The 141,119-nt window shown below is 45.1% G+C and overlaps 8 protein-coding genes and 3 long non-coding RNA genes across 17 annotated transcripts; 1 reads left to right on the top strand and 10 right to left on the bottom strand.

The window, feature by feature from the left end:
* Nucleotides 1-13,089: 13,089 nt before the first annotated feature.
* On the bottom strand, nt 13,090-15,804 carry dand5 (DAN domain family, member 5). Its single transcript, XM_023791986.2, has 4 exons — nt 15,528-15,804; nt 15,177-15,234; nt 14,151-14,932; nt 13,090-13,944 (listed from the first exon to the last, which is right to left on the bottom strand). The coding sequence occupies exons 3-4, from the start codon at nt 14,625-14,627 to the stop codon at nt 13,639-13,641; spliced, it is 783 nt and encodes a 260-aa protein (XP_023647754.1). The 5' UTR covers nt 14,628-14,932; nt 15,177-15,234; nt 15,528-15,804; the 3' UTR covers nt 13,090-13,638.
* Nucleotides 15,805-23,072: 7,268 nt separating this feature from the next.
* Nucleotides 23,073-25,003, bottom strand: LOC111833590 (uncharacterized). Its single transcript, XR_002835794.2, has 2 exons — nt 24,814-25,003; nt 23,073-23,269 (listed from the first exon to the last, which is right to left on the bottom strand). It is a non-coding gene; the product is annotated as an uncharacterized lncRNA (long non-coding RNA).
* A 10,044-nt stretch (nt 25,004-35,047) lies between these two features.
* LOC111833495 (tetraspanin-1-like) lies at nt 35,048-42,027 on the bottom strand. 2 transcript variants are annotated; one of them, XM_023791793.1, is made up of 9 exons: nt 41,909-42,018; nt 41,315-41,380; nt 38,912-38,986; nt 37,423-37,638; nt 37,178-37,252; nt 36,975-37,082; nt 36,453-36,581; nt 36,106-36,198; nt 35,048-35,437 (listed from the first exon to the last, which is right to left on the bottom strand). In XM_023791793.1, the coding sequence occupies exons 3-9, from the start codon at nt 38,966-38,968 to the stop codon at nt 35,381-35,383; spliced, it is 735 nt and encodes a 244-aa protein (XP_023647561.1). In that variant the 5' UTR covers nt 38,969-38,986; nt 41,315-41,380; nt 41,909-42,018; the 3' UTR covers nt 35,048-35,380. The 2 variants fall into 2 exon arrangements, with proteins under 2 accessions (XP_023647561.1, XP_023647560.1); XM_023791792.2 differs by lacking the exons at nt 35,048-35,437; nt 36,106-36,198 and having other exon boundaries at nt 36,205-36,581; nt 41,909-42,027.
* Nucleotides 42,028-42,727: 700 nt separating this feature from the next.
* Nucleotides 42,728-48,803, bottom strand: LOC111833539 (erythropoietin receptor-like). Its single transcript, XM_023791901.2, has 8 exons — nt 48,474-48,803; nt 47,514-47,649; nt 46,848-47,014; nt 46,602-46,753; nt 46,303-46,459; nt 46,076-46,163; nt 45,063-45,150; nt 42,728-44,369 (listed from the first exon to the last, which is right to left on the bottom strand). The coding sequence occupies exons 1-8, from the start codon at nt 48,607-48,609 to the stop codon at nt 43,671-43,673; spliced, it is 1,623 nt and encodes a 540-aa protein (XP_023647669.2). The 5' UTR covers nt 48,610-48,803; the 3' UTR covers nt 42,728-43,670.
* Nucleotides 48,804-49,525: 722 nt separating this feature from the next.
* On the bottom strand, nt 49,526-62,141 carry rab3da (RAB3D, member RAS oncogene family, a). Its single transcript, XM_023791902.2, has 6 exons — nt 61,965-62,141; nt 61,194-61,413; nt 57,859-58,092; nt 54,236-54,354; nt 53,493-53,617; nt 49,526-52,432 (listed from the first exon to the last, which is right to left on the bottom strand). Exons 3-6 carry the CDS (start codon nt 58,090-58,092, stop codon nt 52,245-52,247), a joined length of 666 nt encoding a protein of 221 aa, XP_023647670.1. The 5' UTR covers nt 61,194-61,413; nt 61,965-62,141; the 3' UTR covers nt 49,526-52,244.
* Nucleotides 62,142-63,330: 1,189 nt separating this feature from the next.
* On the bottom strand, nt 63,331-71,909 carry pld6 (phospholipase D family, member 6). The gene is made up of 3 exons (XM_023791931.2): nt 71,411-71,909; nt 67,444-67,673; nt 63,331-63,774 (listed from the first exon to the last, which is right to left on the bottom strand). The coding sequence occupies exons 1-3, from the start codon at nt 71,599-71,601 to the stop codon at nt 63,545-63,547; spliced, it is 651 nt and encodes a 216-aa protein (XP_023647699.1). The 5' UTR covers nt 71,602-71,909; the 3' UTR covers nt 63,331-63,544.
* Nucleotides 71,910-73,908: 1,999 nt separating this feature from the next.
* On the top strand, nt 73,909-76,278 carry elof1 (elongation factor 1). Of its 3 annotated transcripts, XM_023791932.2 has the most exons (5): nt 73,909-74,018; nt 74,369-74,493; nt 74,921-75,048; nt 75,125-75,195; nt 75,585-76,278. In XM_023791932.2, the coding sequence occupies exons 3-5, from the start codon at nt 74,933-74,935 to the stop codon at nt 75,647-75,649; spliced, it is 252 nt and encodes an 83-aa protein (XP_023647700.1). In that variant the 5' UTR covers nt 73,909-74,018; nt 74,369-74,493; nt 74,921-74,932; the 3' UTR covers nt 75,650-76,278. The 3 variants fall into 3 exon arrangements, with proteins under 3 accessions (XP_023647700.1, XP_023647702.1, XP_023647701.1); XM_023791934.2 differs by lacking the exon at nt 74,369-74,493 and having other exon boundaries at nt 73,921-74,018; XM_023791933.2 differs by lacking the exon at nt 73,909-74,018 and having other exon boundaries at nt 74,350-74,493.
* A 421-nt stretch (nt 76,279-76,699) lies between these two features.
* Nucleotides 76,700-88,887, bottom strand: LOC111833552 (calponin-1-like). The gene is made up of 7 exons (XM_023791930.2): nt 88,332-88,887; nt 85,657-85,778; nt 84,612-84,678; nt 83,424-83,561; nt 83,159-83,275; nt 79,536-79,682; nt 76,700-78,740 (listed from the first exon to the last, which is right to left on the bottom strand). Exons 1-7 carry the CDS (start codon nt 88,389-88,391, stop codon nt 78,495-78,497), a joined length of 897 nt encoding a protein of 298 aa, XP_023647698.1. The 5' UTR covers nt 88,392-88,887; the 3' UTR covers nt 76,700-78,494.
* Nucleotides 88,888-89,201: 314 nt separating this feature from the next.
* LOC111833555 (uncharacterized) lies at nt 89,202-95,763 on the bottom strand. The gene is made up of 3 exons (XR_002835787.2): nt 94,972-95,763; nt 92,639-92,757; nt 89,202-90,742 (listed from the first exon to the last, which is right to left on the bottom strand). It is a non-coding gene; the product is annotated as an uncharacterized lncRNA (long non-coding RNA).
* A 916-nt stretch (nt 95,764-96,679) lies between these two features.
* LOC111833575 (TLC domain-containing protein 4-B-like) lies at nt 96,680-113,720 on the bottom strand. 4 transcript variants are annotated; one of them, XM_023791995.2, is made up of 7 exons: nt 113,303-113,719; nt 107,880-108,032; nt 104,460-104,549; nt 102,307-102,365; nt 100,788-100,882; nt 100,355-100,428; nt 96,680-99,899 (listed from the first exon to the last, which is right to left on the bottom strand). In XM_023791995.2, the coding sequence occupies exons 2-7, from the start codon at nt 108,023-108,025 to the stop codon at nt 99,557-99,559; spliced, it is 807 nt and encodes a 268-aa protein (XP_023647763.1). In that variant the 5' UTR covers nt 108,026-108,032; nt 113,303-113,719; the 3' UTR covers nt 96,680-99,556. The 4 variants fall into 4 exon arrangements, with proteins under 4 accessions (XP_023647763.1, XP_023647764.1, XP_023647766.1 ...); XM_023791996.2 differs by lacking the exon at nt 113,303-113,719 and adding an exon at nt 113,089-113,193; XM_023791998.2 differs by lacking the exon at nt 113,303-113,719 and adding an exon at nt 112,990-113,012.
* Nucleotides 113,721-116,744: 3,024 nt separating this feature from the next.
* LOC111833472 (uncharacterized) lies at nt 116,745-120,768 on the bottom strand. The gene is made up of 2 exons (XR_002835762.1): nt 120,399-120,768; nt 116,745-117,060 (listed from the first exon to the last, which is right to left on the bottom strand). It is a non-coding gene; the product is annotated as an uncharacterized lncRNA (long non-coding RNA).
* Nucleotides 120,769-141,119: the final 20,351 nt, after the last annotated feature.

Here is a 141,119-nt window from a genome sequence, read left to right on the forward strand (position 1 = left end):
TTTTGGCGTGAGATGGGTGCCAGCGCCACCATCTGCTTTCGGTTTCTGCTCCATCCCTTCCGCTCCCCCCATTCCAGTCTCTTCCTCCATTTCGCCGTCCCCTTATTCCCAGTCGGAAGGTCCGATCCTTGCCTGCTCCGCCGCGTCACTTTGAAGGAAGAAAGGCGAGTACCTGGTGGGGAAACGTAACGAGTTCATAGACAGCCTCGCAAAACGGAGACGAAGTCGGACTTCGAGAATTTGGTGCTCGTGTTAGCACACAGTCCGCCCCACCCCCGCAGGCCGGAACACACACCTCCCCTGAGATTCACAAACGGGGACTGCACTGTCTGCCGGCCAACATGTCACATGGAAAGACACACAGGTGCCCCGGCAATCCCCCCCCCCTCGAAACATGTGCTGCATTTGAGCGCAGGCAGCTGGGAAACTCGACGGCCACACAAACAAACAATTAGCTCCTCGCAGGTGGGGGGCTGCACACTTTCGCACCAACCATTACCCTCAGGACAGCCTCTGACCCTCTACTGTAAATACCACAAATTAATTTCTGACTTGTCGTTTGCTTCGAAGTCACCAGCTCCTGCGGCAAAGAAGCAGACATCTGTATTTCCCAGTGCCTGATGATAGGTCAGCGGTCGCTAGGGACATCGCCATGGAGACGTCTCAACGTTTACAGGTCCGCCACTTTAACGGGCCTCAGCGTAACGTGTCCTTTTGTGCTGTATCAGCGTTTAAAACATTCATAGGTGCCTTTGTTATGGGGCCCTTAAGAAAACGTGTACATAAATAAAGAATTCAGCTAGCGAAAAAAAACACAACTGAGCAGAATGTATAATGATGCTAATGATAACTGTAATAACAGTGTCCTGAAATGAACTCTGTCAGCTACACTGGGCCGCAAACCATCTATAAATCACTGGCTGCGGCTGACTGGCTGTACGGCTGCCAGGACGCTCATGCGGCGAGGAGAGCGAACAAAGGAAGATAGCGGAGTCGAAAATGCGTATTCCATACCGCCGTGCTGACCCGCGTCCACTGCGAAACGACACGGCCCGCAGCCTTTAAAACTCAGCCGCTCGTAACGCGGAACAGCGGTTAAGGTACCGGCAGGACCCCCGCTTCAGGGGCGGCCCGGGCCCACTGAAGGTTTTTGCGATGTGATTATTTTAGCGGGTCTCTCTTACTGTCCCAACACACTTAATGGACGGAAAGGTGGATCTGTCTCCGGCACCATTGGCTTCTGATTGGCCAACGGTGGCCAGCGACGGCCAATGGGGGCCCACGCTGCCAACCTGAAAAGGACAAAGGTAAACTTCAGCCGGCGAGAGAAAAATCAACAAATCAACAGTGTCAAAGGGGTGGGGGGGGGGGGGGGGCATTTAAAGACTTGCGTCAGCCGAGAGAGGGTCTGTATTCCCCCCGGTTTCCATTCGCCTTTTCTGAGTGTCTGGAGGTGTATTTGCCAGACCTTTTCAGGGGCCTGAGATTTTAAAGCGGGCCCTAGTTGTCGTTTTTGTTGTCTCTAATCCTGCAGGTGCTCACTCTTAAGGCCTGTCCCTCACGCCAAGGCTCCCTCTGGCTGATCTTGAATGTCAAAGCCCCGGGAAAGCGCCCCCCCCCCCCCCCCTTAGAGTGGTTTATTGATTATCTGCAGCTTCTACTCCTTTCCCCGTTCAAAGCCACGGTGTGACAAGAAAGATCTTTTCAGAACGGGCCAAGACGGAGGCAGAGGCGACACGGAACCCCTCCCACGACCCAAATAATGGGGGGGACCTTTCAAATTTGTTAAGAAATGTAAACAGTTGGAACCAAAACTTTTTTCCTTTTTTTTTTTTTTCCTTTTTGAATAAACGCCCAGGACGGCGTTGTTAGTGTTGCCGCGGTTAAGTAGGAGGAGTCCTGGAAGCCCTCGGGGAGGGTGGGTGGGGGGGGGGGTTCACACACACACAGCACTGGCCCATGTGTGGAGCTGGAAGAGCAGTTAACAATGAACAATTAGCTGGGCCTGAATGCGGGGAAACGCCTGTAATTAAGGCTGAGGAGGTATTAGCCGCAGGTTTTGCAGGTCTTATAAACACATTTACAATCTGTTGTTCGTTGTTCTTGATTAATAAGCAGGCGTTGGTGCATAAAAAAATTAAAACTAAAGATCCACCGGGACGCGTGATGGACTGGGCACCCTCTTATGCCGGCCAGTACATGTGTGCACCCCTGTGACTCTGCTTTATGTTCGAGTTTCACGTTTTACGTGGACGTGACGAGGTGCTGCTCTGGCTGGGTTATAAACACGACGGATCTTAACAAGAACTGGATAATCCAGCGGCGGGAAGCGGACTGGATGACACACGCAAAGAATACAGGTCCTGGTGTAAAATGTTCTGGCCCAGCGGATCCAGATAAAGAAGCGGACAGGCCAGGCAACCGGGGGGCAGGGCCACTGGGGCAACTGCGCACATCCAGGAAGGGCCCAGAACACTGGAGCCTGCTTGCACTGCACGAGTGCGCCCTCCAGTGCTCACTTTAGGTAACCACATGTAATGTCATGTGTCAGGCCTGCGTGAGATTTTATCAGCCCTTTCTGGACAAAGGTACAGTCTCTAAACCAGGAATGCTGCTGCTTTTCGAAACCACCTGGAAATACTATCATTTACATTTATTTGTTTATTACATTTACAGTCATTATATAATTTTATGTAGAAACACTAGAATAGTCCAGGCATAATAGTGGCATCGAAATGCTATTTTGCTTGTTAGAAAAGCTGATCTGTCCTCTAATAGTGTATCTTCATCTAGGCATTGATTCAAACTTAGCGAATGATTCATGGCAGCAGCGTGAAAGCCAGCTAAGGGCCAGATCAGTGCCACTGGCCTGTATGCGGCTGTCTCAGCAGCTCCGGAGGGCCGGCTTCTTCCTCTCTGTGACCGGAGCACCGGGCGTGACCCAATCTGAGGTCCGGGGCCGCGAACCCGGTGATACTGCGAGGGCCGCGAGCTCGGACCCTTGGCTGGGAGCCGCCGGCCAGTGAAAGTGCCCGTTAAGTCGCTAAATTAAATAATTAATCGAGTCATCTAGATGGGATGTTATGTAATGCGGTTAAATGCTTACAGAGACCCCCACCCCCCTCCCCCGGCGCTGCATCAGCTGTATGCAGATCAGGCAGGAAGATGACGCAAGCAGAAGGTGGGAACGGCCTGGATGCAGTCTGCAGTCCCCCGCGACGCCGGATCAGCAATACAGTGACGACGGGCGAAGGCGTGAGCGAAGGGGGCATGCAGGGCACAGCAAGGGGGCAGTGTTTCAGAGCATTTTGGGGGGGGGGGGGCACGGACAGCGAGGTCGGCAGCACTGATCCGGGAGCATTAAAGCGGCAGGGAGGCCCAACGTGGAGAGCAGGTGTGTGGACCCCACCTCCATAAAGGCCTCAGACAAGAGCGTAATGCACACACGCCCCCCCCCCAATCATGGCCATCCGCGTTCCTATAGTGACGGATGGCGCACCGCGGGAGCCACACCGGGGGGGCCACACCGGGGGGGCCCGTTCCAGAAGCTTCTGGGAGACGCACAAACGTGCACATTAGGGCAACACAAAGGAATGCTCTGTTTTCAGGATCCAAGATCCGGCAAGAGCGTTTAAAGGGGACCGGGGAAGATAAACAGGTGGGGGACTTAAGCTCCGTCACGCACCTGCTTGGCGGGGGGGAGGATAATGAAGGGGGGGGCGGGATAAAGGTGCAAGATGCAAAGGGGAATAAATAAATAAATAAATAAGAAACACAAGAGATCCCATCTGTTTTTTTTTTTTTTTTAGACTAAGAGTGGAAAAAAAAACTGGAAAAAGGCAGCAGCTTTTAAAAGGAGCAGCAGCAGCAACAACAACAACAGAGAAGGGGTCTGCATTCTGGGGGGGGGGGGGGGGGGGGCTGGGCGCGGGAGAGGAGCAAGAGGAGTCCATGTTGGCAGGGCCTGGTCCGTGCCGAGCTCTCAGGCGCCGTGAATGGAAATTGCTTCGCGTTTATCTTCAGTCCAGCTGAGCCTTCGTTCCTGCTATTATTTTGATGTGCCACCCCCCCCCCGTTCAGCCCCCCACCCCACAACCACCCACCCCCTCCCATCCTGGTTTTGGCTGTGCCAGTGTTCCTCTAATGGACACGCCAAACTCGTTACTCTAACACTGGGTGACAAGGGCACCTTGGTCTGCAGATGTTCGAGCCGATGACAGATGGCGTTGGCACAGCCGGGGGACGGTGGACGAGTCCGTGCCAGCTCTGTGCCACCTGCCCCCCCCCCCCCCCCAACCAGCACCCGCACCAGCACCAAACCCCCACGGCCGGCTCTGAGGACTCGGGGCCCAGGCGCTGTGCCCCTCTACCAGAGGCGCTCCATAGCGAGGATGCCATCCTGCGTTTCTTTTCACGGTCAAGCCGGACAAAGGGAACAAGACAAGATAGGAATTCCCATCCCGGCCGCCCGGACGCTCCTCACGCTGCTCACTCATTCTCGTTCCTGGGTTCCTGGATGTTCTTCACATTTGCCTGGCTGGTGCATTCAGATCGAGAGGCCATGCTTCACATCCCCATGCTTCTATCCTGCTCACTTAAAGCACATTTGGTGACATTGCACAGACACATCCTTCCTTCACCAATATCCCCCGCGAAGAAGATTGTGCTCATTTACATTATCCATCATCATCATTATCATCATCATCATCAATTTTGCATCATTTGTTTCAGCCCATGACATTATTGCACACAAATGTGCACACAGAAGCAACGTGGAAACTCTCAGTAGATATTCAAAGTCACCCGTTGCGTCAGTTTTCCGCTCGGAGCTTCTGCTGGACCAGGTCTTCAGAGCAGGTCGCCACAGCCTATACTGACCCTACAGATCGCTCTACAGCTGCTGCTTTCATTTACACAGATATGTCACAAAGTCCGACACTCACACCAGGGTGAGGCTGCAGGGAAATACATAAGAAAAGTAACTTTCGAGGACAAAACATTCCGGTGTATCAAAAAACATGAAATATTCATGTAATTCATGGCATAACAAAATATTCATGCATCCATCCTTCTTCCAGCCCCTTATCCTCAGGCTGGTCTGGAGACTAGAAGGTATTTTAATGGATTTCAGAACATGAAATGCGACTTTTTGTTCCAGCAGATGCATCATGTGATGCTCAAATGGTTCCTGTTTCAGCGAATAATCTGCGGTAAACAGGTAGCCGGTCGCCCATGGTGATGCCGCCATCGTCCCATTAATTTTCGCGGGAAATAACGATGGGCCATCCGACCGGCCAGCATGAATCGGAAACGCAGCAAGATAATTGCTCTCATCACAGTAGGCGGCCGGGCTGACAGCCCCTCATTCCAAGCTCCGAAAGGAAATGAGGAGGCCTTCCTCTGCGCGCTGCCCACGGCGGGGTGAAATCGCGACGCCTTTCTGGGCGGCGGACCACAGTGATGCAGATGCACCTGTGCTTGGCTGGTCGCAGTGCGAACCTGCGTCGCAGGACACAAACCTGTAAGCACCGGTGATAAATGATCGCAGAGGTTCTGGTGAAACCAGCTCGGTCACAAAGAGACAGGAAACGCATTTCGGAAAAAAAGAAAAAGCATCCCTGCGGAGGAAAGAAGGAGATTATGTCAGTCCAAACGATATTAATCATGCGCTTAAGGTGCTTCCGAGGTCACTCAGCACACAATTTAAACACAGGAATAGTTGTTGGCTGGCCAACGTTTTAACACTCCATCATATGCATATGTAGGAGAAACGTGTTAATTCGGTCTTTTATGGACGTAATAGAATGAATGGAAGGCAGCATTTAGATCCATTTACTAAAGCATAAATTAGATCTGTGTTTTAGATCTTTAGATTTTTAGGTGTTTTACCTGAGTATTTGTGTGAGTCTCCATGACTTTGACAGTCCCGAAAAAAAGGACGAATAAACCATCAGTATTTCATGTCCACTTTGAAAGATTTATGTGCAGCTGGCATACTGTATGTGTTGCATATAGTGGCTGAAGAGGAAAGAATCAGCATCTCAAAAAGCACAAAAGGTTACTCAGATTGAGAGGCAGGGGTGTCGTAAGGGGAGGGGGAGTTAGGATGATTTCAGGGGCCCCTGAGTGACAGGAGCCCTAAAAATTCTAAACATATAGTAATTGTACTGGGGTGCGTTGGGGCCCCATAGAATATGCTTTCATGGAGCTCGAAATCTTTGACGGTGCCCCCTGCCTAGAGGCCTAATCGACAGGAAGTGACATCAGAGGACCTCCTGCATAGCCGACCAGTGTGGGGTCACAGCAGACCACAACTGCAGGGCATTGTGGGAGGGGGCTCTGAGGATTCCAGTGCATGTCGGGGGCTCTGAGCTGGATTCTTAAAGACTCTTTATATCTCTGCCCTCCGGTCTCCACACTTATGCGACGCTAACGGGTCCCACAGAAGGAGGCCGGTGGACAGCGATACAGCGCCTCCCGTGGGCCCGCCGTATACCTGCAGCTGAGTGGCTATTTCCCGTGTGCATTCTCTCATCCAGCGGTTCCCCACTCCCGCTCTTCCTTTGCCAGAGCTTAATTACCTAAATGAAAGCAATTACAATTTCTAAGTGACATCACCTGCATCATCCAGGTTTTAATCAGACCATAAGTGGCGCACACTTATGTGAGAGGAGCAGAAGCCCAGCGCCCCCTGCAGGTCATCGGGGAACGGTGCGGTGGTATGCTACAGGTGGAAGGAGCCACGCAGGGTCCTGGGGTGGGGAAGACAGGCCAAACCCAGAGGTACCTCCACTAGCACAGGTCCCACGCTGTCATCTCAGCTTGTCACCTTGTCACTACATGCTGTGACATTTTACATATGCGACCTGCCTCTGGGCTCAAATGGCTCTGTGTCACTGAGGGAGGTAAGAAAGCAGGTGTTTGCGTTCAGCTCAGACTATAATTACTGAGTGACTAACAGGGAGGCGCCAAGCACACAATAAGATATTTTGCATTTCCAACCAGCAGCGGCCCTAAAACTGCATTCCCTCCACAAAATTGCTTGAGTGATGGTTCACAGATTTAGCCTTTTTTCAGTATCAATATACTGTACATATGATATGACGATATAAGTTAAAAGGATATACCTGTAATTTGAGTTTCAAAATGTAAATTCAGTTTTTAGAATTTGAACAACGTTTAGGTTAAGCTTGTAATTTAAAAAACATAATTAAAAATATATTTGTGTTTTAAGAATGGATTATTTTTTTCCAGCTACATTTTTGAACTGGAAAAATAGAACAACAGAAAACAGACGTAGAACGATACATTATTGTTACTGATGATTTAAATATATCATCACAATGACAGTAAAATGAGTAAAACCATGCTACTCTGGCCTGTATACCACAAAAAGAAAAAAAAAACCTTGCAGTTTTAATGGCAAGTAAATTATTTACCAATAAATCATGTAAGTTATAAAGAAATATTTTGAATTAAGTAGTTTTTACCAGAATGACTGTTCCCTTAGCAGATATCTGAAAATGTTGTGTGATATTAGATGTAGGCTTTCATATTTTATTAAATACACTACACATTATGTTAAAAGTACAGTAACCCATGAATGCTGGCAGATTAAATTATTAAACGACAACACATTCAAACTGAAAGCATTTATTTCCATTCCACTTTTATCTATATCACAGAACATTTATTGATTTAATTGTGCCATTTTTACTAGGCTTTAAATTATGAATTGTTTGTTAACAGGAAACACATGAACTCAGTTTTCTGTTTTAAAATATGATGGAAGTCACCTTAATGTATAACATACTGTCACCGTCCGGATCCCAAATTCAAAATGAGCAGTTTTTTTTTTTTCTGCAAGCAATCTCTTAGTCGTCACGATAAACATTTTAGCACAAAGAGCAGCTGTCTGATTTTTGTTTTTCTTACAATTCTAATTGTTTTCCTTAGTGAGAAAAGATTTTTGTGCTGGATAATAGTCTTTGTTGATTTGTTACTAAGGGGACGGTTTATCTAGCTTGGACGTTGAAAAGCGCCGCAACGTAATCGCCATTTTAGCGCTCAATGAGATTTATAAGTTACCGTTTCTAATCCACATCCCGTTTTAGCATTTTTTTCTGCAGTCTCAGATTGACGTCACTGATGGAGATGGTTGTCTATAGATATAACTGAATGTGCCCTTTCAATTCAGCCTATCCTGTTGAACAAAGATTGGCACAGAGAATTCCGGAAACTGGTGCCAAACTTGGACTGCGGCATTTCGCGCCGTGTTTATTTAGTAGCTAGCCGCTGATTTTGTTTTTTTTTTTTTTTTGCTTCCCAGTCATTTTTGTCATCGTCGTTCATTAATAGTTTTATCAATCGTCTCATTGCTTTGGTCGTGCATTTTAACATCACAGCTACGCGTGTTTGCAGGGCGAGGTGTTAGAATGCCAGAATGCAGGGAAGAGGGGCGCAGATGTGCTGGGGGGGCGGGGAGTACTGGCCATTATGTGATACTAACTTAGTCCCACCAACACACAGAGCTGTGCCTAAACAGGGACACTGTCTCTTTGCTACCTATGGGCCAAAATTCATACCTGCACTGTATTTACTTTACAGAAATGCAAAGATTCTCTTCTGAATTAGCTAACACATAGTTGAAACTGTTAAAATTCATAAATACAAATCCAAAATCAGATCTGTGTCAGGTGCAGACTAATTAAGATGATGCTTTAAAGAGTCACTTAGTAGCTACTTTAGTCCAGGAATCAATACGTCAAAACTACGGAGCACAGAACCACACATGGAACAGCAGTCACAGACTCCCAATAACCTCCTGTGAGTTCACATATCAACTGGGCCACTCTCTTAACCAGCAACCCCAGAAGAATAACCAGTAAAATAGCTGCTGAAGGAGAATTAAAGTATCTTTAAATGCCACTCTTTAAATTACAATTGCAGCGTTGCCACTTTGCCTGCCGAAATGTCACGGGCAGTGCTGAAGCAGACAGAACCCACAGCGACAAAAGATTAAGCGCAGATTTTAAGAAGACTTAGAAAAAAGGAAGGTTTAAATGTTTAATCGCGAGCCATATGGGGCAGCCTCATGATTAGGGGGTATTTTAACGTGTAACGTGTTTGTGCTCCTTGCCTTTCGCCCTCCAAACACCCTCCACCGAGCTACCCCCCCCCCCCCATCCCATGCTGTCCTATACCGGTAAGCAGACGTGGTGGACGCCCGGCTCAATTAGCGCCCCCACCCCCCTGTGGGACTGACCCACATAGAGCAGCAGGAAAGGCGGGCGCTGGGGGAGCGAGGGGGCGGCGTGGCGGATGGGGCGGAGTGCGGGTCGCTAAGGCGCGCGGAGCCGCGGCAGACGCGTGCGACAGACGCACGGCCAGCGCCAAGATCCCCGCTGGCTCCGCGCTTGCGCTAATCACCGCTCATTCAGGGGGACCCGTTACTCCCGGCGCCATTGTCCCCCCCCCAAAGCACAATAATTGCATTGTTGCTGTCATCGCCCGTGATTATTGTAATTACAAGAATTAAAACCAGCGTAATTATCATTACAATCATCGTCATTCACCCTGCACACCCTGGAAGGTAAAACATTACAAATTGTACTAATATGCTGTGTATCCCCCCCCCCACACACACACACACAAATTTCCGTCAAATAAATAAATAAATGAACAGAACGGCTGAGTGAACAGGCGTGCCGGCCTGCGTCTCTGGGCGTGCTCATTAGCGAGCTCGGCGCTACAGCGGTTCCCCCCCCCCCCTACCTATCTCTATTCCCCGACGCTGGCGCGGGGGCTGCCGGTGCCTCGGGCCCTGGCTTCTCCAGGAGGACCGATGCCAACGGTCACCAGCTGGCCCTGTGTGCCGACGCGCCGCCCCTGAAAGGTGCCCTATCGCTACGCCACAGCCCCCCGACCTCACGCTGGCATTTCAGCCTGAGAGCCTGGGGCGGAAGGTCCCTCTCCTACCCCGGCCACCTTCACCACTCCACACACTGTGCCCCCCACCCTCCCCCCACGGGGTCTTCAAATTAAATTATTATTATTGATTATTAATTGAGCAGTAAATGCATCACACCAACAGCTTAGCAAAACGTACTGCTCTGGATAGAATTAACAAGGCGCTCAACTGATTGACTGTTGCGTACGAGAGCTTCAGTGATTTCCCAGCACTGCTTGCAGTAAGGCAGACACATTAAACAGGATCCAGCAGGTCGGTGGCTACAGAAGTGTTTTGATTTTTGATTTGTTCGACTTAAATTGCGCCCATATGTTCTCCATCTTTCCGAAAAGGCGTGAGGCCTGCTTGCTCGCTTCCACTTCCATTTCAGCTGCTAACGAGCCTATTTGCCAGTGAATGACGGTGATTTGATCCCCGAAGTCCGCAGCTTGGCTCTGCGCTGCGTCTCGGCCAAACGGAGCCCCCTGCGCTGCCTCCCCCCAGCCATGGGAAAAGTGTGTCTTTAATGACGCTGGAGAACCCCAACCGGCTCCGCCACACAAAAGGGGTGACATCTGCCTCGCTGAGAGCCATGCTGAAGTCTGCCCTCGTCTGTTTCGTCACTCTCTTGTGCAAAGAAATACAGAATAAAAGAAGAGCTGAGAAAACACGAGCTGGGGGGGGGGGGGTGTTAAAAATGGGAAAGAGAAAAAATAAAGGCCCCTTTTCAGAAATGGGAATTAGGAATCGCGTCCGTCGCTTTAACATTATATTTTTGGGGGGCTTGGTGCCCTTTTAACGGGATTGGGCGTTAGTGTCTATGTCCAGCATCTGTCCTCATGGCTCGGGCTGTTTTTGCATCGCGGCAACGCGTGACACAGCGCGCGCTTATCGCGTGTCCGGACGGCCTCGGCTCGGCACAAAATTAACAATAAACGGTTAATTTCCAAACACTATAGTGTAATGATAACAAATTATAAACGCGTGCGAGCGTTTTATCGGCGGGCTTGTAGACGGCATATGTTTTAAAAAAAAAAAAAACTGGAAAAGCTCCGACTACATCCGGCCTGAGCCAATCATTACCTAATTAAATCAATGAGTTGTCTAATTAGTCAAGTTATAAGTGCCCTCATTGCTCTTGGACGGCCAGGTAAGTAAGGACAAACCCTGAGGGGTTACTGGTATCGCTTTCTGTGAGGCAGGTGTGCCTGATTGTATTTGAATCCGGCCTGCAGATGTGATGGAAATGTTTCTGCTAATTACAGCAGCAAGAGTATAGTCAAAAAGCACGTTTCTCTCCAGACCGGAATTAAAACAAAAAGAACGTAATTGCGTTCATCTGAGATCTGCGATTTGACTTCCAGCATTGGCTTTAATGCATAAACATGGTTGGACTGTGAGTCCTACACGAATTTAGGCGCCATGCTTTTGAATAGGCGCCAAGCCATGTTAAGGACCTTTCCTCATTAAGGGACAGCGACATATGGGACAAGTAATATTCTCTATTTTTAACTGCCAGGAAATTAATAAATCATACGTTCATAAAGCTAAAACACTAATGTGCTGCGGTGGTTTGTGAAGCAGCAGTTCCGCCGGACGGAAAAGGCGTTGTGGGGTCGTGAACAGCAGACAGCTCGAGCTCGGATGTGTACGATAAGGGCAACGATGCGCCGGAGAATTTAAATATTTGATTGTATCTATAGTAACATTTCATAATTCAAGAAACGAGACTCGGTTTTTATTATCCCAGCAAAGTATATATACAGGTGTGATGTAGAAATATTTGGATAACCGTGTAAAACTTTTACACTTACGACATAAAATTACACTTTCATGAAATATTAGTGCATGTTATATATAATCTGTAATTTTTTCCATAAACCCATAACCTCTTATCCAGTACATATACGGGAAATGTGTTCTGCAGCCATCTGTAGTTATTGCGTTTATTACTTTGTTTTATGGTAATCACGATGTATGAAGAGCCGTTAGAGGACATGGTTAATGGTATGTAGGAAATGCCCTGCTTTTTCCAGTGTGCGAGGGCTCCTGTGGTGGATTTTTCCCCCCCCCCCAAGTAATACTCAACGCTAAGGGGAAACATATTTTCAATAAAGCACCTGGACCGTTTATCCTGGAGGTTTTTCTGGAAGGGAGGGATTTATTAAAATGTGCCAAAAAACGTATTTTATTCAGCTTTTGCTGTACAGTGCCAGTAGTTCAATGTACTGTCCAGCAGGAATCTGTTCAGGAAATTCTACCTGTGTCCTTTGTTGATAGCTCAGGCACGTGGCATAGCGGAAAATGCATGCGAATTACCCCTGGCACATAGCCAGACTAACAGGTGGCACTTATTAGGTGTGTACAATACTAGACAAGTGCGAAACTGCTAAACACATTCATTTGTCAGTAGCTAGATGCATTAGCTTCATATTTAGCTTTGACTGCACTGCAGTCATGTCACAACAGATGCCAGGCTTCGGCTGGGTGCAGTGAAGGAGGTCTAGTAATTATATTCAGGTGCTTGGCCTGCGCATATGCAACATGAACTGTAAAATGCGAAGTGTATATTTCGGTAATTGAGTCTTTTGCGCCTCTGCATGAAGGGTTACGGTGGTGTATAGGTTTATACATTGCCGCATACCTTAATCTGCACACGTTTGCGAGAGGTTACATTCTACCTGCGATGACTCATGCGTTTCATAGTTAGCTCGAAAACTGCGGCCCGCACTGGCAGCCAGATGGAGTGGGCGTCGCAGGAAGCGCTGCCAAGCTGGTAGCATTAGCGGCTAGCTAATGGCAACTGTAATCTGCGTCCGCATTAGGGCAGCAATTTATCTAGGAAACATACTCACCTCCAACTTCCACAGCCAGGAGAATCCCGACAAAAAAATGATGATTATGTGGCGTAGCAGAAGCCAGAATCTTGGCAGCTCCCAAATGACTCATATAGTTGGACAGTTATAGTTGTTTTTTTCCCCTGCTGACCTTTATCTTTTTCGTAAGAGAACAGTATTTGTTCTGGCCTGCCAACTGGCTTTCCTGCAGTAATATGGATACTATAGGTCTCAATGACTTTGCATTATCCACCGTGGCTTCTGCAGGCTGTTTTCTGTCTTGTTGAAATGAGAACAGAAGCATTCTCTTGGATAAAGGATATTTTATTGCTCAAATGCACAGCAGCATCTGCCTTTGTCAGAAAAGGGCCAACAGGAAGAGGCCAGTTTTGAATCAGATATATAATTCGCAATTACTTACATTGTCTGACAACAATGACAGCGGTACATCAATATAAGATGGAAAATATTAAATTGAGCAAGAGATAAAGTACTGCAGCTGTTCTGGGCAGTGCTTGCAGGTTGTGGTGTGCCTTTTTGTTAATGACGGAAAGACAGGTTTTAATTATCTCCACATTGGACATTGTACAACATACCATCCAATTTGGATGACACTACATTTACAGTATGGGCCAGGCCACTTGTTATCAGAGTTTAACGAAGAATCTAATGAGCCAAATATTTTGGGTCACGTGTCTGCGAACATTTAAAATGGCAGCGTTTTGCTTCCATGTCTTCTGGCGTTTACATTTCTTACTGATAATGCACGTTTATCAGGTGTCTGCACTGGGAGTGGGTCCAATTTTTTGTAAGCCACCATTATTAAGAGAAATCCCTTTTCATTCAGAAATGTCAGTGTTTCAGGTATGGGATCGCCATCCCCTCTGCGGGACCTTCCTCCAGACCTGTTTCGCACGTGCACTCCTCCACGATCATCACGCGCCTCTGGCGCTCCCGCGTCGTTCCTCGGCAACGCAGCGGCACCGTCACGTAGCGGGAGCGCGAAGGGGAGCACCGGGAGCATGGAGAGGCGCGCTGATTTCCGCCGGGCGCAGCTCCAGCGGACTCCCCGCCAGGCGGAATATACAACGAGCTGCACTGGCCAAAGCACAATTTATTGTGCACTGTCACAGTCTCACAACCTGCCTCTGTCACCCGCTGTGCAGAAGAAAAATGTCACGTTAATTATCCCAACTTAATTAAACCCTTTTTGGTTAATTAAATCGAAAACAGCCGCAAAGCAACAACGGCAACAATATAAATAATAGCAACACCAAATCCATATTTGTAATCTTCCATCTTGTACACTTTATAGCGTTGATTAATAATAATTAACATAATAATACTGAATGTGTCTAGCTTACCTGGAGAAAAGGAACAGCGGCGCAGTTTTGTTTGGAGATGTCCTTCAGGTTAACGGGCAATGCCAGCCCTTCCTTGCCTTGGCTGCTTTTCTCCATCGCTCTTTGCCACATCGCCAGTCCTTGTCTCCTCTTACTCTCCACGTCGATGATGTCCCCATGGCGCTTAGGCAGTGCCGAAAGCAGAGTCCCCTTTCCGGAAGGAACGGGACCGGGGCGCCCCAGAGCCAAAAAGGCCGGTAAAGGACTTCTCGGCTTCGGGCCACGTCTGATGTTGGTTGCCCTGAATAGGCTGGCCGGCCGAAGAAAATGGGGGCTAATTTTGACAACCTTAACTATACCTCGAAAGGGCTCGTCTGCTTCGCTGCCGGACGCTTCCAAGTCTTTTGCTTTATTTATAAACTTCTCGATTGCGTTTTGTGGAAAGCCATGGATAACGGCGCTCAGCGTTATTAAAAAATAAAAATGAACTGAGATCATTTTGCAAATCAGAAAAATATTAACCCCAGTAAGTACTATGCCACCTATTTTAGTATACAGTATTCGTTATACAGCTGACTGTAAGTCTTCCGAGACTAATAGCTTGAATTTCTTATTTTAAAGAATATAATTTAATTACAAAAATATTTTTGCGGTCCAAGGTTCCGTGCGGTGACCTTGCTGTCGGTAGTACGAGAAGCTGTTTTACCTGGAATCCTTTTATACTAGATATCGATAGTAATTGGAAGGTCTCCGTAAGGGAGGGTGCCAGTATTCCCATACCAACAGCCGGACACACCTCGCACCTGGGGAAAAATCAGCATTAAAGGGGCACGTTTATGACAGGTGAATTTTAGAAGGCTGGTGACAAGCCTTAGCGCAGATACGGTACTGTCGACAACACCCTAATGTGTATTGTGCCCAGATCAAAGATGTACGCAATCGGACGCAGCCCGTGCGAAAATAGAACAAAAAATGAAACATGCTGATTAGTGTCGTTATAAAACAACGTGCGACTTTTGTACTGTCCTGTTGGTTTTATCCACTCACCATTTGTAAGCCGCTGTATGACTTCTTCCTTGTGGCTGTTGAGTGCTTTTCTTTAGGCCTTAAAATTTAAAATAATGCGTTTAATTTAATGGTAATTTGGCTTCAGTTTAAAAATATTACATTTAACAAAGAACCTCTCCAGTTAACAAGTCATCATGCTTCTGAGCAGGTAGCAGATAATATACAAAAATAATTACAATAAAGTCCTATTTAAATTACAATAGCAAACATTTGACATGGCCGCATGTGTTTTTCTGTAACCTCCATGGTTCATCAGCTGGTTACGCGATTTCCCATCGTGAGAGTGGTGCTAATTAGCCCTTAACCTCGACATCTTCAGCCGGTCCCTACCTGCGCCTGTGTCACTTTCCCAGGGTCAGGGTATATGTCCCCACACCTGGCCCAAGGCAGCTGTCAGCATCACCTCTGTGCGAGTTTCTCCTGCTGCCTTTCACAGGACACCTGCGAACCGTGGGCTGCTGGTGCTGACGAGGGCACCGCCGTCCCCGGCTCGGTCACACATCCTGCACCGAGATAAGCCACCTCATTCACGCCGCTTCCCAGGGCGTCCCGGGGGCTGCCCGGTCGCGGTTCCCAGCAGGAGTGCCCTCGCTCGCCACCTCCTAAAATGAAATTACAAACTGCAGCTTCTCCCTGTCCAGGAAATACCAAATTTAATGGTGCGTTTTGAAGGACACCTCTAGTTCCCATAATACCAATAATGAACCAGTAACCAGAGCCAGGGATTGATTTGACAGTTCTCCAAGACCTCAGCCTAATTGCCCAAGACTACTTAAAATCCTTCATTAGAAAAACACATATAACACTCGTAACTAAGCAACTAAGAAGAATACTTTAGTTTGATTGCTTAAACCAATCTTGATGTCTTAAGTGTTGAAGACATATACCTCTTCCTTGCATCTCTATTACATCTGATCATGTAATATATAGCTATCAAGTCGTGTTTTTTTGCACTTTTGCTGCTTTTGGGTCTTACTAGTTCTTTATCTCTTTGTCATTTAATTTCAAGGGCACCTGGTCTGAATTTTATGAAATTACTCCTCTGCAAAGTATCACATTCCCAGGTGGATGCATTAAAGTTAAATACATAATTAGATGTGATTAATAACACAGCATGTCAGTCAGAAATGCAATCAAAGTTCTTGCAGCCTGACTGTTCACTTCTGGTTTTTAGTATAACAAACTGTTTTTTTTTTTTTTAAATAAAAAAAAAACAAGAATCACTCAGATATTTTGATAATTTTCTTACAAAAGACAGAACTGAATGAATGTTAAAGAGAGACTGAGAGTTTGTTTGAGGGTGACACTTCGGGTGGCACTGCTGATGCCTGACATCTTTCGGGTGTGTCTTTGAACCTAGACCCCGCGCTGCATGCGCTCCTCTTCATGCTCTTCATGCTCTCCCCTTTGGTGATTATTGTTGCCGCCTGGATACTCTGGTCTCCTTCCAAATCGTGTACTTCAGGCAAATTCACGTGTCTGTGTGAGTGAGTTACAATGAACTGGCACCGTGTCAAGAACTTATGCTTATGCAGGGAGGTGTGCGACTCTGTGGGTTAGAGCTCTGCTCCGCTGCTCGGAAGGTCATTAGTTCAAGTCCTGCGGTCGGCAGTGTGGCGCCACCTTTGGGCCCTTGGGCGGGGCCCCTAACCCCCACTGTTCCAGGGTGCTGGATTCTGGCTGGCTATGTGCTCTGACCTAAAGCTTCTCTCTCACCCAAGCATGTATGTCTTATGGAGAGCAATATGTGAAAACTACCCACTCTCCCTTGATGGATGAATTGAGTATCATTATTTTATTCTGTATGATCCGCTCTCAGTCTAAGTGGTCAATGAAAATGGGCCATAAACACAGACCGTACATATGGCGACTGTTAAGTTACATAATTCACTTTGGACAAAAGCATTTCATAAGCAGCTAACTAGAGAAAAAACAGTGTGGTCTGTTCTTTAAATGAGGTCCATATGAATTCACCGGCAGAAGTAAGGTATCAGCACTGTGAGAACAGAAAATGCACGACACAGTGAAGAGCGGATTAAATCTATACAGGGGCTTTTATACCTTTCATTAGGAAGTGTTAATTGATCTGGTGGGGTTTTAATCAGCTTCATAATTAAACTTCATTTCCTCATGATAAATTTAGCCTGTACTTTAATCACCTTTATTTGAATTAAGTAGAGGCACTTAAATGTTTTTATGTCTCTATCCAGAGCTAGAGATGTTTAAGGTTACATGAAGTCCCCATAAAGTTCTGTTAGACTTCTGCTGGTTTTTCTGGTGGTGTATTTTACAGAGCAGGACACATTTCTGCATTATATTAGTGGCCAGTTTATTGCTTCAGGAAATCATTTGACTACGATGTTTGATCTTTTGAACGTGGTGTGATTGTTGGTGCCAGACGTGAGGGTTGCAGCATCTTGGAAACAGACACCATCCTGGGATTTTCACACACTACGGTGTCTAGAGTTTACAGAGAACGGTGTGATGAACAAGAAAACATCCAGTCACTGACATTTCTATGGCCAAAAGGACGTTGTTAATGAAAATACTAGGCGAGACAGTAGCTTACATCTCCAGGTTGCTGGTTTGAATCCCACCTCCGCTCCTGCCTGTTCTGCTTGTGTCATGTGTCTTTCTTCTCGCTGCCCAAAGACATGCAATTAAACTATCTGGTGTCTCTAAATTACCCACAATGCATGACTGTGTGTATATAAGTTCACGCACAGGACGTAATCAGTGATGTTCTGGCCAGGATTTAAAACAAATGAAACTGTGCTTTATTTTAGATTTACATGTGTTCATTGGAATAATTTAGTTTTCTGCAGGGTCAGCTATTTATCCAGTGCCCCAGAGCATTTTTTTTCTTTGGGGGGGGGGGTTAAGGGCCTTGCTCGAGGGCCCAACAGACATGTAACTATCCTGCTGACAAAGGAATTCAATCCGACGACCTTCTGATTACAAGTACAGAGGGCTAACCCACGGAGCTACACACTGCCCCCTGTGTCCCTCAACCTTGTGCTCTTAACTGCCTGAAATAGGCTCACATCCCCCCCATGACCCTGATGAGTGCTTGGAGGATTTTACACTTTTGATACTTTTACTCAGCAGATACTTTTGTCTAAAGTGATGTGTAAGTGAGAAATGCATGAGGTCAGAGAAGAGAGTCAGTTACAGTCTCTGGAGCAGCCGGGGTTAAGGCCTTGATCAATGGCCCAGTGGCGATATGACTACTCTGCCAGCTACGGGAGTTGAACCCACAACCTTCCAGAATCCTAACTCATTATGATAAATACTGGATTAATTGTTATACAGTCATTTGAAAACTTCTAAAAATGCTACATCTGCTTAAGTGTGTGTATGTCTATAGACTGGGACATAACTAAAATAACATTAAGTCTTTGACAGCATCATGGATTTTTTATACTGTATATATGTTTCATGATTCATTTGAAGAGAACTAGTCAAGGCTTATTTTTCCAATTTTTTTTATTGCTGAAAATAAATGATTTTCAGATGAAACACAATAAATCAACAAACTGCATAATGTCAATAAATCCAGTTAATCATCCAAGCAAAGAGTAACCAGTAATGTTTTTGAGGTTGTATCAAAAACCACAAAACCAAAGGCCAATCTAGCATACAATCATACACATACATCCCCAGGAAAGACCTTGCAGGCCCACATGGTATTTAAATAATTCCCCCATTAGTAACCCCCCTAGCTGCAAAGTTTATGCCTCTTGACATGTAATGTGTAAACTGGTGTAATTGACCACAGTCTCCGTGTACCGTCTGCAGGCAAAACAGCTGGGAGCTTGCTGTTGCTTTTTACGCATCTGTTCCTGTGTGTGTGTGCGTGTGTGTGTGTGTGTGTGTGTGGCACCTGCGTAGGTTCCCTCTTACTCCTGAGAGCTTCCCTGGATAAATCATGTTAGCAGAGGCACAGATGTGAGAGCGACGGACCTGGGCTCATCAGTACTCAAGGTCCACTGGGACGCAGATGAACTATGAGTAATTAAATGTTTGCACTGGCTGACGGCTTTATGCTTGATGGGCTGTGTGCTGTTTATACAAGCTGCTGAGGGAGCGAGGGATTTACATAAACACTCCTGCCGTGCAACACCTTTGAACTTTTAAACAAATTAGTATTTTTATTGAATAGAGTATTTTTATAAGCTAACGAAGCATGTAGTTATTGTTAAATGGCATTAACCCTTTTACTGTTTGTTCCCACCTATAAAACTATATGCAAACATTGCGTTTAAAAATTGCTCCCACTTCCAAAGATGTATAAAGTCAGTGGGTCACATGATCAGTATTACTGTTTCCCATTGGTTATCAGAGCTACCTGGAGACTAACCCTCTCCCCACACACCTTGCTGTTGCTTTTCTCACATGCTGATCAAACACAAAGTTCTTGCCCAATCAAACGCTGCTGTCTGTGACATCACAGGACTATAAAGCACTCAGGGTGGCCAACCATCCCAGTACGAGTATAACCAAGACATGACCGTAAAATCTGCCTGGCAACAGTAACTGACCTTTTCCTTAGTATTGGGACTCACTGTGAGTATCTGGCATCTGAAATATAAAAATCTATAAATCACTGTGTTGTATTTCCATGCAAATATTTAATTTTTTTATTTCAGAAGACATTTAACATCGAACATATTTCTGAAAAAATAAATGGTAACATTTTACATTAACTACACTTTCATAATGCCTTTATAATCCATTTATAAAACATTCATTGCAGCTTCATAATGCATTTATTACATTAATATATATTACAGCTGTTATGGTGTGTTAAACCAAAACAGCGAATACAGCAGCAGATGCAAATATGATTATGATTGAGTTAGTCTTTCTGTTTTTCCTGTCGTCATTTTTATGCCCTGCACAGTATGGAGAAGGCAAAAGTAAGACGTGCTGGGAGGCCTAATGCTGCCCAGACAGACCTCCGCCGGGGAGGCCTAATGCTGCCCGGACAGACCTCCGCCGGGGAGGCCTAACGCTGCTCAGACAGACCTCCGCCGGGGAGGCCTAACGCTGCTCAGACAGACCTCCACCGGGGAGGTCTAACGCTGCCCGGACAGACCTCCGCCAGGGAGGCCTAACGCTGCCCGGACAGACCTCCGCCGGGGAGGCCTAACGCTGCCCGGACAGACCTCAGCAGAGTGAATCCTGAACATGCTGCAGTGCTCATTGGGGGAGACCCTGAAGCAGATCTGGGTCTGGAACCCAATCACTGATGGTGCACCTGGAATTACGCAGGGGCATGATCCCTGCAGCTGCGTCGCGTGGACTGACTGACTTCCTTACTGTTACTTTGAGGATGTGCACCCTTTGGTACATCCTTGAATGAAAGGCGTGGTGAGGCAGCAGGTAACACTGTCACATTACACAGCAAAGGTCAGGGATCCAGGGCTGGACGGCACATTCGCTGTGTATACTTATAGCATATAGCAATTTTATACAATAATATTTTATTATAAAACACTGTTTTTCAACATTAATTGTGTTAAAAGGATGTTCGGGTAATAATGTTATTGTGCAGAAATTGACAGAACCTTTGTCAGAATGTAAAATCTGGAAATAACGGTCCATTAACGTTACAGTAAGAATGTTCTCTGCCAGCTTTGATCAGCCCTTCACATAAAGTTGACGGAAATTCTGGGAACGTTCCCTGTTAGCTGGGCCCGAGTCTGCCCTGTAGAGAAGGTCTGTTAGATTCTAAAGTTATAACGTCATGGTGACATACAGGTCGCTTCGTGCCGAGCTGCACAGACGGCAAACCCGGCTCCAGCAGCACCCAGAACCAGCACCTGGTCCAGTGGTACATCCAGCACAGGTTAGCAGGGCAATCAGCTTCGGAGATGGCAATGTGATAATCACAACGATTACACTGTAGGCCGCGGCTCTCGCGGTGCTGCCGACGTCTACCTCTCAAGCTGTGTGGTGTGACGGATATAGAGGCGGCTCCTGTTTTGTTTATATACGGACCAGGCAGGCGCAGGTGGGGCTGCAATCATGCCGGTCAGTCAGAGTAATTGGGAGTGTAATGGGCTTCGCAGTAAGGCATGCAAATCTCCTAATGCATTCATTTGCGCGAAATAAAGGTGTCGGCGCACACGGGACCTGGAGATTAGCGCGGCTCTGATCATCTTCATAGTGTCATTAGATCCGTTCAGTCTCCCGCTCTAAATGGAGAGAGTTTATGCGTGTGAGATACGCTGTAATTAATGGGAGCCCAGATAAACAGCCAGCCTCTTCGCAGATGCTCCTATTAAGGCTGACCCAAATAGCGGCCGGCGATCGCTCCACTCCTCCATTGAAGCGGCGGCATATTAACCGCGGCCGCCAAGATGATGTATGTATATGCATGCGGCAGCGGGGGCAGCGGGGGCCACGAAGCGCTGCGGTGCCAGCGTCCCTCCCCCCCTACACCTGGACCTCAGAGGTCCCAGGTCCCCGTTCAGTTACACGACCACCTGTCGCCACGGAGTATCGGCTGGGGATTCTGTTCGCTGCCCCCAGCCTCTCATTTTAACTTGGTCCTTATCGTCATTGGTGCCAAGGCTCAGTTCTGCACTCAAGCAGCAAAGTTAACTAGACATTTGATTGATTTGGCAGATGCTTTTATCCAAAGTCACGTACCTTTTTTTGAGAAAGTGGGGTCAGACGGATCCTAGAGCAACCATTTTGGATAAGAATGTCAAAGCAGACATGACAAAGACATCATTAGATCCAGTCACACACACTCACTAAACTGCATGTGATCATGCAAACTCCATGCACATGGCACTGGGAATGGAACCCACAATCCTGGAAGTGCAAGACAACAGTGCAACCCACTAAGCCAGCATACGTTAAGTGTCTATGCAATTTACTGGTACTTAAACATGTCTCTTAAATTTGAGTCTCCATGCTACTGACCCCAGAGTTTTACCGTAAATATCAGTGTATGGTGGCACGTCTCATGACTCACATCGCCGCCTTCAGGCAGCTCAATGTCCGCCGCTAGACAATAGCCACGGCGCTAATGGAAATTAATTTGGGAGCCCACAGGAGCATGACCTTGTAGGACGGCAGCTTTGCACCCCTGCTGCGGGCACACGACCTGCCAGCCGCCGGCATTGTGCGACAGATGAACTGGCCCGCGGATGCGTGGGGGGAGCCGGGGGGGGGGCTCCAGGCATGACTCAAGTCCCACCTTTCTTACAGATCCTTAAAGCGGGCCTCCGTCACCTGACTCTGCCCCGGGTTCCTCTGACACAGCTGGGGCACACAGCTGGAATCCACTGTGTAGCAGGTGGGAGAGGCGGGTAGAAATGGCGGGAGATGGACGGGCAAGAGCAGGAAAACCTGGGAGAGGGGCAACTAACATAGAAAAATACCGAAGAGCTCAACGAAGCAGAAGTAGATTCTGTTTCTAGTAACGCTGCCTTATTAATAGTTATGGCAGTGTATATGTACTTTGCTGTGATATCTGATGCTGTGTTTCCTGACAGAATACTCTAAACGGGTGTTTTGGCACAACGGTAGCAGGACATGGGAGCTGTACTTCTCAGAGTGCCCTGCAGGGGGTGCTCTGCCTCCACTAGAGTCCCCCTCATGACAAAACACATTAAGAAAATGCAAAAAGACAAAAACATTTAGCAAAAGATAAAATACTCGGTTTTGTATTGTTTTAACACAAACCCCACATGCCCTGAGATGGAAGGAGGGATCAAATCCATAGCCCTTGAGGTGTGAGATCTACCTCGCTACCATAAGGATGTACACGTCATTCAGGTTGCCCTCTGGGTAATGACAGAAGTTTCCCAAGCAGGGCGCCTTTAAGAAATAAAAAGTGTGCTCAAATAAAACCAGCAATTACTCTTATATTGTTTTAATAGCCTGTTTCCCCCTTGAACGTCTTCGTGCTGTGAACCTGTAGGCCTGTATGAGTCCAGTGCGCTCAGAGTTGGGTCTGCAGGACGTTTAGGGTGAGCAGGCTGGAGAAGTCACGCTCACAAGCGAGTACTGGGTCCAAACCAGCTTCCGCAGTCTCGCTGCTTCGGCAATGTTCCCTGGCCCAGAAAGAAAATTAGCTATTTTTTCTAGCGCATTGAAGAATGAGACTGAGTAGACTAGGTTAGGTGGCTTAGAAGGTCTGTATTTGCAGCATATCCCTAATTACAGCAGATCACTGAGCGCCATTCAATTGCCCCCCAGTGACCAAAGTTAATATGGTGATTAATGTCAGTCATTCTGTTGCTGTTTGTTTGGTTTTTGTTAGCAGGCTCCTCCTCCTGTCTGTGATGTCACATGTGTGCCAGAGGTTTGACACTGTCAGGTCCAGAAAGTAAAAATCCGGACCAAGATTTTGTTTCAACCAGCCAGTTGAGTGGTCTGTTTATATACACAACTGGTTGGCTGAAACAAAATCCTGGTTTGGATTTTACCATTTTCTCACCTACTAGCCCATCCTGGAAATGCAATGCCCTGAGCAGGAGCTGCTGTGATCCTATGCATTGTGCCATTAATGGTGGGTGTAGTGTATTTACTTTGTCTCTACACTCAACAGCAAATTTCAGTCACAGAATCACCGTCCTAAAAAATAAAACACTACTATTTGCACGTTTTTCAAAAATATTTAAAAAGCAGCTGAACCTGTAATAAGACAGAAGAGTCAAAACAAGATGAGGGGTAAACATGACCCCGCCGGTTTGGGAGAGGTCATGTGACAAGCCTCTTTGCCTCAAGCCAGTATCCAAAAATATAAGTGTCTTCTTTTCACCCCTGGGCCCCCGCCAGACCAGACCACATGCCCAGCCCTTGTGTCCCAACTCCTGTCTTGTTTTTCTTGGCTGTTCCTCCCCCCTCCCCCCTCCCCACCCTTACTATAGCCAAACTGGCTTTTTTGGTTAATCCCGCTCCCCTAGTTTTTCGAAGGCCCTGTTTCCTCCTCCTATTCTGGGAATCCATTCTCTTTGGTGCCCCAAACAAATCATTTATGAGAACTCTCTCCAAGAAGGCGAAAGATCTCCCTCCAAGTGCCGAGCAGTATCCCAGCCAAAATTTCACCTCCAAGTTGGTCTTCAGGTTCACCTGAGGCACCCGACGGGGAAAATGGGCATATGTTGGGACAGGGGGGGTGGGGGGCTTACACCGTGGCTGCCCCATTGTCTGGGCTCGCGGAGAAGCAGTGGTGGACAGTCTCCGCACGCACATCACACACTCCTGCAGGGTCACTGGGCTACGGCCAGACACACATATAAAGACCTGCCACTCCTCAGCTCAAACACGACGTCTGGAGCACAAGCTGAGGGCATGTTAAACTGCAACCTTAACGCACAATATTACAAGACGCAAAGTATAACTGAAAACAGACAACACAATATTTCCAGGCAACAGGAAATTATTTATATAAGGTTAGTATAGATAATATATATATATTTAATATATAAACATACATACAAAAATTCTGATACAAGACACTGCGTGCACCTTAAATACTGTGTTGCTATGTGCAAGTTACTTTCGTTATTACATTTGTCTTGTACAGATAATAATCAGGTCATGTGCTCCCGAACAAATAGTGGAAGAACCATTTGCAAACACAGGTACATACCTTTACACGAAATGCACACATGCAGCCATGTCCGATCCCTTGTCATGATCTTAGTATAAACTGCGGTATTTGTGTTAAGGAAGAAGAGGGTGCTGTAAATGTGGCATGTGACAGGCAAAATGAGGAAAGGTTGCGGCACGGAATTAACACGCTGCAAAAGGTGGATATGGGAGCAGTCACTCAAATTGAACGTTGGTACCTGATACAAAGCCTGCGCAGCCAGCTAGTTAACGCTAATGTGTCGATGCGTCACACTTTAATTGATCATTTACACTAGTAATTATGAACATGCATTCCCCTTTGAATAGACTAACAAACATATCCGAAATCTTAAAGGGATCATTATTATTTATTTAATTGACACTAAATGACTATCGGTAAGAGTTAAATTTCCCTGTAATTCAATTACAGTTCCTTTTTATAAAAAATGTTTGATTATATGGATCAAAGGCTGGGGAATATTTACTTTTAATTAATGGCAGCTGCTGATAAGGTTTTCGGTCCCCCTGCCATTACCTACCGCGACGTCACACGTACCCCTCTCTCGCGCGTTCATTCTCTCTTAATCACTAGCTCGTGCCTGTAAATTAAATTAATATACACTAATACTAATGCTAGTAATTATCTAGATTTATATGGTTTGTGACAGCAAGACAAAAAATCAACTTAAAACGACTGGACCATCTACCCCAACCATCTCCCATCCATTGTCCAAGCGGCTGTATCACAAAGTGAGATTTGTTGGTTAGCTATAGATAAATTGTTGGATTTAAATTACAAGGGTTTATATAGATTATCATCGTTCACTTTTGTTTAGCCCAGACTCCCTGCTAACCCAAAAATCTAGCTTCGTGATCCAGGCGCCGGGACACAGAACATCTATGTTTCAGCAGTCCTGATTTTTAACCCGCAGCTTACAGGGTACGGAAGATGTAGAACTACACAAGATAAACTGAAGAAGCTCATTTTATTACTTTCTATTGGGAGGCGGGTGTTAGACAAGTTGTGCAGATCAGTCACAAGCTACACTCACGTGCGGGAAAACCTAAAAATGGTGTTTAGTAACATATGTCATTACTTAACAACACAAATAAACACGCACTGCCGTACTGACTACTTGTGATCACATTGCACACGGTGGGCGCACACACTCAACTATGCACAACAGCTAACATTAACACTACACATGACGTTACGTACGGTACAGTAATAACGCAATACATAATTACATTGGTATATTTAGACTGCTTACGTTCGGCTCCGATTCAGAATACCGCTGCGCTGTCCCGTAGGTCCTTCCAGGGCTACGATATTATATTATGTTATATTAACCCTCAAAATTACTTAAATCATTAAGAGGCATAATCATACAACACGTATTAAAGACAACATGGCTTTTCACACTGCAGTTTGTCTACAATCGTTCTTAATAGGCCTATTTAGCATTATTCTTGCCGCCTTAGGCCTGCTTCATATACAGGAGCCATGAAACATGTTTCATTTCGCTAGAGGGCGCTGTTGGCGTTCATGTGACGGCACTAGTGCTTCGAGGCATCGTATTATCTGTAGTAGTGTTGGGTGTCATATAAGCGGTTTCATTCACTTACACTGTGTTTTAAAGTGATGAACTCCTGTAGCTACTGGGGAATATATGGCAGGACTATTTGCAGCCGAAAATGGACGCGAGGGCATAGAAAATACGTAATGGTTGCTCTATATATTTGAAGAGGACACGCAATTTGAAAAATAAATTATTTTTCCTGAATCAATTCGACGTAAAAAGAAAAAAATAGTAATAGGATGAATCGCAATATAGATGCCAGTACTACAAATATCATGCCCCACTGTTTGATATTAGAAAATCGTTTTACAATTATCTAGGGGTTTAGATATGGGTATGGACGGTAGGGACAGAGGTAGCACGGAAAAAGAGCATGTAAATATTTAAAAATTAGTAAAAGATCTTTAAAATCAATCCTAAAAGCCACATGAAGCCAGTGCAGGGATTTAAGAGTAGGTATGCGTTATGTGATCCCTGCGACTGTGCGTACGTGTTAACACTGTGGCAGCGGCTTTCTGGACCCGCTGTAGACAGGAGTGCATTACAGTAATGAAGTGAGTAATTTACTCAAAATAAAAGCATCTACCAGGGACATGTCCCTACCATCCATACCCAAATCTACGCCCTTGATTCTTGTCCACAATGGAGCATATATTAAAATGCTGTAAAGCACGTGACCAGACCCGCGAGAAGCACCCGCGGAATACCGAACTTTTTTAATCTTACACTGGATTGCACAGATGCCAGTAGTTGTTGCCCCAATGGCGACGCTTTGCTCCTTAATCTCCTGGATTCGTTTCGTAAAACAGCTCTTGGAAACAGTGCGGGCAAATCGCTAAAATGTTCTTAAAATCTGAAACAGCCTCGGGGTCTAACGCTAAAGACTGTGGAACGTTCTGGTTTTAAGCTAATGTTCTGTGTTCTTGCATGTCTTTTCTTAAAGCATGCTTTTGTCTGTAGGGGATTGCCGTGGGGGTTTCACACTGCGGCATCCCAAACAGAAAATCCCGCACTTTAAAAGAATGAATAAACCTGGGAACCCTGAGGACGGGAAAACAAAAGCATCATAATTTTCGCGAGCTCCAGGGGGCGCTGTCTTTCCCCCTGCCCCAGGCACGCTAACCGCAGTGTGAAAGGGAATATGTGCAGTGACTGAGTTTCAGGCATCAAAGGCGATTCTAAGGATTCTGGGGGACCTAGGCAAAAATAAGTAATAAAAAATTCCAGTGGGCTCTCCAACCCCCTCCCTTGACACTGTACAATTTATTACCGTCATTTTAGCATGAAGTCTAAATTAATAATATCAACAAAGAGAATTTAAATAACACAAGACCTTTATTTTCACTTCTGTGAATAACAGAAATACACAAATAAAGCAGATTTGTCATTGTAGTGTATTATGTAGTCAGCCCCCCTTGGGGCCCCCCTCGGAGCCCCCCTCTCAGCTTGGGGCCCCAGGCCATTGCCTACCCTGCCTGTCATCCCCAGCCTCCATGCGTCTGTTTCATATAGGTCTGAATCTGATGTGCTTCTGCAAACGTCCAGATTTCTAAGTATAAAACTTCAATAACCCATAGCTATTTTGGCAGAATTCTCAGACAAAGATACGAATCGCATTATAGTGAAGCGATAGCCGTAAGACGTGCCCTTACGCTTGGAGTCTGAGTGGAGCTAACTCCGGGTGAATCAGGCTCTCGCTGGCGCTGAGGCTGTCCCAGGCATCATCAGCTGTGTCCACGTAGAACGTCTTGTGGTACTTCAGCCTCGAGTGAGCACTGAATATGGGGTCACAACATTTGTACTGACAGAAAGTAATGGAAAGGGGTGAAACAGAGTGAAGCAAATTATAAACTTATAAATTGGCAACAAAGTGTAGATTTTAAGTGTCGATAAAAGGGTTTGAGTGATAATGCTGCACAATGACATAATGTGACATTCTATATACTAATAATAATTAACATAATGTTTGTGTCATGTCCTGCCCAGCCTGAAACTCCTGTCTCCTCCCTGGTCATGCCTGTCCCTCGATAGCCTTACGTCTCGTTCCTGCTCTCATGTTGATCATACCCAGCTACCTCCTGTTTGCTCCCTTGTTAATCCAGTATTTAAGTGTTTCCCAGTCCTGTGCTGCCCAATTCCGTCATTGACGTCTTGTGATCCTGTTGCTTGTGCCTAACCCTCCCTTTTGACCCCCGGTGTCTGGTTTGTTTTCCTGTTTTGTTCAGTTTGCGAAATAAAGCCCCTTTAGTTTGGTAATCCTGCCTGTGTGCTTCATCCATGGCTAGTTGGTAAATTCATGGATAAAGTGTGCATCCTCAAATATGGTTCCTCAGTCATGAACTTTGACCAGGACAATGTTCCATAAATCAGATCCACTGCTGTTGGGCCCATATAGGCTTTCAACATGGTCTCCTTGGTTGCATTTCAAACTGTCTGTTCAACCTAGAACATCAGGAAATTCACCTACTGAAACCATTCATATCATTGTGTAAACAGATATCCTATCACCATTAAGTCCATAGCCTTACAGTGGTTATAATGTGAACATTTATTCTTGAGGAAACAAGATTACAAACAACCCAGTTTTCCATCACAAACTAGATGCTGAAGAGTGAAAAACTCATCAGCAGAGCTGAACTATAACCTTTAGACAGTAATTAAGCTGTTCATCATCATATCCATAAGCAGTTAATGGTTTTATTTGTAACAGCAGATAGGGAGTGATGCACACACTATTCCAGGACATTATCAATGATTTTCTTTTCTATTGTGTGCGAGATTTCTGAATTTATCCCTGGGCTGAAAATCATGGCCATGATCAGACAAATGATGCCAGTAAAGGGACTGAATCAGCAACTGTCCCTGTGCCAAATGTGTCCCATTTACAGCTAAGTGCACTAAATGTACAAAAGTGTTTGCACACCTGGCCATTACAGCTATAGGGACTTTCATGACATCCCATTCTAAATCCAGGCTTTCCTGTCTGTGGGAATTTTTGCCCATTCCTTCAGAAGAGCATTTCTGAGGTCAGTCACTGATGTTACACATGAAGTTCTGGCTCATAATCCCCATTCTAGTTCATCCCAGAGGTGTTTTAAGGGGTTGAGGTCAAGGGGTCAGTTAAGTTCTTCCACACCGGACTCACCCAACCATGTCTTTATGGGCCTTGCTTTGTGCACTGGAGCACAGTCATGCTGGAACAGAAAAGGGCCTTCCCCAAACTGTTCTCACAGAGTTGGATGCATAGAATTGTTCAAAATGTGTTGGCATGCTGAAGCATTAAGAGTTCCCTTCACTGGAACTAAGAGGCCTTTCTCAGTCCCTGAAAAACAACCCCATACCATTATCCCTCCTCTACCAAACTGTACAGTTGGCACAATGCAGTCGGGCAGGTAACGTTTTCCTGGCATCTGCCAAACCCAGACTCATCCATCAGACTGCCAGACAGAGAAGCCTGATTCATCACTCCACAGAACATGTTTCCACTGCTCCAGACTCCAGTGTCAGGGACTTTACAGCACTCCATCCGACGCTTGGCACTGCGCTAGGTGATGTGAGGCTTGCATGCAGCTGCTCGGCCATGGAAGCCCATTCCGTGAAGCTCCCGGCGCACAGTTTTTGTGCTGGGTGTTAAATTCCAGAACGTAAATAAGGGGGAGGCGTGTTTGGTGTTGTAGAGGCGTGTTTGGTGCTGTAGAGGCGTGTTTGGTGTTGTAGAGGCGTGTTTGGTGCTGTAGAGGCGTGTTTGGTGCTGTAGAGGCGTGTTTGGTGTTGTAGAGGCGTGTTTGGTGCTGTAGTGCTGTCAGGGTTTTCCCTCCAATTATGTGTTCCTTGTTGCGAGGAGGAACCTGGAATTTGGACCAATTCCGTGGGATTATTTTGACGAGGTGGGCGGGGCTTCTAGCATATTGATGACTCAGCCATACGCTCGGAGCCGACTGGCTTTCCCATGCTGTCCTCCTTGCATCCTCTGCTTTCTTTTGTAGCTACATGTTTAACCTAGTAAAATATCGACTGTCATTCCCCAAAAATCATGCTGTGCAGTTTTATTAATGATTTATTAATCCCTAAGGTTGTCCATACATACGACCCATAGGAAGTTTCTGTTAAGCAGACCAGGTTAGAAGGCGAGTGCCAATCCATGTATGTTCTGGAGGGTTAGCTTAGCCTTTGGTGGGCGGGGGGGGGGGGGGTGCATATAGGGAATTAGCACTAGTTTTGTTTTGTTCATTCCTTATTCACTATGCAGCCTCCCTTCCTTAGTGATCGATATCAGTCTTCGCTGGGATAACAGTCCGTCTCATACGGTAAATAAAGCTCTGCATGTGATCTATTTTAGTCTCGGTGTGTGTTTGTTTGGATCGTGACTCAACCGATAGGAGACTAGTTGGGGAAACCGGTCTTGCTTACCTCACTCAAAGATCCTGTTCACCCCTGACCTAGACCAGAGGGTTGTAACCTTAGGGTTAATGCCAGAAGAAGATTGGAAACATGGATAAATAGCACTGCAGCATATCTTGGAAATAGCTGATCCATATGATAAAATTATTTTGACTGATACATGACTGCAGTCTTCGTTAGGTTTCGTCCTTGCGCTCTGAATTGGCTTCGGTAATGCATGGATTCATAATGAAAGATAAGGAATGCGCTGTTGATTCTGTATTTATTTATTAAATGGGAAGGAAGGGGGCGGGGTTCTGCCGATATTGGGGTGGATGTGTTCCCCCTATTTCCGACATCCCTGGAATGCACACACCTCTCTAAATGTGCCAAAGGCAGAAGAGTACAGAGTGCTCATGTGAATGTCTACTTTCATTCTCCTGTGACTGAACTCTCTTACCGAGAAAATGCGACAGCGGTTCTCGTTCAGGGAACACAGTAGCCAATGCATCCGATGAGCGCTACGGCCATTCCCATGTATATAGGGCCCAAACCCAGGACCATAAAGCCATTGCAAAGTCATCTGGAGGAAATGCGGTGGCATACTGTATGTAGTGAAGATGAGGGAGAAGATGGAGGAGATGACTGCCCTGGCCCATGAACATTAAGAAGGCCCATCGCAATCAGAAAGTCTAGTATGACAACAAAGCTATGGCCAGAATCTTCACCCAGGGACAAGAGGTGCGACTGCTGTTACCAGAGCCGATCCACCCAAAAGGCAAGATAGGTGATAAGAACATAAGAACATAAGAACATAAGAACATAAGAACATAAGAACTATACAAACGAGAGGAGGCCCCATTTTATTAGGGGCACAAGAAAGTGAGTGAAAAAATAATCTGAATACCTCTGGTTGCATTCTGTGACATTACAGTTATAATATTTCACTACTTTACTTGCAAAGCGGATGTGAGCTAGTTTGTTAGCAGCCTGATACGCTGTGCTACTGAGATGTTTTTAATATAAATGAATAGACAAAATTTGTTTTCTGTTGCTCTGGGGGGGGGGGGGTGCCTCAGTAGAATCTCGAGTGTCGGTCCACCCAGGGCCGTCCCTGAGTGTCACCCACCCACGACAGAAAACTCTTGGCAAAATGGCACGACCCGTATAAGATCACAAAGCCAATGGGGCCGGTGTCATATGAACTGTAAGAGAAGTAAAAATCACTAGCAGTTCCACGTGAACCTTTTAAGAGAATACAAGCAACGTCCAGAGCTAGTGCAACAGCAACTGGCTCTGGGAGAGCAAGAGGACGTCCCAGAGCAGTTAAACCCCATAAAAGTGAAGTTTCAGCCAGTGGACCTATCCCATCTGTCACAAGCCGAACACGAGAAGTTACGGAAGTCCCTTGACCCAGAGCTCTTCCAGGACAAGAGCTACACTATCCTGCTTAGACACAAGATTCATGTGAAAGAGGATGCTTCTGTGCGGCAGAAAGTTTACAGGATATCAGCACGACTGCTGCCAGTCCTGAAGGAGGAATTAGAGGTGATGGAGGAAATGAAGGTGACTGAGCCCAAACCACCAAGTGGTGCAGTCCAGTTGTGCTAGTACCAAAAAGGATGGCGCCGTTTGATTCTGCATTGACTTTAGGCTGATCAATGCCATCTCCTGTTTGGACCCTTATTCAATGCCTTACGTTAATGATCTCACTGAGAGGATAGGCAAAGCCAAGTACATATCACCCCTGGATCAATGTCACGGTAATTAGCAGGTGTCACTGGGTCCAGAGACAAAGGAGTTGACAGCTTTCGGATTAGATCAGTTTACTGTCATGCCGTTTGGTCTTCAGGGACACCAGCAACATTCCAGAAACTAATGGAGAAGGTGTTTGCAGCAGCATACCTGGACAGTGTGATCAATTTTAGTGAATTCTGGGAGGATCATTTAGCCCAGATCCAACAGATGCTTCAGTGGACCCAGTCTGCTGGCCTCTCCATCAACCTCCAGGTGGGCTTATTTATCCACAGGTGGGGAAGTTGGAAGCAATCCAGTCCTTTCCAGTCCCTAACAGTAAGAGGAACGTGAAATCTTTCCTGAGTTTCGTAGGGTGGAACGAGCAGAGGTCGTAACCGAGCATTTGGGGATCCCAGGGAGGCTCTGTGTGGTTCTCCAGTGCCCTTTCACCCAGCAGACAGTAGCTCAGGAGTGGGTCTGGGAGCTGCCTTACTACAGGGGGAGGAAGGTGAGTAGAAATCGGTAGCCTTGATTAGCAGGAAGTTGTCACCACGGGAGACCAGGTGCCTGGCAGGGAAATGGGCAGTTTCGCTATTATCTTTTAGCGCGACACTCTGTTTTAGGGACGGACCATAAAGCATTACAGTGGTTGTATAACGTGTGTGATTCCAATTTGCATATCACCAGAGGGTACCTGACTCTACAGCCATTTCAATTCTCAGTGAAGTGCAGGACTGGTTCAAATAACACTGTAGCTGATTCGCTCAGCTGGAGATGGGGGAGGCAACGTAAGGGAATCATTTCTCCCTTATGTACGGATTGATACCAGCATAATTAATACACATCGCTGATAGACAGTGCCGTCAAAAGTTTGCCCTGGCATCACAATGGGCACATATGTAATAGTGACATTGTGAAAGGATGCAATCTAAGAAAGATTTTTAAATCATTTTAAAGCAACAAAGATCTCATTATTTAAAATAAGACTAACACGGTTTAGGGTACAGTATCACAACTGAACACAACTAAAAAAATTACTGATCCATATCATAAAATGAGTTTGTCTGATATAGGACTATAATCCTCAGTAGGTATACTGTACGTTTTGTCCTCGTCCTCTGCGTGTGGAGCGAATTGGCCTCAGTCACATGTGGATTCATAATAAAAGATAAGGAACATGCTTTAAAATTTGGCAACTCTCACCACAACAGTCTAGACCAGGGGTGTCACACCCAAGTCCTGGGGGGCCAGAGCCCTGTGTAGCTTAGCTCTTTCCCTGTTCCACCACAAATGATTCAGCTCAAGATCTGTGTGATAATTTGCACAAGGATGTGCAAGGATTTGAATCAGGTGTGTTAAATGAGAGACTCTGGCCCCCCAGGACTGGAGTTTGACTCCCCTGAGATAGATGGATAAATAGCAGTATAGCACATCTAAAAAAATCTTTTTTTTATTTTGGAGTGAACTGCGCCTTAATCTTCTCGCTGTTTATAATTATATTTATATCTACTACATTCCAAGCAGTCTGACGAGCCTGTCCGTGGATTTTTTTCCCCCGGCATATTTTTTTGTTATTAATTTGATTCTCTTTGAATTTCCTGTTGCCTGCTAGTGGTGACTGTGACTTTGCGAAAACAGTGACTTTGATGCCCGTGGATCTAAAATGCCTCATTAGACCAAGCTATTCCGCAAGTTAAATATCCAAATATTATGTATAGATCAATGTCCCAGCGAAGGAAAAGAAAACAGTCGCAACCGATTGTGCTAATGGAACCATACTAGAGCAAATCTCTGTAGTCATTGCATCTTTGTTTGAAGTTTATTTATTAAAACTGTGGAATGTTCTGCAGTTAATATCTACTTGTGATTGTGAGTTTGTGCCCGGTGATAGGTTGGCATCCTGTCCAGGGTGTCCCCTGCCCTGTGATAGGTTGGCATCCTGTCCAGGGTGTCCCCTGCCCTGTGATAGGCTGGCATCCTGTCCAGGGTGTCCCCTGCCCTGTGATAGGCTGGCATCCTGTCCAGGGTGCTTCCCTGCCCTGTGATAGGCTGGCATCCTGTCCAGGGTGTCCCCTGCCCTGTGATAGGCTGGCATCCTGTCCAGGGTGTCTCCTGCCCTGTGATAGGCTGGCATCCTGTCCAGGGTGTCCCCTGCCCTGTGATAGGCTGGCATCCTGTCCAGGGTGTCCCCTGCCCTGTGATAGGCTGGCATCCTGTCCGGGGTGTCCCCTGCCCTGTGATAGGCTGGCATCCTGTCCAGGGTGTCTCCTGCCCTGTGATAGGCTGGCATCCTGTCCAGGGTGCTTCCCTGCCCTGTGATAGGCTGGCATCCTGTCCAGGGTGTCCCCTGCCCTGTGATAGGCTGGCATCCTGTCCAGGGTGCTTCCCTGTGGATGTCGCCTGAGATATTTTCCCATTTTATAATTTCTGTTCTAAATTGCAACTTATATTTGCAGCTTAAACCTAAAACGGCAAAGATAAAATAGCGCATAGCATACAGTATTCTGTACTGTACCACAATAACTAAGAGATGCACAGACAAAATAACAATCCACAATTCTGTAACATACATTTTAATATTTCAATCTAATTTCAATGAATACAAAATACCACATAGTATTTTCCTGTTGACATGAAAACATAATATCTAAATTAAAAACTCTATACATAAAAAAATACATTTGAATTATTAAATAATGTAATATTTGCTCTTAAAATTAGCAAGCATATGTTTTCAGATTAAAACTCAACATAAAATATTGTATATTAAAGTGTAATTCTGAACAATATATTGTGATTCTGTGGGTGGAAAATAGGAAAACTGATTTAATGTATAAAGACACAGACGGGTAGATAGACAAAAACTGTAGACTGATCTGCTCCGTTGTCTCAGTGTTCATGCAAGCTCTTCCGGTACAGTTGCATGGAAACCACCATTGCAGCAATCTGAAAGGGCGGCAGATTGACAGTGTGTGTGTGTGTGTGTGTGTGTGTGGACCAGCCCAGAGACCACCCAAAATCAGCACCGCCCGCGGTCCTGCCCCTGTTCTGTGGCTAAGAGACAGACTAACATGGCCAGAGACCCCCTACTATTATTTGCCATGGTGTAGTCGGCGGCGGGGGTTGGTGGCAATAATAAAAGTTGTCTAAAAAATAATTTAACTCAACAAAGTCAGTTGAGGCCCTTTTTAGCCGACGCCCCCGGCAGGGCTGCCGACCCTCGTGCATCTGGCGTGACTCTCACGCTTTCTGACTCTCACGCTTTCTGACTCTCACGCTCACGCAAGGAATCTTACAGCAAATCTATATTATTCCATTATTAACCTAAAATTAGCTTCATCAAAATCATTGGGGTAGTTTGCAGACACTACAGGCTATTTACAAGGTAATAAAACTGTCACGTACATATAAATGCCGGTGCAGACTTGCCTCGAATTGAAAATCTCACGCCAGCCAGCTGACCAAAGTTGGCAGCCCTGCCCCATATCTTCAGCCCATGCATTAAAGGATCCCTACTGATGTTTTGTCTTCTGTCAATGCTACTGCTAGTCAAATATAACGAATGGCTATGGGGGTATTTCATGGGTGCAGTGGAGCCGGGCAGTGATCCATACCTCCAGTGCAGCAATCCCTAGGGCCACTGCTCCCAGGATAACTGCATTATTCTCTATTAATTTCACCAGCTCAAAATAGCAGCCATTCACTTGCTGTAATGGAAGAACATTGGAGGAACAAGAGGAAGATCGTCAAGGGTTTATCCAGGACTCTCATGGAAAGAAACGTAAAGGGCAGACAATGAAAATAGTCAGGTATGAACAAAACCGCAAGCAGACACACAAAAAATATACAAACGCGCATCTTCGTAGCTACGCAAATGAATTGGGCAATAACCAAATGATACCACAGGAAGGAAAGAAAAATGGGAAAACAAGATAATGGAAGCCGCTGGTTTCACCAGTACCGAAGTGCTGGCGGATTGCAGGTTACAGGGACTCCCCTTGCAGCACGTCTGTGGGTAGGTGTGTCTACTATTATTATAAAAAGGGGAGTCTGTGAAATCTGTGTAGTTATGAAATCCACAGCAGTTCAGCTACAGGAGACACGGAAGAATATATTAGACAATATGCATGTTTAAAAATGCTGGGACAGCTGTTAAAACACATTAAACAGAGAGCAAACGACTACACTAAGCGAATGATCCTTGTCTGAAGCCAAAAGTACTTTATACTTCACTCCATCCAGAAATATCCATTTCCCGTCTCTACCTTTGTTTTCATTCGCTTGGCTCCCTGCTCCTTAACTGATATCTTTAAATGCTAATGACACAGATATACTAACTTTGAATAATGAACAGTAATAAATCACAAATAATCGTTTCAATCTTTTTATCTCAAAACCATCCACTGATATAGATGAATGCAGACATTCTGTTGCGTTTATAATGTTTAGGATGGTTTAATCCACATCTCTTTTGATACTGTACCCCATCCATGGTATCATTCCAAAGTTCAGTAAGGTTTGGATTTTTCCCATAATCCGTTTTGATCTTTTGGACCGCTTCAGTGCCTATTTTTTCGATTAATGTATCAACCTGTAGCACAACAATAGAGAGTTCAGCCATTTTGGACACCAGGCACGTCAGGAAGTCCTGCTGTCTGCGGCGACGCAGCCTGTGACATCACCCACCAGAGGTTTGAAAACCAGGACCACGATCGCCCCGGACACTTCCGCTATGAAGACCAGGAGCACGATGACGAAGAACTAAAGAAGAGAGATACTTTTAGAAAGCAAAGTGTGATGAAAACAGCAGGCGTTTTATGCCAATACAAAATGCCTTGGGAAACTGGAAATCCAACAGAGTAAGCCATACTGGGCTGAATGGGAGACGATGGGCCTTGCTAGTGGAGTGCGAGACTGAGGAGATAGCTCACCGTCAGCAGCATGCAGGGACTCTTCTTGATGGCCCCACAGCAGCCCAGGAACCCCAGGAGCACCAGCACGCTTCCCACCGCGATCAGCAGGTAGCCCACATAAAAGATCTGGTTCAGCTCCACTGGCATATTGTCGACCTGGTCTAGGATCTTCAGCAGGGAACCGCTGTCGACCTTCACCCAGATACCTACGCCCAAGATGGCGGCCCCTGCCAACTGTCAGGCAGGGTAGATCAGTGGGGGTGAGAGAGGGGAGGTCCAGAGCCGGCGCGGGGCGGGGCTTGGGTGTATTTGACCGTACAGCTGTTTACAATAACAAACATGAACATATCCATCTGTTCAAGACAGATCAGTTCAACTAACAGTAACTAAAAGCATTTCCTTGATTGGCTTCTGTCAACACACTTCATAAACAGGGCTTTAATTGGAAAGCACAAGGAACAGGACCCTATAAACTAGAGGTTCTCAAAGTTTTTTGTATCGCGACCAAATATTTTAACATGCCAGCTCAGTCGAGACCCTATATCAAGTATAGTTTTAAATTAATGCTATGATCAAGCAGCACACAGTACACTCTGCAATTTACGTCAATCAATTCCTATCGCATAAATCTGATTGGATGTGCCAGTGGATTGTAAATTAAGCAACTGTGGTTTGGCTTCTTGGATTGGTTGAGTGTTCACTAGTTTTGCTCTAAGCAGTTACAGACTCAAGAACTGTTTATATAGATTAATTGTAGGACTGAGGAAGGGAAATCTGATCGTGGATCAGCATAGGAGCTTTCTGGTTTTAAAATGCTTACATTTCCAACTCTGCCTCACGACCCTTTCAGGACTTGCCCAAATTTGGGTCGCGACCCACAGATTGAGAATTGCTGCTATAAACATTTGAATTTTTAATTTTTTTTGTCTTTTTCAGCCATGTTTTATACCCTTATTAAATATTATTTGTAAGGTCAAGTATTATTTTTGCTGCGGGAGCCTGTTCATGACATAACGATAAAAATTATATATATCGTGGCAACATTGTACTAATTTGTTCCCATGACGTATTAAATCTTGCCTACATTTTATTAATTCAGGCCATGTTTTATTCATTCATTCCCATGATATATTAAAACTGATTACCTCAATCAGTCTACTGCCCTGTGCTACACGGGATCAGCTTAAGGCCCTCTATGACCCTGACCAGGATGAGTGCTTAGAGGATGGATGGTTGGATTATATTTAAGTAAAACTGAAACATCAGAATCTATCCAAAGAAAAGTCACAAGACCCCAAAGGAGTGAAAGCATGACACCTTTGTAAATCGGAGATAATCCTGTGATGTAATGTTTGTCTGAACCATCTTAGTCCAGTTGTAAAGCAGATGAGATGTCACATGCCAGTATGTACTAAACTTACACCCTTCTTTTAGCAAAATATTTCTGCACAATATTTATAAGAAGGGGAGAAAAGAGTTACTAGGGAAGGAAAGGATGTCAACTTACGAAAATGATGCCATTGAAGGCAACCATGACGACTCTAAGGAAATCAGAGCAGCACATTTTTGGTGTCTGTTATTCCTAAAACAGAAGGGGAAAAGGGACACAGAAGCCAGTGAGACAATGATAGGGACGTTTATTACAGGCAGGAAGCAAAGGCGCAATATCAAATTTTATGATGTTTTATCAGCTGAATGTAAACAGGGGTGTTTGACCTACAGACAATGGGTTCTAGGCTAATTGTGGTTATTCATTAGCTCTTGACCACGAAGTCCCACATTTTCATCATATTTATATCTGATATTTTTATAGTTCCACACAGTATTACGTGTAATTATGGCAAGTCTGCCCTAATCTTACCCTATAAATGAAAAGCAGATATTCCAATCACAGGCATAGACTCTTAGCCCACAGAGTCACACAGTGCCACACACTGCTGGGTTGGGAAATGTTATGACGTGCTGCCTTGTTTTACAGACGTCATCAGGGGTGTCAAAGTCAATCACAGAGGGGGGCAAAATTAAAAACGGAGTTAAATTTGAGGGCCGAACTAGGTCAATATTTATTGAAAAAGTCTTAAATTGACTATGTTTAATCAGATGTATTATGGCCAATTATTCATACAGAAATATGTATGATACCCTTAACCTCTCCCAAGACATATTACAATTCAGAATAAGCCAAGTTTATACATTAAACAAACAAATGAGAGATCACATTAAAAACAACAACAACAAAAAACACATCAGTAATGTTTTGCCTTCATCTATAAAAGCCGTTTTTCGCCGAGTCATTTCCAATGAAAATGTTTTATCGCAGGGAATCAAAAAAGCCAAAATAATAACTTCCTCAAAATCTAAAGTCACTGTTTTGCATTGACAGCACGCAAAACGAAAATATTTTTGATGATCTATTTGTTCAACGTGTACAAATATTTCAAGAATACATCTATAGGCTATATTAACAGTCTACCTTGAAATGACATGAGATAAATGCAAAAAGAAAAAACGCATTTAAATTCACTCTGCCAAATTCATCAGCGTTTGGGGGTCACATTGATGTCCATGAGTTAGTTATCTGTATAAATTCAGCGTATCATTATGCTTATTAAATTCGGTTAGCGGAGACACCACATACCACTGTTTTTGGTATATCATGGAAGCGATTTATAAGCACTGAAGTGATGGTGAAGAAAGAGATATCTCAGCATTCACAAGATCTTTTGAAAGGGGGGCTATTGTGGATAAACACGATGTCGGTGTTTGTGCGATACTTTTTGAAGTCCCCATTTCTTTATTAAACACAGGGACATGCCAAATTTATACAGATTACTAATATTATAAGCGCACTACTCTCTGTTTACCAAATTGTAGGCGTCAACGTCCCTACAGTACCGAACACCTGCTGTCCGGACAAATGTTTTGCCGTCACCTAAAGCACTGGTAATTATTTCACATGCGCCATATAATCGCAATGTTATATCGTGCAGCCCTTCCTTGATTGACGTGCCAACACGCTAGCTGTCGCTGTGCAATCTGGGATTTGGAGTTCTGATAAACATAAGACATCGCGCTGGCCACATACAATTGTACCACGGGTCGGATGTGACCCATGGGCCTTAAGTTTGACACCCCTACTCTACATTATAAAATTTCCACATTTAAGTTAAAGTGAGAATTGTCTGTGTGCATTTGTATGAAAACATTTATTTTTGGTCAATTCTTTCAACATAGGCTTTTGATATATCAGTGAATGTGTTTGCGCGTAACCAATAAGCATCTACCCTGTTTGTAAATCTCATTAGATAATCAAAGTTGTCAAACCAATATAATATTGTGTGCTGAAGCAGGACACTTCATCAGAAACTTCATAAAAATGCCTCATCTATCCAAAGGTTAATTTCAGACACTCATTGGAGAAATGGCCAAGGACAGAGAAAATGTTTGCTGCCAGACAGTGGTGACCAACTCCTTGTGAAAGACTCAAACAGGAAGTCACAGCACAAAAAACAAACAACACCTGCAGGTTTATTGTGTACTATCCAGTGTCCTGTTCCCTGAAGGCAGCCTCCCATCTGTGAGTCATCTCATCTATCCCTTTTTATGACTTTTTTCACCTCTCTTTTGAATTTTACTTCAGCTGATGCATTACTTGGCAAACAGAACCATCATCTGCAGCAATAAACAGCAATAAGATTTCATGGACATCTGCAACACACAATAAACCAGAAACTCCCTGAATTGTTCTAGAAATTTCTAATGGACTATAGTGGGAGACACTTTAAATGGTGATTAGCTATAGAGACACACACACACATACACCTATGAACCAATCAATAGAGAAAATTTGGGAGTGTTGAGCATATTTCCCAAATGGCGATATATGAATGTGGTCATCTGTGAAACTCACACAAAACGGCTCCCTGGGGATGATGTGTCTAATTTTCAGGCAGATTCCTCCTCCGTGACACCTGACCTACGACACGAAGCCCAGCAATAAAACACTGACAAGCCCTAAACTGTCTGTACACGAATGCCAACCATTCTCTATGTATAAAATGAACAAATCTTGGTTCATATGTATTTATCTAAGCCATTAAAAATCATGCTATTTTTTTACCACAAAAACTGTGTGATGTTACTTTCATACTGATTCTATAAACTGTATGAACTTTGTTACAGCAGTTTTATGTGTCAAAAAAACAGCTTTAGTGGTAAAATATGGCAAGTTACTCTAACAAAGAATGTAAATATGGAAAGTTCTGTTTGCCAAAGATGGCCCAACAATTTATTTTCCCATTTTGAGCTAGAATTTTACCTGACACATAATAGCCAAAACATCTGTTGGTAGAAAAATATTAAAAGTGGCATAAAAAGTCAAATAAATGATATACGTCTACTTCTTCCTTCAGCATGCACATGTGCTTTTCAAATGTTAATGAACATGAAATGGTACAATTCATATCAAGGCATGTTGTTCGTTTGGTGGTTAGTGATCCCTTACCTGCACCCAGGTGACGTGCTTCAGCCGGCTACTCTGATGCTGATTAAGAGCCACTGCGCTGGCTTGGGTGCAAAATAGGGGGCGATGTGGGCGGGGCTGACCAGGCCAGCTTGGAGTATTCCCTGAGGAGGGCATCACCCAGCAGGAAGTAAACCTCATGTACCGTGTTAATTTACTGTTTCAAGCCGTCTTGCACTGTGTCGTCTGTAAATGTTTCGTATTCTTATTTGCATTCCTTTTTTCCCCACACATAGTGTTCTGTGAATTATTCTCCTGTATGTCTTGAAATACTGTGCACTGCATGATTGGCACTGGACCACAAACACTTCTGGTATGTTAGTACATACTGTCAATAAAATGAGTTGACTCTGATTCTATCTATTAACCATTAACTATTTACTCTACTTTGACCATCACTGAAACTTGTGACTGGGTTTGTATGTTCATGTTCACAGTGGTTTTATTACTGGAATGAATGAGTTAATGTCTGAGGTAACATCCAGGCCTACCGGTTAACCCAGAGAGACAGACAATGTCCTCTATGAAACTGGTAGCCTTTCATTTTACTCTTATTAATCTTATAAATCTAATTTTGGGACTAAATTTGCATAAATTTCCATATTGTGGTAGATATCTTGACAACAAGGTTATCTACACTGTGAGTCCATCCCAGCAACTGCAGGGTACATGGCATGGAAATATGGGGGGGGGGGGGGGGCAGCCCTCATCCTTGAAAAATGTTTGAGGCCACATTCTTACCCAACAATCCACTTTACCAACACATTTCACGTATATATTAAAATTAACATCACCACTATATAAGAAAAGCACCTTTTATTTTTATCCATACATGTTTTAACACTGTAATATTCAAAAACATCTGTGGTACAAAAATATATTGTAAAAAAGCTTCATTCATTTTACAGACAACAGTATTTAAAAGACATACCTAATACAGTCACATCCAAATGCCAATATACTTACAGAATTTTACAAAACTACTTGCTCTGGAAGCACAAAACTGAATGCTGTAGATAATAACACCCATAATATCATCTATAAAGCCAGTATGTCAGTGGAAGAGGAAGATTATTATTGCCAGCTATTTCAAGTCGCTCAGTGGTACAACAGCAGTGCTCTGCCTAGGATGTCTACTTACAATCTCTTAGCCACAAGACTGGCCGCAACGCTGCCCGCGGCCCTCGCCCATGGTTGGCATGTCATACGTGGGTATTGGCCACCAGGGGGACCCCACAGAGAGATCCTGACTACAAACAACCATTCCACACATACTTCAGGATCTGCTTTTCAAAGTTATTACATTTCACGACTCTTAGTACTGCTGACAGACTATTCACTTTTGCAAGAAATATGGAATAAAATATTTAAGCTTTTTTCTGGTTTTGCTAATAATACAAATAACAGGTGGTTTTAACCACGACCTGGAGAGACCTCAGCGTTTGTGTGTTCCGCATGTGCACAGTTCATATAAATGGTGATATAAAAGGTATCATGGGAGAAACCCTGTGAGCGTCTGAGTCTTCAGAGTCATTCCTCCTTGGTTGCCTTTTTCACTCATCAAACTGTACCGTCTCTCAAAAAAGACGCTCTCAAACTTCCGTAAATCTCTGGTATTGGCCAAAGTTATTGTACCAATAATATGCTCTGTTTCCGGCAAAACAATTCCACCTCTTTGGAGCTCAAGAACCTTCAGAACGTCCTGTGGACACCGCGTGAATGTTTCTGACCAGCTATCCTGTACTCAACAACTGGACTGAACGGGCTGTCCAGAGTAAGGACACCTGGACGGGAGGAAATCATACTTGTTGGCAGATATCCGGCCCATATTGGCTGTCATGCTGGTGCCAGTGCCCATTGGGCTGTAGTCCACTGAAATCCCTGAATCGGTCCCCGTCATACAGACATAGCCCCCTCCCTTAACTGGCCAGTGGGGATAGTCCAGGCTTAACTGGGAGGAGACCCTCCCTGAGCTCTGTTTCAGGGACCCGAATTCTGAACATGACACTGGAGTTCCTGAGTCAGTGAAGAGGACCCGCAGAGGACACGACTCATCAGACACGTCGTCCAGTGGGCCGCTCTCCTGACCCTCCGGCTGGGAGTTCTGGTTGAGGGACACGTAGGTGTCGTTCGGCTCCAGTGGGGGATGCCCAGTGTGTAGGGGATGCTGTTTCTGCGCCAACTGGAGCTGCTCAAACGGCCAAAGGTGGTGCGGCCGCCCCATGCATACCTCCATCGACCTGGGGCTCGCCTTCCCTGCCATTTCATCCTCCTCTAAGTCCACCTCCGTCAGGAGGTCCGAGGCCCCAGATGACACAGAGCAGATACCAGCTGGAGGTCTGAACCTGGCCTCGCACAGCACCTCCAGTACGGATGGGTTTTCCCCCATGAACAATGCAGCCGACCTCCACCTGACGTCACTTGTGTTAAAACCCATCCACTCCTGAGGGTAAATCAGAGGGGGGGAATGTTTTAGCTGAAATTTGGTCCACCAGGTCATAATCACAGAGGTGTTAAAAGATAAATCTGAGTGTTTCAGGAACTTCTTAGAAGTGATAACCAAATGAAGCTCCATGAACCATTTGAATTAGAATTAGAATTAGAATTAGAAGCTTTATTTGTCATTGCATAAAATACGTAGTATTAAACACAACGAAATTTAGAGTTGCCACTCTTAGTCAGTGTTTTAAAACCAATATAGTTAAGAATTAACAAATCTGCCCCAAGGCAGCCTACCCACACTCACTCATACACTCCCCCCAAACCTATTCACTCCTCTCACCCAAAACATTAGTCCCCACCTTCCAACCAAAACAAGACACTCCCCTGCACAAAGGTATAACATCATAGTAAACGTAACAGCATCAGACTATCAAATGCCTGTTGTTAAAGTGCGAAGGTGATGAGGATAAAGTGATCAAATACAATTTCCAGAGACATAGTTAATCATTGCAGACGGTGGAGGGAGGGGGGGGGGGATTGGGGTGGTGGGTGACCAATGTCTGCAGAGGGATATTGCTTTTTGTGGTTTTTTTTACCCTGATTAATTTGGCCAACAATATTATCTTAGATATATAACAGGGAGTCTCAAGGTAACTTACATGGAAGCATAACAGAATGCCATAAAGTAATTTACCTGAAAATCACCACCATACACAGTAAAGAGACCTTGGAATTTGTTTGCAGGGCTGGGAATCTCAGGCCACAACTTCTTCAGCAGAAACCTGAAGGGAAATTACTCATCATTAGCTTTTGTCCTACTCTAAAATGTTCATATTAATGCAGCTCTGGAGAAAAGGAAGAGACCATAGCAACATTTTTCATTTCTGCCACCTGGCTCTTCCCTGCTTCTCATTAATGAAGGGCTTCTTCCTTGCTTTATGGGACTTCAGTCCTGCTTCTAGGAGCCTGATACACACCGTCCTCACAGTGCACTTCACCCCACTTAATGTTTCCCATTCCTTTTGAAGGTCACTTGTGTTCATCCTATGATTCATAAGTTCATAAGAAACTGTCGGATTAATTGACGGTCATCTCTGCCATTAGAAAGTTGCTTCTGCCCTCTGCCTGGCTGGTTTCTGGTCGTTCCCAGTGTCTCCTGCTTCACATTGTTCTTGTGTGCTGCTCTTTTAGAAATTTTGAGCCTGGAAGCAACCTACCGCTCAATGTAGCCTCCTGCCAGCAGAACCACGATTAAACCAGGATTTAACAATGCAGATTATAAAAAAATATGCAGTGGTCTCTTAGTTTTTTCCAGAGCTGCAGACACAGCTTTTCTAACTGATTATCTCAAACAGAATAAATCACCAGACTAGCAAATTTTAGGAGTGTGTTTTGTGTTTTTTCCCCACTACACAGGAAGGCATAAAATATAAATATCTAATTATTATTGATAATTCATCGATCCCTGTGGGGAAATTGTCTTTACGCCTCCCCCAACTTGCTCTTTGTAGAGTAAGCTGTTTGCGAAGGGCAGCCACCTGTAGCAGCGCCCGGGGGGTTAAGAGCCTCACTCAAGGACCCGCAAATGTGCTGAGGTTTGAACCGGCGACCTTCTGATTACAGGCACACAAGCTTAGCCCACTGAGCCACACGCTGCCCCCCAAATAACATAATGTGACATCACCAAGACTGCAGGCTTTTACTGACCGGCGATGGGACAGGAGGAGGATGAGAGACAACAGGATGATGACCAAAGAGATGGTGAGACACAGAACCAGGAGAAGCAGATCCAGATCTGCAGTGAGGAGCAGGAAAAGAGCTCTTTTAAAATCAGAGGCTGGGGCAGGGGGACAATTTCAGTCTCATGAGGAGATGAGAGAGATCGGTAGGGGTCACTGCTATCAAGATTCCAGATTCTTTATTTCTCCTCTCACCAGCAGGGGGCGTCTCCATGGAGACCGCAGGCGCCCACACACTCCAGTAGCCACTGTAGGAAAGGCCGCTGGGCTTGACCCGGACACGCACGTCGTAGCTGGTGTCGGGCTGCAGGCCTTGCAGGAGGAGATCCCTGCCAGCTCGCACCGTGTTTATCTGGAAGTGCAGGAGGTGAGCATGCAAAATGGCCTTTAAATAAGGGCACGAGTCAGGGGGCTGGTCACATGGTCCAGGCAGCTGGGTTAGTGTGGGTCTGTGGGTCCCACCCCACGCGCCCCGGGAGGTCGCCCCGCTGTACCTTGCCCACGCGGCTGCCAGAAGCGCTGTGGCTGATCTGGTACGTCATGCTGTTGTCCATGTATGCGAGCCGGACTGGCTGCCAGCTCACCCTCAGCTGCCCCTGCTGCCCCGTCCTCGTCACCGTCATATTGGCAGGGGGATCCAGCAGGACTGCGGGCATAAGATCGCCCAGGCCGTGAGCTCAGGGTCACCTCCGGGGGCAGAGGGAGGGATTCTCTACACCGACCCCAGCTTATACACTTACAGACATGGTCAATTAGCAGGCTCCGGTTGTGGATCAGCCGTCCTTCCCGAAACACTCGGATATCCAGGGGCACAAAGTGCTGGACCTTCGGCGGCCTGCAGATGTACCACGTCTTATTGCCACCTGCTGGTAGCTCTGACACATTGCACTCACTGCTGTTTTCATTCCTACCAGGACACATAAAGGGATCAAATTAAATGAAGTACAAAAGGATACGCAGAGGGAATCAATGCAGCGTGATCCTGGCCAGGGAAAGCCACTGGAAGATCAATCACCACAGATAAGTACTGCTATATCTGGAAACATAATTAAATCTCAGGATACTGGCCACGCAGGCCAGCTGAGAAACTAACTTTGGGAGCTGACTTAACGCGATTTCACTGTGCGTCACGCACAAAAGTTGCATCATTGTACATTCAGTCTGCGAATATTTTGACACATTTTGTCTGGTGGAGCAGGAAAAAAATAACCAAAAGTATTAACTGTGGTGTGTGGCTCAGGTGATTAGCAGCCTGTGCCTGCAGTCAGAAGGTTGTTGGTTCAAACCCCCTGGTTGACCTTGCTTTCCCAACAACGCACATCATTTTAGAGAAAAGTCTGCTAAAGAAATGAAATGTAAAATATGTTGTGAGAGGTTACAGCGCGGAGGAGACCCGTGACACATACGTGTACTGGTATGTGTAGGTGAACCTGTAGTGCTCCTTAGTGCCCCCATTCTCCTCCTCCCAGAAGCAGGTAAGATCTTGCATTCCTTCAGCAAAGCATTTTGGGTTCTCAGGCTCCACAGCAAGCAGCAGGTGTGCTGTGAAAAAGGAACTGACATTTAATAAAGCCAACCAATTACATTATGATGTGAGCGAGCCATACACTCTCAGAAAAAAGGGTAAAAATGTGTACCTTTGCTTGTCATTGGGGCTGTACCCTTTAATTTGTACCTTTTAAGGTACAGAGATAGACTCTGAGGAACATCCCAAAGGTACAAACAGCATTAATATACCATCAATGGTACAGAAATGTTCATCAGAGTCCATTTCTGCCTTAAAAGGTACAATTGCCTACAGCTAAGGGTACAATTGACAGACCTTTGGGGGTACAGCCCCAGTGACAAGCAAAGGTACAAATTTTTACCCTTTTTTCCTGAGAGTGTATATGTAGGGAAAGCTACTTTTTAAACTCTTTTTAACTCCTATACATCCTATAAGGAGAATATTTTTGAAATTATCTGTGGTTTAGGTGGTAGCACTGTAGTCTCACACCTTCATGGTTAATGATTTGCCCCCAAACACATGTAAACTGGTATATGCCTGAAGCTGCCCATTGTGTGTGTGTGGGCCCTGCACTGGATTTACATGGAATAAGCAGTTGAAAGTCGGGTGAAATCATTATCTGTTTTAAAGGGAATATATATTTAAAGGCTGTAAATCCAATCCATCCATCTTTTAACCACTTATCCTGGTTACGGATTTGGGTGGATAAAAGGCAAAAAGAATTCGGAATGTTTTATAACGGTAAATATATATTACAAGAAACAATTAAAATATGTAACGATCTATCAAATCCTCATTCAGTCCGGGGTCGTGGAATTAATAGCATGTTACTGAAGCAAAGCAGTTTAGGAAATCATACCTTTGGAGTGCAGACTGCTAAGACTCGTATGCAGCGAAACCAGAAGACAGCAAACGAACAGCAGTAATCTTCCTCCTTTGGACGGTTTGGCTTTAATCAGAGAATTAAACCGGCTTGAATGCGCGCTCCGGCACATAACTACTAAACTATCCCCTCTGCCCCAAAGTCAAAACGACCTTTCAGCCCTGAACCTGCTCCATTACATCTTGCCTGAGAGATACGGTAGTTCCCACGCAGTCGTTACGCGTGTGCGTTACAGCAGATATAGGAGATCGGAACCGCAAACCAGCGCTCGACTTGTTTACTTTGTGTGGATGGCAGTTTGGGGAGGGAGGTGGGCGTGATACGATGGGAGGGGACATTCTCACGTTCATTGATGTTTTCGAAGTTAAGAGGAAAGCCCAGCTAATTTTTAGGCCATGTGCAATAATAAATGAATAAATAATGAATTATTTTTTTATTTAAATCGATTTCAAATGGGCCACAGAAGTGGTAAACCATATTCTTGATACCCAGGCAAGGAAAACATGATTGTACTTATAAATAAGAAAAGAAATATCAGCGGAACAGGCCGAACTGCTTTGCTGTATTGCTGCTTAACTGTAAAGCAACGGCGACTGGCCGAGGTCACGTGGCGAGGGACGTACGCCACGCCGCGCTCACGCCGCCTATGTGACTGTCCGGCCGGCGGGTGGCGAACGTGCCTTTATCTGCAAGACGCAGCGCGCGCTTTGGCTCCCTTTGCGCATTATCAGCGCCCCGGAGTGCCATGTCCCATCTCAGATAAGAGCCGTTTTCCCGCCTTGTTGACATAAAACTTGGCAAAGCGCCTTCCATCTGCTATTTCCTAGTCAACTTAGTAGGAGAGAGTTTAACGCAACTTAATATAAATGCAAAGGTTTGCTTATTGGGGGGATGCATGAAGCCAAATTACATATTAGGGGGGTATGCGTCCTATAACGCAGGATACATGTACTACCCAAAACCACCCCCACATAAGCCAATCACAATGGCTGACAAGACAATTGATTTTTAAAAAAGCACAACAGATATTTCATGGTGAATGCAACATTTATTCTTAAAGAAATAGGTCTATATATGTCATTTTACATTATTTCCTTTCATACTAGGTGAGGAAACAGGCACGTCTTGCAGTCAAACAAAAAACAATGTCACTGTTGTCATTTTCCCCTGTTTAATTTTTGGCATTCCCAAACAAAAGAAACAGGAAAACATGCTCTGATGCCCCGGGACACACGGGGCCGCCGCTGAACACACATGCCTCCGTACACACATGTCTCCGTACACAGCAGATTTCTTGAGAGCAGTGTTTGGACCTGTGATCAAGAAGGCTGTATCGTTACAGGGCTGAGGAGGTCGGAGGACAGGATTCTGAGAGAAGTCCCCATTTTCTTTTACAGTGACAGCAGCAGCACACACAGGGGCTGGAGGACAGCAGGACATGCAGCGGTTATGGGGATGACCAAACAGGTGCCTGTTCAAAACTCAAGCATGATCTTTCGGTTGCACAACAGAATATAGTATCCAAATGTTTAGAATAGCAAAACCTGTATAACCCACCAATAATAATAATAATAATAACTTCTTACTCGAATCCTACAAGGTCTTCATTTGGGGCAACGCATCTGTCAAGAACTCTTTATTGATGTTATCTTTGGGATATTTCCATTAAAAAAAAAAATGAAAAAATTAAAGCAATAAAATGGACAGATGTGTCAGGAAACTCTAAGTGGTCTTTATCCAAGGAACTACATTTGACATAAATTTCTGGGCTGTATTGATAAGGTCTGCCTTCATATTTGTAACATTTTCATTTGTACCAACATGCAGTACTGCCACCCTACAGCAGTTAATGTATCTATCCTATAGAGGAAATTCCAGTAAAATTCTTGGTCTTTTGGGTAACTTAAATAGTCTATTGGTTTATTGTAGAAAAACTCTGTGTACTACTGGTAATCTACTGTTGATACACTGAGCAATTATGCAGATTCATGCCATTGGACAGTTGATTTCAACTGGAATTTCCGCCAAGGTGTAGCAGGCAGAGCCTGTAACTGTGACATTTACAGGTGTGATGCAAGAAAGGTCACAGCAGAGAGCGCACAGACATATAGACACATAGGACACATTTGGTGTGTTCGGCTTAACAGTGATGCCGGTTCTTCTTTCTCGAGTCTCACTACTGTCAATGCGATTGGTGGCACAGAGTTTCTTAAGTGCCACTGTCATATATAACATCCCATGGGTCTGCTAGGCAACTATGGTGGCACTTGGGGGGCAAAAAAAAACAATGTCCTTCACCTAGAGAAGAGAGGGACCCACCAAAACACTGTCAGGGTCGATAAAGCCAACCGATGCTCCCTGGCAAATGGAATATTTTGGGGAGTTTATCAGCCGGCAGCAGAGTGCCACACTGCGACACGCTACCAGAGCACAGTGAGGGAGGTGAGCTCTCCACAGGGCAGCAGTGCGTGGGAGACGGGCACAGAGAGAGAGGACGATTAGACAGTGAGGCGGATCTTCCTCTTCATCCCTCGCTAAACAAATCAGCAAAATTCTCGGTTCAGTACAGGCTGTAAGAATGTTATTTACGATCGATTCACCTGCCATCCGCGAGATAACCGGAATCCGCAATCTGACAGAGTTGTGTTCCTAGTGAAGACCTTTTATAAACAATATACCTCCATCTATCCATCCATCCAGTCTCCAACTCTTTAACCAGCACGGAGTCCTGGTGTGAAAAATACTTGTAAAATCTATTGCATATAGTATACCCACCATCAACACACCACCCTCGGATATACAACCTTCTAGAATTAAAATTCCATCTAAGGCCACCTCGCCTAAGAATGATTTATCATGAAAATGTTTTGTAGCCATATTTCACTGTTTTACAGCAGCCAGGGACCCACAACTACAGACTGATCTTCCGCTGCCTCCCGACACTGCAGTATCCACACAGGAAACTATCAAGATTCATGCAGCATCTTCCAGCTGCTCACCAGTGCCATGGATGAAAGAGTTTTCAGAGAGACGAGAGATCTTAAGACGGGAAGGCAGTCCTTTAACAGATATATGCTGTAACTCATTCAAATACCAAATGTGTTTTTCCTAACCAACTGAACACTCAGCATTCATTATGTATTATATAAATGGTTGTATAAGGTTGCCTAGTAGAGCTGACTTTGCTTATGTGTTTTCCTGGGTGTGGAGGGGCAGTTTAGGTGGGAACACCATTAAAGTAAAACTGAAAGCTATTTTAAAAGTTTCCTTATATGGGAAAAACTGTGGTGAATAACAGTAGCAGAATAAGTGGGTATTTTTCCACTTAAGAGTCTTTAATGTGAAGTAGCAACATGGAGAAACAGGACATTGAACCAGGATGATGGCACTGAAGGAGAATGGATCCAGGAACGTGATGATTCAGCGCTGGTGATGTCATTCCCCCATGACTGATCAAACATGGTTAGAGACTGGGTGGGAGGGGGCAGGGGTTGATTTCAAGGGGAGCTATTCCAGTTAAGGTAATCTTTAAGAAACTTCAGACAATGATGCTGGAGGTGCAGTGACCATGAAAGCGGCGCACTGAGGATGTCTGGCCACTAGAGGGAGCAGCTGAGCGCTGGCTGAGGTGGAGCAGGGGCAGGCAGGAAAGAGTTGGCTGTCTCAGGAGATTGCACATGGGTGTGGAGGGTCATCTGGGCCAGTGGGAAAGGAAGGGGGGGCAGGGTGGCATTGGGGGCAGGCGGGTTAGCAGGAGCACCCTCCTTGGTTTTCGGGGGGGGCGCTTGGCAGGCCGGGGCCACGGTGATTGGCGATGGGGCTGGGTTCGCCGTCCATGCTCTCGTTCATCTTCTCACAGATGATGTCCACCAGTCGTTCGAACACCTGCTTTACATTGATGTTGTCTTTGGCACTGGCCTCAAAAAACTGGAAACCTGCAGTGGCGCATTCGCAACCCCGGGGCGGGGAGGGGGGGGGGAGACAAGAGATGAGACTATTAAGGAGAGTACGGTATGGTGCAAGCAGGAGTAAAGAAGGACTCAAGCAAGAGAGACCAAAAAGAGGACAAACGGATTCAGTGGGTGTGGTTATATGAAGGTGCCTCAGATCTCCGTAAGCGGGGCACCAGTGCTAAGGGGTTACAGGCCGAGCCGCACGGTGACTGACGGTCAAGGCTACCTGACAGTGTGCACCTGGGTCCAGGGCCCTCTGTGGTTTGCCTGACAGCTAAATTGAAAGGCAGCACTTTAAAATGAGGTTAAATGACAGTGTGTATCACTTTGGAGCTCTCAGGACAGCTGGGGTGGGGGGGGGTCATTAACTAGAATTTAGTGATCAGTGGTCATTGTTCATACACCACAGTGCACAACAACAAAATGTGTCCTCTGCATTTAACCCGTATGTGACGTCATGACATAGCAGGGGGCAGCTAATTCAGTACCCGGGGAGCAGTGCTTGGGGGCGGTACCTTGCTCAGGGAACCTCAGTGGTGACTTGCTGGTCGGGGATTCAAACCTGCAATCTTTCAATTACAAGTGCACTTCCCTAACCATCAAGCCACCACTGCCCATCGTTTCAAGGCGATGCTTTGAAACACACAGTAGATCCTAACAGCAATGAGAAGAGATCTCACAGCTAATACAGCTTGACACTTATGTGACATTAGGGGGACAACACATCCACCAGCCCCTGTGGTGAGAACGTGAGACAGAGTGAGTGAGTGTGAGAGTGAGTGAGAGAGTGAGTGTCTGCGCATGAATGATTGTGTGAGTGTTTCTTTGTACCCTCCCTGCTGAAAATCAGGCTTTAGTCATTTAGTGTCACATTCTCCTGTCCCCGTCCCATTCTCATATGTTCTGTAAATGAGGAACAATGAATTCAAACTGACAGAATCTAAAGGGCAAAATGATGTCACAGGTTTGGTGCATTTCAGCAGTAACTCTGTAGGGGGCGACAGGTGTCCTGCCGGGGGTGGCGGGTGATGGGGGTGCTCACCTAACTCGTCCGCCAGCCGCCGGCCGTCCTCCGTGGGGACCAACCTGTCGTCCTCCAGGTCACACTTGTTTCCCACCAGGATCACCTGGGCGTTGTCCCATGAGTACGTCTTTATCTGGGTTGCCCTGGGAGACAGGGGTGGGGCAGCCGGGCATGGGAAGGGGGGTGACACAGGTGAGTCAGCAAGGGGGGCAGGAGTGGGCGGGGGGGCAGGAGTGGGCGGGGGGTCAAAAAAGGGAGGAAACAAAAGTTATAACAACAGGAAAAGGGGGTAAAGACTAAAGAAAGAGGAGATGATTTTAACCCAGTTTTCGGGTAATATTTATCATCAGAGGGCGTGGCACCATTAGAGGATGCCCTGGATCTGCAGAGTCTCCAAGGGAAAGAGCACTTTTTCTGTTCAGCGTTACAGTAATCAGAGGGAATTGTTATTCATCTGTCTCTTAATGGATGGCAGAAGCATTTCAGCGGGGCACCGTTTCTCTGCGTGGGATTAGGGCGACTCCAAAGGCCCCTGAGTGAGGGTCCTAAGGAATGTGCAACGCAATTAGATCGATCTGGGTTGGGATCCAATACGATGTGCTTTCATGGCCACCAAGACTAGCTGCCATTTCTCGTCTACTTTTCCATCCTGACAGGCTGTGACACGTGGGGGGCCCCCTGGTGGCGGCTGGGCCCTAAGCGGCCGATCGCTTGGCTTATACCTTTGGGGCCGGTCCTGACCATCCCATCCCTTCACTCACCAGTCCTGCACAGCGCTGAAGGAGTCTTGGTTGGTGATGTCATACATGAGCAGGAAGCCCATAGCTCCTCTGTAATAGGCTGTGGTGATGGTCCGGTATCGCTCCTGTCCTGCTGTGTCCTGCCACAAAAGGGGACAAAGAGCTCGGCCTTGAGGGACATGCAGAGGAACATTCCTTGTATGTCTGCCTGCTCCACAACCCACCTCTACATCGAAGCCCAAACTACAAACTCATAACTCAAGCAACCACAGGGAACTGTGACAGTTCTGTGCCAGACTTACAAGTGGCGCTGATGCCAGTAAAATTCTCTCCAAAAAGGCCATAAACAAGATTAAATTCATACTGCAACTAATGGTGAGCGCAGCCCAACTGCATGGCAACCGGCCCATCCTCATTCGTTACCTGGTAACTGCGTATAAGTGCACAATTAGCATAGAAGACTGACATCATTTGGAGGTTGCCCCGGTAACAACGGGTCATTTATGCAGCTGCCTTTTTATAGTTGTGTGTGTGTGCATGTGTGTGTGCGTGTGTGTGTGTGTGTGTGTGTGCGTGTGTGTAAGGGCTAGATTACTTGTAATCTCATGTTCTAGCAGCCTGACCTACTGTGGCACCATTAAATCAGCTCTGTGGCAGTAAACTGGATTTTCCACATTAAAGCAGCCCCTACTTGCACTTCAATACTAATCCAATCAGGGGTCACCCTGTGTAATCACCCAGATTAATAAATATCTTAAGATACATGGGCTACATACATCCGTGGGACAGAAACACAATGAAAAAGGCAAAAAGCCTTGTTTCGATTCTTTCCAATACCAAACAAAACACAGCTGCAACTTGGGCTTGATGAGCTTCTTTCTACTATCATCAATGAAGCAGATTTGCAAGAGTCAGCTGGAAACGGGTTATTTTGAAATTAATGTTCATCAGCTGACACTATCTGAGTAGCGTTTGATTGTTTGGTTGCTGCAGGACTTAAATTCACATAACACTTCGGTAAAACCCCCGTATGCCGTTTGTTCGTTGGTCAGACCTGACGACCATCATTGAACCTTGTGGGCCCAAACCGCTTTCCGGCATAAACAGAGACGTTGGATGTTATCGTGGGGGTGACGGCACCGGGGGCCGGAGCCAAATCTGGCTGCCACATCCCGGTGAGTGCGTCAGTGGTGTCCCTTAGCTACATCGCTGACGCACACAGACGTGACAGGACCCCCGTCTCCATGAGCTGCAAGCCCATCTGACAGAGAAGCACAGCCCCCCCCCCCCACTATGGGGGTTAGAAAGCCACTGAAAAGATGGTACCGGTTGCAGGTGAGCTCAGCAAATAAGTAAAGCAAATAAGTAAAGCAAATGAGAGAGGAACCAAATGCAGCACGCTGCTCACAATGATCCTCCCAACGTTTCGGGAGTCGGTATTCATCAGCTGCCCACCCTGCAAAATGCTTACCGCACAAAGCTTGCAGAATGTACTGCTAATGAGACCCGTTATAGGGACCTCAGGACCATCAAAGGGACGAAACCACTACATCCGGCAAGACCCAAGTTGAATAATCCCTCAGTCAGACTACAGCCAAAAAACAGACTTCATGCTGGAACTTCTGTTCACAGACAAATGTACTTTTACCAAAAAAATATACAATACATCCTTTCATTTTCTATTCCAGTTTGTCCTATGCAGGGTCACGGGGGTCCGGAGAATAACTCAGAAGCTATGGGCACAAGGCAGGGAACAACCCAGGATGGGGGAGAGGCACATTGCTACAGCAATGAACCGAATGTCGAGTGAGAGGGGCCATGTCGATTAGGAGAGGCAATGTCGAGTGGGAGGGGCAATGTCGAATGGGAGGGGCAATGTGGGCAGGGTTCTATAACTGTTACAATCTGATACCCTAACTCCTAACCCGAACCCTTGTTATAAACCCCTCCTACTCAACTCTTGGTTCCCAGCTGCAGCGATGTATATTTGAGACGGGGCACCAAACCCATCTCAGGGTGCACTCACACCTAGGGGCAATTTTGGCTACTCTCATTCATCTTATGTTTTTGGATTGTGGGGGGGAAACCAGTGAACCCAGAAGGAAGCCCATGGTGACATGGGGAGAACATGCAAATTCACATAGAGCCAAGGTGGAGAGGCTGCAGCGCTAACCACTGTGTCACCATGATTATTAATTTACTTTTCCTTCAGTTAGTAGCTCCTCAAGTGGCACAAATATAAACACAAGACAAAACATGATATGTAATAATGTGTATAAAAGAGTCAATAAATATGTGCAAAATACAAATGGATAAATAGTATATGGTGTGTGGGGATTGTGAGAGTCCTTAGTGAGTCATAGCTCAAACAAACCAGCACCGCCTTTCTTCTCCCAGTTGATCATTAACTGCTCAGGTAAGGTCCGGTGGAAAAGCCCTTGAGGAGGGCCTGACTGTCCCACACCCTGTAAGTACACCAACACACTCGTGTGGGAACAGCAGCACAGCATCCAGCCTGTCTAGAATCACCAGCTCCTGCATGACTCATCCATCAGCACTAGGCAGTCCTTAGAGCCGTGTTTCCCAACCGGGTCCTCGGGGACTCCCAGACAGTCCACGTTTTTGCTCCCTCCCAGACAGTCCACGTTTTTGCTCCCTCCCAGGCAGTCCACGTTTTTGCTCCCTCCCAGACAGTCCACGTTTTTGCTCCCTCCCAGCTCCCTGCCAGACAGTCCACGTTTTTGCTCCCTCCCAGACAGTTCACGTTTTTGCTCCCTCCCAGCTCTCTGCCAGACAGTCCACGTTTTTGCTCCCTCCCAGACAGTCCACGTTTTTGTTCCCTCCCAGCTCTCTGCCAGACAGTCCACGTTTTTGCTCCCTCCCAGACAGTCCACGTTTTTGCTACCCCCCAGCTCTCCAGCAAAAACGTGGGGGTCCCCGAGGACTAGCTTGCGAAACACTGCCTTAGAGCTTCTGATCCCTCCCCACCCTCCATGTTCAAATGTGGAGGGACTTCAATTATCACTAAGTGGACAGGCTGAAGATTAAAGCACCATTTGGAGGCCGTGTGATAAACCCCTGGTCATTTGGGGTTACCTCCCACCGCTGTTTCCTTTAAGTACTACCAGAACTTTACTAACAATCAACAAAAAATGCCTCATTTTGAAGAGGCTTACCATCATTAAACTTGTAACACTGCCTTGTGAATCTTTAATTTAACAATATTTGGGTTAATTTTAAGTGTCAGGATGTCATCTGGGGTACACTTAACAGTTTACCTCTTTGCAAGATTGTTTGTTGACTGCTTATTTCTCCATCGTGTTCTTCGTTTTGTGCCTGTTTCTCTTCTAAAGGCCTTTCCAAATGTCTTACAGCAGAGTCAAGCCGTTAAGCCACCAACGTGGCTTCTCTCACACACCCCATGATGTCAGTAGTTTGCTTATAGCTTTCCTGTGTTTCCAGTGTTTAGTTAACACAGCAAAGCTTCTCCAGTAAGCGCACTCACTAGCCCTGCCGTCCCCTGACACACAGGCCCAAAGGGCAGCTTAGCTGAGATGGTACCACCTTCGAAACAGGGCATCACTGCCCCAGTTCCTACCTTCCCTCCAGCTCTCTGAAGATCACTGAGCGCCCGCCAAACTCACCCAGATCTGCAGCTTGACCCGCTTCTCATTGCGGTACACTGTCTTGACCTTGAAGTCGATGCCCACAGTGCTGACGAAGGCCGAGGTGAAGGAGTTGTCGGCATAGCGGAACAGGAAGCTGGTCTTGCCCACGCTGCTGTTCCCGATGATCAGCAGCTTGAACATGTAGTCGAAGTTCTGGTCCGCCGCGTCCTTCCACGACTGCTGCTGGTGCGAGTCGTTCACTGTCGCCATCTAGTGAGGAGAAAGCGCCATTGATCACGGCTTGGTGACCAAACAGTATAGACCAGTGGTTCTTAACCCAGTCCTCGGCGAACCCCAGACGGTCCACGTTTTTGCTCCTTCCCAGCTCCCAGCCAATCAGGATCACCGAATGCCTGCTACAGGTGCGCTGGGAGCTGAGAGGAAGCAAAAACGTGGACCGTCTGGGGTTCGCCGAGGACTGGGTTAAGAACCACTGGTGTAGACAGAAGTTTACCAACCAAAATGCTTTGGACAGACATGAAAAACAAAGGAAACAGTTTTAACGTAGAACACACATATTATTTCTTAAAATATTTTCATCCTAGCTTCGCTGAAGCTCACATAAACCCTCCAGAAGCTTACCACACAATATTTTCTCCCAGGACGTTGAACAAAATGCTTGGAATAAAAGGGACACAGAGAGTGACGGAGTCACACACCCCCCAACCCATCCCAGGCCTCACCCCACACAGCCCCAAGCCACTAAAATGATGAAGACAGTCTCCATGGAAACCAGCCCAACAAAAATGCACATGGATCCATTAGATAGCCACCAATACCCACTCAGCAGAGATCATTGGCAGCAGCAGAACTATGATAAATTTAAGAAGAAAAAAAAACAAAAGACAGCTTGCATTACATAGCAAACAAAGGCTGCATGAATCAATTAGTGTTTTTAGTGAGAACTCCCTTTTCAATGCTTGATAAATATCAGACAAGTGTTTTTCTGATTGCTCATGCTGTCATTTCCGACATTAATCATTTCACTGGCATAGACAGAAGTGTTTTTGGGTGAACGTGTAAATATGACCAGTTAGAGAAGATGTGAGACATAGGTGTGAATTTAATGCCTCACGTCAAAGGCAGCATTCGGGGACAGCGAGTAGCTTTGCCGAACCTGCTCACTGCCCTTTTTCCATGAGTAAAGTGTGTGAGCCATGAATGAAGAGGATGTGTACCATGTTGAATCAGGTTTGGGTTCAGTCAAATTGAAATTAATTCAAAAATTTCAATTCAACCCCATCTAGAATCAAATCAACAGAGAGCAAACAAACTGTTGGCAGATGTCCACTGAAACAGGTACATGACAACTGAAAGCAGGGACCTGCGTGTCGTTAAGGAGTGTGAATCACGAGGTGGGCCGTAGCATTGTACATACTTACTGTATGGCTGTGGTCTTCTCTTCGATAATCCAATCGATAGGTCTATGCTTTGGTGGATTATTCACAAGAGGATTTTGGAACGAAATTATCCCTGTGACACGACGGAGGAGTCTTAAGCAGCTTTACTATGAGACCGGAGATGGGATAAGCTGGGTTGTGTTTCTCACGCAGCAAAATCACATGTGGATACCAGGATTTGCACGACATCTTATTAATTTTGCGGTGCTACTGATAACCAGAATTACCACGGCGCTGGTTTCAGCAGAGCAAAATGGGCTCTTTATTTCACCTCCATGTCATTTACTATCATTAACGTAAAACCGTCCTTTTTATTACGTCTCGACTGCTCTGTCGCATTTGGGTTAAATGCAGAGCGCACATGTCATTATTGCGTGCAATGTGTCAACAATGACACCCGCTCACTTTCACTTCACATTGTCTATACAGGATTATTATAGAAATGCCATCTTATAAGAGAATCAAAATCTAATGGCAAAGACAGCAGTTTAGCTCCACAAGCACTCATACAGAAAACTTTATTTTGCTATTGGCACAATTTATTACAGGTTATCAAAACATTATTAGCAGTACAGATGTGATCTGTACGCTACATCAAAATGAGCCCGGGCCTAAGACCTATTAAAACCTAAACGTAAGCTGCTACTTCTTTTCTATCCGGATAATAAGGGATGGAAATTAAAATGATGTCGATTCTGAATGGCAGGTGATGTCAAGCTAAAACGCTGAGACTGGCACCGTTATGTTCCATTAACTGTTACCTCGGGTGAAATGAATTATAGTGCTATTCTGGGGAACATTGCCCAACTTCTGTCACAAAGGTACAACTTAAAACAATGAATGAAAAAGGTCCGAGAGGGAGGCTGGAGCTGCTTTGTTTATAAAAGGGGCGCCGCAGCCCGTACGGGACACAATTCATTCCTGAGAGCAGGATGTGACACACCTCACTAAACGACACGCTGGAATTAATAGCCGGGTCTGTCTCACCGTGACACATCAGCTGTACATTACGGCTTTTTGCCTGAACAGACACGTACAGTATACCGTGAAAACCGTGACTGGCCCCGATGTCCATTTTACAGTTCATGCACAAAACTGGATATACTGACTCTTGAATTTACCGACATTACCGACACTTGAAAAAGTAGTTAAAAAGTAGCATGGATGGTCTCTTTTACATCTCCATTAGTGGACTCCCTGCCATGTATGCATCCATATACATGGGCTAGATATTATGCACGGCCTAGATGCATCTGTTCCGTCTCTGTGAGACATTAACAATAAAACACACAAGCACAGCAGAAACACTACAGTCAGCAACACTACAATCCTGCGGTAATAGTAAATATTACGAAAAGAAAAGCGGGCATGGAAATGGACGGTTAACTACATTAGTCCATTTGTGAGCATAGACTATATATCTATATGTTATACACAAAACAAAACAATAAAAAACATAAATAACAATTAATCTGTGATACACACTTAATCCACAATATTTAGAGGGGATTGAAAAGGTTTCGTGTAAGAGGAAACCGATGGCGTAGTGCTTTTAAGTTATGAAGCGCAATGAACCATAGGGCACTTGTTTTAGCCATTCGTTGGTGGTTGACAGCAGAAATCAAACCCCAGTTACCCCTTCGTTCAAAAAACAGCAGCTCAACTAAGATCCACAATTATAAAACACACCAACAAACTACAAAAATCGCGCCAAAACACTAAATTTAACTACTCAAAAATACTAACTATAAACTGCTAGTCATATTTATAATAAGCGAACTCCACAAGTAAGAATCCAGATCTACCATATGGACGCTGCCCGTCTCTGCATCCGCGTTCACAGGCGCATATAGGAGAGTAAAGCAAACTAAACGCAAAGTGACACACAACAAGGAAATAAAATGAACAAACCGTTTGTTGCTGGAGCCCTTTTTAATGGTGGATTGCTAGCGGAGCTCCAAGGTTCACAGATCGCCTCTTTACCGCTACCACCCTCGCCCTGCCGGCCTCTTCTCCGCTGATAGCTCCTCTCCCGGATCTCAAGCGGAGCTCCTCCGTCTGCGATGGTCACTTACGGAAGTGTGTTTCTTGGATATAGTGCAGAGACACAGCGTCCCACCGCGAAAAAAATCTAATGGTAAATAAAAGAAATTGCATATTCAAATAAACCTACGGCGCTGATCTTATCATATGGTAAATACTCCTGCACGGTTTATACACATGTTAAACGTTTCAATAAACACCTCAATTTACTGCCTAGTATGTGATTTTGATCAATAGTGCACAATTATATTACAGGTTGCAGGAATTACAGCGTGATATTGGCGTACCATTGAAACAAGCACCGAAAGTGATTTATCGCTCTGATACAAATAGGTTAATATTTTATTTATAACGCACTTACAGTAATCACAGACCTGCCGTTACGTTTTTAAAAAACCCTACTTTGTTGCAAAAACGTATTTATTTTTTTAATGAACAATATTACACAGACTTTGAAACAGACACACACGCACACACAAATAATGTAATTCATAAATTGTGTAGGCCTATATTACAAGAGATCTTTTCCTACGTGGAGTCTAAAGAACTATTTTGATCCACTGATGATGTCAAATAAAAGTAGATATTTTAATACAACGTAACTTGTATAACCATGATTTTTATAGAAATTTAACTTACGTATACAGCTGTATACATGAGACACAGGTCTCCACATGCGCTGTTTCACATTGGACGTGTTCAAGAAAACACGACAAGGATATTAAGGTACATTTCCTCAATGTTAGATTTAACCAGGAGGTCAGATTCCACCTGAGTTCCGGGTGACGGTCGCCTCAGCACCAATAGGCTATGTAATGTTGATGCCCGCAGCACAGACGGGTCAATAAGAGTTCAGCATCAACCAGGTCCTGCCTTCTTCGCTATGCATAACCCCATCCCCCCAATCAGCTTGAAAACAATGCAGCATTTGTTTTTAAAACAATGGCGGAAAGGAAACCGTACGGTTTTTTTTTATATATATATATATAAAGCTAGTTTTTGCTCACCCATAATCACTTTATTCTTCATATATATATATATATATATATATGAGAAATACCCTACATTAAACCATCTTTTCCATTAGTCAAGTCTAAGACCACTGCCCCCCCCCCACACTTTTGAGATTGGCACAGCTATATACGTTACAGAAACGGCCCTTATTTGCAATCTTGGGAAGTGGGGTTCATGATGCTACACATAATTGTATTTTGATGTTTCCAGAAATGGGTTTTGCTATACATACAAAAACAATGATCCACTGAGCAGCCAACAGGCACTCAGTAGTATTAGGGGAGCTGGGTTATCAGACATGGGAGGGAATGAAAGAGACAGACTACACTATTTCTTTAAAAAATAATTATAAAAAAAAAAAACACATGGAAAATGTTGTGCTAAGGGGAGTTTGACCCCACCTCATCAATACAGAACTGATACAGGAGTGCAGAGAAAACTCTGAAGATCAGGAGCAAAACATATCCGAGGTTATCAGCCAAAACCCTCATACCGACCAATCAGAAGTTTAGGAAAGTGACAACGTGAGCACGATTGGATGACACTGTAGCAGGTGGCGACCTCACACCCATCACGCGTCTGAGGGTATTCTTCCGGGCTCTGATTCTGCCTCTGATAACAGCAGGCCATCCTCAGTCCCCAGGGCCGCCTGTCAGGGAGGAACGACAGACTCCAGATCCACAGATGTCGCGTAATCTCCAAGACCTGCTCTCCACCATGTCGACTCCTCCATAAATCATGCTCCGCCTGATGGAAGTTCTGCTCCGGGCACTGAAAGGGAGGCCAGGCAGACTGCAGTAGAAACCAGGATTACTTCGCCTTTACAGCAACCCCCCCCCAAACGCTATGCACCAATCTCTAATGCATCCCCCCGTATCCGCATCGTTCCTCCCTCTCACTGGTTTCCTCCGGTTCTGATTGGGGGGAGGGGGGGGGGGGGGAATCAATACACTCTGCATCCATCTGGCACATGCATTCAAGCAAAAGCCCATTTCTGCTCACCCATAATCACTTTATTCTTCCAAATAAACAATTTTAAAAAGGCACACAGGGAACAAAGGCTTTGAATAGAGAATTTGGAGCTGAAGCAAATGGATGAGAATAATAATAAGTAATAGCAACAAAAATAAAACAACATATTATAGCTTGCATGTTTTATAAACATGACGTGTAATGCGAGGCAGTGAGTAAGTACGTAAACAGGTTTAGCCATGGGGGCAATGCCGGGCGGGGTCATTGGAGTCCCACAGCCGCTGGAACTCCCTGATGAAGGGCTGCACCAGATCAGGCTCCTCCGTTACCAGCATGTTCTCCTTGTTGCACTGGATGGCCGTCGTGGTCCAGTTGAGGGAGCCGGTGATCAGCAGCCGGCCGTCCACCACCGCAAACTTGTGGTGCATGTACACCGCCCCCATGTCGTGCCTCACGTTGACTCCTAGCGGAAGGGAGGCGTAAGAGAGGTGGGTGGGTGGAGCTGAAGGAACTGCGACTGATGATGGGACCGGCAGAGGCAAAAAGTCGCATTTATCAAATGCAGCAGGGAGAACATGAGGAAGTTTACACACAGAAAGTATATATATATATATAAGCAAAAATTTATGCTGTAGGAGCTAAAGCTGCGTGATAGAAAAAAAATCAATGTAAATTTTCGCAATAAACACAGATATTTATAAAGCAAAAACTGAGGTGAAAAGCCAAAATAAACTACAGTTACGCATCGCTTAGTGCCCAGGGTACATTCTGTACAACAGGATGTTAGGAGACTTGCTTGCTCTGTAAACATCACACTATGTATTACACCGATACTGTACCTGTGCTGCCTAAATAGCCAAGACACATTATATAAGAGACAGCACACATTAAAATAATGATCAAACTGCAGTAAATACATACATGTACAACATATTCATTATAACTATAAAGTATTAAGGGTATTAGGTTGGATGTGAACTGTACGATCATACGGCTGTTAGTGCAGTTGCTTTGTTTACACTAGCTAAATGTGGTGGATTATGACCAGTTACGTCTGCTGTGCCCCATTAGCCAATCAGGATTTTAACCTTATGGAATCTGATGTATATGCGGAGAGATGTTACTTGGAAGGACGTTAAGTGACGTATAACTGTATAGGTAAACGGAACTTATCTATCAAAAGAGCGTCAAATAAATTGCTGGTCTTGTTGCCTGTTGTGCCAACACAAAGCCATAAAAACAAATCACTTGCTTTTGCTCAATATCATCTATGGAATTCAAAATATTTCCATATTGTCTTTTAGTGACCATGTCTTGTTCGCCTTTCTTCTCCTCACTCATTTTTGTTACTTTCTTTTCACAAAGGCGTGAAACTGTCTATGAAAGAATCTGACAGCAAGGACGAGAACGATTATGATTGGCTCAGAGAGCGCATGCAAAAGCATAAGAACTTTACACTAATTGTTTTTTAATTTATACTTGGTAATTATGAATTGGAACAATCACTAAAATTGCAAAGCTTGCCAAGTTCAGTTTCCTATGACAGAATAAAGATGTTTTAGCAAAACTCGATCTCTGCTCTGCAAATTTTACTGTCAAGTTTTCAAAATACCACAATAGTGTTGCTGTCCACCGTGGTATGTCTGGATGGTATAACTATGAAAAGTTAGATACCACCCAGGCCTGGTCTGACCCAGCGGACTATCGTGGTCCTGGCTTTGTGACAACTGCATGTGCGGAACATGTGATCTTGATATAAACAGACCACATTGTGCAGGCCTAACAGGGACACCGTTTCAGCTGAATACTTTCAGCAACAAGACATTGTTGTTCATGTTACTGGTACTGAGAACTGATGCATGGTTTAGAAACGGACGTTCAAAACGAACACAGTGCTACTCCACACTTCACAGATATCAAACCACCTCTGAGAAATATAGGCAGTTGATCCTTTTTAAAGGGCCTGTTTCCATGCATATCTGGGGACAAATGAAGGAGTTTGTTGTCTCTCGTCCAACGGCGCTCCAGCCTCCATGCGCCTCCCTTACCCAGCATCCCCTTCTCCGCTGTCGGCTCCCCAGACAGGAGAAACGCCCACTTGGCATGCTCGTGCTCCACCCATTAGTGCCAGGAGCTGAGCTTTGATTAAGCTGGAGCCGCAGACAGGGAGAGCGACTCAGCTTCCGCTCATGCCTGCCCCTTGGGGCACTCCTGCTATTTTTAACATCCCCACTGATCTGAGGGAGCCTGAGCGTCAGCCTTCTTATTTATTTAATCAGGGCTTTTAGACATCATAAAATTAATTTAGCACAGTTAAAAATGCAAGCAGACAAGCTGCTCCTGTCTGTTAAGGTGCCCCCCCCCTCCCCCCCCTCACCCAGTAGGTAGGGGAGGGGCATGGAGGCTGGAGCACCGTTGGACGAGAGACAACTAACTTCTTAATTTGCCCCCAGATATGCATGGAAACAGGCCCTTTAAAAAGAATCAGCTGCCTATATTTCCGAGAGGTGATTCATAATTATATAATCCAGATAAGGATTTTAGGCATAGCAAACCATATTCACAGATGTCTAGGGCTCACTCTGTCCACCAGGTTCCTTCAGAGGGCTGGTGGTTGGGGGAGGGGGGGCTTAGGACAGATAGCTTTGTCCTGCAAAGGTGACCACTGCTTAAAAAGCTCGTCATAGTATGTTTGGTTGCCAGACTCATCCCGTCATCCTCAACAACCAAGGACGCTTATCCACCGCATCAGGAACCGTACCTTTGGTGTGGTGCTTTCAGTACTTCCCTATTCCACTGACTTCCGGTCAAGTACCGGTACCAAAAGGACCAAACCACCTGGGCTACTTTTTTGGTACTTCAGTACTTTGGGGTGGGACTTATGTTCATATATGTTCATTGTCAATTGGTTATGCAAACAGCCTGCCTTTGAAATACAACAAAGTTACAAACTCAGAAAACACAGATAAAGTAAAAACAAAAAGTAGTAATAATGAGTTAGGATGTGTGGACAAATGAGACTCAAAATATAATTGCAATCTGGTCAGAAGAAGCATTGAATGATCTGGACGGCTTGGCAAGAAATAATAAGTATTTGCTATAATATACTACAGATGCACGATAATGGGGGGGAAAAATTAATATCGCAATGTGATTCTGTTGTAATAAATACTGGGATATTTTAAAGCAAAAGAGGGTTCAAAATAATTCTCTAACAAACCCATCTGGCTGCCTTAAACCGCAGGGTTGAACAAGATCAGAAAGCACGTTCACAGCTATTGCCAAAGCAGCGCTGTAAACCTTACACTGATTTTTGTTTTTTTAAACATATTCTAGATCAGTGTTTCTCAGACCAGATCCTGGGAGACCCTGCGGAATGGTTTGAGAAACACTGTACTAGATAATCATTAAAAGTAACAGTAATTAAGTTATGTGCCTATGAGAAGTTAAAATGCATCAGTGAAACTTAAACCCCCTGCACTATAATGTCTGTACAGTATGAAGATAAGCCTGCTCTTAAAAGAGCTTTTTTTTGGTGATGGTCATTGTTGACACACCACAGCACACAACAACAAAATGTGTCCCCTGCATTTAACCCACATGTGACATCGTGACATAGCAGGGGGCAGCTAATTCAGCGCCCGGGGAGCAGTGCTTGGGGGCGGTACCTTGCTGGTCGGGGATTCGAACCTGAAATCTTTCAATTACAAGTGCGCTTCCCTAACCATTAAGCCAACACTGCCCACCCCTATCGTGGTCCTTGCAACATGAGAATTGCATGTGCATAACATGCAATATTGGTATTAATATTAAATACTATAGCTATTTATTATAACCAATACTATATACTACAGCCAACAGTTCAAAATTCCCCGGCTTCTGCTGGGATGCCATTCAGCGGTGGTACCCCACGGGAAAACAAACACCTTCAAGTTCCGTACGTGGTACTTTTCTGAAGTAGCAAAAGTACGGTACCTGATGCAGTGGAAAAGCCCCCCCAAGAGAATGAACAACCACCCCTCGTGCAGAAGAGCCTCATTAGGTCACAGGTCCAATAGCCGTAGGCCCAAGCTTGAGCCATTATGGAAAACACTGCCCCATTAAAGCAGACCGCCGTTCAGAGGTGGCATACCTGCCCTGCGGAGGGTGCTGATCTGGGAGCCGCTGATGGCCATGTAGCTCGTATCGGTGACGACGCGCACCACCACCCCCCTGGCCTGCAGCAGCAGCACGGCGCGACTCAGCGACTGGTTGGAGAAGGCAAAGATGCACAGGTCCAAGGAGGTGCTGGCAGAGAGAAGGTGCCTCAGCAGGCGAGTGAAGGAGGTCTCCTGGCCGTGGGGGAGGGGGCAAGGGCAGGAGCTGTGAGGTGGAGTGTGAGAAAACATCAGTAGTGCACACCTGGGCGGGGGGAGTGGGGGTGGTAATTTATTCTGGCGTGTTCAGTTTCCATGTCATCACAAATACAATTGAGCCCTTTGCATATAAATCCATCCAGCCAGGAGACACCAAATTAATAAATAAATGTGGTACATTAGCGAGTCAGTGAACCTTCCTACTGATTTATAGACAAATCAGAGGTATTAAAAAAGTCTGTTTAACCTCAAAGCATTGGCCATTGAGCAGATTAAATAAGAGGTGTAACGTTTTTCCATCTATCCATCTTGCATCCTAGTCAGGGTCGGCCTGGCGTCCACCCCGGGCTGTACAGGACACAAGGCAGGGTATGCAGACACACACTGAACCATTCAGAGATGCCTAACTGGACATCTGCGGGCTGCTGTGGGTAGGTCACGTGACACACAGACCGCGCAAACTCCGCACATGCAGCGGGAGGGAGATTCTAGCCGGACAACTTTTACTTGTTCTAAGTGTTATACGTGTGTATTGTTCCTTGTTGCAATTTACTTTACTGTAATTACTTTACTAAATTCCAAAACTTCAGCAAATTACTAACTGGCTTTACTATCCAACGCATGTTAAATGATGCAATTTTATGTTTATGTTAAGAACATAAGAACATAAGAACATAAGAACTATACAAACGAGAGGAGGCCATTCGGCCCATCGAGCTCGCTTGGGGAGAACTTAACTAATAGCTCAGAGTTGTTAAAATCTTATCTAGCTCTGATTTAAAGGAACCCAAGGATTCAGCTTGCACTACGTTATCAGGAAGACTATTCCATACTCTGACTACACGCTGTGTAAAGAAGTGCTTCCTTAAATCCAGTTTGAAATGTTCTCCCGCTAATTTCCACCTATGGCCACGAGTTCTTGTATTTGAACTAATGCTGAAGTAACTATTCGGTTGAACAGCATCCAAACCTGTTAGAATCTTATAGACCTGGATCATGTCCCCCCTCAGTCTCCTTTGCTTGAGGCTGAACAGATTTAGCTCAAATAACCTTTCCTCGTATGACATTCCTCTAAGACCAGGAATCATTCTTGTGGCCCTACGCTGCACCTTTTCTAAGGCCGCTATGTCCTTTTTAAGATATGGTGACCAAACCTGTACACAATATTCTAGGTGAGGTCTCACCAAGGAATTGTATAATCTTAGCATTACCTCCCTTGACTTAAACTCCACACACCTGGAGATGTACCCCAACATCCTATTGGCCTTTTTTATTGCTTCCCCACACTGGCGAGAATGAGACATGGAAGCATCAACATACACACCAAGGTCTTTCTCATAATCAGCTACCTTTATTTCAGTAGGTCCCATAAAATACCTGTACTTTATATTTCTGCTCCCTACATGGAGTACCTTACATTTGTCTATGTTAAATTTCATCTGCCAGGTGTCAGCCCAGTCACTAATTAAATTAAGATCCCGCTGTAGCTGCTGAGCCGCTAGTTCAGTATCTGCTACACCACCCACCTTGGTGTCATCTGCAAATTTCACCAGTTTACTGTATATATTGGTGTCTATATCATTTATGTAAATTAGGAACAAAAGTGGTCCTAAAATTGAACCCTGCGGTACCCCACTATGAACGCAGGCCCACTGTGACATCGAGCCTCTTATAACTACTCGCTGCTTCCTATCCGTTAACCAGTTATCAATCCAAGTCGCTACAGTTCCTAAAATACCTGTCGCTTTGAGTTTAAGTGAGAGCCTCTTGTGGGGAACAACATCAAAAGCCTTTTGGAAATCTAAATAGATGACATCATAGGCCTTCTTATCATCAACTTCCTGAGTAGCTTCCTCAAAAAACTCCAACAGATTTGTTAAACAGGATCTACCTCTCCTAAATCCATGCTGGCTATCCCTCAAAATGTTATTTGAGTCCAGGTAATCTACCATTTTCTCTTTGATTATAGCCTCCATAACTTTACCAGTTATACAAGTTAGACTGATTGGCCTATAGTTTGACAAATTACTTCTATCCCCTTTTTTGAAAATGGGCGTTATGTTGGCATGCTTCCAATCAGAAGGTACCACACCTTCAGATAAGGATTTTTGAAACAGTAATGTTAAGGGTCGGCAAATAATATCCCTCATCTCTTTTAACACTATAGGTAAGATGCCATCAGGGCCCTGTGATTTATTTATTTTGAGCTTAGCTAGGCTTTGCAAAACATCAGCTTCAGTTATATATATATTAGTTATAGACGATGTTGAATTAGTAATAAGAACTGGTAAGTTACTAGTGTCCTCGACAGTGAATACCCGTGCAAAACTATCATTGAACTCATTTACTATGTCAATGTCGTTTTCAATTATAAGACCCTTACTATCCTGCAGATTAGTAATTTCAGCTTTTAGAGCTCTTTTAGAGTTAAAATACTGGAAGAAACTTTTAACGTCATCCTTAGCCTCCAATGCGATCTTCCTTTCGACATTCCTTTTAGCTCGTCTAATGTCATTTTTTAATTCAGCCTGTAGATTTAGATACTCTTGCTTTATTATGTCATCATCAGTTATTTTCCATCTCTGGAACAAAGCCCTTTTCCTCCTTACTTTATACTTTATGTCCCTATTAAACCACCTAGGTTGCAATTTCCTAGATTTATTCTTGCTAGAAACAGGTATGAAGTCCTCTTGTACTTGCAATAATGTGCTTTTAAAAAATTCCCATGCCTCTTCAACAGTTTTGTTATTTAACTCCATCCAGTTCACGGTTTCTAGTTTTAATCTCATACAATTGAAGTTAGCCTTCCTAACATTATATATTTTTGATTTGGACTTTGCTCTTCGGGCACTAAACTTAACCTCAAATTTAACCATGTTATGATCGCTACTGTCAAGTGGTTCTAAAACATCTAATTTACCAATCCTGTCCTGGTTATTAGACAAAACAAGATCAAGAATGGCATCTCCCCTGGTAGGGGTGTTAACAAACTGAGTAAAAAAAACAATCCTGTACTAATTCCACCATCTCAAGTTCATTTTCAGAAGAGCCAGCAACAATGTCCCACTGTATCCCCGGTAGATTAAAATCACCCATAACTACCACATCATTTTTATTGCTCATAATCCTAATATCACTGTATAACAATCTGCTTTCCTCAGCAGCTACATTGGGTGCTCTGTAACAAACACCGACAATTAGGCTATTTGAGTTTGTAGCATCTAATTTTACCCAAAGAGCTTCCGTACTTTTACTTATATCAGTAAGCTCCCTTGCCTGCAAGATTTCCTTTACATATACTGCAACACCACCTCCCTTCTTACCTATACGGTCTTTACGGAACAATGTGTAACCATCCATATTATATTCTTGTCCATCCTTATCACTCAACCACGTTTCAGTTATTGCTATAATATCATAAGAGTCCGTATGTTAAATGCATATCCTCTGTTTAAGTATGCAGTCCATAGCAACGAGACGGTTTATCCAGCCACGAACACCATTACCGTGTGAACAAACGGGTAGTTAATGAGAAGCTAGATTGCCGGGGTTCCTCTCTGACTGCGCAGGCTGTCGCTACCGAGCAGCTTGTGTTTTACTAGCTAGAGATAATAACCAACCGAAGAGGCTGGGCAGTGAACAACACCGAACCTCACGACTAACCTATTATCCATTTCACGTGGTTTTCATTTACGAAGGACTCAGACATCATCGACTTAAACAGGAGAAATGCGAGATGGTTACTTGGGGAGCGCCTCGCCCGCTCGCAAGAGGTGCTCCACGCAGGTGATGTCGACGGGGAAAAAGAGGACCTCCTTCAGCGGACCTCGGGGGGCGCCGCGCCTCGCCCGCACCAGCCGGAGCAGCCTGGCCAAGCAGTCCAGGCCGAGGAGCATGGCTAGCGCGCCCAGGCCGAAGAGCCTCACCGCGGACATGCTGATGATGGAAGGGCACTGCGAACGGAGGGGGACTGACCGGAGAAGTGCTCCGGGATCAGCAATTTATAAAAAATAAAAAAAAAATAGTAAATCCACCTTAATGATATGCATTATTATGACCAATCTTTACAACATTCACGCAAACTAATAAAACTCATTTAAAACGGAACACGACAGAAACACTAATCTTAATTATTTAAACGTCCAGCCAAAGTGCAGCTCACAATAAACACGGTCACTAAACCATACATGCTGTAGCGCTCACTAGTCAACCGGCGATATGATGCCCTCAGGTGCGCCCAATGACATATAAGACCTGCTATCACGTGACTGCACGTGGAACAATTTGACCGCTGTAATTGGAAAAGTCGAGCCCAGGGCGATATACTCTGATACAGTTAGCACAGGGCGGTATACTGGTTCATCCAGCATACCAGTTTTAATTTCCCCTACGATATGAATATTTCATATGCTGCCATATCGTAGCATAGCTAGAATGACAGCTGCAACACTTCTATAGGCAGCAAATTATATAATATTGTGCACTATGGAAACACTATTGATTGCTGTGCAGAGTGTATTGAGAGGGGACCCCTGTTAACTGTACGTACCCTTCTCACTAACAGTCAGTGTTGGTCAGACCAAGAATTTTGTTTCTACCAACCAGCTAAGCATAAACAGTCACAGTCACAGAGTATATAGTCAACTGGTTGGTAGAAACAAAATCTAAGTAATCTTCCATACTAAATATACGTCATTGGAGGTGCCAGCCACCAGGTTCACAGTCCTCAATTTCCCTAATCAATTCAATCATTTCATTCCTTGTTCTACCCCCTAGGGAGACCCTCAAGCACAGTGATCATAACAAGAACTATTTACAAAAAACCAGAGTCCTTTCCTGAGACTGGAATGCTACCATGTTAATATGGTAATATAGCATTGGAGGTGTCAGAGAGGCACAGATACCCCAGCAGATTCAGAGAGAGGGGCAGCACTTGGCAATAGGCCTTGAATCCATAAAATACACAAAATTGGGTTTTGGGGCCCAGGATTTCTAAGTATGCTCCTGTATAGCTTACATTACGTAGAGTGAACTTTGCCTCTTGTACTACAGAACAAAAAGCCTCCCTGATATAGAATAAAGTGCTGTTTCAGCAGATCAGCTCACAGCATAATGAACAAACAGTTAAGGTTTGTCTATCATTCCATCCTACCTGTGGAGATACTGCACATGCACACAACAGAAATTCAACTTCACTCTCATTTCCAGCTCTTTTCAAGCTATAAATTCCTACTAATTATGCATGGGTTTTTAGCCCAGCTTTATGATGTTGAGTTCTCATTTAAATAAATTTATACCAAGCCAGCCAAATTAGGAAATGTCACAATTGATGAAATGTGTCCGGATAGGAAAACATAAAATCAGTAGTATTTTTGCTTTACAATTTTGTTATCATTGTTGACACACCACAGTGCACAACAACGAAATGTGTCCTCTGCATTTAACCCATATGTGACCTGGTGACATAGCAGGGGGCAGCTAATTCAGCGCCCAGGGAGCAGGGTTTGGGGGGTGGTACCTTGCTCAGGGTATCTCAATGGTACCTTGCTGGGTGGGGATTCAAATCTGCAATCTTTAAATTACAAGTGTGCTTCCCTAACAATTAAGCCACCACTGGCCATTTTGTGCTAGGATACTTTAAACAGGGAATATGATGTGCTCCACAATGAGAGGGAATTGACCACTGGTGCAATCAAATATGTCCATGTAGATTTATGTTGATAGCATTTTCTTAGTCATTAACAAACTTCGATAGATATAACTATCATTTAATACTGAAAATTCCAACAAGTTAGGGCAACTCGATGGAACATTTTAAACCTGCCGCCTACGTTGAGAACCATCGATGGCAGTTAAAACGAATCAAAGCGTTATGTATATAAAATTCTATTAATCAGTACTTTTCTAACTTTGTATGATTGTGTAAGTAACAAATAATACTAGAAACTTGAATAAACGCACTGATGTTCCTAATGATCATTTATAGCAGGGTGACACGCATCGGGGGTGACACTCACGCAAGAAATCTTACGGCAAATCTGTATTATTCCATTATAAACTTAGGTACATCAATAGCGTTGGGGTAGTTTGCAAACCCTACGTACTATTTACAAGGTAATAAAATTGTTACATACATTTACTGTTACATACATTCCGCCGAGTTCATAGCTGGCCCGAGTTATACAGAGTTAATAGGCACCTACAAGCCAATCAGAAAATAGCATCTGTTGTTTCCGGGAAAATTCCTAAATAAGTTACATGGGATCACGCTGCAAGCGCGTTAATATATGGATGCGCACGAAGATGGAGTGCGGGAAAGGTGGAAGTGGCTGAGGAATATCCAACGAATGCGGTAAGCAGGGCTCTCGGTTCTCATGCAATCACCGTAAGACACACGTTTCGCCCCTAATGTAATCTCACACCAAACTTTTGATGAAACTTGAGAGCCTTGCATTTAAATAAGTGGGACTTCTCTCAAATTGAAAAAGTAACACCAGCCAGCTGACCAAAGTTGACAACCCTGCCATAGGATATCTTGTGCAAGTCATCTTGTTGAGGAAGCCAGGCTTGAAATGTTCTCTATGGGCCAGCATGTTTGTTAATCACCAAGCATAATGTGGACATAAACGTCACAACTTCGCTGATTTTATACTGAAAGATAATAAATGTAATAATAAGTAGGCCATTGCTGTTACACGCCAGCCCAACAGGTGGCGCTTTACGAGTAAAGACCACCTCAACATCCTGAAATTTACAGAGGAGGAAGAACAGGGAGCAATCTTTGCAGGAGGTCAAGCTAGCTAGCTAGCTGGTTGTTTTTGGAGAAGGTAAACAAAAATAAACATGCTTATGTTCTTATTAGAGAATCTTTGGTGGGTTGATTTCGTAGCCGTATTTCGGTAACATACTTCAGTGTTAAACCGGTAGCTGAATGTTGCTCAGTTTAGTTAGCTCAGGTAAATGCATTGTTTGGTCCAACTTGCCATGTGTTGATCACTGTTGTGCGTTAGAGATGCTTCGATTTAAAGAACTGTAAAATAACTACTAAATATTGTAGAAATATTGCAATTTTTTTTTACTTGTCTCAGCTAGCTACCTCGATAGTACTTTGTGTGGTATTTTAATAGGAACATTAACCTGCCATTCATTGTAACTAATCTGCTTGCTCTGACCTCCTTTAGGTCGTTTACATATATATGCAGTTTCCTGTAATCCGGCATCTGGTTACATGTTATTTAAATATCTATTCTGCAGCTAATTCAGAAAATGGGCCGTCGCAAATCAAAGCGGAAGCCCCCTCCGAAGAAGAAAATGACCGGCAACTTGGACACCCAGTTTACCTGTCCGTTTTGTAACCACGAGAAATCTTGCGATGTGAAGATGTAGGTGGAAAATGACGTATACATGGCCATATTACATGTTGATTTGTCAAGGTGTTTCACTGACTTCTCTCCCCAGGGAAAGGAGCCGGAATACGGGCATAATCTCTTGCACGGTTTGCTTGGAGGAGTTCCAGACTCCGATAACATGTATCCTTCTCAATACCGGCGTAAAAGCGGGTTTTAATTATGTGTTTAAAGGCAAAGCTTCAGCGGATGTCCCATTTATTAACGTTTTAGCACGTGATCGCTTAGTAGGCGTTTTTAATCTGATTTGCAATAACCATTTTTTCTTTCACTAAAGTAGTTCAAGTGCCTTGCTTTTATGAAAGTGCAGGGACCCTCCTTGGCTTATACCACCTAGATGACGCTTGCATCCTATGTTGCTTGCCAGACTATATTATGAGTAGGGGAATGACTTATTTGCATTATGTCTTGACTGGGGTAACAAGCAGTCCTATATCAAGTTGGTTAAAACTGCTAAGGATTATGTCTGTGTGAAACCCTTTGCTTTCAGTTTCCTTAACATACCTCTGCAGACCTTTCAGAACCAGTGGATGTCTATAGTGATTGGATAGATGCCTGTGAAGCAGCCAATCAGTAACTGCTTGTGGCATCAGTGGGTATGGGCAGAGGAGCAATGGTCAAGAATGCACAGGTCACAGTCATTCAACCAGTATCACTGAAAGTATGCATACATGTAACAGCATGACTAGGTGGGTAGGACTGACAGGCAGGAAAGATCCCTCGATAGACATCCCAGTTAAAATAAAGTAGCTGTTATAAAGGGATTATCATAGCACGTGCAGTTTTTAATTTCTTTCCTTAAACATATGGTGCGCTCTGCTGTTTCTTTCCAAATCTAGGTCTTGGAGCTACTTAAGGCGGGTGCATGTGTGCTCATATGTCAAAGTCAGGATATTCTTACTAAAATGGAGCCCCTGACTTCTGGGTGTGTCCTTCCTGCTTCCTCATTTGGCGTTTTTGGTTGTGATGAGTCTCAATGTTTACTTAACAGACCTAAATTATCCTGATCCACTTACTGAAGTCTTAAAAGTAACAGTTCAATCGTTTATGATTGTGAAACCAGCCTCTTGTATTAAACTAGTTGTGGGGTGGGGGGTAACTTGTAGGGTGTAATTATTTTTGTTTTATTCCATGAAACTGAACATCAGTAGTTTTTGAAATACTTTTTTTTTTATGTTCCAATAAACCTGATTTTGCTGATTTAAATCCAGACCAGTTTAATGACTTGATGTCACGTGCAGATTATTCTATGATTAAGCACTTTGCCATCTAGTAAATCGTTACTTGTTTTGGTACTCAGTATTACTCAGTATTGCGATGGGAAAATTGGTCATCTTAAATCCTTTAGCCGTCCTTTTGCTTATGAACATGATATGGTAATGTATTTTCTTTATCCAATTTGGGTGCATAGTGTGCTACATTACCTGGTTGTGCAACCTGTCCCCCCCCCCCCCCCCCCCCCCGCAGTGATTCATGTCACACCCCAACCACTGCTCCTTCCCTTGGGTGCCTGTTACTTCAGGTAGTTGTTGGTTTCTCTTGCCACAAGTTTGTCGTTGCTGTACAGTGAGGAAAATGGTCAGACAGTAATTGCTTACATTCGTAAAGAAGCAACGGGAGGGGGGGGACTGCTTCATACTGTGTTTATTAACAAGGTACAATTTGAAGTTCTTATGAAGTATACTGGGTACTGAGGCTATTACAATTTTCTGTATTGTAGCTTTTGGTCTTCCTGCCCAATGTCTTCTATTTCAGTTTTAAACTAACTGCAGCACACGTTACAAAACACTTTCTCTCTCCCTCCACGGTTAAGATGACATGCATCAGAACAGTTCTGAGAGCCCAATCCCCGCTTCAGGCCAGGCAGACTCGCTCCTGACCAGCAGTCCTGCAGGAAGCTCACACATGGACCACTTTTGGCCCTGAGACCGGAGCTGCTCTGACTAGCGATGGAAACCCTCAGTGTATCTTCCTTCCCCAGCACACTTACAATACATAACAACTTGTCCCCATCAATTAACTTCAATATTAAAACCTATAATAATGAAAAGTGCATTAATACTTCTCCTGTAATTTAAAAACAAACATATTCTTTTGTTAGACTCACGTTTGACATTGTGTCCCTATGCATTGATTATACGTTGCACTCCTAAAGAAGGGTGTGATAAGTGCCCCCCCCCCTTCTTGAGATATAAAAACATCTCAAAGGCTTGGTGACCATACCTAAATCCACCTTAAATATAGACTTGAGCTATAAAAATTAATTTGGTAATTGTGTATCTTTTCTGATTAATCAATGCAACACATTTTAAATGACTGTATAAATTAGGTGTCAAACATGCAAGATCCTCAAAGATTTGTACTATCAGTCAGCTTTTTACAGCCACTGTATATTTAAATAACAGCTGAGGCGAGATATCAGTTTTAACATCTGATGGTATATTGTGCGGCAGTCGCAAGGAGTTATTGATTTCCTTTCAGCGCATAAATCGTACTGACAATTGAGTAATGTTGCGAAACACTAGATGGCAGGCTAACACAGTGATTTGAAGATACGCCGTCACACCTCATTCTAAGCATGTCTGGAAAAAAGGAGTTTAAAACAAAGGAAATTATGGTGTGTGTGTGTGTGTGTGCTCTATTAGTGGTTGGTAGTGCTATTAAGTCAGTCTGGTAATACTTCTTGCTAATAAACAGTTTTTGCTTTGAAATGTTGAGCAAAAAGTACATCCTTCTGCAACCGAGAACAAAAAGCTTTTAGATCCAAAAGCATGGGCGCCAGTAATGATAGGCTCCTCTTATGGTTTATGGTCGTTCATCCTCCAAGCAGGTAGACAGTGTCTGGGGTCCTTTTTGCCCCCGAACTCAAGATGTTAGCATTAGCATTTCTTTTGGGGGCACGCGTCTCCTGATCTCAGTGTCTGCGGCTATCCCCTCCGGCTGCTCGTTCCTTTGTGCGCCGCGGCCGAAGGAGGGGACCCGGGGCTGCATTCACAGGCAGGGCCAGATGGGCTATTATTCAGCGCTGGAATCTGGCAGCCGTCTAAGTCTTTCAGGGCTTTTCACGTTCGGTGGGAAGGGAACGGCATCTTTGGCAGCGAAATTCAACAAAAACAGCAATAATAAATAGAAATAAAGCCAAGGCTTTAAATAAAAGGGGTAAAATGGAAAGAAGAGCTGCCCTTGTGGCAGTTGGTTGTAAAACGGTATATTCAGAAAAGCAGGGTGCAGGAGCCAACATAAGATGAGCTAAAGCGGAGGAGTTCAAATGCAATCTCATGAAAACCAAGAAGCTTAAAATAACACCAGTGAAACAAACTGTACGCTACGTGCTGGAGAAAAGGATTTATAAATACCTAAGGATTTAGCATTTAGCCTTAACCGACATGGGCGGGAACGATGATGACGCCGGTTTATGGCTCCTAGTAGTTGTCGTAGCCGTCATGACCATACATCTCCCCGCCTTCTCCATTGTTGATGTAGCTGCCTGGAGTGACGCAGTACTTTGGGTCGTAGACCTGCCGGGGCAGGCCATACACGCTCATGCCTGTTTGGGAGGCCACTTTGTTGGTTCCCATCTGCAGGGAGATGGTGGCGGTGTCACATGACTCGAGATCCATCTTCTTGTCGATGATCTGCCGCTTTGTGCCAGGTGCGGTCATGCCGGCCTGGGGAAGGGGCAGAGTTGGCGTGTTGGCACGGCACAGAGTTTCCAGACATAAATTATTTATGGTTTGTTGGCCTCGCTGCAACCAGACACTGAAATTAAGGTATGCGGCAGGATAGTTGGTGCCATGGTGACAGAGGGAGTACAGCTATTGGCTCGTACTTCAAGGGCAGCGGGTGGAAATCCCAAAATTGCTCTGTGTACGCAATTATCTTTTTCCAAAGATATGCAGTTAGGGTAAATGGTATTAGTATGAGTCCCTGGAATTTAATGTATGGCTGGGATGTCAATCCTGGGGGGCCGGAGCCCCATGTAGCTTAGTTTTTTCCCTGCCCCACCACAAATGATTCAGCTCAACAGCTGTGTGGGAATTAGCACAAGGAGGCGCAAGGAGTTGAAGCAGGTGTGGTAGATGAGGGGAAACCCGAAAGTGTGTAGGGATCTGGCCCCCCAGGACTGGAGTTTGACACCCCTGATCTAGGATGTTCACCTGCCTTGTGGCCTGTGCTACCTGGGAGGCTGCATGCCCTCCCCCCAATGACCCTTTGGCGGATAAACAGTTGAAGGATGGATGGATGGATGGATGGATGGAGAGTGAAAGCATGTTACTGAGAACCAAAGATGTTAAAAATTATTGTAACATCTTGAAAACATAACAGAATTAACTGAACTCTTAATTGCTAACCAGTGCAGGTGAATGAAATCTATCTTATAAGTGAAGTTTTCTAACATTTTTAAAGAGAAAGATAAGGAGCTAACAGATACAGGCACTTTTCCCATGAGCTCCCATCCCCACCTGACTGGCTCCCTTATTGGTGCCCATCTGCAGACTGATGGTGGATTGGTCCACTGGCTTCTCCATGCCGGCCTTGGGGTCATAGAGGTGACGCCTCGTGCCGTATGATGTCATCCCTTTCTGGCTGGCAAACTTGTTGGTCCCCATCTGAAATAAAACATCATGAAATAGACAAGCTTACTTGAGCAGAAACTTTGGAAACTGGCTAAAAACTCCCGACTTTAAGCGTGTTTATATGTTCCAGGTGTTGTACTCCATTGCTGGTTCAAGTATTAAGGTCGATGAAGTTCTTTATGAAACATCTATGAACGTATAGGGGGGGCAAAGTAAACACCAAGCAATATATCAATATTGAGGATATAATAGGCTGTATGGCCACTGTTTGCCTTCAAAATAGCTTCATTCCTTCTTGGAATGCCATCATACAGGTGTGTGTAGTGGGGTATTGGACCATTCTTCAAGAAGAAAGCCTATAATTGGTGGAAATCTGCTTCAGAATTTCACATAAACATTGAAGGATGTTTGGGATTTATGCTTCAGGAAGCCGTGGGAAGTTTAGGGTTCATCCTGGTGTTTGCCTTTGTGTATAGCGTCATTATCATCCTGTAGTATGGGAGGCTCACGAGGGAACAGCGTTTGCAGCGTAAGGTGCACCAGCTCCTGTAAAACGGCCCCACTCTTTGGCTTTGTGTTCCTCCTGAAAGAGAGCTGTACGCACCAACAGCCACTGTGGGCCCAAGGCGTCCTTTGGATATCACCAAACATCAGCCCATGCGGACGGAGAAGAAAGCGTGAATAGTGGTCATGTTACTTTCCCCTTGGCTCTGGGGTTCAGGTTCTATGCTTCTTATACCAGGCATGTGGGGATTGTTACCTGCCCCGGGGTGCTGATTGTCAGTCCTCTTTTACAGCTGATAATTACCTATAATTGACTTTCGACCTAACTGCGATTTAATTACTTTCATATTGTATTTTGTCCATCCCCTATTAGGGGTGGCACAGTTAATTGTAAAATATCCTAAATTTCAGGGTTATCTTTATTATTTTTGGTTTCAAAATATAGCGCTACAAAGGAAAAAAAAGTTAAATAATTTTATCAACTGCACTGTATGCACCCTGTTCGATATTACACGGTCAACTGTAAGTGGAAGTAGTGCAATGTGGAAGGTCCCTTAGTAAATGTCGCCAACGCTCTGTTGACTCAATAATTGCAGAGTTCCAAACTTCCTCAGGCATAAACTCCAGCACAAGAACTGTGCGCCAAGAGTTTCATGAAATGGGCTTTCATGGCCGAGCAGCTGCATGCAAGCCTCCCATCACTAAGCGCAGTGCCAAGTGTCGGATGCAGTAATGTAAAGCACGCCGCCACTGGACTCTGGAGCAGTGGAAACATGTTCTGTGGAGTGACGAATCACACTTCTCTGTGTGGCAGCCTGATGGACGAGTCTGGGTTTGGCGGATGCCAGGAGAAAATTACCTGCCCGACTGCATTGTGTCACCTGTAAAATTTGGTGGAGGAGGGATAATGGTATGGATTTATTTTGCAGGGGTTGGGCTAGGTCTCATTTCCAGTGAAGGAAACTTTGAATGCTCTAGTCTACCAAGATATTTTGCATAACTCTATGCCTCCAACTTTGTAGGAACAGTTTGGGGAAGGCCCTTTTCAGTTCCAGCATGACTGTGCCCCAGTGCACAAAGCAAGGTCCATAAAGACATGGTTGGGTGAGTTTGGTGTGGAAGAACTTGACTGGCTCACACAGAGCCCTGACCTCAACCCCATCAAACACCTTTGGGATGAATTAGAACGGACATCACAAGCCAGTCCTTCACGTCCAACATCAGTGCCTGACCTCACAAATGCTCTTCTGGATGAATGGGCAAAAATTCCCACAGACACACTCCAAAATCTCGTGGAAAGCCTTCCCAGAAGAGTGGCAGCTGTTACAGCTGCAAAGGGGGGCGCCAACTCCCAACTGATACCTATGGATTTAGAATGGGGTGTCATAAAAGTTCCTGTGGGTGTAATGGTCAGGTGTTCTGATACTTCTGTCCAAATAGTGTGTGTTATTGTTTTTTTGAACATCTGTTGGTCCTGTAGAAATTATGCCTATTTGAAACTATGATTGACTTCATGTGTCTTTAAAAAAATCCAATTATTATTTGTAAAAATAAAATCCAGCATCTGGACCTGCTCTTCTAAATTAACACTGATATCATCAAACCATTTACAGTATCTGCAAGTTTTTGTTCAGTATAGTCAATCCAAGTTATGGTGAAGAAACGTTGGCACGTTCACATTTTCTGTGCTCAGTCTTGATCTCTTCCTGGACAGCATATGGCCATAGTCCTGACGTTCTTGCCTGCCTTGCATTGGTCATTCACTGCAACAGTCCAGATAGATCTGTACCCTTAGTCTAGTGCTGGAAGGACTGGTGCTTCTCATTATAAATTCTGGCACTATTTTTGGAGGTCCTTACTGGTACCAGTGGTGCTGCCTTCTGCATGCATGCATTCACTGTCTAATCGTAATTCTCAGTAAAGTTCCCTTTAAAACATGGATCCACTATCTTCCCTCTTCCAGGTCTTGTCTAACCCTTTCCTTCGGTTGTTTGGAGAGCATGCTGCCATTCGCACCAGGACTGAGTACCTAATTGTTGGTGTGTTCAAGCACTGGCTTAACGGAGGACAGTGAGGCCAGGACTTTGAAGTGACAGTGAAATCGTGGTGACTTCCGAGGAGTTTATTTAGGTCTTTAAGGGCTCTAATTCCATTGTCTTTAGGCATGACATGAGATGCCATGCGTTACATTCTGCTGCAAATTCTCAATAGATGGCCTACAGAGCCCATTTCAAATGCCGATCCCCAACTGGTCACCATATCTTGGATCAATGAATGCTAAGGGATCTTCAACTCTGCTTGCTTTTTGTAATTCCCTTCTCTTCCTCCACCACGTGTCGGCATGCGACACAGACATAAGATCCCACACTTTGCGTCCTGAAGATTTTGGAGATTGCTAAGTTTAAATTGTGGCTAATACAAGGAAACCGAACACGAGGGAAATTTTCAAAGGCTTTTCTCATGCTGATGCCATTATCAGGAAAGATGACTGACACCCTGTTTCTCTCTCTTCTTTTCTGTCTATCATCTCAGCAGTACTGTCTGCTGTGTGGTTATTGTGGAAAAACTGTTTTTAAGGCTGTAAGATTTAATTTGCCATTCAGATGATACGTAATAAACAGCGAAGCTTATGAAGGATTCTCCACCACTATTGCTGGTCCACAGATGTGTTGTTACGCCAAAACCATTTGCCCTCCTTCATTTTATCTCCACACCAGCTCTCAGCTCCATTTACATTTTTGGGATTTCATTTCTGGAAAAGTATGTTCTCCCTGGAACCTGGTACTGGGGCACTGCTTTTTTCATCAAATGAAGGAAACCAGGTTTTTCCAAAATCTGAAACGGCATAGTATTTGCTGGTATGAGGAGCAAATATTTCTGATGAGGAGGCATATTGTTGTACAGGTAGCTTTAGGCTTGAGTGTAACAAAAAATATACAATTAGCAGAATTATTATGAAATACTTAAATATAGTAATTTAATAGTTTATGATAAGGCTGTGTCACCTGTAGCCCGATTATGTTGCATCCATCTTTCAGCTTCTGGGGGTTGAAGTGTCTCTGCTGTTTCTCAGCATACTTCACGCCGATGTCCTGCTTGGTGTGGTATCCTTTAGTCTTTGCCTAGAAATGAAAGTGAGGAATTATGGCTGTGGACTCTAGAAGTTCAGGGACAAACTCCTACAGTGAGATAAACACGCTGGAGATGTAACAGTGCGCTCCAGATAAATAGTGGCAATCATTGTTTCATTTTCATAAATGCTGCACTCACCAGTCCAGCCAGGGCGATCAGTGTGCTCTGGACCTGAGTGTGGTTGACGTTCTCAAACAAATCATTGGCTTCAAAGATGTCATGTGGCTTCAGGCCATAGTCTGTGATGGCTCTGACGAAATTGCCAATATTCTCCAGCTCAATGGTAAATATGAAGCATAAAAATGATACAAAGTGATAAATCAGTAAAACATGCAACGCTATGCAAAAGTATTAGGCGACGTGAAGGAAGTTAAATGATGTTGGCGTAAAAGTATGATATCATGTCTGTCAAAGTATGTTAGCTTAGCTATTTTCAAAACCTTCCCTAAAGTTCAACCCTGTATTTGCAGCGACCGTCCAATATACCCATGGATTGTTTGCCTCGGGCATTAGCACGACACGTTTCACTAATCAACACCTCATTGAGTTGTAGCCAAGCAACAAGATATAAGTAACGAAGTAAAGAAGAAGAAATTCTTTATGTTACTTTTAATGTGCCTATTTAATGTTTAATTTAATGTTTAAATTGTTTTTTCCCTAAACAAAAATATACTTACTACCAAGATAAATAGCTTTAAACATTTTCTTTGATTGCCTAAGACTTTTGCACAGTGCATTGGGAAACATACCTATATTAATCATGTAGAACAACTCATAATTCAAATATGTAATATAGTAATCAACATAACTATTTCTACTGTAAAGTGACACAAAACACTCTACTATAGACCTGACCTAGAGACTCCCTGTCCCTCCCAACATTGTGCAAAATATAATTTTATATATAATATTTATAGCAATGCATGTGTGGGAACAGAAACTCCAGATGTCTGCATGTGTATAGTATCTCGAAGACACAGTCTGCTCACTCCTCAACAGGGAGTTCCTGGGAATTAATCCATTCCTTCAGTTTACGTAATTATTTGAGCAATAAAATGGGTGAGGGGGGTGGGCAGGGGGAGTTTTATTTTCCCCCAAATTGCCAAGGACAGCCAGTCATTTTTCAGAGGAAGCCAGTATATACACATATACTGGGATGGACTCAATTTAACAATCTGATTGTGACAGGGAATGTAAATATATGCATCTTCCAAGCCAAGAGTATGACCTCAGCTGCAGGTCCGAGGGAAGCCTTTATGGACCGGCACTAAAACGGCGATGGTGTCGCTTTCCCGCCGCACTTCCACATCCGCACTGGGCAGCTACCTGGTACCAGCTCTGCCAGGAGGTGTTGATTTTTTTCACAGAGCCAGGGTGGAGCTTTTTGATCAGCCTAGCAGACAACAGAACAGCACAAGAAAAATACTTCATAAGGGCCAATTATCATTATTATTATTAGATATCAATAAAATAACACTCTTGGGTACTTGGACGCCAGAGATGTCAAAGATGGAAAGATAAAAGCTTCAGTTTCTGGGGTCAGTGACAAAACTGTCTTTTCTCTGTCATACATTGTAATAAGGAGGTAATATTTTAGAATTTAAGTTTAAACTCGGTGTAAAACACAAACCTATCATGCACAGCAATTAGTATCAAACACTGAAATATATCATAATAATTTAAACATAAACTTCGCCGCTTCATATCCCCCAGCGTGAACGAGCGGGTCCTTGTACAGCGCGGATTGGCTGCAGGACCGGATGGCTGTTTGTCTATGCTGGACGACCTCCACCTCCCCATTCCCCTCCCCTGTTGCAAGTCTCGACTTAGTGTTGTGAGCTGTGGTGACTATGTGCTTATTGCTGAGGTGTTTTTTTTTCTGTTCCTATATTGTACTCCCTACTGGAGTACAGTCTGGGGGCTGTTTTTTTTATTCACCTCCACTCTCCTCACGTAATCTTGTTTCTCTGAGTTTTCCTACAGTCCCCTGTCTTCCTGACCTGTCTGCCCCCCTATAATGTTTGTGTATGTGTGGTCGGGTTGATGGCCTGCTTTTCCCTGGTACTTGTGACTAGTGACATGGTGAATTGCAACAGCAATAAAGGGAATCAATCAATCAATCAATCAATAAAACTAATATGTCAAAAAAACCACATACAACAAAACTGGGTAAATAGAACTTTGTCCAAAGGACAGGCAATTCAACCTTCAGTTTGTTGAGATCGTCACCGATTTCATTTTATCCCATGAAATTCCCACAATAATATGCGGAATTCTCATGGAATTATATGGAGTTCTGGGTGATTCTGCATCCCAAACAAACAGTTCTGATGACCTCATGATGACTCAATCCTGTCCAGCATTCACTCACTCGCACAGGATGACCCCGTCCTTCAGTCCCTCCATGAAATTTTCAGGGATCCTGCGGCCGGTAACTTCCTGGATCCAAATCCGTAACTCTTCCTCCTTCTGCGAGTCATACTTCTGGGCCAGCTGGGATTAGAAGATAACAGGTCACATGTAGGAGTCAAGCAGGCTGGGTACATTAATGTGGTTTTCTACTATACCGATTCATTAACTCTCCTCCAAGTTGGAACTCATCCATGATATCTGGGAAGTCCGACTCTTGGAATCTTTGAATATCCATTTAAAATTTGTCCCACAAAACCACATGCCCATCACCGGTGGAAGTGTGACATAATGTGTCACGTGTGAAGCTCTGCTTCAGTGGTCTGTCTTTCAGGAGGACCAACAGACGTTCAATCTGCACAGGGTCCTGTTGCATGCAAATGCTGATACAGAACATCATAAAAAAATGGCCAAATTAAACTGCCTAATCTATATTTTACTTGAACAACTATTATGTCATTACATATTTCTGTAATCCTGTTCCAGATCACCATGTGGACTGCAGATTTTATGCCTGTATGATTCATCAATCAGTCCAAAGTACCGTTAATAATTATCATGTTTTTTTTAAGAAAAAAACCATCAGCGGTATTTTATCCACAGCCTTGCAGGACCCTGATATGAGTTGTAAATGTACAGTGAGATTCATTACTATTGTATAATTTCAGTGTCAACAACTAATGTTCTTTGCTGAAGTCAGACTGATTAACTGTTCTGTTGTGTTTCCGTGTTTGTAAGAAGGCAGTCGCCATATTTTAAATTCCCTGACAGTGGGATATCTTTCGCTCACCCCCTAGTCCTGTTCAGAATTCCCGTTTTCCCTGACACAGAATGAGGGGAGCCAACACAAACTGGTATTTCATCGCCGTTTGGGCCAACACACCAAACAGGGCAGAAACGACCCTGTCTGCCTTGCTGCTGGTCTCCTTCCCACGTTCCTGGCTACTTTTGGGGTCTGCCCTTTGGCAAGGGCACCACCGTCATGCACTGTACGCTGGCAAACCAAACAGCCCAACGCTGAAGGAAGGCCAACCAGCTGACGGATTCTGCCAAAAAAAATTATTTTTGTTTTGGTCTTGCCACTAAGAATTAGATCAGAATCTCATTTCCATAGCCAGTGAGCCAGAAAGGATTTCTGGACTGGAATAAATTCTGGACTAAATTCAAGATAAAGCAATATAATTAAGGGAAAAAAACCTAGAAAATTCTTAAAGAACTAGCAGCATCATTTCAGCTACATGCAAGCAATGCCAATCATATTTTCTCAACATCACTACATTTAATTGTATAATATCCAACCTACAATAAATTGTTTACTGAAGATATGATTTTGAAAATCCTGGAAAGTCCATAAAAGGAGTCGGTAAAGAAGTTAGAGGAGGCTGAGATACCTGTCTGTCTGTCTGCGAAACATTCCCTCCGCTGAGAGGGTCCCGAGGAACGCACGGCCAAACACGTAAATACAGTACAGAATAAACACTGTCATGGTCACAGCTGAATAAACGGGGAATAAATCTAATGACTTAATCACAGAACATGAATACCAAAAATGTTCCATTCCCAGCTGCGCTGTTCTGGATTTCTGGGCCTGCAAAACTCAACGATGAAGACACTTTAAAGAAAGTTTTTCTTTCTGCTGAATATTTATGTGCTTTGGAAGGGAATGAGGTCCCCTGGCCACAGTCTGCGCTGTCCTACAGAGAAGTATAATATTTACCTGTGTAATTGGTCACCTAGCAAATAAAGCGGCCACCTGTGCTTGATTTCGTCAGGTATATTTATAGCACGTATTTGTACTGCATGTGCTTGAAGGCGTCTTTGTTTTTTGCAGAAAACTCTAGAGTCAAAGTTTGTGCTAATTCAACCGCAATCCCAAGAGTCTGGCAGACAGGTGTGCTGAGACCTTCTGAGTGGCACTTCTGTGATGTCGCTCCTATTTCATTGCTGAAAACTAAAGAGAAGATCACTGTGTCTTATGCTGGATAAAACCTCAAAGTGATTTCCTGACTCGACAGTCAGAGACTCGAGACTGGTCCTTAACAGACTGACAACTTATGCAAGTCACTGTCATTTTTCAGTGGGTAGCGCTGTTGGTCAAGGGTTCGAATCCCACCTATGGGCTTTACAGTTCCTTACCTTGTTGGGCAGCATCCTTTCCAGAGTCTCCCCCAGTCCTATGCCCTGTGCTACATGGGATTGCCCATGTAGCATATACTGTAAATATATAAATTAACATCTCTGCGAGGCTGAGATCAGAGTTGAAAGACCCTGTGTTGACAATCAATGAGCTTGGCAACAAAGCCATGTGTGGTACTGTGCAGACCAGTGTTACCTCAGCTATACATTACCTATAAAATGACAGACAAGGGAAATGAAGAACGAAACGCCACAAGCTCCACACTAAGAGTGGTTATATAAATACACGCACGTGTATGTGCAATTATGCTCACGTAAACCGAGACCGAACAAATACATAAAATGACAGGTAATAGGCGACGTTGTCAGCTATTTATACCGCACCAAAAATACTGAAAAATAATGATAAAAAGTATCATTAAAAGCAGAACACACCGACTTCTACCGCTACGTAAATGCACCTTGCTGATTTAAATGGACTGATATTGCACAAAATAGTACCTTATTCTTGACTTCAGCTGACAGTCCGAAAGTCGGTCCCTTGCTGAAATGGGTCGCCATCGTTTCTTAAGTTCACAGTCGATTTAACGTGTTAATTAAAATATTAAATAATGCCACATAAATATATATCTCCGCTTCGAGATACGTGCAGTTCAGGGGGAAGTCATATGGCCATCGATGGAAAGTACAGTGATGATATTGTTTTTTCTTCCCTCCTCGCCTTTTTTCTTTCTTTTTTGCTCTCCCTGGAGAAAGACTGGACCGGTTCAGCAGAACTTTACTCAATCTTTTTTAAACTCTTCCCATCTGTGCGTGTCCGCAGCGTGTCGCCATTGGCTGGGCCCCCCGTCCAATCAGGACGATGTCTCAGTGTCTCGGTGATGTCACCCACATGGCATTAAGCTCCGGCCGTCTCAGTTTTTCCAGATAGAGATGAATCTGAAGATGCTTAACAACTGTCATAATTATGTTTACACTTTGTGTGCATTTACATAAACACCAAAGCATACAGAAAACGTATTTAACGTATACGTCTTTAGAAAGCTAAATGCGCTTGACATTTTCAATACATTACAGTTCAGTCTCTGGTTGAATGGACTGCCAAAATAATGTAATACGTAAAAGTAAGCACAACATAAGGGATGTTACGTTAAGCATTCTTGTTCAAACCTATATATTGTATTCTAATACACCACTACACAAACAGTAAATCATTTAATGAATACATATTACTCTGTTATAAAAGGGCTATTTAAGAATACATCTCAGTTCGAATATTTTAATATCTAGAAATTCACATTCGACTGAAGGCCCAGGTCGACATACATGTGTTCATACATATTATTCACTGTATAATTGAAATACTGTATAGTTGTTTCACAAATTTAATAATTTTAAAATAATAAAAAAAAATAGACCGGAAACTATATTCAATGTTTTGTTAAATTATATGAACACTGTTTTGCAAAATAAATAAATAAAATTCAGTGCGCGACACTGTAAAATCACAAGTTTACAGATATGCAGTCCAGCATCGTAACAGAGATGGCAATCAGACACTCAGATTCTTTTGTTATGGACAGTACTAGTTTAGGTGAAGTGACGTCATCAAGGAGTCCTGTCAGCGTGTTCTTATGTTTTCTGTCTGTGTGTCGCCGCAAAGACAAGGGAAAGACATGCAAAGTGAGGACGACATACGCTATGTCTCTATTCAGCTTATGAATCACTCTGCAAGTCTCTTCTGAGTCTCATCTGGTAGCAATGTGTTGACACAAATAATCTTCACGGTTTGTTTCTCCCTCCAGTTTTAATGTCCTCCACTGTCTGCCCTCTCTTCTACTTTTATTCTACCCCTGTTTCTGCAATCATCACTTCTGGAACCATTAAATCCGTGACATTAGATCCACTCCTTTCTGACATTGTCTTCCTACAATGTATTTCTAGGTCCTTAATGCTCCGACTGATCACCACCTTTTAAGATGGAACGGGGAAGATATAGGAGGAGATATGGGCCCCCATGGTGCAGGACGTAAGCAGCCAATCTGCCCATTCATCTTCACCCCAGTGCCATCTTCACGCTGTAACATGGCTCTGCTCACCATCTCAAACCCCTTCCACTCTTCTCAGATCTCCCTTAATTGTTTCAGGAATTAATCTCTGTGTCTGTATACTCATGTTTTCACTTGCAATTTTAGACTTACATATTATAACTTCGGTCTCCCATCTGCTGCCAGGAATCCCTCCTCAAGAAGGTTCTGCCCACTCCCAGTTCAGTCTCCCCCAAGACTAGATGAGCAACCAAATACCACCTGAGCAACTGAGATACACATTGTGTTTTAACTCACCACCGAGAGTTCCGACATTGCCCCTTATTACATGAACCAGATCTGTTCTGTGTTCTGTGTTCTGTGTAAGCCACTTTGATGGCACTTAATGACACTGAGCCTAAATGGTTTTAACTAAATGTAAGAGGGTGGTTTTGCAAGCTACTTCAGATTGTTTTTACGCAGAATAGGTCTCTCTTTGTGCTCATGGTCACATATAAAGCTCAGTCCATCATTTAGGTTTAAACAGTACGTCAGCTGCGATTAAAGCAATGTTCCGACTGTGACCAGAAGCCCCTAGTGGTGGAATAAAATAATTTCACTACACCAGTAGTAGATAGAAAGGTTTTTAAAGACTGCACACAGAACCCAGAGTGTCAGGTGCTTGTGAGCTACTGGCTGATGGCTGGTGAGTGGCAACTCACTCCTCCAATCATTATTAATTCTTCCTATATGGTGTCAGTCGATTGGCAGTTGTGACAAGAAGGCGGTGCCAGCGGGGATGTGGATGTGAGGAGCAAGCGGCAGCTGCCGTCAATCGCCTTCCAGACGTGAAGCTGCGGGGATCAGCAGACTGCAGAGACTGAACTGGAGACAAAAGCAGCAGAAGATGAATAAATCGATACATTTTGCATAACTGTCAATAATAATGAATGACTTTGAATGTGCTATTAAGATTCACAATCATCAGCAGGGATTTGAACGAGAAGCTCTAAAGAAATAGATTATGAGCCACTTGCTAAAGGGGGGTGCTTGTGTTTTTTCTTTTGTTCACTTTTACATACCAAATTAAATTATTAACTGACAGCACACCACACACACACAGTCAGTTTCAAATATAGCAGCCATGGGTTGGGTATGGATGGATGGATGGATGGATGGATGGGTTTGGTATTTTTCCTCAAACCCCCAGTCCAGTGAAATAACATTTTATGAATATATGAGCTACAACCACATCCTTTGCCAAGAATTAAAAAGTGTAAGAAGAGTATTCTCCCCCTTTCAGTATGAGCCTAGGATGGACAGAAAGCCTTAAAAATACGAGAATAGCTAAAAAGCACGTGCTAATGCCATCAGAAAAGCATTCATGACATTTATGGGATATTCTACATCATTATAGCTCTTGCACATTGCATATGTGAAACAAATGATGAGTCAAAGAGCTTTACTCATCACACATGTGCGTCAACGGGCACATTCCTAAATACACGCAGCCATAATTCATTCTGTATGTTTAAAACCTGCAGGCAAAAAAATATACTATTAGAGATGCGCCGCCAGTTTTGTGAAAGAGAATCTTCTACGCCAGCGGCATATTCAGTCTTTATTAGGTACAAAAGCCTAAATTATACTATTTTCTAATATGTTGCATAAAACTGTATGACTTTAAGGTTCAGATTTTGCATTTTCAGTCCACTGCTCTTAGTTAAATGCAGCCGCCTGGTCCACTAAATGAAAATGCGGCCTTAATAAGGCAAAATATCAGTAACATATATCCTGGTATAATTCAGGTATAACCAGTAGGGGTTGATTTCATTTCATTACCACCACTCAAACCATGCACTCTCCTGGGGCCAGGGGTGGTCTTACCATAAGGCAAGTGTAGGCAGCTGCCTGGGGCCCCGGAAAACTAGGGGCCCCATGAAGACACAATTTCCAGAAGTTACATTTAAGAATGGAATATAATGTGATCATTTAAATGATAGCAATATCATGTATGTTATTTGCATTTTTAGCTACAGTTTTCAGGATAGACAAAGTTACCCCTGTGCCTATTGTAATGGACTATTCCTGCTTTGAGACCACCCAACTTTCGTGTAACACTGGAGTCTATCGGCCCTTCACTGCCAAGCGAACTGACACAAAGTAACAAGGAGAAAACAGCAGAGAGATACAAGACTAGCATCACATCTCCCTGGTCTTGGATAATGTCCTGCTAGAGTGGTAGACAGATATGGAGAGAACACAATTAAATGAATGTATGTAGAAATTCAAGATTAATCTTAGTAAAAGCGGGAATGATCAACTTCTCAAATTTGACTTATTGACCCCATCAGCAAATTTTACCAACAGCATTCCCGCCCCCACCCTGATCCGTAAGTTTTACCGCTGACATCCCACCCTTTCATTTATATATTAATGATGTTTCGTTGTTTTTAATTCCCTTTTGTTTCACTATTGACCCCCAAAAAACCTCAAAATGGCCCCCTAACCATGTCAGCCTAGGGTCCCCAGAGAAGTTAGTCCTGAAGTTTGGGGGCCCCCTGTTGGCCACAACAGTCATTACACTAGGGGGGCGAAATGTCTTTCTGAGTGGGATCCCAGAAACAACAATCCACATCACATGGGTTTAACCACATCAATTTACTGGTCTAAACTAGTTTAATGTTTTTTCCGTGATGCACACATGTTCTATTAATTGCCAGACAGTTTACCAGGCAAAGTATTAAAGCACTCTCTATGTTTGTGAGCTCGTTCGGTTACCTTTTATGACGTGAACGATTATAGCAATCAGGGTTTGATGTTTGAGAAAGCTGTAATACTTGGTTCTCCTGGTGTCCCGAGTGGGGCTCAGATGTTTATGAGACCTTTGCGTCAAATCGCTTGCCCAGGGAGAGAAAAAAATACACAGGAGGTATGTGAAGACTTTATTTGGGCAAAAAGGAGGTGCGGAGAAGTGCGTTAGGTGCACACACCGGGAGGGGTGCCATCGGAGGGGGAGTTTTTCAGGGAAAAGACTGCGATTCCTCCGCCAGTGGCTTTGGATCATCTGCGGCTCATGAACTGTCATCATGCGAAGACACTGCATTGCAGATATTGACCCGCGATAGCGGCAGCAGAGCGAGGCCATTCCCGCACCTCACATCATCACACGGCAGCGTGTGGCTCAGTGGGCTAAGCCGTGTGCCTGTAATCACAAGGTCGGTTCAAGCCCAGCCTCCTGACCTGTGATATTCTGAGATTTGGAGGTAAGAACAGGTTAGGTACTGTAGGTGGGGGGGGGGTCTTTTGAAGGGGCATTTTTACAATATGAAGGGCTGAAGATCAGGCCTCTTTGCCTGTGAAGAGAAGGTTGCTGGTTCAAATCCCCTTGAGCAAGATCCTTAACCCACAGAAAAATGCGCTAGGGGCTCTGGATGGATGGCTGACCCAAGCCCAGGTCCTTGAACAAGACCCTCAACCCCCAGCTCCCTGGGCGCCGCTACGGGTGGCTGCCCTTCGCGGACAGCTTGCTCTACAAAGAGCAAGTTGAGGGAGGCGTAAAAAGAATTTCCCCACGGGGATTAATAAAAGTGTCAATTATTATCATCTAGTCCAACACATCTGCCTGAAAGGGTTTGCAGGAGACACTCCGCATTGAACAGCACTTAAGTTGGTTAAAACTTCTGATACGGAACCGAATGTATGGCAGCTAGGAACAACCATTTATGATTATTTATATATTATTATATATAATTATGTATATAATTATATCCATAATATATGTATATTGACTTATAATTATGATTATTAATTAATAATCATTAATTTAATTCAATCTCTCAGTAATATTGTTTGTGATGCCGCATTTTCAGTAAAATTATAAACGTGTGTCATGAGCAGATCTTTCGGAGGATGACCTCCGAAGTCGCACACAGAGTCATGCGTACGGTAATGTAATACGAGATCAGTAAAGGCTCTTCCAGAGGTTAAAAGCCAAAAAAGTCGGAAGGACTGGGAAAGTGAGAAGAGAGACTCTCTACCCCCCCCCCCCGTTCCCCACGAATTACTTCTCCAGTCCCACCTTGTTATGCTCAGCGTTACTTGGCTATTTAAAGGAAGCGGAGCCTTAGCTTTGCCAGACTGGCAGAAGCTGCAACATGCTCAGCATGCAGGCAGTCGGGGGAGGGGGGGGGGGGGGTTTGTGCGCCACTCGTTTAATCAGATCACTGTCATTCACACTGCACTCATTCCGCAGCAGTGGAGAGGAGGCACTGGGGCTCACGCTACGCCGCTTAGGTATGAGGCACGATGCCAACGTTAGGACAATGTATTCATTCAAGTTTCAGAAATTGATTCATATATTTATTTATTTATTAGGCTATGGCTGACAGCTGGTCTCAGCTAGGAGCATTTAGTAATTTGGTTTATTCTCCTATTGGGAATAAAATGTTAAATGGCGAAATTGTGAGGACATTAGAACAGTGTTTTGGTTTTGTGGTACTAGAATTCAGACTTTATTAAAATGCTTCGGATTATAAGAGATATATAGCCCTATTTTTAATTACAGACATTTATTCTGCTTACCTATACTTTTGTCTAAAATTAAATACAGGCGTGGAAAACAAGAGATTAGCCAACAAGGACCCAGTGGCAGCATGATCACCTCTATAAGTCACGTGATTCAAACCAATGACATTCTAGACATGCACACACATTGCTAACCTAGTGAGCTACACACATTTTATATATTTTGTTAATTTGATATCACTGAAGAGAATAATACTGTAGGCCACTCAACCAAAAACTGATATATGCAGCCTGAAATCAATAACTCACCCAAAGGGTTCAAGAAGATGACCGTTATGGGAATCGATCAGTAGAAACTCTTCCATAGATCTTGTCTAAAAACGAGCGTATGCTGGGAGAGGAAGGCGTGTGATTGGTGGAGGGGATTTTGTTTGGCCCAGCCTGCCTGACAAATGGCCAGTCCCCCCCCCCCCCCAGCCTGCTCTTCTGAGGTTCCATGTAAATGTCCCTTAGCCCACTAAACAATGTTCAAGTCTTTAGGAATAAAGTCCCAATGAGCGGCATGTTTTCTAAAGCGCAAATCTCACCTTTCATCCTGCTAACAGTGTGTTACTTCTTCATTTGAGTCGTCTTCATCCATCTTCACACAGTAAGCCTGGAACCTATCCCAGGCCGCTCGGGACAGAAGGCGGGACACCCGGAGCGGCGTGCCAGGCCATCAGAGGACACACACACACACACACACACACACAGGCCTGTACACATATCTTTGTGTGGATCGTCCATTCACTTCTATGGGCAGTTCCCTAATCCCAACAATGACAATCTTAGCCATAAGTAGCCAAACAAAATACAAGAGTTTTGACATTTTTAGTTTTTTGATTGCAGTCACATATTCTTATAAAATTGAGTTTCCTCATGTGGGGACTAAAAAAATGGTCCCCACAAAGTAATGTATACCTGGACCTCTCTCTCTCACACACACACACACACACACACACAGGTTTGTAATTATATCTTTGCAGGGACTCTCCATTCATTTCTATGGGGAAAACTCTAATCCCAACATGACGACCTTAACCCCTACCCAGCCCTAACCTTAACCATGAGTAAGCAAACAAAATACGAGAATGGCCCCCACGTGAAAATAACACATATTGTGGGGAACATTTGGTCTCCACAATACAATAAAAACATAATCCACCCACGCGCACACACACACACAGGTGCCAAGTCACCCGTCCACATGCTGTTCAACTTACACGAAAAACACAAAGCCCAGGACTAAGGCCTGTAATACAAGGAGACCCTGCAGGCTCCCTACATGCATGCAGCAAGGGCAAGACTTTAACCCCCACTGCCCACTCAGCCAGCATACCCCCCCCCCCACACCTACCTCGAGGTAAGGATTTAAGGTCCCCACTGTGCAATGAGAGATATGGCACCTGCATCTTGCACCCGGTTCCAATCTTTCCACTCCCCATAGATCAGGAAATACAGCCACAAAAATCAGGAATCATGTTACAAACCTGTTACCGAATGAACCTGTTCTCTAAATGAACCTGTTCTCTAAATGAACCTGTTCTCTGAATGAACCTGTTCCAAAATGAATTCTTCATAGAGCGTTATCCATCAATCTGCTTGTGCGGGTAAACCAGTTACCTAGACAGCCGAGTAAGATGTGGGGGTGGATCTCTTGGGGAGGGGTGACGGCAGTTGATGAGCCCATTTCACATTAAGTCAGGTATAAAACGTTGGTTCTTCCTCAACAGTCCCAAACCTGCGTAATGAGATCAGCCCAGATTTTATCATCTTTGCCAGCCGCAGCCGCTGTCCTGTTTCCTCTTTGCTCTGCTTTAATGAAGCTTTTGTTTGCCAGTCATACAAGCATGAGCACAGGTTCACTGGAATGTGCTTTCTTGCATATCCCTTCTTGCTCTGCTTTTTTTAAAGACATACACACAAATAAAGAGGTGAACGCAAAGCGTGGGGTCTGAGCCCACGGTCAGCCGTCCATCCGGAGCCCCTAGAGCATTTTTCTGTGGGTTAAGGATCTTGCTCAAGGGGATTCGAACCAGCAACCTTCTCTTCACAGGCAAAGAGGCCTGATCTTCAGCCCTTCATATTGTAAAAATGCCCCTTCAAAAGACCCCCTCCCCCCCCCACCCACCTACCTAATCTGTTCTTACCTCCAAATCCCAGAATCACACAGGTCTGTTCTGGGGCTCCTCCTTATAAACAACAACAATATCCAACGCCATATTAAATTCATGCAAAAAAGACAAAATACGCAAGTCAATGATCAAATTTATTGATATAATTCCATTTCAAGTAATTCCCTTCCTTGAGTTCTGTTACAATATTATTAGTTGTTGTCTAATGGTAGCCGTAAAACAAAAGTTTTTTCTTCTTTTTTCTTTTTTTAAACATTGAGCGCCCATACCTGCATTCATTTTAAAGGATTCACGAAGCCTTTTTGATGGAATAATGCAAGGCTTTCTTCTGATGTTTTTTTGTTCAGTCATAAGGCAAAAAAAAAAACATTACAAACTGTAAAAATTGTCCTTTAGAGCTCTCAAACTGGACAACGGTGAAAATTAGGTGTATCTAGGTATCATGCAAGGCCAGACCTGGCTTTTGCCTCTATCGTATAATAGAACTGCACTTCCGAAACACGGAAGGACCTGTAACGCGCACTGCATGTACAGCTGACCACCGCTCTGTCTGTAGCTTGCTTGACGTCACTTGAGGTTCAGTACCCTCTGATCTCCTCGTTTGAACTAGTTACTGGGATTTGCCATAACCACAGCTCAGGTTTCCAGAATTACTACCCATGTGATACCTGCAGTATTATCCAATCGGGAAGGAGCAGTACTTTATGTTTCTAAAATGGCTACTGAGGATATTAGATTTGACTATATGAATAACTGGATATCTGAGGCAAAAGAGTGTCATTTTTTTTAAAAAATCGATTCCGCCTATTTATGTGATCTCAGTGTCTTCAGACATGGTATGAGATGCCATTGGCCTGTACAAGACAGAACATCATGAGGTCATAATCCTTGGTCCTCAGTAGATGTAGCCTTTAAGATACAAGACCGTAATACTACAAATGAGTTAGCGGAATTGTTCACGATTCCCCAAATAAAATAAAATAAGACCGTTGTGATTTTTAGGACCTGGGACAGACGTGGATCGGTACAAGGCTGGGGTGCAGGGCGATCTGTCAAGGTTGCCGCCTAGCCTGTGGGTCCGGGTGTCCTCCAGACCAGCAGCAGAACTGCCAGGATGCTGAGCCCAGTCCTGCGCAGGACGCAGTCTGATTATCAGCTTGGCTCATCTTCCCATATTTTAAAATATACTTTACATCCTCCAAGGAAAAATCTAGCGAGTCAGTATAAGTAGATGCACATCCTGTCCTTTCCGTGTTGCTAATGCTGTCCCTTTACATTCTCTATGTTTAAATTTCACCATATATATTTGTAGTTTGATAATAAATAACAGAAGATGGCAAGGTCTGGTATTCATGGACGATATCTGTGCAACACACCAATACGCCACCCCCACGCTTTAACAACCCCGATGGTGAATGTCAAAACAGCTAGAGGCAAGACACGAACCAGTCACTCACTCCGTCTTTTTAGGACGTAGCTGTACAGCCAGACGTCTCAAACATGCCCCGCACGTTAATCCCGGGGACACCAGACAAGCACGTTCATTAGCGGTAACGGCATGAGGTGTCACCGTGCCACCAAGGAGAGACAGACAGTCCAGAGAATTCGGGGGGAATCCCGCTGCACAATGGCAGCCACTAGGGGGCGTCCACTTCCACATTACAAAATCAGCGTGAAACTGTCAAACCCGCATCTCAGCACCTGCCTCCTTCACTGTGGCTGAGGATACAAAACCTTACTCTGCCGCTTCTAATAAAGAAAATTTCAGGGGGATAAGTGTATCTCGGATAACTGCGTGCTCTTAACGCTGTCGTTTAGCCGCCGTCCAAACTGACAACACTCCTCCACCATGTGGGTTTGGCGCTGAAAATAACGGCCAAACGAAACAGGCAAAATTAACAGTCATCCAGTGCTGGGTGGTAATGAATGGGGGGGAAAAAAAATGTGTGTCGATTAGCCTCATCCCAGCTGCTGCTCTTCTATAAATCTGTAGCACTTGATTTAAGAGGGAAAGAAAAAGTGAGAGAGAGAGAGAGAGAGAGAGAGAAGAAAACTACCGATACATCCCTTCACAGCAGATCCCTTTATAATTCAGGCCAGAAGACCGAAAAGCACCAAAAACGGCTTTGACAAGGCACCTTCCCACCTCACCGCAACTTACATACACCCTACTACGACAGAACTCCCTCTGAAACACTGAATGACTCTCCTACACGCAGCACGGTTCAGCACATCAGCAGGCAGAGCGCGACCTGCCCACCTGTCCCTCGTAGCCTCGAGGTCCAGGAGAATCCTAAACATGCATAAAAAAATACACACGAGCAGTCTGAGAGGTATGAAGAGTAAATGTACCCGCCCCCAATATCTGAGATCGTACAAAAAAAACAAAAGAACTCAGAAGCGTGATGAGAGAGCGGGTTTGTAAGATTTGTCAGCAGTGTGACAGACAGCGGAAGACGTTGTCGGAGATTTTTTCCCCCCACGAGGAAGACGGTAAGCAGCAGAGACTCACGGGTATGACGCGAGCGGATTCAGGGACGCTTTTTGAGACTGACTGCTTTCACGTCGGACTCGGCGACGTGGGCCACGAGGTCGACCCAGTTTCCCTGAATGGCTTCCCGTCCGCCCCTCCTCCCGCAGTCTCCTCGTCCGGGTCGCGGGGGTTCGCAGTCTGGCTGTTTCTAAGGCCCTCCCCGGGTACAGCTGTCCAGGCACTTGGAGTTTCGTTACGGTGGAGCTGAGCTTAAGCCGTCCCAGAAGCCCGCATGCAGGTGGATGGGTTGCTTCTCCGGGAAGGGGGCAAGGCGACGGGGTGAGAGGCATCTTGGCATCTGAGATGACGTGGGCGGCTGGCTGGCTCATCAGTGAGGGGGAGGAGGGGGAGGAGGGGAGGGGGCATGCGTGAATACTGCCTAATAGGATAGGAATCCCAAGGTTAAGGTCATTCATCGTTGAGGGTGGGACCACACCTAGAGAATCGATCTCCCGTGCGCCGGCCTCAGTCTGTGTGATTGTTGAGGTCACTGCTATGGTTTTGCTTGATGTCGGGGCCACCTTTGCCCGCCCTGCCTCGCCCTGTCAGGACCCTGTAGCAGCCCCTGGCGATCCTGTACATCCAGATGGTGTTCAGAATGTCCAAGCAGACGCTGGAGACGATCCAAGCCACCTGGGGTCCCATTCCCAAGCGGACGAAGGCAGGGGTCCCGAAGGTAGCCCCCACTCGGGTGTAGTAGGAGGGGATGACGGCGATGCGGACCAGGAAGAAGACCAGCGTCATCATCATACCGTTGGCCACCACCAGGCGGTTGGTGCGTGGGATGGAGAGGACCTCGAAAAACCATCTGCAGAGAAGCAGACATCAGATCTTTTAGCAGCTGGCAGAGACAAGTAAAGGAGTGAGGAACATAAGAGGGGTTTCCTAAAGAGGTGATGGAGGTGGTGAGTAAGTAGATCGTGGATCATGGCCTCCATCATGGAGATGTGACCTCATGATGACTGGCACCATTGTAGATTTCCATCTGATCTTAGCTATGCAAATAAGGGCAACCGAAGCCCCCCGAGGGAGGGCATTAGCTTTTGCTAACAGGAACTTGTGCAGCGGTATCTTCTTCCCTCGTTCCTCCCGCTCAGGTGTCTCTCGCCTTCGCTGCCTCCTGGAGTCTCCGCACGCAGGATTGACGCCTTGCCTAAGTGGCTTCACGCCCCCTGAGGTGCCCCTCCCGCCCCAGGGGCCGCTTGCGTCGGCGGGATAGCGATGTTTGCAAACGGGAGTACAGAGCAGCCGCGGAGCTCTTACCTCTGGTTGACAAACGGAGTAGACAGCTCCGAAATGAGGCGGAAGTTGGCGAAATACGGCAGCACTCCACGATTCTGCCAGGCACACACAGACACGGGGGCTATTGATGGGGGTTTGGGTGGGGGTGTCCTTTTACAAAATTCAGACAAATAAGCCTTTGGGGCAACCAAACAGGAAACAGAACAGGTCGTGATCAAAGAAACCATTAAAAAGCTCAATTTAGCGCAGTACACTTTAGTGAACACAGGCAAAAAAAACACGCTAAAAATAACTAGCATCATAACCAAGTATTTTCTATTAATCTCATGATCATCTGAGCATCAGAACCAGCGCACACTGTGCTCATGACCGGGCCCTGACTGCGCTGTGCGGTCGTCTGAACATTAACCCGGGCACACGGCCGCTTTGTGCCCGTCGGTAAGGGGTGGCGCACCAAGACGTATCCGTAAGCGTAGAGCGCGGCGAGGTGGTGGCACACGAAGAAGCCATCTCCCATGGTGCTCCAGTTGCAGGCCAGTAGCAGGAGGTCTGTGGGGGAGGGGGGGACAGTGGGGACAGTCGGGTCAATGGGGCGGTGGGGGGGGCATTCAAATAAAGCATGCCTCCTCTAATCCTGTCATTCCCAGTGACCCGGAGCTATTTGTGGCATCTCCGGTCCACGGTTCCCGTTCTGAACATGCTCTGTGTCCATCTCAGTGGGGAAAACCCATGGAATTTAAATAAGCGGGTAAACAATGAATGATCCAGCATGACCCTTAAGGCTAAAATGGGGATCTTACATTTACCCCATTTAGCAAATGCTTTTATTCAGAGCGATGTGCATTTTTGAGAAGGTTGGGTCAGAGGGTCCCAGGAGCGATCGGGAGTTGGGGGCCTGAAGCGCTCAATGGTGAAATGCAGTGGCATAAGAGAAGGTTTGGTATTGGGAGGGAACAACTTAATCATATAAATATAAAGATTTATTTTCTGGGGGTGGGGGAGGGCGAATGAAGCCCAATTTAATGTTGGGGGTACACACCCAACTCGCTGAGTCGGTTCTAGAAGTAGAACTAAACGTAGATAGCGCTAGCCGATTTCCTGTCAGCGCTAGCCGATTTCCTGTCAGTGGTAGCCAATTTCCTGTCAGTGGTAGCCAATTTCCTGTCAGTAGTAGTTGATTTCCTGTCAGCGCTAGTTGAGTTCCTGTCAGCGCTAGCCGAGTTCCTGTCAGTGCTGCCCAATTTCCTGTCAGCGCTAGCCAATTTCCTGTCAGCGGTAGTCAATTTCCTGTCAGCGCTAGCCGATTTCCTGTCAGCGCTAGTCAGGTTCATGTCAGTGCTAGCCGATTTCCTGTCAATTTTAGCCGATTTCCTGTCAGTGCTAGTTGATTTCCTGTCAGTGGTAGCCGATTTCCTGTCAGTGGTAGCCGATTTCCTGTCAGTGGTAGCCGATTTCCTGTCAGTGCTAGTTGATTTCCTGTCAGTGCTAGCCGAGTTCATGTCAGTGCTAGCCGAGTTCATGTCAGTGCTAGCCGAATTCAAGTCAATGCTAGCCGATTTTCTGTCAGTGCTAGTCGATTTCCTGTCAGTGCTAGTCAAGTTCCAGTCAGTGCTAGCTGATTTCCTGTCATTTCTATGGGAAAAATGCTAATGCTAACAATGAGAACCTTAACCCCTACCCAGCCCTAACCATAACCAGAAGTAACGAAACAAAATACAAGAGTTTCTGCATTTTATAGTTGTTTGATTGGAGTCACAGATTTTTAGGAAATTGCGTTCTCCCTTATGGGGACCGGGAAACTGGTCCCCATAAGGTCAAATTAGCAGGTTTTTATCGAATTGTGGGAACCGAGAAAGTGGTCTACACGAGGTAAAAAGCTACTGGCTTTTATTACATTGTGGAGAAATCTGGTCCCCACAATGTGATAATTACAAAAACACACACACACACAGACAGGGAAGGGGCAGACTCACCATACAGAAGGTAGCCGCACGTTATTGCCACATTGAGCTTGACCAGCGTGGGGTCCCCCCTGCAGAACGACAGCACCAAGGCAACACGCTGGTGAGTGAGCAGCCCCCGCCACACAGGAACCAAAGCAAAAGAGCTTCCATGAACGCCGCTCATCAAATCAGGCAAGACATAGGAGAATAGACCACCTCAGCAGAAAAATCTCCTTATAGAAGCGTTTTCAGAAATAAAACTAAAGTAAGCCAAGAACTTGTTTCTTGAACGGCTATTGATTTTTATGGGTAAAAATGTAAATACTGTATAACACTGTGCAGCCACGTTATTACCTAAGGCAGGGAGGAGGTACACTATGCAGCACGAAATGGGGACGTAACGGGGAAAGAAAAAAGCAGAGGAACACCGACCGCGACCAGCTGCTTGTGTTTCAATAGGTACAAATAGTTTTCTGTGCACAGTTGCAACTTCTTATCTTTTATTACCCAGGGCAAGGTGAGTGTGAGCATGCTGACCGGGTCATGAGGCAGGGGTGATAGGGCATCATAGGACAGAGTCACGCGTGCGCGCGCGCACACACACACACACACACACACACACAGTCAGACACACACACACAGGTTTGTAATTATATCTTTGTGACGACCCTCCATTCATTTCTATGGGCAGAACCCTCATCCCAACATGACGACCTTAACCCCTACCCAGCCCTAACCTTAACCATAAGTAACCAAACTAAATATGAGACTTCTGGCATTTTTACTGTGTTTGATTGCATTCACAGACTTTTGTGGGGACCTGAAAAATGATCCCCACAGCATCAAAATAACAGGTTTTTATTGTGGGGAACACTTGGTCCTCATAACGTAATATAAACATAATCAACACGCACACACACATTAAAAATCATGAATCCCATATCTGTGTTCCTGGCAAGTGACATTATCATAATGATAAGCTGTTTGATGATGTACAGGTTGCTTAATGTTGCAGAGGCCCCCATGGGGGGGGGGGGGGGCACCGCAGTAGTAAGGTTACTGGTCCTGAGGGATGCCCAGGCCTCCTCGCCCGCAGTGTAACCTGGCAACACCTGAGCCGCAAACTGGTGACAGCGCAGCAGAAATGCCGCCCCCCCCCCCGAGTAAGCGACACCAGCGTGGTAAGGGACACCGGCACTGCAGCACTGCCTCATGCGACACTGACAGCCAGCTGGACACCTTTGTCTTCAGGGGTCGACGCCATTTGGCATCTGCGGATATTTCAGGGTCCGTCAGGGAATCTATGAAGGGCCTCGAACCCCTTACAGCACGGGGCGACATTCCATTCCTCATGCTCCTCTACAAATCAGCAGGAAAGTCACGATGCCTCATCGCCCCCTAACACCAGAGTTACATCGCCGTCCATCTGCGGCGAAGAGCCAGAAAATAAAAATCAAGAGGACAACAAACAAGAGGCCGATTAAAGGAAAAAAATGTGCCATAAGTGGTCAGACAGACAAAGGGGGGGGGGGGGGATGAGTGGATAATAAGGAGTCCGGCGTCAGAAAGTGGGGGATGGGATGGGGGGGGGGCAGTCTGCCAGGATCCTGGGAACGCCATGGTGGCGGTGAAAGGAGAGAAAGGGGGGATTTTCTCTGCTTTCAGAGAGGCGGAGGAGGGGGCGGACAATGCGAGCTGGGGAGGTGGTATTATTGATCAGATGGGGGACGGGGGGGGGGTCACACGGGGAGGGACGGGGGCTGCTAACTGGGCCGGTGTTGTTTCACCATGAAAAGCAGCCTTGTTTGGTGGGGGCCCTCTCTTCTCACGATGCGGCGAGTGGCGGGGGGGGGGGGATTGGGGCGGGAGAGAGAGGGAGAAGATGGATTGGGGGGAAAGCGGCCCAGTTTCCCTCTTGGTGCAATGTGGTACGTTCTCAGAGGGGCCGCAGGCACATTATAGGGTGGCGGGCACTGGGGGGGGGGGGCAATGTAGGGGGGGATGGAGAGATGGAAACACCCTGTTGTCACAGAAAATCGGCAGAATGGTGGGAGGGCTGCGCTTTTCTCCTCCCCCGCCTGTAACACAGAGATATGATGTGCCCCTCCCCCCCCGCAATGCGACGCCCCACACAGGCCGCACTGGGTGGACCACAGGGTATCTCCCGCATTTCCCTCGCTTACCACACGGGGTCCTCATTGACGGCATCATCGAACCACAGGATGTAGAGGCAGAAGAGGCCTACGATGAGGGCGTGGACAGTGGACACCAGCCTGCGGACGGAGACACGGGGGGAGGGGGGTGGGAGGGTGGAGTGCTGTGATGTCACTACACAGGACAGCAATGCGCGGAAATGACATCATTATACATCGTCTGCTGTCACAAACGTACATCATGCTTTGGCCTTTCACATGTAATGGGGGGATGTGCCTTTGAATGAACTAAAGGACTCGAGTAAAGATGAAATTATTTAACACTAGAAGTTATATAACTGTTAGAAAAAGTTTGCTTTGGCTTTTTATGGTATGGGATGATATACAAAACATAAAAAAACATCTTAGCTAGTCAGACAGTCTAGTGTGTGTGTGTCTGTGTGCCTTAAAGCGCAGACCTTTGGAACTCTTATCACCCTCATGAAAAGCACTTGGGCCATGTCCAGTTATAATCTCCCCAGGAGTGAGCGAAGCCCCTCCACTACGGGCCACACCGGGCCGATGGAAACAGAGGTGGAGAACCGCTCCTGTTCAGGATCAAGCGAGGCCGGTCACCCAGGGAGGAGGCAAATGAGGGGGGGCGGTTATGCGGTGATGCAAGCCTTCTGCTTCTGCCTGAAGGCTACCGCGCTGTTCATTAAATATACATAACCCCTGGCTACCCTGCCAAGGGTAATGATTCTCGAGGGAGGGTGGAGGAGGTGTGAATGTGCGTACGTGTGTGTAGGGGGGGAGGAGAGTGGAACAGTCCTCTGCTTCCCTCCTCCTTGGCTCGTAGCCTAATTAACACCAGCACACGCCCCAACGAGGCCGAACCCAGGGCCTCAGCAGCCAGCAGGCGTGTGCAGCTCGTCATGCAGGCACACGTGAAAGACACGGTCCGGTAAATAAAAAACACCAGAATGGCAGCGAGGCAGGTTGACTGACCTGAAACAGGAGTCAGGCCCGCGGGATCCACGCACCCCCCCCCCCTCACCTCGAGGTTATCTGCAGCTCTCCGATTATCTGCAACTCCGACCCGCAGCAATGGGGCGAGATCTGGTAGACCGGCCTGGTTTATGGCTAACAGAGAGGATCATTAAGAGGCTAATGAGTGAAACCAAACCCCAGAGACTCTACAAAACAACTATTAACACGCCAGAAGCTAGCAGACGCCCACCTGCTCACTCGCCCGGCTGCACCCCAGGGAGAACCTTCCAGATTCCTCCGAAAGTCGCTTATCGCCATTCGCCAGCTCCCTAGAATCTCCAAATGCGTGCTGTGTCATGTGTGTCACAAGCTGTCAGGTGCCATTAAGTGCCGCGACCTTTCACGGTAACCAAAGACACACTGGGTGTATTCCTGTGTCTGTTACTGCTTAGCTATGGGATGTTTCACATCAAGGTCTACTTCGTTTTGTACTGGCACAACGGCTCTCTATCCAAGGCAAAGCCTAGACTACAAAATGACCACAACTCAATAATCCGTGACAAAAGATAAGTAGGCAATCAGTTATCATATTACACGGTAAAAATCAGTTGACCAAAATAACGTCTGTTGAGCCGGCTCTTTTGGGTACGAGACACACTTCCCCGGATGGCTGGTCTTGGTGAAGGTCTCGGTCAGTGTCTGGGTCTACGACAAGTCGGAGGCAGAGCCCTAAAGAGTGTCGGCAGAAAAGTGCGACAAACTACAGGGCGCCGCCCTCCCGGGGCCTCTGCCAGCCACACACCATCGAGCGTGTTTCATGACCTCACCAGCCCGAAATGGGCCCGGTCTCACGCTCTCACAAGGCATGACCAGAAGGAGCGGCGTGCAAACTAAACAAAACGGTGAGTCACAACGCCAGGTTACGCCACACACGGGATCTCCGGTCCTGCGACTCCACAGTCATCTGTCGGGCACCGTTGCCACGCTCACGCCTTTCACGCAGCATCGAGTTTATGGACAGCCAGGGACCCTCGAGGCTGGGGGTCAGTATGCATCGCAAACACGAAGACGACCAATTCAGAGCCTTACATCTCACAGTTAACTCATACCTTACACCCAGGGGCAGATTATAAAAATTGTGGCTACTAGCCAACTGTGCTTGTTCAGTGAAAAAAAATTAGCTTGACATGCAATTTCTTTTTACTAGCTAGCGGGCTAAGGTTCAGGCTTTTGTACCTGCCCTTCGTCTAAATTACTCACCTGCGGTGAGAGAGGGCGGGCTAAATCTTCAGCACTGATTACATTACATACATTACTTAAGGCTTCTCTGGCAGTATGTTTAGTGTTTCTCCTTTAAGAGTAAGTGATCCATAAGTGGGCTCATTCAGCACACAGTACTGAGAATGAAGCCATCACCATGTGCTGAAGCTGCTTCATACGCCACACGGTACTGAGAATGAAGCCGTCACCATGTGCTGAAGCTGCTTCATACTCCACACGGTACTGAGAATGAAGCCGTCACCATGTGCTGAAGCTGCTTCATACTCCACACGGTACTGAGAATGAAGCCGTCACCATGTGCTGAAGCTGCTTCATACTCCACACGGTACTGAGAATGAAGCCGTCACCATGTGCTGAAGCTGCTTCATATTCCACACGGTACTGAGAATGAAGCCGTCACCATGTGCTGAAGCTGCTTCATACTCCACACGGTACTGAGAATGAAGCCGTCACCATGTGCTGAAGCTGCTTCATACTCCACACGGTACTGAGAATGAAGCCGTCACCATGTGCTGAAGCTGCTTCATACTCCACACGGTACTGAGAATGAAGCCGTCACCATGTGCTGAAGCGGCTTCATACTCCACACGGTACTGAGAATGAAGCCGTCACCATGTGCTGAAGCTGCTTCATACTCCACACGGTACTGAGAATGAAGCCGTCACCATGTGCTGAAGCGGTTTCATACTCCACACGGTACTGAGAATGAAGCCGTCACCATGTGCTGAAGCTGCTTCATACTCCACACGGTACTGAGAATGAAGCCGTCACCATGTGCTGAAGCTGCTTCATACTCCACACGGTACTGAGAATGAAGCCGTCACCATGTGCTGAAGCTGCTTCATATTCCACACGGTACTGAGAATGAAGCCGTCACCATGTGCTGAAGCTGCTTCATATTCCACACGGTACTGAGAATGAAGCCGTCACCATGTGCTGAAGCTGCTTCATATTCCACACGGTACTCAATATCAGTTCTTTATCCTGTTCTGCTTTTGCTGCCAAAACCTTGCAAGCAATGAATTCCCACCATTTTGTGAAAAATACTACATGACATGCTGCTTGATGTATCCGCATATGCATTTACTGTGAGCCTAAGCAGATTTGTCACTAGTTTTTGCCGTTTAAATGGTATGATTGTGTATGCACATTTGCACGTGCGGGTGTCTTTCCCTGTGCATGCGCCGGACAGTCTCCCACCTGGAGTTCCACTCGGGACGCTTGGCTGATGGCAGGCGGCTGTAGCCAGTGGCCACGGCCGGTGAGAGCCGGGGACTGGCCACAGAGAAGAGCAGCTGGAAGCCCACGAAGCTGCCAACCACCACGCTCAGCTCTCTCATCTCCATCTCTCAGCTGGGACCACAGAGACGGAAACATGGAGGGAGAGAGAATGATGAGTCTGAGATACGGGCAAGCATACAGAGATAGATAGGGAGCCCTATACCAAAGACAGACAGGTCTAACAAAGAGAGACATACAGTAGAGAGACAGACAGGTACAACATGGAGAAACAGGTACATCAGAGAGACATACAGACAGACAGGGATAACAGAGAGACATAGTACATACTCAGACAGTAGGCCTATAACAAAGACAGACAGGTATGACAGAGAAACATACAGAGACAGGCACATTAAAGACAGGCAGGTACAACACAGAGACAGGTACGACAGAGAGACATACAGTGTACAAACAGACAAATCTATCAGAGAGACCTACAGTACAGAGACAGATAGGCACATAACAAAAAGAGACAGGTCTAACAAAGAGAGACAAGCAATACAGAGACAGACAGATACAACATGGAGAGACATGTACAACAGAGAGACATACAGTTTATAGACATACAGGGTTAACAGAGGTAGATTTAAAGTACAGAGAGTGGCAGGTATAACAGAGACAGACATACACTACAGAGACAGACAGGTAGGCTTATAACAAAGACAGACAGCTACAGTATAACACAGAGAGACAGGTACAACAGAAACAAGCAGGTATAACACAGAGAGACAAACAGGTATAACAGAGACAGACCTGTACAACAGAGAGAAACAGTACAACACAAAAACAGGTATAACAAAGACAGACAATTATAACAGAGATAGATATAAAAAAGATGAACACGTAGTATAAAGACATACAGGTAAAAGAGAGAGACATACAGCACAGACAGACAAGTGTAAAAGAGAGAGACATACAGCACAGACATACAGGTAAAAGAGAGAGACATACAGCACAGACAGACAAGTGTAAAAGAGAGAGACATACAGCACAGACAGACAAGTGTAAAACAGAGAGACATACAGCACAGACATACAGGTAAAACAGAGAGACATACAGCACAGACAGACAAGTGTAAAAGAGAGAGACATACAGCACAGACAGACAAGTGTAAAAGAGAGAGACATACAGCACAGACATACAGGTAAAAGAGAGAGACATACAGCACAGACATACAGGTAAAAGAGAGAGACATACAGCACAGACAGACAAGTGTAAAACAGAGAGACATACAGCACAGACAGACAAGTGTAAAAGAGAGAGACATACAGCACAGACATACAGGTAAAAGAGAGAGACATACAGCACAGACAGACAAGTGTAAAAGAGAGAAACATACAGTACAGACAGACAAGTGTAAAAGAGAGAGACATACAGCACAGACAGACAAGTGTAAAAGAGAGAGACATACAGCACAGACAGACAAGTGTAAAACAGAGAGACATACAGCACAGACAGACAAGTGTAAAAGAGAGAGACATACAGTACAGACAGACAAGTGTAAAAGAGAGAGACATACAGCACAGACAGACAAGTGTAAAAGAGAGAGACATACAGCACAGACAGACAAGTGTAAAAGAGAGAGACATACAGCACAGACAGACAAGTGTAAAAGAGAGAGACATACAGTACAAAGACAGACAGATGGACACAGCCAGGTACTATATAACAGAGGCTGACAGGTATAATAAAGACAGACAGAAGGTACAGAGAGACACAGATGGACACAGAGAGGTATAACAGAGGCTGACAGGTATAACACAGAGAGACATAAGGACTTGGAGGCCTGTATAGCACCGACATACAATAACAGACAACAATCTGTACAGATGTCCAAATAAAAGGGGGAGAGTGGCTGAAGAGTGAAACGATGGGAGCAAAAGAAGGCAGAGAGAGCAGAGGCACTGGGGATGATCAGAGGCTAGACTCCAATTCAGCGCAATTCAATGTATATTTATATAGCGCCTTTCACAACAGAGTCGCCCCGAGGTGCTTTACACAGATGTGTCTTAATATATTCCTACATCATTTAACAGAATAATTCATAAACAGGGAAAAGGGAAGACAAAGAAAGAGAAGACAGCCAGATGACAACGTAGGCGAGGCGGCTAAACGAGAGGGTCTGGCAGGAGGGAATCCAGCGGTGCCTCCCCGCAAACAAGCGGCCAGCCGCCCCCCTGCCGGCGGCTCGGGCCGCCGAGGAGCACAGGGCGACGGGCAAGAGGGGCGGATGTGCCGCAACTTAAAAACGAAGAGACGGCAGAGAAGCTCGCGTGCGGAGAGGACACTGCGAAGGGGACTGCGGAGATGAACGCTTAACGCCTGATCAATATCCCAAGGAAGGGCAATAGTTCAGCACCATTTCCTGGGCTTTATTGCTGCATTGCAAATTTCACAGTGGCCCCCACCCACCGCCACCCGCCATCACACTTTTATGCTACACCAGACCTTATGCCCACACAGCCCATAATGATTACCCACAGAGTGCTACGGAAGATGTAATAATTTTCTTTCAGTTACACCAGCTGGCCACAAGGGGCGCGTGGGGCGCCGTTGAAACGCATGCTGGACTGCGACACATCCGTGTGGCTCTGTGCAGCCCAATGCGTGTTATATGAAGGCGTCAGGCCATCTTAAGGCTCTGCCAATTTAAAATAGGAGGGGATATGATTAAAATGAAGCCTCTTATTAGAACAAACAGATGTTAGATTAATCAGTATTCGAGGTTCGCCACTGAAGTTTAAAGGATCACTGTTCGGTGATGTGGCACAGGAATAATCAGCTGATTAACACTCTGAACCCGCCGTCACCCCCCCCCCAGAAGCAATGCTCTTTTAACTATTGACTCCTGCCTGATTCTCTTTTTCAGCTGCGACCTTTCTCTCTCTCGCATGCAGTACTCTAAAGTTACTCTGTACCTCAGCACTGACAAAAAAAAAAAAACCCATCGTGATATTGCAATCAGCAATATTTCCTAGAAACAGCTTCATTTACCACCCACGGCCCTATTTTTATCCCGCGACACTGAAGCTGGTGTATGCGCTACGCACATTACCAAGAATGAAGCCCTCACCATGAGCTGAAGCTGTTTCATTCACCACACACAATACTGAATATGAGCCCTTTATCCGGTGCTGAAGCTGCATCATTCACCACGCAGCACTGAATGTGAACCCTCTGCCCCAAAGCTCTCCCGTAAGCCGACGCTTCTCTACCAACAGGCCAAACTATGGATCTTCTTAACAGCAACAATCTTTTTCCAGTGTGTTACTTTACGCCTGCAAAGCAGTCCTAATTATACTCAGAATTTCCATAAATGACCAGTTGTGGACGAAAAAAGAAAACCCAAAATACACACCCCTCAGTACCCTGCTGTGACTTTAGAAGAGCCGGCAGGACCCTGACCTAGGAGTCATGGTGGGCAACTGCCAAGAGACACACAGTCTGCCACCGTAACAGACCGCAATGCATCGACGGCATGGTGATTACGGACTATGCACTGCTGTCTGGATTATGGGCCTGCTCCTGGACAATGGACCTTCCCACCTTGTAGAACATGCACGTTGGGTCCCTTCGCTCTTCTCCATGTTACGCCGCTGTGCAGAGGTCCACTGCTCCCTGCATCGCTGCACCCCCACGAGTTTAAGCATGATAAATATGTACCCGCAAGCAGGCCGATCGAGTTCTCCCCAGAACGCTTTCCTCAGTATGGGAACAGCCACCGATTATGCTGGACCTACACGATGAGCACAGTCTCAGTTCAGGTCATTATTATTAAACAAAGCTTTCCAGGGTGCGGACTTGCCTTACGCCCTGTGCTCCCTCGGATAGGCGCAAGGTTTCTCCGCAACCCTGACCAGGATATGCAAAGATAGATGGATGAATGGATGGATGGATGGATGTGGATATTAACAAAGCTCTGTTGCAATGCTTTAAATACAGAGATGGGCAGAGAGCTTCAGTGAAGATGCAATTCATGGAATGGACAAATGCACTGCTATTCCAGATGCAGTCCACCAAGTTCAAGATGATCAAATTGAATTCATAACTGTATTATGGTTCTTCATATCAACTGTATTAAATAAGTCTGTATCAGCGTATTCTGGAGGTTTCCGTGGACCGTTCCCTCATTCTGGAAACCCTGCATCAGCCAAGAAGCATAGAGCATATGATATATGCAGGTTGACTTGGTACTTACCCTATCATGAATTTTAGCATTAAAAACTAATATCTGTTCATGAACAAAAAATATAAAAGCAATAATGTAATATTGTGATACACTTCCCATGTCCACGTAGTGCACAATTGAGATTACTTGTTAATAACGTTAATAATGTCTATTACCTGGCCCAAGATTTCCCCACTAGAAGGGTAATCTTTACTTTAATATGCTCAAATCCCAATACGAAAAGCAATTGAAATGTCTGAAATAGCCGCATCACATTTAAGCCGCCTGCTGCAGGTATTTATCGGACATCGATGATTAAGATTCTCATTAACATTTATTATTAGGATTAATTAAAATATATTTCCCTGGGCAATTATTTCATACTTGCTCTGCACTTTAAATTTAAGCATCTAAAACCAGCGACATCGCTGTCGGTGACTGAATTTCAATCATTGAATCGCATTAATAATTTGCGAACAATCATTAGACAACAAAATACACCGGTCAGACCTTGCACAAGAAAATCTACGATTAGAAACAATACATTTACATGTACAATTTACACATTTCTTTTCTAAAATATTTCAGAAGAATATTTCACCGAGTATTTTATATACCTCGGACACATACGCAGTGGACGTGCTTGTACCTTGATTCCCACACATTTCTACACAAAGATAATGACCAGTCTTATACAAAGCAGTCATTGCTGTAAGCCACGCATCCTTTTCTCTTCCACAAAGGCTGCCCATGCAGCGAGAAAACCGCACCAATTCGGTCCGGCCGGGCGCGATAAACGGAGGAGCAGCAATGCGGTTTTTTATATTGCAATCTGTTTGCCATCTTACTCCGGCTACCTACCATGCGGATTCCTGCTACAGTATATAGGTTAACGTTACTCGATCGGCGTGTGACTAATCGCTTCCCACTAGAAGCAACACAGACGGGGAGACCACTTACGTGTTTAAGTTCATAACGCCAGTTTTAAGCACATATAAATGCAAAACAGTTATCCAACAGACCTCCTCCCTCCTTTCTTCCTCGCAAGTGCATGATTTCCCCAGGAAAACTACTTCGCACTCCGCTCATATAAAACTAGTATCCGTGCAAAACAACATTCACCTACGCCTTTGTTTACCAACTTTCATTATATAAATACGCAAGATGAAAATACCTGGTAGCAGTTTCATTTGTCTTTGTTTAAACGATATTTGCTTCTTCGCTGTTGTCTTCGTACTTTCTTGGCACTTCCTTGGGTCTTCCTAGCTAGCCTCTAACAGCTAAATATCTATTTCGATTTCCAGCAGCCCCAGACCTATGTCACTGGCTCTTACCACCTTGCCACCAAGCGCCGTGTGCCGCTATTCATTATTCAGATTGTAACAATCAGCGTCCGGGAAGCACATAGATTTATAAATTTCATCCCATTAAATTCATCCGACGTAACACCTAACTTCAGAGAGTTTGATTTTATTTTTGATGGTAAGTCCAGTGTTTTTCTTTTTTTTTTTTGCATTGACAGCCAAGACTGACATATGACGCAAACACGCGACTGATCCCCTTCCTCGCGACGACACACCCCTCCCCGTAACCACTCCTTCACTCAAAAATAGTTTATTCATGGATCTTATATTCCGATTGGGCAGCGTAGCCGTTACGTCAACAGTAGCGGCCAATCATAACTCAACGCCCTTAGCACTTAAATAAAAATCACGTCTCATGTTAGCTTAACAGTATTTTAACAAATGCACTGCAAGATATCGACCGTTAAAAAAATGTGCACTTAAACAAAAGGTAAAAGTGAGATTAGATAAAAAATATCTTCAATATACAACTAAAACCTTATGTATACATGAATAATAATAACACAAACCTGCAGATATCTTGCTCTTGTTCCTTCAATATAATTACTTTAATAAAATTCTCATCTCTGAACAGATTAATAAATCCAATAGAATTAAGTATTCTGCTAATAAATAGTTAAATTGATAAAAAAAAACCAATAGGTTTCTTTGGTATGGTAGTGCATAAACATTTAACAAAAATAAAATACAAAACCTTTTGTAAAAAGTTAGCATAGTCATTACTGTTTACCAGTTGACTTCCATAAGCTATACCTCTGTAATAGCGTGACAAAGGCTGCGTTGACGACTTTCCCGCGATAACTAGGCTACCACACTAATGCTTCGTCCGTATATAGATGGTTATAGAGAAAACATTTTCATAGACTGTCATCATCACTCTATCATTTATACTGTTGGGTAACTTTGTTTAGCAGACCATTTTTGAATTTGATATTTATGGCATAATCCTTCCAGGATTCTTACTAGACGGTTTTTCTTGCAGAATATTTTGAGTTCTCCCCCAAACTTTCAAGCGCGGTTTTCTTCAGTTCCATATTGGTAATATCTTCTTTGAGGGTTCTTCACTATGCAGCATCCTACTCTCTCTCTCTCTCTGTCCCCCCCCCCCCCCCACACACACACACACACACACACACACAAACTATGTGGACTTTTGATTGATTGATGCTCCTCAGTCTGCCTCCGCCGATGGGGATTAGCGGGGCATTATTTACGCACTTCCGTACTCAAGCTGCAGCGGAGCCGCTTCGACACTGAGCTGTCATTGATGATGCAGTTGCTCATACTGGACCACTGTAGCCAGCTGAAACCGACCCTGCAGCACATGACGCTGCAGGAACCAATTAAGGCTTAACATTTTCAACCCTGAACTCCCTGCAAATATTATATGCAACCTATCAATACATTTAAACTCAAATTTCAAATTAACTTCAACATACACAAACACTGGTGGGAAAATAGCATATTGACTGAGGAAGCATATTTATGACCACAGAATCATAGGTCTTGGATATTGATGTTTTACTATTGATCAAAGTGCTTATCCTGTGCCCTAGCTGACCAACTCTAAAAACTAGACCGTAAAATTACGTAATTAATAAGAACTGCTTTTTGCATCTCAAAAGCTGCTTATATAGTAAAGGAAGGTAACATGGCATATGCGTGTTGAATTGGTTATTCGAACTGTGTCAAACAAAATAAATATAATACACTGCCATCTAGTGAAGTTTTCGATATACTACACATTCAATGTTCGAGGCATCTGAGATGACAAAGGAATAGACTAGGTTCTGTACAGGCAGAGTTATGTGAGGTCTTTATATAGATACTGTATGAGTCTCTACTCGACTATAAATACTTGATTAATATTTCATATTCACACCTTTATTTATTTGGGGAGATATATACATTTCGTTGTAAGAATGACTTAGTAATTCATTTTAATAGCTCTTTCGGTTGTAATTAATGTCACGTGAGGTTACCAAAATATTTAGACACTCACGAACCTCTTGAAGTTTTTGTGTCTTACTAAGTAGCAGCTAATAAGCTAATTTACGGTTATCCAGCATTTAAATCTTAGTATCCAGCTCCCGTCTATGTCTGTAATTGTACTTGATGTTGCCTGATGGCTGTAACATGGACAATTAAAAAACTAAACTTCACATACTTAGCAACACACAAGCCGCACTCAAGGTTTTATATACATATGCAATCTGTCTTTATATACATATGCAATATATGAACGTCACATGTCATCTATTTCACTGTCCACAAGATGGCGGCATTGTCAAGATGTTTGATGGCGACATTATAATGTTTCTTCAGTAAGTACAGTATACAGTAGAGTGCATACATACTTAAACACGAGTATTTTATGTGCATGATAAAGGTTTTTAGATTGAAGTGTTTTATTTTGAGTGAACCAGGTCAAGTGTGGTGAGAAATTAAAATATTATGTCTGTTTTTCACATGTTTAGTCTCAGCAATCCTACTTGCCTGTTCCAGGCTAATATCGCAGTCTTAAAATACAGCATATGCTTAAATGTATTACTCAACTTTAAAGGGTCACTTTTAATACCTATAATTTTAAATACTGTAAACAATTGTCCTCAAAAGAGTTTTTACTTGTCTGTTTGTTTGCAAAAATAACCATAAAGTCTTTTAAGACTAGTAATTTCAGCTATCCTATCAATAGGAGAGTAGGTATACCAGGTGGAGACTGGCCATTGGGACATTTGGGAATTTTCCCGGTGGGTCAGTCTCGTGAGGGCCGGTCTTTCTTCCCCAAATACAGAGCCTTTATATTAGCGGTACCCAACCCGTTGGTCGATCTTGGCAGGTTTCCTGGTCAGCCGCAGAAGATGGTTAATGGATGATGCTTGATGGCGATCGGAAAATATTGGCAAAATATATCAAGAGGACAATGCCCCCCTCCCGCCCCACATTCCCAGGCTACTGTTTGTTGCCAGTCTGCCCCAGAGTTAGACTATTTTAAACCAAGTGTACATCTCTGTAATTCAAAAGCATTCTCATGTCAAGACATCTAGAGGTTGCACCTTTAATATCTTACCACATCAAAAGTGTGATAGCGACATACCGTAACAGACGGAGCCAGTTACTGTAAGTGTGACTAATCCCCATGGTGAAGATTCCAGAACAGCACATAATTAAAACAGGAAGCAGGAAACAGGGAAGTTAGTCCAGCTTACCCCAACAAGATCGGATTACAGGCACAATTGAATTGAACTATAATTAAGTTAGTTTTTCTTTAATTTTGCCCAAAGTCAGCAATTTTTACAGAGACTCGTTCAATACAGTACACCTGCAGTGGAAGAATACATCTGTTTAGTCATCTGAAAAATAAGCTTGTTGAGCTAGAGTGAATAGATGACTGATCCTACCTAACGGACAATTCAGGCCCTGTCTTGCTGTCAGAAGATGTACTGTATGGTCTGTTGGCCCAGCCGTCTGCCTGCTGGCCCCCTGGCAGCCCGGGGGAATGGGGTCCTCTTCAGGGCAACGGGACGCACAGACATGATCCGGGGGAGTAATGGGGCCAGGTCCTCATCTGAGAATGAGTGAGACGGAGCCAGTGTAGGGAAAACAAGGAGCTGGGGGAGGGGGGACTGAATCGGGAAGGACAAACTGGGATTAGCTTGGATGAAAAAGCACATTTGTTAAAAAAGTAATAGTAATAAAAATGAACTGGGTCAAATGGGACAGAAGGCCTTTCAGTTCTGGCTGTGTGTGTCAACAAGCTTATTCTATCTGCTGGCATCTTCTCTGACAGGAAGCCAACACAGACAAGAGGTGGGCATTGATCTGCCCATTATGTGCTGGGGGGGGGTGGGGGGGGGGGGTGGTTAAGGGCACCGATTGTGTGACCTGAAAGACTGCCCACCCCAGGCCGATGGGAATCCCGCAGCTCGTACCCTCATCTGATTAAATGGGAGAAAAAAAAATTGTCACCCTCGGTAAACGAATCACCTAAGCGTCAAGTAAACATTGCAGACGGTGTCACTGGGAGTACAAACGCCTGCAGAGGCCCAGCATATCTCGGCCCACCTTGAGGAGGTAGAATAAATCTCGCGGTTCAGCTGGTGAAACCGGCCTGCATTTCAGCTCATCCATTTCGGAAGGGTTAGAATCCACGGGGACGGCGGGGCGGTCGGCGGTCCTGTGCTTTAGTGGGAGGTGGGTGTGCTTTGTGTGTGTGTGCGTGTCCTTGCATTTTTGCATGTCTCTGGGGGAGTGTGGAGGAGTCTAAAGAGTGGGGTGGTGTGTGTGTGTGTGTGTGTGTGTGTGTGGGGGGGGGGGTGCTATTGCATTGCTGTTGTTTTTAGCATTTATCCTTCCTTTTCTGTGACATGAAAACCCACCCCTACACACCACGAGAAAAGCCCCCGCAGAATCGCGCCCCGCGATCCTTTCATTCGAACCAAAATCTAAATCTGGATCTTTCGCACCCGTGTGCAGACACTTCACAGCAATTGTGCCTCCATTTCTGCAACACCCTCTCCTACAAACCCCCCCACCCCACCCCCTCCCACTTGACCCTTTGAGTCTGGCATCCCTGCCTTGGGTTTCATCTGTGATCTTTTTTTAAATAATCAGAAACAGTGGGCTTCATATTCACATAGAGGAAGATGCACGTGTCAAAGCTGCAACCGGGACAGAAGAGTGTGTGAGAGAAATATATGCGTTACATACCAGGTGTCAAATACAAGACAAGTGTCATGTCAAATTGTAGAAATGTCTGAATAGAATGCGTGAAAAAATTCTGTATTATGTGATACAGGCTTATATGTACAACAGGAGCAAGTCCAGGCCAAGGGGGCATGACACACAGGTTGTATCTCGAACCAGGGCATGTCCGCAACAGAACAAACACCACAACATCCTGTACACAAATCATCGGTGTTCGGATGATTCTGAGCTGCTTAGCTATTGATACCTAGTGCGAAGGCCACTGGAAATAATTTTATTAATAAATAGAGAAGAGAAGTGGAACGAAGACAAAGGGAGCCTCCCTTATTGGCTGAGAGTCACCTGATCCGGGAGAAGCTCTATGCTGCCCTCTGGCTGACGGTGTGGGAATAACACCCGACCCCTCAGAACAATCCTTGCTTGTACTGTACATGCCTGTGTGTGTGTACGTACATGTGTATGAGCATGTCAGAGGAGCAGAGGGGTGAAAAACAGGAGGTGCTGGTGAGGGAGAAGGAGGAGGTGGCTGAATGCCAAAATGGAAAATGATTATTAATCTGTCTCCCTCACTCCGTCTTCCCCCTCACTCAGCACACCGGGTCAAGTGTCATTCCCTCCTCGTTGTCACGGTTGCCAATCACCTCACATTCCACAGCAACCGTTTCCAAGACAACCGATGGATTCCGTTGCTAGGCACCTGGAGCTATGCTCGTGACTGTTTTTTATTTATTTAAAACACACACGCAGAACACACATGTAGATCCACATGCACCTAATAACAGCTGATTAATAGCACTGCTTCGGAATCAGTTTCTCACCGTCGTCAGAATCTGTCATTGTCAGCAGGCTGCAATGTGCCGCCTAAGCATAACCAAAATGCATATGTGTGACATCCCTTTGAAAGGAAGGAGCATAAAACAGAAGTCAGGATGTGGAATATTTGAGAGTACATGCATTAGTACTGACCATTTACGCAAGCGCACGACCAAGGCCAACGCACTGCATTAAAAACCAAAATAATTACATAATACTAAATTTAATCGGTTCCGGCAATTTTTTTCTTCCATGTCTCAGAAAATTTCGGAGCTTTCTGGACATTAGTTAAACCGAATGAGAGCATATTAATCAAAGTGTTAGTTACAGAGGGTGAGTTCGCTCTACTGCTCCGTCGGTTTGAACAAAAAGGGCGGGTGAAAGGGGAAATTTGCAGCCTGAAGTTTCTTCCATCCCTGGAGTTCCCTGCATCGACCTCTCACACACACTGCATGACTGTTCCAGCACGCTCCACTAGATGTTTTCCTTGTTCCAAACACAAAGCGTAGAGGGACATCTGATGTTCTTTCATGGTGATGAAACAACTGGCACTGAACGATAACAGAATAGAGTCACCCCCCCCCCCCCCCACCCAAGCATCTGATGGCTCCTTTATTAGGAACGATCACAATGACAAAAAAAATCAACAAGATCAACAACAACAAGAACAACTACTACTGTCTGAAACACTCATATGTACCGCTGACTGTCACGACAGACCGTGCAGGTAATCCACACTGACGGGGTCTACGGAGGAGAGGATAAAACAAAGGACTTATCCTTCGGCTTGTGGCACCTCTGCTGAGCAACCCCCCCAAATAAGAAGACTGGGGAATTACAAATTATAAGGGGATAAATAAATCCCAAGTCTGAAGCAGGACTTTGGCTAATTAGGGCTGTTCCTCATTGGCTAAGTCATAAAGATTACTCTCCATGCTGTGTCACAAACGGGCTCGCTGGAGTGCTGCACTCACTCCCTCGTACAGTCTCATTCATGGACACCACTCTACCCCCCCCACCCCCTCGGCCCCAGGAGAAACAATCTACTGCCCGTGAGGACCAGGATTTCTCTGAGTGCTTCAAAAATGGGTCCATCCAGGGGCCTTCTGCCACTTTGACAATGGGGATCGTGGGGGAGGGATTTATATAATCTTGATAATTAGCATCTGCAGCAAATAGTAACAAGAGATAATGGGACTCACAAATGCATGGACTCAAACCCATCAGAGCTTCCCCTCTTCCCCCCTAAACTGCCATGTGCTCGAAGTGACCTCCCCCCCCCCCCCCGTCAAACACTGCTCTCAGTCTCTCATTGTGCCAGCGAAGAGAGAGCATGTGTAATCAGGGCCAATAACTCAGGCACAAAAGAAACATTCTGCGTCTAACCTTCTCGGCGGTGGCGAGCTTCCTGCTACGGGAGGTAATTCACAGCGGCGGCGAGCGGCTGAAACGGCACCGTCCCCTTTTAACATCCGCGCTCCATCAGCGTCTGCCGCCGAAGCAAAAACAAACAACAAATAATCATTTAACTCTTACCCTGATGCCAGCTTGGGTTCTATCAGGGTGACGGCGCGCCTTCAGGCTTGTTTACCCACAAATCACCGGGGAAGACTGGTTTCTCCGGGTGGAGAGGTCAGAGGTCAGGGGTCAGGGGCCGACGATGGCTTCCACTCAGCTACGCGTATTCTCAAGCAATAACATCGACATCCGTATTATCAACCCAAGAATACCCGTGGTCGAGATAGGAGCACATGGACTCTCTCTCTCTCTCTTTTTCCTTTCTTTTTTTACCATCTCATCCTCTGAGAGCTGGAGGCAGAGGAGGGGTGTCTGTGGACAGGTGGACAGCAACCTGGAACAGCAACAAAAGCATATTTACAAAGGCTGTCTTTCTGTGTTATGCAGTGTTATGCAGTGTTATGCAGTGTTAATGCAGTGTTGTGGTTATATGCTCCTGTTATATGGGCCTACGTGTAAAACTACGTGTAAAACTTGGCTGTGTTGAGGAGATGTGTCTGAAACGTGAACCCGGTCACTGTCACGAGGGCAGCGACAGATCGGCTGAGGACACACGGAGGGGTGCATCCAACATGGCCGTGGTCAGACAGGGGCGCCGGAGCGAGCCAGCAGGTCGGTTTCAGGTGTGACATGACACATCAATCAAACGCTACGCGGAGCGATGGGCGTCCGTTCCGCTCTGCGTCTCCCGATGGCAGGCGGAGAGAAGGATGGCGCGTCTTTGCGGAACAAACACGCAGCGGCGCCGGCTAAATCAGTCCGTCTGTTCTAATAAGCGTCGCATGCAGGCCCAATGGGACCCACAGTCGCGTTTTATCCACCGCTCAGTCGGACACATCACTTGACCCTGTACAACCCAATTATGGTTTTATTCCTGTAATATTTGTGTTGTGTGTAAATCCAGTGTGTCAAATACCGATCTAACGAGCTAAGCTGCATTAAACGGGACGCTACTAACATTGCAGTCGTTTCCCTGTGAGTGATTTAAGGCGGGCCGCAAACTTTGCAGAGCAGGATCCGTGGAGATTTCAGAAAAAGAGAAAACGCAGAGCCAGAAGGTCCAGCAGCACAGAAGCTCTTCAATACAGGCACAATGCTGACAGAGAGACAGAGCAGCAGAATATACAGTTAAAAGAGTAGGGACTGGAACATGACTGGGTGGGCGGGGGGGGCTGGAGGGGACTCCCAGGCCGTGGACAGAAACAGCTCCATTTCGCTCCTTCCTGGGCCGACCGGTCTGCCAAGCCGCATCACGGGTGGCGTATATCGGAAAGCCGAGTTCTGGGTCCAAACTGCGGCAGCCCCCTGCGAATGTCAGGCCCCGGGGGGCTGGGCTGCTCCCCGGGGCTCACAGACCCTTCCCGAGATCGATGGCGAGGGCTGAGCGGCAGCGAGATTGATAACAGCGGCGATAACAGCTCTGACAGGAAGAATGGCTCCCGCTGTGGGGGCTCCCGGCTCCTCCGCTTCCTCACCCCACCCCACCCCACCACCCGGGCTTTTGCATGGGGCACTAGGATGACCCCCCCCCCCCTCCCCAAAGGAGCTGGTGTGATCTGGGGAGCCTCACAGGCACAGAACACTGTGCAGCCAGACATGTAAGCAGGGCTTTAAGCCCCGAGGCACACGGGGGGGACACAACAAGGCCCCCCACCCCCCACCCCCTCCCAGTAGACATAACACAGATATTCCCTGAGCCCTGACATGCCCACACACGGCACAAATATTGTCCTTTCTAAAAACACATAACACGTACTGTAGAGTACACACATTATACACACATTATACACTGCAGATTACACACAACATTCACTATCATACACTGCAGCATACACACATTATACACTGCAGATTACTCACAATATACACTGCAGATTTCACACATTATACACTGCAGAATACACACATTATACACTGCAGATTACACACAACATTCACTATCATACACCGCAGCATACACACATTATACACACATTATACACTGCAGATTACACACAACATTCACTATCATACACCGCAGCATACACACATTATACACTGCAGATTACTCACAATATACACTGCAGAATACACACATTATACACTGCAGATTACACACAACATTCACTATCATACACTGCAGCATACACACATTATACACTGCAGATTACTCACAATATACACTGCAGAATACACACATTATACACTGCAGATTACACACAACATTCACTATCATACACTGCAGCATACACACATTATACACTGCAGATTACTCACAATATACACTGCAGATTACACACATTATACTTTACAGATTACGCATGCTATGCACTGCAGATCACACACATTATACCCTGAAGATTGAACGCATTATACACTTGAGATTGCACATATCACATACTGCAAATTAAAACAATATACACTGCAGATGTCACACATTATACTCTGCGTATTACACACATCATTCACTGCAAATTATGCACATTATCTACTGCAGATTACAGGCATTATATTCTGCAGATTACACGCAATTTACACTGCAGATCATACACATTATACACTACACATTACACACAATATGCACTGCAGATTCTGCACATTATACACTGTGTATTACACACAGTATACACTCCAGATTACACCCTATGTATTACACACTTAATATATTGCAGATTACAAACACATAATTTTCCTACAGTTGCATCAGGTGCTGCAGTCTGAAGTGTCCATTTTCCTGGACTATGTGTCTCAATTAGATGCAGACAGAGCAAACATGCAGTATGTACAGCGTACATTCTGTCCCACATTGTTGTACTATAGAACTTATGGATGTATTAACTGCAGACAGAGATAGTGTTGTACGGAGTAAGCCGGCCAAAGGAATTACTGCTGAAAAGTTGAGGTGGAATCCAATCTGCCAGGCTCACAAACAGAAGAGGGGGGGGCGTAATTGGTCTTAACGGGCCGCTCCTGTCATCGCTCACTTCCTCACGCCGGCAAACCACGCGCACCGCGACCACGCCGACGCGCCCCTTTGATTCCCAGTCACATTACATCGCAGTCAGCAAATTAGCATCATGGCAGAGCTGAAGACGAAGCTGGGAAGAGCAATTACCAAATGGATGTCAATGTATATGTGTTACAACACTGAAGGGAGCCCAATTACCAAACAGATGTTTTGCCCCCTCCCCCCCCCTTCCTCCACCACCTTCACTTTCATTCTCAGCATCCCCCTGTCCTCCTGATGTTGCTGCTATTGACAACACGATGGACCTTCAGCCCCCCCCGCAAAAAATTACAAAGGTTGGAGAAGTCAATCTGAAACAGGGAGTGATTGTGGGAGGGGTGAGCATCAGCACCATGAACAGCTCCCAGTGGGCATTTCCATGCTGTTTCTCTCTCTCTCTCTCTCTCTCCCTTCCTATCTCTCTCTGATCCTCTCTATTTGGCTGCTTCTCTCTCTATAGCTTCCTCAACATTTTCAACAATTTGTTTTTTTTTTTGTAATCTGTCATCGCCGCACGTTATCAAGCTGCCACCAAGCCTTACACACCTAATAAGTACACGTACACGTCTGCGTGTGTTTTAACACAGAGCGCTGCGGATATCGTACAGCTTGGTCAAAGTTTTCGTCACATCATTTGTCATTCATTGTAACAGATTTCTTAGATATATTTTGACTATATTATTCACACAACAGGATTGAGAACCGCTGCATAAATATGGGGAAAATAAATACAGCGATTAAAAAGGCAAAATCTATCAGTGGATTAACAGGACTGCTGCTAGAGGATTGAACATCAAATTTTCCTGAAGTCTCCTGGAATCCCCACCCTCTATGCCCCTCCCCACACCCTGCACTCACCGCCATGCCCCACCACACCCTGGGCGCAGGATACTGAAAAAACATGTGAAAACACAACTGCCACCCCCCCCCCCCCCCCCCCCGTCACTGACCTGTAACACAACACACCGGCCTGATCCACATTTAGACAGGATAACAACATTCCGGCAACAATCTAGCCACTTCTAGATATATTTTTTTCAAAATTAATTTATTTCCTCTATTCTTGGATGTTTTTTGGAGCTACATCTTGTGTCAGTGCATTTAGACTGAGTAACACGTAACAAGATATGATGCTGATAATTTTTTAAACGATGTAATTATCTTGTAGTGTTATTGATCTGTGCCAAGCAAATTTTATATAAAAAAGAAAGTACTGAAAAAGATACATATAAAAGGATGGTAATATATTTCAGAAATAATACAATGTTCCATTACATTTACTATTGAACTGGAGTCTATGCATTTTTAATTAGTAATATATGTTAAAAAAACAACAATGTGTTAACAATTCTTTAAAGCTGTGAATCTTTTATTTTTTTGTCAATCAAAAGCTATTTGAATGTTACATTTTTTATTGCAAAAACTGGAATAATTCTGAAGTGATTATGCACTTGCCTGGTGCACCGTCTATTTCACAGCTCCTTACGTGTGAAAATATGACATTAATCTTTGTAAAAATTCAGTTTGTCACGTTTCTTTTCCACATCAGAAACTTCATCCCACAACTCAGTCCTGCAGTAGATCAAACAGTCACACCCTAGATACTCCACAGTGGCTACGGCCATCCGATGAAGGCATTTTACGAAGTGCAAGTTCATTTTGAAGTCTTCCCCAACTGGTCCCCTTTCTCGGCTGGGAGGTAACACAGAAATCATTGCCTGGCCTTGATAAGCCAACAAGGAAACAATGAACTCCCTCAAACTCCGCTTTAGGCTTCTAACAGCATGGAAAACAAATGTAACTGCGATTTAAGTTAAAAGAGCCAAGAAACCGGCTTTATTCTGAATGCTGGATTATGTATAATGTGTTTTTTATACACTGTGGCACAATGCCTGCACTGGAAGATTAGATAAGATACATTTTCCTTTATTGGTCAGGATGCAGTCCCTACTTACACTGCTAAAAATGCTATATAGATTTCAATTCTACCCCTTGAAAGAATCTCTAAGTGTCACATAATCACAATAAAGCAAGTACTGGTTATTTTAAAAAGACAACTTCGATGGCACTGAATCGGTTTGCATCGCATTTCAGAACTCTATTGACTGGCGTACTGAAACCGGTTCAGAATCCTATTGACTGGCGTACTGAAACCGGTTCAGAATCCTATTCACTGGCGCACTGAAACCAGACGGGGGAAGATCTCCAAAAGGGAATGTTCCACTTCATCACTGGGCAAGAGCCAAAAAAAACTAATGCTTTTCTAGCCGTCTACAGTCACTGGAGAGAGGAAAAAGTTCAAGAGGCCAATTTAGCTTTAATGTCTTGGGGCGTGCGCGCGCTCGTGTACATGCGCGTTCAGCGATGTCGCCCTGCTCTTCATAGAAGCAGGTGGAGCCGCTGAAGTGATCATGATGATTGAGTGACCATCAGTCTTACGAAAGCGGATGACGGGCAGCCGCATGACTGAGAATCGGCAGTCAGACAGATTTGCGATGCAAAAGTTTAAGTTTAATATCATAATATTTATTTTAATATTTTAATATTTCAAAGCCGTTTTCATTCATATATCTATACATATAGACGCATAATACATATATATTAAAATGCGTTTTTTTTTTGTTTCAGATAGCTAATTTATTATGTATATATGCTTCAAAATGACAAACTATATATATGCAGAAATCTTAACTTCCTTGTCTGAGCTGTGGTTACTTGCAGCGGAGCAGCAGGAGAATACGACGGCGATGCTATCTGTTGAATTGTGGGCTAATCCAGTAAAAACTGGAGCCACAGTGAACGGCAAAGATCGAGAGTCGCCCCCTCCGTAATATCGCAGAAAACATTTCACTTCTCACTCAGCCTAAAGCTGTCTCCTGTCCGCTGTCACAAAAATGCACTGCAAATATCCCTGCGAAGATTTCCAGTGCTACGTTAAAAAACTAAATTGCTACTAACCTATGGACCAATGTACAATTCTAGCAGTGATCCGCCTTTAAAAACCTTTAAATTGTAAAGATCAAACAAAGCAACGTTATCCAATCTGTCAGTGTTGCCATTTAATTTTGTTTTATGTTAAACGCACCAAACAGCGAATACGTATGGCTTACACAAGTCGTGATGTATATATAAATATATAATGTGTATCTTACGCATCCAAACAATGATTTTTTTAAAACTCACCCGTTGTCTGAATATCTGCCATTGTCTTCTTTCACACACACACAAGTCAGTGACACAATTCTGACCGTGTATTGGAAAAAAATATAATAATATCACAGGGAAACGCCCCCTCCCCTCGCTCCTAATTTCTGTCCCCCCTCCCCTCCCTTCTTCAACCGCTCCTTCTTTTCTGGAGGAAAAAAAGAAGAGAAAACGTCCAAGTGGCATCTTCTGTTTTTGAACCGCACTTACCCCTCGCCGATCCCCGTCTCCCTCCGGTTTCTTGCCTCCATCCCTCCACACACACAGACAGACACGCAGCCGCTCCATCGCGAAGCCTTTCTTACGAGCCGTTCTATTGTGGAGAACAGACCGTCTGCAAGAGGGGCGCGGTGCAGTCGATTTAGCGTCGTTTAGCTACTCAGAGAGGGAGAGAGACATGGGGGAGGGGTGTTTCACAAATGAAAAAGCATTATTATGACTATTAATACAATTATCACGCGTTAATACTACAGTATGCTTTGTACGCAATACTGTTATTGAGTTGCAATATCATGTCTGATTGTACTATCAGGTTGGACCGTGTTAACTGTCCAGTGGTTGAGACAAACTATATATTAATCAATTCAGTGAAAATGTTTATACAAAAATAATAAGAAAGTTTTAAAGTTACAAGTAAATTATTTCCAGTCATGTTGTAAACACTCTGGGGACGCTAATTACAATGCGGTTCGGTTGCTAAGAGACCCTTCCTTTGTGTCAGTTGCCCCAAACACGACCCTAGTCCACATAAATGAACTTTTACTCATTTCCAGGTACTGTTCTGTTCCAACCATATTCCCCCCTTTTCAGTCGAAAAGCAATGAAAATGTTAAACTCCCTTATTTCCCCAGTATTATGTGAAATTACCTAATAAAGGAGAGATGGAGTTTATGAGACAAGTGGGTTTTCCTCCAGAAATGAAGGCGGATGTACATTTGCGCTTTTTTCTTTTTTTGCTAGAAATAATGATGAAAGTAATGAAGTGAAAAGTACTGGAGCTGTTTATCATGTTTTACTTGGCCTACAAAAATAACAAAGATGACGTAATATTAAATTACAATTTTTGTGCTTTGAAAAAAGTATGCGCGTGTGTGTGTGTGTGACTGAATACCATGTTTCACAATTTAAATGGTGACTTAAATTCCGTTTTATTTGAAAATCACTGGTATTATGTGGTATATACCATAAGCACGCGTAAAACTTTATCCTATATGAAAAAGACTTTTGACCCACACACGTGTAAAAAGATGATAAGTAATCACTTGTTGAAAAAGTTTTAATTCAAATCATGCAAATTCATATAGGCCTACTTTTTAATTACCTATGGCAAGTTTTTTGTCACTGTTGCATTAGTATTAAGAATGTTAACAACTTAATGAAAATTCAGAATGGCTGCGTGATGAGACTGTACTTATACATATAACTACATTTCCTCAGTATGGGCGCTTGCTGGCTAATTCTGGGTGGTTTGAATCTTGCCTGAACTGTTTTAGCTCCGAAAAACACGGCAAGCAAGCTCTCGAGATTCCAGAAAGGGGGAAACGTGAGGGAGGCTGCAGGCAGACGGGCTGTGGATGGATATCCGAGCGAGCTGAGCTGTCTGGCTAATCCAATCTCACGGGATATCGCGGCGTAGCCATTTTAAACAGGCGTGCTGAATGGGATGGGGGCTCCCTCAATCCCTAATCCTTTCCTCATCTCTTGTAATACTTCAGCTTGTCATCCTAAGCATTTTAAAGTAGATCCACACAAAGGGACAAACCCAGTCCAATATACTTTGTCTACATTTTGATTAGGCAACAGAATAGCCAAAGAAGAACTAACGAGGGATAACTACTAAATTAAATTATTATAATCATTGTTTATTATCATTGTGGGTGGCTGCAATAGAAAATCCCTTTAATGTCCACTGATACACCACAAAATCCCATTAATTCGTTAATATTGCGTGACAATCATGATGGCAGACATGCTCAGATTATGGCATCTGAGTGATTTAAATCTGATACCTTGACAGAGTGACGTAGCCACCGGCACTTGACTGGTTATGTATGTTCAGTTTCCAAACAGAAAGCAGACTTCAGCTCAGCAAGACGCAGACAGAGAGCATCCGAGAGGATCCAGCCCATCAGTTTCAGAAAACCGACTTGGACATTAAATTACTGGAAGGAGGAGATGGAGATTTCATCGTGCAGTGCTGCTGATGATCCCATACACAGCCAACGTGCGTGCTTAGCTAAAATGCTAAAATGCTGCACTGACTTGGAGTTTGCGGCTCCGCAATATCAATCTAGAAAAGCGCCTTACATCTTATGGATTTAGATTACTTTGTGTGTCTGCTTATTAGTGTGATGGAGAATCTTATATGTTCCTATAGCGAAAGCTGGAACTATTTTACAATGAACACAAAAACATTCATTCATTTATTATCTGATTGCGTGTTATGAATCCACCCTGTGCAAGAAGCCGGCAGTGTGATGTCATGCCGCAGTTTTCGTCATGAAAAATAAACTTAACTGGTTTACTGTAAATACCTTCTTAGCCGTTTCATTTATGCCACCTACCTCCTTAACAAAAAAATTTAAACAAAGCAGACAACATGCAAACATGCAATCAACTTTCACCACAACTTTTCTTTAGATTAAAATTTTTGCACATAAACTAACAATGTGTTTTGCCTAATTATAATAAATATGCCATTACTATTATTTGGCATTGGCTTGCTGATGTAATATGTCTCAACCGTGTCTTTGAATTTCAATAGCTACAATTAAGGTCAGTGTTTAAAATCTTCGAAAAAGCACACACTGAAAAAAACTGTGAAAATGTCTGCAGCCTGTGACACTACACTACCCACAAGCACTATTTTACCCGAATGATTAATAAGACGTTCTTGATTGGGTAGGAGGCCGTTAATGTCATGGCTTCTCTGGATATAGTTATGATTAGCGTAGCCTTTCGCTGTAATGTCGGCTGTTCCTTTGTCCCAGTGTTTCACTGCCTATGGCAGTTTATTATGTGCGTGTACAGTTTGTAAACAGTGTTCTAATGGAGCATTTAAAATTGAGGATCCCACCCATCAGTTTACAGAGTGGTGGTTGGGGGTTGGGGGCTGGAATGCAGTCATAACCACACTAAATACCAAAATCTATAGTTATATAAAAATTGGTTTCAAATTTCCCTTTCAGTTTGCATACTTACATGTGTTATTGCAATTTGGTTGAAAATGTAACAAATTCAGACAGAAATGTATAAAGACAAAAATGATTAAAGGGAGAGCATATGCTTATTAGGGTCTTTTATGACCAGATAGACCAGGAAGATGCCAGTTTGAAGAAAGGTCATTCGAAATCATTAATGTGTTTTTCTCCAGCACCCTGTGTGATCTGTAAAGGGGAAAACAATGTCAGGCCCAGTAATAATGGCAGAGCAGCCTGCCTTCACAGAAACACTATGTAGCACACAGATCAATCAGCTTAATTGGTATAAATGTCTAACATCCTCAGCCATAGCTCATAACATTGTTGTCTGGCTCCTACACTATAAGGCAATAATCTTTGAATAAGTTATAATTATTCTAGTAAATGAACATGCTATGGGGAATTAAATGAACTAAATGGTCCTTCTTTCAGGTGTAATAGACATATAAACTCCATTCGAATTTAAACTAAGCACACTTACACAAAGGGGCATTGCTAGACATTTTGGGCCCTAATAAGGCATATCATATTGAGCCCCCCCAGTCCAGACCAATCCAGATATGTTCCAAATTTTCCAGGCCCCCTGCTACTCAAGGGCCCTTGGAATTGTCCTAAGTTTCCCCCACCTTACCGGGCCCCTACTTACATATACTGTACAGTATGTGTCACAGGATTTAGCTGCTCCTTTGGTCAGGACGTAGAATTCTTAGCCCTTCAAGGCCTTGTCTTAAATGATTCTTAATTATTTTGGAATTATTCTTAAATAGATTTTTTTATCCTTCTCTTACGTTCTTCCTCCGTACTCATTATTTTGCACAGTTACCTAAATATCACACAGTTTGTCTAATTCCATTAATGTTTAAGGAAGTTCTACTTTTCAGAATTCTAGAATCCAAAGTCCCTAGAGCGAGCTCAATTGCAAACAAAAAAATTATAATTTTTTTAATTAGCGGGTGAATAGCATCAATAATGCTAATAGAATAATGGACATGTTTCTGTTGCTCACGTGTGGTGCCCCAACCCCACGTCTTACACACCATTAGACTGCTATCCTTGCAAATCGGGGGGTGTGGGAAACGTCAAGCTCGGCCTTCTTCAAAGGGCACACCGATGAAAACGCAATGGGCCCCAGGGCGTCGTTTACCGGACAAAGTGAGATCACGTTCAGTGAGATTTTACGTGCTGCCCGAGTCGTACAAAGGACTTCCTGACCAACTGGGGATGAAGAGGCTTCTGTTGTAACACAAAACACAAAAATCACGCTGCTCATCCCAGGACACGCTGTGATTTCGTATATTAACGTATATTTGTAAATTGTGCTTACGTGAATTTATTCAAGGCTTCCCGGCCGCCTTTGTTACGGAGAAGAATTTTTTAAATTTAAAAATATTTTTATTTATTCATTATGAATTCATTCTTGAACCACGCTTTGACAGTCAGCCATTTTACACTTAATATTCCACGCCAGCTTTTTTTAAGTGTTTGTTTTTTTTGACTGATGTGCCATTTTTTCCCCCTGCAGGCACGAATGTGCCCTGGACTTCAGCTCTGCCCGAGCTTATTTTGGTACCGACCGGGTATCATTAGACTTTGGTTACGAATGATGCAACTTCGCTTTAAACCAGAGAAATCGGGCAAGTTTGTCGAAGGCACCTCAGGTAGTCACGAGGGCTTGGTACCGAACGGCTGCTTTTCGCTCCTCTGCAAGGCGGAAGACTAAAATTACACATATACACAGTGTTATTTATGACTGAGCCACCGGACACCCCCGACCCCCCCAACCCTTCCCCACAATCGTTAATTGTTGCATTTTAAGTACGCATCAGAACCTTTACAACACGCTGTTAAATTTAATAGCGATGTACCTCGCGGTACCCATACACCAAATGGCCAGATTATTAGGTTCGGTCACATTAGGACGTCTGAGATGGTTGAAGTGATTTTCAACGTGGTGTGACTGGTTGCACAATATGTGGCGGTTCCGGCATCTCAGAGACAGTCATCCCCCCGGGAATTTCGTTCACTACAGTGTCCAGGATTTACAGAGAATGGCGTGATGAACAAAAAACATCCCTGGGGAGGCAGTTTGGCTTCTGAAAACACCAAGATAATTTCAGAGGCCAGAGGAGAATGGCCAGCCTAACAAAGACCACAAGTGCAAAAAAAACACAAGCTCGGTATAACAGTAGTTGAATGGCTACTCAGTCCACACAACTTCAACCCTTGAAACAGTTCTGGAGGCAAACTTGGGACCTACCTGGAACCAGCTAGGTAAAAATGCAATCCATCCATCCATTTAGGTGTAGCTAATAAAGCGGCAACTGAGTCTATGTCAAACAATTACACAGTGGCAGTTCGAACCACTAAAGAATTAACCTTGACACCTTGTCCTACTCGCAGTTCTGAAACAGATTTAACTGGCGGATGGGAAATCGTAGCTGGTGGCTTTACCGCACCAGCTGGCTTGGCAAGACGGTGGGGGGGGGGCACTGTCCAAAATTTTCTTCTGGCAGCACATGAAAATAAAACTGAGAACCTTTGCACAGTGTGGATGATATGACTCATACTCAAAAACCATTGACTTCTGCCGGGAACCGTACAGATAACAAGCTGCATATATGCCTTTCCTTTAAAAACAGTGCATAGATCACCTCGATCATTCAACCCAAATGTCTCTGTGAAATAAATGTATAAACAATAGTTTCAATGCATTTATAGCATTAGTGACATGTGTTTTAAGTCAAGCATATATTCTTAGTCTAAATGATAAACGATTTTCTTTATTGAGGGTCACTCCAAAGGTTATCCCAAGTGCATGCTGCAGAGGTTGGCTGTTCCCAGATCAGTCTCAGGTCATCTGCCAGTCAGTCTCCGGTTTCCTCGCCAGTCCCTTGTAACAGCAGCCCGTTCCTGTTCGGGAACCATGAAAACAGGGAGGCAAATCAGGGGCTTTGGCTGCCCGCCCCGGACTCTGTGTTGATCAATCCTCCCTCCCCCCCCCCCCCCCCCCCCCACCCCAAGCCGTGGGAGGCCTGCTCTTCAATAAGTAAAGATTACAGTCAGAAATTAAGCATGCTGGATCGATGCACTTCATCACAGTAATGCGATCATTCAAGGCCCAGCAGAGTGCAGTGTCCTATGGTTGGTGAATGTAAAGCTGAACGAATGGGTTGGATCCCTTTGCCTTTGGTCGTTCTCTGTTTATCAGGAAATCTCCCGAGTTCGCTCACTTCCAGCCCCCCCCTCACACACCCGCACACTCCTAATGGCTGTGTAACTGTCATTGATTGACTTTTCATGGTAATCAGGGGACTGCAGCGAAAAAACTAATATTTACATATATTATTTATCTAGCACTGCAGACATTCACCCTGCCTTATATTATGTTACAAATGGGGGGTGGGGTGGGCGGGGGGCAGCATGGCAGATTAGGCCGGACATACATGCACGTTGGGTAGGGGGGGGGGGGTTCCACATCCAGCATGCTAACAGTTACCCTCCTTGGTGGCGAAGTGAGTGCAAAGCAGGCGGAGCCTCTTCCCTCCCACGTGAAAGAGGAAGCCGCACAACTTTCTTACCAGCCGGAGACATGGATCGCAGTGCTGACTTTGCACTGCTGAATTTGCACTGCTGAATTTGTACTGCGTGCTGCTCATACCACCCATCTGCTTTAACATCTCAAGGCACGATCGATCGGTCAGTCAATCAATCACTTCATTAACTGATTGCTGGGCGTATCTGTGCCTGACCATCCATCTGACGGATGCAGAGAAGCCTTTGAGAAGACGTGTGGCCTGGCTTCCTGCGCAATACGAACCATATCGGCATGCACGGGTTCAGCCAAAGGCGCTGCATGCTCGGAGAGCGCCACCCATAGGAATCCCTGTGAAGTGCACGGCACCTATTCCAAAGGGCATGAGGGTCGGAGCTGTGATTTTGTTCTGCCTGTTAAATAAGTCTCCTTACTCCAAATAAACAGTTGGGTTCTCCCTGAAGCAGTCTGCCTCATAAGGTCAAGACATTACAGCCTCTCTACCACTCAAGACTGACAAAAGCCAGGAGCTACACATTCGTTCTCTCATTTCATTCTATCCGCTTCCCTCCTTGCATAGTTTAAAAGCCAGAGGTACATGTATCCATCCATCCACCCACCCATCCCTCCATCAGCATCATGGTGAGTCTCAGAAGCACATTAAGGCACATGTTACATCCTATAGCCCCCCGGAATATCTCAGGGCCCCTCCCTGCATTGGGAAAAATGGAATGGCCAGTTAATTCAGCAACACCTGAGTGTCCATGCTGATGTCAGTCTAGGACCCCCAGAGTAGTTAGTCTGCCCTGTCCGGGATGCACAGGGCACAAAGGGGCACAAAGGGGGCACAAAGGGGCACAAAGGGGGCACAAAGTGGCACAAAGGGGGCACAAAGGGGCACAAAGGGGGCACAAAGTGGCACAAAGGGGGCACAAAGGGGGCACAAAGTGGCACAAAGGGGGAACAAAGGGGCACAAAGGGGGCACAAAGTGGCACAAAGGGGGAACAAAGGGGCACAAAGGGGGCACAAAGGGGGCACAAAGTGGCACAAAGGGGGAACAAAGGGGCACAAAGGGGGCACAAAGGGGCACAAAGGGGCACAAAGGGGGCACAAAGGGGCACAAAGGGGGCACAAAGGGGCCCGCTGAGCATAGGGCAAACCAGCGGTTTATTATTTGTGACTTTACTACTTTCATTTTATGTTGGACATTTGATATTCCTTAATGGATTCCTTGCTTTCCGGAGTCTGAGCATTTTATATCTTGGAGACATGGGTCTGTGATAAATAATATATAATTTTAACAGTGTTATCTCATTTTCAATATAGAAACCAGTCTGATCACAGATGAAATCGAACCTTCTGCCAAATCGCTGATGGCACCATTACACAGTTAATCCGGAAATTCAACATAAAGCAGATTTGTCGTGGCAGAAGGCACTACTGAGAAACACGGAGAATTCCCAGCATTCATTGCGACGCATGGCATCGAGTAGCCATGTGACACTGCTTTTTGGGCACGCACTCTGGATTGCTTAATTTTGGTTACATATTACATAAAGACTGGATTTTTCTTGCGCAGGATGAAACGGCACTCTGCTGTTTTACGATGCTAATTTATGGGAAGTGACAGAGATCTACCATAAGTCTATGAGTCAACACAGGCAGTTTGTTTTACTGTTGGGTTTGTTATAATTAGTTAGAGTGGTGAACTGCGTTTCAGCACTGCAAACGTAAATAATGTTTCAACTTAAAGCACCGTCGCCTCATACCTCCAGAGTTACGGCTTCGAATCTTCCCCTCCTTTGTGTGTTTACGCGTTACTCCTGTTCTACGGGCTTTTCCAGTTATCTCGGATTCCTCCTGCTGCCCAGATACATGTGGTTAGGTGAAGTGGTGCCTTTAAATTGCACATGGTGCGTGTGTGTGCGTGTGTGCGCGTGTGTGTGTGTGCGCGTGTGTGTGCGCGTGTGCGTTTTCCCTGCCTTGTGCCCTCTGCTTCGGCCATTATGTCCAGTTCCACTGTGACCCTGTGCTGTACAAGCTGCAATAAAAGATGGATGGAAATTAATAAACATTAAAGACCCCAGATTGGAGTAAATCACTTGACAGCGACCTGTGGCCTTACGCTCAACTAGATTCATGGTCGTCGTTGACACTCTAGATTGTGTCTCTGTACGTCCCTATATCTCATTCTCCATTTACAGTTTTTAAACTGCAGTTATCTAACATACCAAACGCCAAACCATGCCAAGCCTTCGTACTGCCATCTGTCAAAGGCAAGAACCATGAGGGAACGTCCCGAGCCCCTATTACAGGTCCAGCTGACCAACCACATTTGCCTCAGCCCTATGATCTGTACCATGGCAGGCCATCTCCTCAGGCATCATAGAAAATACCGCGCAGAACAACCGCATTGTTCCTCACCTGCCTCCTGCAGCCCATCAGCAGGTAAAACAAGCATGAATCTCAAAAGGCAGCCAATATGGCCATTGTGGAGAGAACCAAAAAAAAAAACAACATAATAAAAAAAAATGAAGAATTCACTGAACAGACCAACAATTCAAATATATTTCAAAGGAGGACAAGCAGTCCCTTGATATACCATGAGAAGCATGTTCCGTTTTTTTCGTTTCGTTTGCCTGGCGCGAGGCTGAGGGGATGTTTTTATCGAGCAGAACTCCCTGTAGTGGCTCTTGGGGCCTCGACAGGTACCCACCCCCCCCCGGAGAGCAGTGAACGCCCCTGACATCCTCCACCTCGCCAAGGTGGAGGAATAGGCAGGTGGAGGGCTGGCACGATACGTGCGTCGCACCAAGCGCCGGGGAGGCGTGAAAGTCATTCAAGAAGCAAACCTCTGTCCAGTAGGTGGTGCAGTGGATATTAAGGAGATGAGTCACCTACCAGCAGGGGGTTCTGTAGCTATTGAAGAAGCAAACTTCCATCCAGGGTGTGGTGCAGTGATTATTAAGGAGATGAGTCACCTACCAGCAGGGGGTGCTGTAGCTATTATAGAAGCAAACCTCCATCCAGTAGGTGGTGCAGTGGTTATTAAGGAGATGAGTCACCTACCAGCAGGGGGTGCTGTAGCTATTATAGAAGCAAACCTCCATCCAGTAGGTGGTGCAGTGGTTATTAAGGAGATGAGTCACCTACCAGCAGGGGGTGCTGTAGCTATTATAGAAGCAAACCTCCATCCAATAGGTGGTGCAGTGGTTATTAAGAAAGAAAACCTTTCACCTGTAACCTTTCACCTGTAAGTGGTGGGGACCCACTGTCATAATTGAGGTAAGCCATTTGAATGATTATGCTTATCAGTCAAGCATAAACAACACCAATAGTAAAAATAGAAAATACTTTTACTATATAGTAGACCATCTTGCTAAAACAGACCACTACTCAGGGATATGGGTACGTTAAAAGGAGTAAATGAAATAAAATTAAAGTGAATCATATTGGCGTGTTGAAGATTTTGCCTGATGAAGTTGTCATCTGGGAAGCTGAGAAGCTGGGGAACTTTCCGGGGAGTCGGCGTCTCTCTGCTGTCTCTCCCAGTGGAGGACGACTGCTCCAGATGGATCGGGCGCCTCACGTTCACACTGCCTGCCTGCAGTGGGCCTGCAGTGGGCCAGAGGGCACCTGTCAGCTGCCTACGCTGCGGCCACCGCTGCCTTGCCCCCACCCCCAACCTCCCTCACACACCTGCTCAATTGCCGGCAGCTGCTATGGAGGCAGAGGGCCACAATGGGGGGGGGGGGGGGGGAGGCAGGGCAGCGAGCCGGAATGTATCGCTAAAGGGGCAGGGGGGCTAAAAAGAGAAGCCAGGTGTGGGGCTGGGGCTGCCCCCAGGAGGACCAGTTACAACCCTGGGGCAGAAGGGCAGCTGGGGTGGGGGGGGGGGGGACCTCAGGGAGGACAAGAGCTATAAGCAGGGAGAGAGAAAAGGAAAGTGAAAGAATGGAGTAGCAAGCCCTGGGATTGGAGACCAGAGAAAGAAGGGACTGATACATTTTACTGCAAAGGAAGAGAGAAGGAAGAAAGGCTGGGAAGAGAAGGCAGAGTTGAGAGGTGGATGAGAGAGAGAGAGAGAGAGCAGAGGGGGAGCTGGACCAGGATAACAGGGCACGAGGGTGACGGTGACCCTCCGCGGAGGAGATGAATGGGGTGGCGAGGGCAGCATGGGGCAAGGCCGGGCAGGGGTGCCCCATCTGAACCAGGCTTGTCGCCTGGGTCTTCATTAGCACCTGGCTTCTACACTGGGGGGGGGGGGGGGGGGATCAAGCAAGCTCCCTCAAGGGCCTCCCCTCGATGTCCCAGTAAAGAGCCTCCCATTGGCGTCTGTTAGCCGTGTGCTAACATCGTGCAGCGCCGGGGGTGTCGGGGCGGGCGAGGAGAAAGGGGTATTTATCATGTGCTGCAACCCAGCCCCAAACTCCTCCTCGCCCACAACTGCACTCCACCTCCCAATGCTGTCTGCAGTAAACACACCTGAGAGCCCCCCCACCCCCCTTATGTATCATGACATCACTTTCCTTTCAGCTCCGTCGTGTTTATTGGCAGGAAACTACACTACACCAGCCACCCCCCCCCCCCACCGCCCCGCGTCACGACTCCCCCAAGACTGAACTGCTCAGTAATTTACGGTTACTGTCCGTCTGGGAGTCGGGGGGACGAGCTGATCACTGCTGGCACGGGCGTCTCCAGATGATGCAACACCATTGATCCAGTGACATCAGCCATGGGTCAGGTGTCAGTCTGGGGGGGGGGGGGGGGCTTCCAAAGACACTTTCATAAATGGGCCAGCTGTCCATGACATAATTCACTTTGGATGAGGCAGGGACCTTGGGACAGGTTGTCTGTAACCTCTGATTTCTGGATTTCTTGCTGGTCACCCACCACAAGGGGGGGGGGCGACAGGGTGTGGAAGCAAGTCACCGGGACACTGGGTCCAGTGGGAGGAAGCTGGCCGCTGCTTCCGGATCGGGGGTGGGACCGGACTCATCCTACTTAGGACTGATTATCCAGGACTCCGCCCGACCTGCTCGCTTCCTGGAGGGAGACTCGGCAATTGGATTTACGCCCCCCCCCCCGCCACCTGCCCCCCAGGCATCTGCCTTGCTTCAATTTCCTGTGGTCATCAGGGTTTCTTCTGGTTCCGATGGGGGGGACGGTACTGGAGGGGAGGGGATCACTGGTGTGAAATTTGAATAATATTCCAAGTCTTCAGAGGACGAAGGGTAGTGGTCGGGGGGTGGGGGGGCGGCTGAGGGGGGGCTAGGGAGGGGGAGGGGCACGCGCATCACTAATGGCTTTTTAAAAAGGTTACAGTGTGTCGGTCCCCTTTTATAATGGGGCCCGGCTGCGATGGAAATGCAATTTCCGGGACAGAAAACGCTGTAGTGAGAGGGGGCTGCAGTCTCTGTGTGTGCACGAGTGTGTGTGTGCGCTGCTCTGTCTTTGCACCACACACACACACACACACACACACACGCACCAGCATGCTACACGGCCGCTGGTCTTGAAAAGGCTCTTGGCTGCAGATTTACACAGAGCTGGCAGTAAAGTAGAGAATGCAGGGTAAAGGGCAAAGCGGCACTCTGCAGTGAGCAAAATAAGAACGTCAAGTACATTGAAATGTTTTTGTAACACTAATTATATTGATATAGCTTTATACATCTATCTATATCCAACCACATCTGCTTCCAGAGGATCAATTTAAAGGATTTTGCGAAATTCATGCCAAAAACATTAATGCTGAATAAAAGTGCAAACCTGTATTTACAGTATTTCTGCAGATCTATAAGCATGTATGCAGGTATCACAGTGCTATACTTTACACCATGTGTATATCTCAGCGGTGTATGCTATGCCGTGTGCGTATCACGCTACTCTATGTTACACTGTGTATCACAGCGCTATACGTTACACCATGTGTATATTTCAGCGGTATATGCTATGCCATGTGCGTATCACGCTACTCTATGTTACACTGTGTATCACAGCGCTATACGTTACACCATGTGTATATTTCAGCGGTATATGCTATGCCATGTGCGTATCACGCTACTCTATGTTACACTGTGTATCACAGCGCTATACTTTACACCATGTGTATATCTCAGCGGTGTATGCTATGCCATGTGCGTATCACACTACTCTATGTTACACTGTGTATCACAGCGCTATACGTTACACCATGTGTATATCTCAGCGGTGTATGCTATGCTGTGTGCGTATCACGCTACTCTATGTTACACTGTGTATCACAGCGCTATACGTTACACCATGTGTATATCTCAGCGGTGTATGCTATGCTGTGTGCGTATCACGCTACTCTATGTTACACTGTGTATCACAGCGCTATACGTTACACCATGTGTATATCTCAGCGGTGTATGCTATGGCATGTGCGTATCACGCTACTCTATGTTACACTGTGTTTCACAGCGCTATACTTTACATCATGTGTATATCTCAGCGGTGTATGCTATGCCGTGTGCGTATCACGCTACTCTATGTTACACTGTGTATCACAGGGCTTTACGTTACACCGTGTGTATATGTCAGCGGTGTATGCTATGCTGTGTGTGTATCACGCTACTCTATGTTACACTGTGTATCACAGTGTTTTACGTTACACGGTGTGTATATGTCAGCGGTGTATGCTATGCTGTGTGTGTATCACGCTACTCTATGTTACACTGTGTATCACAGTGCTTTACGTTACACCGTGTGTATATGTCAGCGGTGTATGCTATGCTGTGTGCGTATCACGCTACTCTATGTTACACTGTGTATCACAGTGCTTTATGTTACACCGTGTGTATATGTCAGCGGTGTATGCTATGCTGTGTGTGTATCACGCTACTCTATGTTACACTGTGTATCACAGTGCTTTACGTTACACCGCGTGTATATCTCAGCGGTGGATGCTATGCCGTGTGCGTATCACGCTACTCTATGTTACACTGTGTATCACAGCGACGTATGTTACACCATGTATGTATCACAGTGCTGTATGTTGCATGGTGTGTGGGTCACAGCACTGTATGTTACATTGTTTGTTCGCACTGATGCAGCATGAGAGTAATTAGGGCCTATTCATTAAGCAGGAAACTGAGGTCTGGGGCCAGATTTAGGGTCTGACTCACTTGTTTTTCTGGGTCAACAAGGATTATCTTTGGAGAGGCAAAGGCACTAATCACCAGATGGAAAAAATACACAAATACCTGTATCGCAGTATTTACGTCGTCGGGTTTTTTTTGGATTTCCAAATCATTGAGCAATCAGCCCATTACCCGTCTAATTACCTGCATTCACATCTGCGTCCATCTCATCCCACAATGCATGTCTCCCATCCACACATCACAGCAATCCGCCCGATCTTCCTGCCAAAAACAGTGTCATTTCCCCCATTTCCTCTTTTTTTTTTAATGCCCATGTACATCACGATAATTGCCGTTCCCCTAATGGCGTGATCAGCCCAGTGCATGATTACATTTCCTTTGTGAAAAGAGGCAGTTACCTTAACAGCAGCAAGAGCGCAGAAGCGGCCAACCGAAAGTGACAGACGGAATGATCTCGGTCGAGAGAGACAGACAGAGCACAACACAGAAATGACTTCCGATTCGATGAGATGGAACATCCAGACCATCACCCATGGAATGGG

This window comes from Paramormyrops kingsleyae, chromosome 5 (genome assembly GCF_048594095.1).
Source record: "Paramormyrops kingsleyae isolate MSU_618 chromosome 5, PKINGS_0.4, whole genome shotgun sequence".
In the NCBI taxonomy this organism is placed as follows: Eukaryota; Metazoa; Chordata; class Actinopteri; order Osteoglossiformes; family Mormyridae; genus Paramormyrops; species Paramormyrops kingsleyae.

What these genes read in the sequence shown, in the direction of transcription:
- dand5 (XM_023791986.2), bottom strand. Translation starts at nt 14,627, where the DNA reads ATGATCTCAGTTCATTTTTATTTTTTAATAACGCTGAGCGCCGTTATC. An exon ending in CCGCTGTTCCTTTTCTCCAG is followed by an intron (nt 13,945 to 14,150) that starts GTAAGCTAGACA and finishes TCTTCTGCACAG; the next exon opens with CGGGTGACAGAGGCAGGTTG.
- LOC111833575 (XM_023791995.2), bottom strand. Translation starts at nt 108,025, where the DNA reads ATGGAGATGAGAGAGCTGAGCGTGGTGGTTGGCAGCTTCGTGGGCTTC. An exon ending in CGTCCCGAGTGGAACTCCAG is followed by an intron (nt 104,550 to 107,879) that starts GTGGGAGACTGT and finishes CTCCGTCCGCAG; the next exon opens with GCTGGTGTCCACTGTCCACG. An exon ending in ACGCTTACGGATACGTCTTG is followed by an intron (nt 100,429 to 100,787) that starts GTGCGCCACCCC and finishes TGTGCCTGGCAG; the next exon opens with AATCGTGGAGTGCTGCCGTA.
- rab3da (XM_023791902.2), bottom strand. Translation starts at nt 58,092, where the DNA reads ATGGCGACAGTGAACGACTCGCACCAGCAGCAGTCGTGGAAGGACGCG. An exon ending in GGGTCAAGCTGCAGATCTGG is followed by an intron (nt 54,355 to 57,858) that starts GTGAGTTTGGCG and finishes CTTTTGTGGCAG; the next exon opens with GACACAGCAGGACAGGAGCG. An exon ending in TTCAGCGCTGTGCAGGACTG is followed by an intron (nt 53,618 to 54,235) that starts GTGAGTGAAGGG and finishes CCTGTCTCCCAG; the next exon opens with GGCAACCCAGATAAAGACGT.
- elof1 (XM_023791932.2), top strand. Translation starts at nt 74,933, where the DNA reads ATGGGCCGTCGCAAATCAAAGCGGAAGCCCCCTCCGAAGAAGAAAATG. An exon ending in AAATCTTGCGATGTGAAGAT is followed by an intron (nt 75,049 to 75,124) that starts GTAGGTGGAAAA and finishes TTCTCTCCCCAG; the next exon opens with GGAAAGGAGCCGGAATACGG. An exon ending in GTTCCAGACTCCGATAACAT is followed by an intron (nt 75,196 to 75,584) that starts GTATCCTTCTCA and finishes ATACCTCTGCAG; the next exon opens with ACCTTTCAGAACCAGTGGAT.
- LOC111833539 (XM_023791901.2), bottom strand. Translation starts at nt 48,609, where the DNA reads ATGTGCCGGAGCGCGCATTCAAGCCGGTTTAATTCTCTGATTAAAGCC. An exon ending in TAGCAGTCTGCACTCCAAAG is followed by an intron (nt 47,650 to 48,473) that starts GTATGATTTCCT and finishes CCTTTTTCACAG; the next exon opens with CACACCTGCTGCTTGCTGTG. An exon ending in ACCTACACATACCAGTACAC is followed by an intron (nt 47,015 to 47,513) that starts GTATGTGTCACG and finishes GTGTCCTGGTAG; the next exon opens with GAATGAAAACAGCAGTGAGT.
- pld6 (XM_023791931.2), bottom strand. Translation starts at nt 71,601, where the DNA reads ATGTCCGCGGTGAGGCTCTTCGGCCTGGGCGCGCTAGCCATGCTCCTC. An exon ending in GCGGGCGAGGCGCTCCCCAA is followed by an intron (nt 67,674 to 71,410) that starts GTAACCATCTCG and finishes TCCACCTCACAG; the next exon opens with CTCCTGCCCTTGCCCCCTCC. An exon ending in CAGCACCCTCCGCAGGGCAG is followed by an intron (nt 63,775 to 67,443) that starts GTATGCCACCTC and finishes CCCTTCCGCTAG; the next exon opens with GAGTCAACGTGAGGCACGAC.
- LOC111833495 (XM_023791792.2), bottom strand. Translation starts at nt 38,968, where the DNA reads ATGTGCTGCTCTGATTTCCTTAGAGTCGTCATGGTTGCCTTCAATGGC. An exon ending in TCCTGGTTTTCAAACCTCTG is followed by an intron (nt 37,083 to 37,177) that starts GTGGGTGATGTC and finishes GTTGTGCTACAG; the next exon opens with GTTGATACATTAATCGAAAA. An exon ending in GGAATGATACCATGGATGGG is followed by an intron (nt 36,582 to 36,974) that starts GTACAGTATCAA and finishes TGTCTCCTGTAG; the next exon opens with CTGAACTGCTGTGGATTTCA.
- LOC111833552 (XM_023791930.2), bottom strand. Translation starts at nt 88,391, where the DNA reads ATGGCGACCCATTTCAGCAAGGGACCGACTTTCGGACTGTCAGCTGAA. An exon ending in CCTGGCAGAGCTGGTACCAG is followed by an intron (nt 83,562 to 84,611) that starts GTAGCTGCCCAG and finishes TTTACCATTGAG; the next exon opens with CTGGAGAATATTGGCAATTT. An exon ending in GCAACATAATCGGGCTACAG is followed by an intron (nt 79,683 to 83,158) that starts GTGACACAGCCT and finishes GTTTTATTTCAG; the next exon opens with ATGGGGACCAACAAGTTTGC.